This window comes from Psittacula echo, assembly GCF_963264785.1.
Source record: "Psittacula echo genome assembly, chromosome: 2".
Taxonomy (NCBI): Eukaryota; Metazoa; Chordata; class Aves; order Psittaciformes; family Psittacidae; genus Psittacula; species Psittacula echo.
In genome coordinates, this window is record NC_137737.1 from 136,761,371 (window position 1) to 136,905,549 (window position 144,179).

The 144,179-nt window shown below is 42.7% G+C and overlaps 3 protein-coding genes across 10 annotated transcripts; 2 read left to right on the plus strand and 1 right to left on the minus strand.

The window, feature by feature from the left end:
• The first annotated feature begins 16,127 nt into the window (after positions 1-16,127).
• On the plus strand, positions 16,128-35,004 carry NDUFAF6 (NADH:ubiquinone oxidoreductase complex assembly factor 6). Of its 5 annotated transcripts, XM_080610410.1 has the most exons (10): positions 16,177-16,300; positions 16,405-16,686; positions 19,637-19,740; positions 20,971-21,093; positions 25,369-25,425; positions 26,891-26,993; positions 29,400-29,533; positions 31,227-31,328; positions 34,299-34,355; positions 34,858-35,004. In XM_080610410.1, exons 3-10 carry the CDS (start codon positions 19,720-19,722, stop codon positions 34,984-34,986), a joined length of 726 nt encoding a protein of 241 aa, XP_080466536.1. In that variant the 5' UTR covers positions 16,177-16,300; positions 16,405-16,686; positions 19,637-19,719; the 3' UTR covers positions 34,987-35,004. The 5 variants fall into 5 exon arrangements, with proteins under 5 accessions (XP_080466539.1, XP_080466536.1, XP_080466537.1 ...); XM_080610413.1 differs by lacking the exon at positions 16,405-16,686 and having other exon boundaries at positions 16,128-16,300; positions 19,637-19,736; XM_080610411.1 differs by lacking the exon at positions 20,971-21,093.
• Positions 25,389-67,325, plus strand: PLEKHF2 (pleckstrin homology and FYVE domain containing 2). Of its 4 annotated transcripts, none has more exons than XM_080610408.1 (2): positions 25,389-25,425; positions 63,947-67,325. In XM_080610408.1, exon 2 carries the CDS (start codon positions 63,961-63,963, stop codon positions 64,708-64,710), a length of 750 nt encoding a protein of 249 aa, XP_080466534.1. In that variant the 5' UTR covers positions 25,389-25,425; positions 63,947-63,960; the 3' UTR covers positions 64,711-67,325. The 4 variants fall into 4 exon arrangements, with proteins under 4 accessions (XP_080466534.1, XP_080466532.1, XP_080466531.1 ...); XM_080610406.1 differs by lacking the exon at positions 25,389-25,425 and adding an exon at positions 44,223-44,280; XM_080610405.1 differs by lacking the exon at positions 25,389-25,425 and adding an exon at positions 44,224-44,312.
• Positions 67,326-97,482: 30,157 nt separating this feature from the next.
• CFAP418 (cilia and flagella associated protein 418) lies at positions 97,483-104,322 on the minus strand (the record flags this gene model as incomplete). The annotated part of the gene is made up of 6 exons (XM_080611470.1): positions 97,483-97,642; positions 99,561-99,656; positions 100,474-100,539; positions 101,022-101,092; positions 102,683-102,782; positions 104,189-104,322. The coding sequence occupies 6 exons, from the start codon at positions 104,320-104,322 to the stop codon at positions 97,483-97,485; spliced, it is 627 nt and encodes a 208-aa protein (XP_080467596.1).
• Between the last annotated feature and the right edge of the window lie 39,857 nt (positions 104,323-144,179).

Genomic DNA, 144,179 nt, shown 5'->3' on the forward strand with positions numbered 1-144,179 from the left:
CAGGCCGTACCTTCACTCCAACAGATGTCAGGGTGGTTGAAGTCCCCCATGAGAACAAGGGCCTGTGAGCGTGAGGCTGTTCCTATCTGTCTGTAGAGCACTTCATCCACAGATTCCTCTTGATCAGGCGGTCTGTAACAGATCCCCACAGTAATGTCTCCCATCGCTGCTCTCCCTTTAACCCTGACCCACAAACTCTCTGTCGACTGCTCACCCATCCCCAGACAGAGTTCCATACTCTCCAGCCTATCTCTAACATAAATAGCAACTCCCCCTCCCTGGCTGCCGGCCCTGTCTTTTCTAAAGAGCCTGTAACCTTCCATTCCAACACTCCAGTCGTAGGAGCCATCCCACCATGTTTCTGTGATGCCTACTATATCATACTCCCGTAGTCCTGCACACATCTCTAATTCCTCTTGTTTGTTCCCTATGCTATGGGCGTTTGTATAGAGGCATCTGAGCCGAGCTCCAAATGAAGCCGGCTCATTGGCTGGAGCGGCTGGAATATCTCTGCATCGCTCCGAGCATTTATTGTAGGTGCTGGCAACTGACTGGGTGTGTTGGGATGGAACGATGCCCCTCTCCCCCAACACATCTAGTTTAAAGCAACCTTGGCCAGCCTGGCAAGCCTCCTACCAAAACCACTCTTCCCCTTCTTTGTCAGACCAGCTCCACCAGCCCCCAGTAGACCTGGCCTACTAACTTGGGTTCCGTATTCAAAACCCCCAAACCCCTGGCTATGGCACCATCCTTTTAACCACTTATTAACTTGGCCAATCCTCCTGGCTTTTTTAAGGTTTCCCCCTGTATCCTGGAGAATTGATGAAAAGACAATCTGAGCTCCAGAGCCCCTAACCACCTCTCCCAGGGCTCTGTAGTCCTTCTTTATGTTCTCCAGGCTACTGCTATCAACATCAGTAGCACCCACATGGATAACTAGAAGTGGGTAATAGTCCGTGGGTCTCACTAGAGCAGGCAGCCTCTCTGCAACATCCCTGATCTGTGCCCCAGGTAGGCAACACACCTCCTTTGAGACCGGGTCAGACCAACAGATGAGTGCTTCTGTCTCTTTCAAAGTAGAGTCCCCTACCACTATGACCCACCTCTTTTTCCTGGCAGCACCAGTAGAGATCTTCTTTACCAGTGCACCAGCCGGTTGTTTCTGGTGCAAGTGCCCTTCCTTCTTAGCCCCCTGCAGGACAGCAAAGCGGTTCTGGGTGGGGACAACAGATTTAGGAGGAAGCCCCTTGCTTTTAATTGTCCTCTTCCTCCTTTTTTTGTTGTTTTTTGTTGTTACTATTTCCCAGCTTCCTGGGTTGACAGCCTCCTCCTCTCCGCCATGAGCTGCAGGGGACGCTTGAGGCCCCTGCACAGTTTGGGCCTGGAGCAAGCATTCCTGCTTCCTCTCAGCTTCCCTGACATCTCGCAGCCTATTGACAGCATCCCGCAGCTCAGCCACCTGCTGCAGGAGGACCTCCACCAGGGAGCACTGAGTGCAGCCCTGCCCCCTGGGCACCGTTCCCTCAGGAGACCAGTGCAGGCACTCTCTCCACTCTGAGCTCTGCACTGCAGCCTCCCCTCTCATCGGCTCTGTCTGGGTGCCTACGCTGGCCACTGCTGGGGCAGCCAGAGCAGAGCTCCCAGACCGGGCCCTGGTCATACGGCGAGCACTCACCATCCCGCTCGCCTGCCCGCGCAAACTGCCGCGCAAACTGCCTTGACCCATCCTGTTTGCCTGCCCTGTTCGCCGCGCTCCTGGTCGCTCGCGCTCCCAGGGGCAGGTTTTTAATTGTTTGAGAACAAAACCAGGTATAACTCTGTCTTCGAACTGTCATTGGCGAGACGCCATTGTAAATCATAGTCAGATTAAAAAAATAATGGTAAGCTTTAGCCACAGTTTGAGCTCTTTTCCTCCACTCTGTCACAGTATAAATCCTCTTGGAAGCCAGTAGAGATTTCTGTGTTCTGAACAACTCTGCTTTTTACCAAAGCACCTTCAGTGACAGTACCTGGACCGTTAGCTTGGTCTGCAATGTGTCAGGTGCCTCAGCCCACAGTGCCAGCCAGGAGAGACACAGATGCCTCTTCTTGTGTCATTACATGAACGATTTTTCTCCTGAGCCCAGAGGCACTCATCAGATATTTTCCATTGGGATTGTCTGTCCTCATCCATATTTGTTCCTTGTGCTAGAAAAAGTCCAGCATATTATCACTGCTCTTGCCTGGACCTGTCCTCTCCTTTGGCATCCAGTAATAGAAGACCCTATTGTACCTCTTGGTACAATCAAGAATCATGCTTTTCTGCTGTTTTCTTCTTTGCCCTGAGACTATAGAGGCTTTCCAAATACACATCTCCCACCTAAGACGTTAAACGTTCTTATCATTCAAAGGAGAAATGATCTGTGATTTTTTTACTATGGCATTGAACATGCATTTGTTACATTTATGATATGCCTACATGCTTTGGATGTTTAATGGGTTATTACCATGGTTCTTAACCCCTCAATTTTTTTGTTCTTTATTTCAGTGGTGATGTTAGCATGATGGGCACCCTACAAGGCATAGGCAAGTCTGCTTGATCAACTACTACAGGCTGAGTTTAGGAGGAACTTACCTTGGTGCCATAATTTATTTTCCTATGCTGGATTTATCTTTGTAATGACTGTCAGTTAATGTTCAGTGAAATAAGTGGGGTTTTCCATCTGTAGCTTATCTGTGGTTTACCCCATGTGGGAATTACAGTGTGCAAGGCAGCTTCTTCCTTAAATTGTCAGCCCAAAGTGTGTTTTGTTGTGTGGCTAGCCATGCTTAAAACTCTTCCTTGAATTTTGCTGCACAACAGCAGTCAGCAGACACACAGTGTTCACATCTCTGAGGCATTTTTAGTCTCACCAACAATCCATTTGTTTCCTTTCAGCTCTGCCACTGATTCATCTGCTTCCTCAAATAGTGAGCACTATCTTTGTTCTGTTGTGATGAGTTCCAAAAGAATCAGCAACAGAACTTTAGCACCAAGAAATATGAATCACATCATATGCTTGGATGTGCTTAGATTTCAGATGTAAGACTCCATCCAATTGCAAATTACTATTATTTTTGAAAGGCCTCTTAGCCTTTGCAGAGTACAAAGCCACACACCATAATTCTGGGTTGTTATTTTTTAGCCACGGATGTTTCTTGCAAATACTGAGTCCAGCATTTCTCAATGTAACACAGATTATTCCCAATATATTAAAAAACATAGCCAAGTACTTCCAAGGAGAAGATCAAACAGTGTCTATAGCAGTGGAGACTGAGATGATCATGGTGGATAAAAAAAGACATTCCTGTTCTTAGGTCTCAGGCACTGCATTAGTAACAAAGCAAATCAATACTTCAAAATGGCCTTAGCTTGCAGGTTCAACCCTAATTTTAGCATGGTATATATGCAAGTATATATGGGGTGTTTCTGTGGATTTCAAAAATTATTTATACAGTGTATTACGGTATCTATGTGTGTATATGTAGTTCATACATGGAGGAATTGACTTGGGATCCTAAGCACTTACTGACAGGTTTCCTTTCTTGCTTAGGATGGACATGATGAACACCAGCATTCTGTGCCAGCTGAGCTCTGCTGAATGAATAAATCGTGTGGGAGGACTCCTCTCTTCTATGGGCTGAGCGCTTCATAGAAGCCAGGTGCAAGCATCACCCTTGCGTACTGAATTGCTGCAACTCAGAATCTGGCATTACAGACATCTGAAGAGCTCTTTTCAGATAGCATTTTGGGACTGGCTCTGTGCAATAATGAATTAATGAGGTCTCAGTCTCTGCAAGATTTGTGCTAATGAAGCCTCCAGGCAAGAGGCAGATCCTGCCACATGCCCTTCCAGTCTGGGAAAGTTCACAACAAGGATTAGCTTCCCTGCATAACAATATAACTCCCCAGATGCCAGCAAAGATTTTAGTAAAACCTGCCAGCAAGATTGTCTTGTCCAGCCATTAAAGCAGGAGACCTGTAGTTCCAGATTTAGTTGTTGACCTGTTGCGTGGCTGTGGGCAGACTACATAACTCTGCCTAAGTTCCTCATAGGTAGGATGTGGTCAGGTAGTCAGGCAGTCCACTGGGATGATGCAAGAGAGTTGTTTGTGCTTAACCCTTTTTACTATAGGCTGTCTAAGAACTTTTCAAATACCTGTAAGCTGTTGGAAAGGTGCTTGGATAAGGTGAAGCAGAGCTGCTCCCAGGGTATTTTTCCAGCTGATGGTTCAGCTGGTGTGAGGTCCAAAACAAAGTAAGTTAGTTAGTATGCTTCAATTCCTAAACATATACAACAAACCAGCACTTTCTTGGCTGTGAGTGACAGTAGTGACAGAATGTGACAGCTTGACAGTGATGCCCTCAGTATCCAAGCACATGGTATCCCCCAGGGCTCAACCTCAACAGCTGATGTACTAAGAGCCATTTGCCTCACCTGTGCTAGTGCTCCAAAACACACTACCTGAGGTATTTTAAAGATACATCTTTCATTCTGCTGTGGTGGAAGTGCTCACGTATTAAGAAATGTTTTTCATAAAAAAATTCCTGGCAGAAGCGGGGCCTTAGAGTGTCTTCCAGGGGTTTTGGAAAAACATCATGACTGGTTGTGACAGAGTGAGGAATGTGTTGTGAGAAAACAGGCAGCTCAAGAGAAGAGCTAAATAAAAGATGCTGAAGTTGAAAGAACTCTTTTTCTCTGTGCCTGAATTTTAGACACATTATCACTCAAATGTCAGTGCCTGAATAATTAAGGTGTTGTAATGAGATGTAATTGCAGAGCTGCAAGGACGGTAAACATAACTGCACTATTATCAGGACAAGCTGAGCTTCCAATGGTGCAACAGGTCAAACAGCCATAATCATACCACTGTACCTGGAATAGGATAAGTGAAGGGGCCACATGCAGGCTGCACATGAACATACTGTACCTGGGCTCCAAAACTATAATTAGAACAAAGCTGAAGGTTTATAGATCCCAGGCACAAAACAGCATGATGAAACTTAGAGAAATTTGAAAGTAGGATGAAATATAAGCTCAATACTCAAGTGGGCAACGTCACATTCGTTAACTACAGAGCTGGGATTGTTAGTGAAGAAAAAATAAGATGCTATTTAAGAACAGGAAAACTAAGATTTCATGTCTGGTCAATTATCCACTGCAAAAACACAGACTGAGGAGCAAATGAGTAGGGAGCAGCCCTGCAGAAATAATCTGGAGGTTGCGTACTCCTTCAAAAAAAGCAAACTACATACTGAGAGGTTCAAATATAAATAGAGGCTATAAAATACATGAAGTAATTCTTCCACTTTTCTCAGTACTGGCAAAGCTCAGCAGGCCTGGCTTGGGGCGCCATGCTCCAGAGAGATAAAACACACATCAGGCTACAGAGGAGAGGAATGTGTATGATCCAAGCTCTAGAAAAACACAAGAAGATTAGAGAAATACAGGGTGCTGGCTCTAGTGAAGAGAAACCTGACAGAAATGTGAGAGCAGTCTTCAAAAATAAAGATATTGCAGATTAATAAGACATTCCATTGCAGCAGAAATAGACTTTGGTTAGACATTAGGAAAAACTTTCTAAAAATAAGGCTAGTGCTGCATTAAGCTAGATTGCCTGGGGATTGTAAATTTTGTTAAAAAGAGATCAGATAAAATTTAGTCAGGAACAACAGAGATAAAATTCATCCATCTGTGGAGAGTGGGATGGTATAGATGACTTCTTGAGATCCCTTTTCATCTGTATATTCCATGATCATCCAGAAGATGAGTGTTTGTTTTGTTTCAGACTTGCTTGTTTATTCATGCTGCTCACTTGCTTCTTCACCTTGGAAATGGAAATCCCTTTATTCAGTCCCAGTCAGCACCGACTTCAGGTTTTTCTTGTAATCTGTAGCAACACAATGTGGCTGCTCAAGGTGCAAAGAGATCAAGACAAAGTTTAAAACGGTATTAGTAAAAATAATAACTTTGAAGCGACAATCATACCAGTCAAAATACTTATCGTTGGCTTCAAAATACTTATCGTTGGCTTCAAATCAAAGAACTTCATGAGAACAAGTCCTAGGTTGTGAGACTCGGGCAATTCGTGTGGTCCCTTTGACACTTCAAAGAGACGATGCTGTTTGGATGAAATGTGCAGGTTCACCAGGACAAGCAACACAGAGTCAGGAACAAATCCACTTGGATCTATTCTGCAAAGCAGCTATTCCCTCTTTGATGTACTGCAGGGGAAACAGGAGACGTGATCATTCCACCATGCTGCTGCTGCCCATCGACACTTGCATACATCTCCACATCACCAAGACCATGGACTGACTTGGAGTCTCTCCAACACAAAGGAGGTGGCATGTGGATTTAAAGTCTGCCCACAGTGCTCTCACTGGATGACTGGGCCCTTTGACAGGACAAGTCTGAGACAAGCTCAGCAATTTAGGCCTTCTCCTGCTCCTACGGATGACTTTGGTGTTTTATTTCTCCCAGTGTTCCTATGGTGGTAGAATCAAAGCCTTGAACAGCTAGGCTTCCTGCCTAAGTCCTGGGAGATTTGGGCACCATTTGACTGTGTTTCAGTCTCCATGCAATTTTGGTTATTACTGAGGGAGTTTTAGCTTGTCTTCAAATTATTTCAACTCCCTTTCAGTGATCCTTGTTGCAACATGCTAAGCCACTTAGCTCCTGAGCAAGTGCCTTATAAAATGGATAAAGTGCTTCTACCTATTATGATTAATATTATTTTGCTAAATATGGAGGGCATTTTGGCTGCCCTCCCCCCATGTTGCTACAGCAACACACATCTGTAAGGAATCATTCTTCTAACTGTGTCAATTAGGCTTATATAAGAGTATTTCAACTACCCAAATGCTGTGAAAAGCGTGGTCTGAGGTCTGGCTAAAGATGAACCTCATGCTCCAAAACCTAACAAAATTATGTTAAACTTCCTTCTGGTGTAGCTGCATTAGTCATGGTGAGCAGGAAGCAGTGCAGTGGCTCTCTGAGCTGGGCTGGGCAGGCTTGCTTGCTTCTCTGACAGAAAGCAGCACAACAGGTAGCTTCTGAAATGCATCTCTGGAACAAAGGACTCAAAAAGTGAGCTTGCATTTTGCTTGCAATACATTATTTTATGATCAAGCAAAGGAAATTAGAATGCAGACCCAGTACATAATGGTGCCAGATTAATGATTAATACTTTACACCTAAATGGTGCCAGATCAACAGCTAATGCTTTACAGCTGTATATTGCTTTTCAAATAAAGCCAATCTGTGAAATACATATAGACATACAAGTCACAACAGTGAAAGTGCAGCAAATGTCTGATTGACACCTTTGACTGGAGCAATCTGAAAACTGCAGGGCCATATGGAAGCTTTCCAGACAACAGCAGTGCCTTGTTCATGCGAGAACACTGTGCTACTTCCCACACAATAAAATTAAATGAAGTTTGTACTAACTAGCTGCTTATTTTATTAGTTCTATCCTCCAACGGTGGTTTTGCAACTCAGATCATTATGTGTGAATAACAAACACTTTCTGAAAACTTGGTCTACTTGAGACCTCTGTCATTAAAATATTAGCAGAAGACACCAACTTGCTGTTACATGACATTACACCACCACACTTGCCATGTTCTGCCAGTGCTGTGACTCATCATGGGAGTTTGCTAGAGAGTGGCTACTGAAATGCCATCCAATAAGCAATAATTGCAGGCTGAAACCTCCTGAAACAAAGAAAATGGTATCTTTAAAGAAAGACAACTATGTTTAATTGCAGCCTGTGATGGTCATAAAATACCTGTCCAAACATAACAGTATGGTTGGTCAAGTATGTAACTCCATTCATCCAAAAGAAATTTAAAAGCTTCAAAAATCAACACACTAACTCTTCCCAGATTCTCATCCTGTGTTGCAATGGAATTACACCTTGAGCTGGAATATTACATGTTGTGTAGAATATGGAGTGACAGTCTTTTCACACAATGCTTTCAGATTATAGGGAAGTGTAAAAATGGCACCTTGAATAAAAGTTTATCCTCACTTTGTTTTTAACGCAGTAACTGGAGGGCCATGAAGTAACTCCCAGTTGTGTGTGTATGAGATTGACCTTGAAATATTTTTATATTAAAAGATGATAATGGCTTATACAGGACAAAAAAAATGAGAAAAAAACCCCTACGCTCACAGATACCACATCCCAATGCTAGCCACATTTAATAGCTTGGTAACTCTAGGCTAGCGTAAGAATCACCACAGTCAGAGCAACTTATTTTGTCTCTGCATGAGGATGCCTCGCAGTGGAGTCTTTGGTTAGGAATTAGACCATGGAGCTGAACGCTCATTGTGTGAAATCTCAACACTGAAATGCACCGGCTTCTTTTTGTCAAAGAGCGGGTGGGGAGGAGGCAACATGGGGGAAGGAGGTGATCAGAGAAGTTCCCCAGCTCAGCATTTCCAGTGCAAGCACTGACCTACACTGACCTGCCTCCCAGGCTGCCAGGACTGAAGCTTTGCCATACTGATGCAGAAAGGATTACTTCCCCATGGTTTTTAGTCGTCAATCTTCCAACCTAAAGCTCCTTTCTCCTTAAGGTTTTCAGTAATTCTTCTGTTTCAGAGAATCGCCATAAATCACCTTTCTACATCAGCACTTTTTCCCTTTCTGTGCTCTCTAAGGGTGTTTTGTCATTGATTTCATCTACCCTGCAACCCTTTTCACTATCTTAGCTGCATTTAATTAGCATGACCATTTATAATGCTCAGAGCTGAACTCTGGACTGTTGGTGGATTTGAAAACAGTTGGTTTTTAAAAGGTGTTTTAGAAATGCTTTGAGATCCCACATCACCAGAACACTGTGGGGAAGTAAAAAGCAGGGCAGGAGGCATCTCATTTTTCCCAACAACTGCTGTACTTCACTAGTTATTATGGTTGGCTGATAAGGGGCACTTTTCGGGGAGAGTGTTTCTACCTAACACTGCAGATTTCAGTATCAAAATTCCTACATGTGTTTGTTCCCTGAAGTCCTCTGCAGAGATCCTCCCAGTTCCTGCCTAAGTGTGCCCCCTCTCCTAGGCCCCCTGGATATGAGAAATCACTCTGGCCAAGCAGAGCAGGGAGGGATTCTCTTCAGGGAGTAAGAACGCCATCTGTGAACGAAAACGAATGCTAACTGCTGAACCATGCAAAGCTTCTCTACCTGTTATGGCTCTGCTTTGCAGATTCCTCACATGCTCAGGGCCACAGGATGGAAAAAACCCAACAACCTGAAAATAAATTTGACATTATTCCAGGATACATGGATATTTTACTATCTGTCCACTTCCCTGAAGCACTTCATAAGTTACTTCAGTTTGGTGTCCACAACCAAAACGCCAGTCTCCTTGCTTCAGGTTTCTTTAGTACTTTCCATTTCTGCTACATTGTACATACTCTTCCCGAGAATACTCAAGTGCTTTCTGTTCATCCACTGAGGTCTGGTACTATTTACATTTTTCCCAGTCACAGAATGACAGAACCGGTGGATTCTGCCAGAGCCTGGGAGGTGTCTCTGGAGACCATTGAGTCCACCCTCCTGTTCAAAGCAGAGCCAACTAGAGCCATCCTATACCCCATGCTTGGGATTCCTTTTGTCAGGTAAGGGAGAAAAGTGCAAACATGAACGCTTGTGCGCACAGCTGACATAGCAGGTTCCTGATGTGAGATGGAGCAAACCAGTGTGACAGGGTGGAAGCACTCTGTGTGACCTCTGAGGAAATAAGGCCTGACTTTCAGAAGGGGACATGGTTGCCTAGAGTAAAGACTAGGCAGAAAGCAGTTTGACTGGATACTCACGTCCTGCTCGCTGATCTGAGAAGCTCTAAGTGCCCAAGATTTTGTCAGAAAAATATTTGGACACCCTAGATCCTATTTCTGCACATGGCTGTAGGTGCTATTATCTTGGTACAGCTGGCTGTCACAGCATCCCTTGCACATCAGCATCCCTTATTCACTGTAGGGACCAACCTTGGAAACCCTGTGTCCTCTCAACAACCATGTTAAAATTAGTATAAACAGAACAACTGCTGCAGTGTCTCAGGGGCCTACACAGGTGTCTCTACACTGTATTCTGCAGGCCTCTCCCTACAAGTGTTCCCTGTGTTCTGCACTGTATAAAACTGTCAAATCATTTAAGGATTTTCTTCTTTTTGAACCCCTGCACAATGGGCTTCAAAAAGAAACTTTTTTCCAAATGAAGCTTGCAGGGGTTTGGGCTGCAAAGCTGACTGCCCGTTCTGCTCTCACTGGGACTGCCTGGCACCTGCCATGAGGGGCTGGGATGAAGGAAGGAGAGGGGAGAAGAAGCTAGTTTCATACCATGAGCAGGGAAGGAGGCTGCCAGTGGGAGACAGAGCAAAAGTCAAGTGAAATGAATCCGTGTCGTGTCCTTTCAGCTCTACAACTTTTGGACATGTTGCTGCCAGCCATTGGTTACAGGTGAGTTTCCCAAAGCATTGTCTCATCCCTGGTGACTGGCGGACTGCCTGGCCTACAACACCCTAGGAGTGCCTATTAAGCACAGAAAGTTTTCTCTGAGCCCTTTTACAAGCTGTCAGAAGGGCCTTGGGGCAGTGAGGGTGCCTGGGATGCTGTAGCACTGCCAGCAGATCTGTAATGTTTTGCTCAGCTGCCTGGCAGCACGTTCAACCCTGCAAGAGTCTGGAGCCTGGTTAAAGTTCCTGGACAGGTCATGGGTCAGGGTGAATTAACCATAATGAAGAGGGATCCCCTCAGGCCAACATTTTTTTGAACAGTGGAAGAGAGCAGAAGTTCCTGGCTTGTGTCTGGTGGAGTTTATCCAAGTGCCAGAAGAGGCCGTCATCTTGGACTCTGCCAGGGTTACCAGTATGAATTACCCTCATTGACTGACAAAGCTTGGGCAGAGCAGGGTGCAGTATCCTTCCTAGTTTCTGCTCATACAGACCCCACATGGCAGGCAGCGAAAGGCATGTGGGTCCTTCTGTCTCTTATGTTGGTGAAATCGCATTGGGCAAACTCCCTTACGGCTTGAGGTCTACGACAGGCACTCACAGTGCCAAGTTCTACCTTTTACCTTGCTCCAACACACAAAAGCAGCAAGCAGCAGCATGCCTGCCAGGAAGCACAAGGCAGAGGACAAATGGCAGAAAAGGGAGTGGTCTATACCCAGCACAGTGAGTGCTACCAGCCTCATCCCCTCCATCTCAGGTAGCAAAGCTGGCAACAGGCCTGTGGATGTTTCCCCAGTGGGACAGGGCTGGTAACACCCCGTGTCCCTACCAATACAGAGTAGTGATGTGTCCTGTGCACCCAAAAGGCCTTGAGATGTGAACACTAAAGATGCAAGTCACGTAAAATGACTTGGTCTGGGGAACAAGAAGCGTCAGCCACTCTCAGATGTGACCACTGCAGACAGTGCATGTGTTGCCACAAGAACTCAATGACAGGATTTCAGAAGCCAAGCTGCCAGCCTTGTGCTTTACTCAATAATGCTCCCTCCTGCAAGTTCCTAAAAAAAGAAAACAGGAAAATGTAGACATCTCGGTAGAACATGATAAGGTTCTGGAACAAGTTGCTCTCTCCTACCTAGTGGTCTCTTTGCCAAAATGCCTGAGGGCTCTCCCACCTTGCACTATCTGTTGCTGCTTCTTTCCAGACTTGTCAGGTATAATCCCTAGTGATGCAGTTTCCCATTATTCACTTTCTCTCCTTCTGGGTGCTAGTCTGGTCTGCAGCGATCCAAGAAAAAAAGATATAAGCAAGAGCAAAATTCACAACAAATACACCTCTCTCCAACACAACATTTAGCTCTATTTTGGCTCTGGTAAAAAACATTCACTTGGTGGATTACATTGAAATCCTTGTTATATTTCCAATTGAGTTCACCTGCATGCCAACACCCAGTTTGCACACCCCCAGCTTCCTCCCAACAACTTCACAAGAATTTCAAACAAGAAAAGGTTGGCAACTTGTTGAAAGAGCCAAAAGACCTTGTCCTTACTAGCCAGAGAAAAAGCGCTGGTACCTGTCCGTCAAGAACTTGTGGCTTTTCAGTTTGCATGTTTCTTGCTAACACTGTTTATCCAGGTAGCACAGATGAGGCGTATCATCTGGCAAGCTTACCTCTAAGCTTTTTACAACAAAGATTATAACAGTGCAAGATAAGGGGTACATACAAAACCAAGAGTTCATTATAAATGCATTTGCATCCAAAGCAGCAGCAGAAGGACTTAGCTCTGTGTTATCTTAAAAGCATACACTTTCTGAATTCCACTCAAATACTCACTGTGTTTGCATCTGATACTGTATGTGTGTCACCCCAGGCAACAACATGGAACGAAACTGTTTGCGTGGGCCTGCGCTTCTGTGCAAGTGCAGCCAGATAAGTCATCTCTTCTCATGACAGTATGGAGGTTTTAGGATGGCTCTTGAACAACTACAAACAAAATTCTGAGGAGAATTCATTGTCCCTACGGAAAGTTGGATTTTCAAAGGAACACCTTAGATTAACAGTGAAGGCTTCTAATTCTGGAGTTCTTATTTTGACCTCAGAGTGGAAGCTGGGCAGTTAGGATTTCTAAGGCCTTGAAAACTTAGTTCCAAGCTCTGCTTCTGCCTGTTAAAGTGTTCAAAAGAATGTGGCATAGTTGTGGAGAGGCTCCTAGTCAGAGAGGGTCAGTAACCTACAACCAGTAGACAGATTAAGGTTAATTGGCATGATCTGAGTGCCAAAGCTATGTCCTTATTCTGAATTACTCTCTGTAGAAGTCCTATTTTAATCCACTTGCTAAAAAGAGATAAGAGACTATCCTAACAAAAGATAGGCATCAAGAGGTATCATGCCATAGAAGTAGCATGACCTGAATACCCACTGTTTCACTTGCGAGTTGCCAATCTGAATCAGAAGAAATGAAAAGTTGTTAATATCTGGCCTTTACGTGGTGGTGCACGTAAAGTGTGTTGATAGACCATCCGTTTCATGGGAGTAAAATGTGAATCTCAGGTAAAACCACAGGACACTTGAGAATATCAGATGAGCAGCAATTCCTGTTGAGTGCTTTATGCCCATGGTTGCCAAAGGTGCCAGTGGAGAAGGAAAAATTACTGTTTCCTTTTACTTGGAAAAACGGTCACCCCAGCTCAGTCCTGCAGCACACAGCCAAGGAAGTATGCAGTGGTCCTCATCCTCCATAAACCACTGAGAACTTTGTTTCCTACTGCTGTCATGGCACCTTTTACAACCTTTGTGCTCGGAACTGGTGAGTGAAAGAGCACAATGGTAACAAGAAATAAAAGTTTACCAGCTATTTATCTACAGACAAACCCACAAAAAATAAAATAAATGCAGCTGCAACAAAGATGAAACCCCTTTACTGCAACATCATTTGGGAACTTTCCATCTACTTTGTAATTAAAGACCTAGCTGTTTAAACCATGGAAAATGGGAAAATGGGAGTTTTAAAGTGGCTCCGTGCTTGTTACCACATGCATTAATGTATTATTCTGTAGCTAGGGCTCAAACAACTGCAGTTAGTTAAACATATTTTCTTGGTGTACTCCTTTAAACAAAGATTACTTGTTGAATATTTTTAGTAGTCCAGGTAAAAGTAACGGCATACGCCTGTTCACTGTGGCATGGAACTGGACAGGAAACACTATTGTTACTACACAGATTTTTCCTTAACTCTGATACTGGACTTAATCCAGGATTATTCAGAAGAGGAAAAGGAGAGAAAGGGATAATATATTCTTGCCTATGTGAGCACAGAGGACAGACATGTTGGATTACTGCTCATATTCCTGCTCTCATTGCTATAGACAAGGGATCCCAGTGCCAGTCCCCCAGATCCCAGTGAACACCTCAGCCTCTGGTCAGTGGATATTCTGAGGCAGGTCTCTCTCTCCCCCATTCTCTTCTGCATTGAGACTTTTTGGTACAAGCACATGAATATATGCAGTCCTCCGAAACTTCAGCCTCTGTTTGGCCATCATGGGGCAGCTGAGAGTCTCTTTTTCCTCATTTATATGTTGGCAAATAATATCTGGATGTTATTTGAACAAGGATCCCCTATAACTGATCAGTGTTTCCTGGCATAAAACTTGGGTTTTTTTTCCCAGAAATTCCAGGTTGGAGCAATAATTGAATTATCTCTACCTAAGCCAGCCATTGCTGTCACTGGTGTGGCTGCCCAAGGATTTCAGTTTCATCTGAGGAGTCAGAGGGACAAAATACTTTGGCAATAATATACATCAGAAAGACGCGCAATCATCTTTCAGCTTCTGAGAAAAATAGTGAACAAGGTGATGAAATGTGCTCTTTAACACAATGGGATCATTAAAAAAAAATGTTTCTAGATGCCCCTTACTAAGCCTAGATTTTCATATACAGTGTTAAAAACCCACTAAAACATTAAGCCAAATCATTATTCCTACTGTGCTGGCAGCACAAAAGGCAAACTTACTAGGACACAGACTTGAAGAAGCTTTTCAATAACTACAAATGACATGTGAAATATTTGTCTAAAGAAAAAAACTGTAAGTTAATGAGAACAGTAAAGGTACAGAACAATAAGAAACAAATGTCAGCACACCAAGAAAGAGGTCAGAATTATTGTTTTTTATACGACACCTGGTTCATTCTTTTCTTACTAAGGGTTTAAATCAGTTTAATGCCATTTTAGTTCATTCAGTGATTAACAAAAGTTAATATTTTATAAGATTTATTTATAATACCCTTGAGGTTTAGAGTCTGTTTATGTAACCCTTCTGCCAGGAACTGGCAGCCACTGAAAGAACTGGATTCGTTTATCTAGGGGTTCTCTCTGAAAACTTAAACAACAGCAGTTTCAGCCTCCACCCAAAGCTAAATGACCTCCTTTGGGTGCCCTGACAAACAATAAATCCTGCTCAAGGCATAGCAAGGGTTTGAAACGACATCCAAAGACAAAGAGAACTTTAGAGATGAGGGAAAGGGAATAAGAAAGGCTCAGGATAAACCCACAAGAGCCACTAATCAACAAAAACCCTAATGCTCCAGTGAAATCCCTAACCTCCCTCTCCTCTTCATCTTTGTGACACAAAACAAAGGCTTGCTCTCATTTCCAAGCAGATGCCTTGTCACTTGAACGTCACTACCCACTCAAAACTCTCCCCATACTTAGTTTGTGGCTTCACTTTACAGCTAAGCTAATGAACTCATGTGTTACTGTCCACATCCTGTCCTCTCTTCAGCCCCTTGCTCATGCTGATGCCCAGCTAACCATGCAGTGAACTGATTCAAGGCACCAAACTGGCACAAAATCAGCTTAGGAAACTCAAAAGTGAGCAGTGGATGGGTTTCTGCTGGTTCAACTCTCTCAAATCAACTTACTGTACTATAAAATGAAGGTCAAAGCTGGTACCAGGGAAGAAGATGGCAAAGCTGGGAACAGAAAGCCAGACTGCTGTTGCTTCTAAAAACTGGGTTGGGCTGGTGCAGTTTTAAGATGAAACTGCTCTTAAGCATGGTGGCACTTTTGTATGAATGTTCTGACTTACCCCCACAAAGGCCAGCCTTTGAGGCAGCATGGCCACTCTGTGGCTACATTTACTTAGGACTATTGTGTCTCTAAGTAAACTCCACCCAGCCTGTACAGCTGGCGTGTACAGCCACCCAGCCAAGAGGAGGAAATTGGGCCCTGCTGCAAAACATATTTTACTGGGGACTGAGCCCTGGGGTCAGCTTTGCAGAGCTGCTCTCCTCCGCTCCCTCAAGCAGCAAACCAGCCCTGAGGCTTTCCCCAGTGCCACGGCCACTCCTGCACACCTCCTGTGCCCATAGCTAGGCGATTTTTATAGCTCAACTTCCTCAGTTTCTCTGGGCACCCGGTTTAAAAGTGCCTGGGTTCCCGGGGAGCGGAGGAATTCACCTCGAACCGCCCTCCTCGGGAGCCTGATGGGAGGAAACTGAGGCACATAGGGCGCCATTTGCAGGACAACAGAAGGCTCCGACAGCTCCCCGGGCCGCACCCGGGCATTCTCGGGTGCCATCTACCGGTGCCTCCTCCGTCAGGTGCTGACAGCAGCCGGGTGGCTGCCGGGAGAGGCGGTGCGGCGAGGCGAGCAGCATGGCGGCCGCAGCCATTGCGTGGAGCAGGCAGCGTTTGGCGCGTGTAGCGGGTGCCCGCAGCGGGGCCCCGCAGCCGGGGCTTGTCAGCGGGCGGGCGGCGGCGGCGGGCTGGAGCCGGCCGGAGCCCGGCGGAGAGGTGCAGTACTGCGCCGAGCTGGTGCGGTGAGTGCGGGGGGAGGCCTCAGGCGCGGGTGTTCCGCTCCGCGCAGGGGCTTGCCAGCTCTTCCTCCTGCGGAAAAGGTGCTGAGTTCCTGGAACCTTTTCAGGAGTTTCCCCCGGCTGCCCCCGGGTACGTGTGGCCGCGAAAGTAACCCCTGCGGTTCTCAAGTGCGTGGTGGCCGCGGTGGGTCCTCCCCGATACCTCGCCGCCTCCGTGGGGGGAGCAGCGGAGAGTAGCCAAATGCTAAAGCAGCATGGAAGATAAAACCTGCATGGAAGATAAAACCTGCAAACGGCGATCTCCTTCCCCTACCTGCTTTCACAGCCGCTCTTACGGAATAACGTTTCCATTTCGTTGTCTCGGCTTTTTGGAGAGAAAGATCACCGAAGTGGGTGTTTAAAAATAATGAGTGTTTTCAGACCATGGCTACTGAGCAGTAGCCAGAATCCCAAAGTGCTCCGTGGAAAAGCGGGCCACAGCAGAGGAAATCCTCTGGACAGACAGCTAATGTAGTTTCTCTGACCCAAATGCAGGACGGGGAAAAGTCTGTGGTGTTGAGAGCATACATTTTTGGTCAAATCCAGAATGCTCCAAGGGAAGCCAGAGTGTAGCTCAGACACTTCCAAGGCAGGCAATGTTACCTGCTTGGCTTTTGGGCTGCGAACAACATACAAGGCCCCTTGCTGCTTTCTAGTCCACAGGAATTCAGAGATACAAAGTAAACAATTAAACAAGTCTATTTGTAAAGACTTGACTAATTTCTGTTTAGGTACAGTTGTTCTAGGTGGCTGACCAAAGCAGGCAGGAGGCCTCCAAGCACAGAACAGGATTATCTTCTCCAGACGATGCTTGTAAAAGATATAAAGATATGTGTGATCAGCAGCAGTGTTTGAAGTAGGAAAACTAATGGCAGAAATGTGACAATCTCAGATTTCCTGTGCAGCACCAAGCAGCAGGCCTTTACTGAGGCATTAGAATGCATAGCCAGGTTGCGTTTGCCATGATAAAACTTGAGATTACAGCTTTGTTTTTGTTGTTACTCTACCCCAGATTTGTTTACCTGTTACTGGGGAGATCAGAAGCTGTGTGTACAGTTAATATACAGGTAAAGTTAGCATATACAGGTGAAATGTTTTCACAAACTGTGAGCAGAATAGTTAGGTTCCAAGGCACAGGAGCTGAGAATGGTTGAATTTGAACATTGTTATTGTTGTTATTTTTGTTAGATCAAAAAAGACTACTTACACACCTGCATTCAAAAATAGTACTATGAAAGGTGGTTATGCTTTTGGCATCATTTAATTGAAGTTGCTGTTCACGGTAGCTGATATATTGCGTGGAAATCAAGTTACTAAGAGGAAGGGCTTACCATTCAAGCAGCAATAAAACGCTTGAGGCTATGCAAGCATCAGTAACTCACCAGTCCTGAATTTGAGTCTCTCACATGTTAGGAGGAACAACTGAGTTACAATTTAATGACGTAGATTTGAGCAACTTTTTTCAATATGCCAGGTGTCCTTTCTCTTTGGTTTTCCTTTTTGTGCTGAACAACGCTTTTAAATGTAGCTTTAAGGTAGTTGATTAAAAATATGTTCCCCTGATAGGTAAGTTTTCTGTTTCTTGCTGTTTATGATGTCTGCTCTGAAAGATAAGGTTGTGGCATGATGGTATCATGGAGTTTATTACATGGAAGAAACAGATTACACTGGAAGTCCAGTAATGGTCATAGCCAACTTTTCTTCTATCTGTAGGTTTGTGTGTAAACTTGTGCTTACTTGAGAGGGAAACTGAGAAATACTCGGTACCAGACTGAAGGTCATTCAGTCCTTTCTTCATTTCTTACACAAAGAGATTTGGCGTGAACATGATCTGTGATAATACCAATTTTATTTTACAGACTGAGGCTTAATGGATTTGTTTTTCTGCTGTTATGGCCAGGAGTGCAGTGTCAGCATTAAAGTCATTTTTCTTTCTGCCTTTTTTTTTCTTAAGTATTTTTTGGCTACATTTAATTTCTAAGCTTGGAGTGATTGAAAACCAAAACAACAAACCAACATGCCAACACCATTACTAGAGAGAAGACACATTTCTCTATTGTTCTGCTGTATTCTTTGTGTAATGTGTTCCTTTGTTTCCTTTCTGGAAGTAGAGGTGTTTCTGTGTTTGAACAACCCAGATAAAGTATATAACTGGGACTTGGAAAATGTGGCAGTAAATGTTGCAACTCTGCGCAGGGTGGGCAGTACTGGGCATTACTGCAATCAGCCCTGAAAAAACCACTAGGTTTGAGCTGATAATGCTTTTCAGAAAGTGTCTTGAGGGAGGTTTGATGCATCTGTTCATTAATGAAGGTGACCTTTACAGCCTGCTAAAATTCACAAATGTTATGTTTTTGTTGATGCTTCTGTATTTGCATCAAGCTCTAAAAGAAGTTTCACAACTGTTGTGAAAACTCTAAAGCTGGTTGTCAGCTGCTGCATATTGTAGGGGTGAGAACTTCTGTTAAATCTCAGATGCTTTTTGTTTGATGCTGAAAGTAGCAACCCTAATAACCTGTGGTTTTAGTTTAGCCTTGCTATTTTAAGCTCACATTCAAAAGAAATATGAGTACATGCAAGAACAGCAGACTTCATGAAAACAAGTAAATGTCTTTTACTTGGCACCTGCTTCTGCACTCTCAAAGTGAAACTTGGAGTTACTGGTCTTGTTCTTATGACGAATCAGGTTACAGGCTTATCAGAGTACACCAAAATGTTGTTCAAAACAAGCAGTTCAGCTTTCCAGAGGTGACCAAATGGCTTTGTTAGCTATGGTTATGATGATTTTCACAATTTATGAGCTGTGCACTGTGATTGTTTTTAATTTAATGGCACACCCAAGTGGCCAAGTAAAGGCATATCACTCTACTGGCAACAATTTGCCTGTGGTGAATCTGGCAAGACCTAGAGTTCTTATGCTTCGAATATAGTTACCAATATACAAAACCTTACTGGTTAAGCAAATGCTCTTCTACCAAGCTCCAAAGCACAATCTTAAAGAAATGTGGTTTCATGCTTGGAACAGAAGTCTGGGAGTTGGACAATCTGGATTCTATTTACAGATATGCCACAGCCTCCTTCCATGCCTTTAGCCAAATAGCTTGAGATCTGGATTTGAGAGATGCACTGGGAGTTCAGGCAGCATCCCCTCACTCTTGGAGTTTGTCTGCCACTTTTGCAGAGTCAAGAGTTTTGAACTGTAACTTTTTGCTACTATTTTAGGAGTTCAGTGCCAAGCCACAGCACACCTGGTTTACATAGAGCTATAAATAATACATGTATTTTTTTGTCCTTTCACAGAAAGCGTGACTATGAAGGGTTTCTGTGTTCTCTGCTGTTGCCTGTGGAATCTCGAACCTCTGCTTTTGCCTTGAGAGCCTTCAATGTGGAACTGGCCCAGGCAGGTATTGAAATATGTTTGTGAACTCTGGAAGTGTAAAATAACAGTTTCAATAGTGCAATACAAACGTCTAAATTTGAATGGCCTGTGGAAAGTAGCCAGTCTCCCACAGTTTGCTTATGTACATGTTTTTGCTGACTTTCCTCTTCATTGTGCATTTTAAAATTGAATGATAACAAACAGGCTGTGGTCCTTGATGCTGTTACATGATTGCATCTATGTCCTGGCTCAAGTGCAGCGACTGAATCAATTAAGTGCAGCTAAATCCTATCTGTTGAAGGTCTGTAAAAAAGGTTGGATGGTATAATCAGTTGGCAAAAGCCAGGTGATGCAAAGGCTGTGGGGAGGGATGTTTGTCATTAGGGAGTTGTGGGAGGGAGGCGGCTGCAGTCTTTCCCCTTTGCTAGGTGGCCAGAAACTGCCAGTGCAACCAGGCAAGTTGGTAATGCTTGCCAGAAAGGAGTGGTCCAAGAAATGTGCTGAACAAACAAAACCCCTGAACAACTTCTGCAGGCTGTGCTGGCAACCCATCACGCTGCCTGCCCTCACTGGTTTTATCACTGCTTCTTTTCCTTCTGGGAAAACAGCTAAGGTGAGGGTCACACAGGACTTAATCTCCATGGGTTTCAAAGTCAGGTGGAGTTAAGACTTTTTTGTATGCTTTATGAGGAAAACATAGGGCCACAAGCATCATCGGAGGCCTGGAGCATCTCTCTTATAAGAAGAGATTGTGGGAGCCGGGCCTGTTTAGAGAAGACTGAGAGGGGATGTCATTAATGCATATAAATATCTCAGAGGTGGATGCCAAGAAGATGGTGCCTGACTCCTCTCAGTGGTGCTCAGTGACAGGATGAGGAGCAATGGCTGTGAACTAAAACACAAAATGTTTTGCCTCAACATGAGGAAGAACTTCTCTATGTTGAGGATGGCAGAGCACTGGAACAGGCTACCCAGGGAGGTTGTGGAGTCTCCCTCTCTGGAGACATTCAGAACCCTCCTGGAAGCATTCCTGTGTAACCTGCTCTGGGTAACCCTGCCTTGGCAGAGGGTTGGACTGGGTGATCTCCAGAAGTCCATTCCAGCCCTAATGATTCTGTGATTCTGTGGATAACTGGGAATTCAGAACTGAGCACTTTCCCTACTGAGTTCAGCTGTGTCCTGTGTCTGTCTTTTTGTGTAGATAGACCAAGTGCCTTAAAGACACTGAATTTCACTCCAGATGTATCCTTTCCAGATCAAAGACTCTATAACTCAGAAGACTACAGGTCTGATGCGAATGCAGTTCTGGAGGGATGCTGTGGAAGCCATATACTGTGATAACCCACCACATCAGCCGATTGCTACAGAACTGTGGAGGGTAAAATACACCTTTATTGCCCTACAGTTCACTTAACTAAAATATTACTGCGGAAAATGATGAAATCATTTTGTGTGTGCTATGTTGTATAGTTAATAGCATTATTTTGTCTAAAACAGATAGTGTAAATTATTCTTGTGTCTGTGTCCGATATTGTAAGTTGCTGACAACCAGAGAGCACAGTTGAAGAAGAAGGATATTTAGGACCTAGCTGGAGGGTCAGACTTCTGTGAGCCATCTGCTTTTTTCTCTTCTGTTTAGGTGAAGGTCAGAGTAAATTGTGGTAAGCTGTAAACTGATACAAAGTGAAGTGCGTAAGTATACTGTCCTGAGCCAGTGCTAGTCCTGCCTGAAGAGATTAAGCTGTACAAAAGACAGGAGGCTAAGAGCAGAGGCTGCCTGAAGAGATTAAGCTGTACAAAAAGAAAGGAGGCTAAGCACAGAGGTTGAAGTAGCAAGTAGGGTATGAGGAAAAGCTCAAGACCTTCATATGCACTTACTGGGTAGTAGGGAGAATTCTAATACAGTCTTCTCCCATCAAGAGTTGCTTGATGACTTCTATTTGTGTATTATGTTTTGCACAGATCCTTTTGTATGCATTGTATGACAGAGGATGTACTTGTGAACTTAATGCATTGAGTAACAGGGAATGTACTTGTGAACTGAACAGTTTGTTTTTACCAAGATGCCTGGGTTTTGCAGGCACTAGAAGAAGTTCATAAAGTACACTTGCAGATCTGTGCCTCTGCTGCTCATGACCAAAGAAAGAGAGGCTTTCTTCCAAAATTTTTGTTTCTAGTTAGTACCGTCATTGGTAAGTTTGATGGATGATTGAAGGTCTGACGGCAGTGTAAGTGGATTTTCCCTTGATGCTGATGCAGAACCGCATAATAATGTAGTTGGTTGGGCTCTCTTCTTGTCATCTAGTCAGACTTGTTGCTCAAAGGTAACATCAAACTTAGATCAGGTTGTCAGGGTCACATTGAGTTAAGCTTTTAATTTCCTCATGGATGGAAATTCCATACATTGCTAACTTGTCATCTTAGGGTCCTGCAAGTCTTAGAACCTTCAAAATGAGCAGGTACCATAAGGCCTCTATAAGACCAGAACTTGCATTTAAACTAAAGATCTCTGATCTCCTGAACAGGAAAAGCTGCTCGTTGTCTAGATCTCAATAGCTGAATACAGTTAACATAAATCTTGTAGGTAGGTTTATGGGCCTGCTAAAAACAGGCAGTGAAATATCTAGTCTTCACCCAAGTATTCATCTGCATTGTTTCTGTTAAAATCCTTTGAAAAGCAGGACACTTACTGTAATGCTGGATTAGAACAACGCAGTTCCTGTGGGATTAGAGCATTTCACATCCACTCTGCTGTACCTCTGAGACCACAAAAAGGAGGTCTTTTCAAATCCTCTTTCAATGATTTTGGCAATGCTGAAACTGTGGCCTCTCCCTGACTCTTCCGCCTTCAAATGTGAAATAAACCATAAGTGAGCATTTGTTCCTGTCTGTCAACACACACGTTTAGATTAAATTGGGATTTAAACAAGATACACTTTGTTTGACTAAGAGAAAACGTCAGTAAAGCCAAGAAGTAAAATAAAACACCTGTTACAGTCACTTTTAGGAGGACCAGACCTATTCATAGGTGTCTCCATCTCATACAGTTAGAATGAAGACTCGCAAATGCTGTGAACGTTTTTATGGGATTATGGGAGTTGAAGATGCACCTAGGGTGATATTTTAATGCAGGCATTAAAATGCAGATTTGGTAATTTGCCATGTCAATCTTTCTGTGCCTTTGCTTTTTATTTCCTTCTTTCTGTCTCTCTTCCAGCATATGGCAAGCTTCCCAGGAAAGACTGTTTCCTCCCAAAATGCTTTTGTCTTCTTTCCAAGGAGGAACTTGCTTTACTGTAGCTTAATTTAGTTTTATTTCTGATGATATCCTCTGATGTAGTTATGTGATTGAGTGGGTTAGGTACAAGTTAGTTTTGGGTATGATTGTATATGTTCTTTGGACTAGTTTTAATTTCAGGCTGCTTGTGTATGTATCCATGTGGGGGGTGTGTTTTAATGCCCAAACACTCTCTGAGCAGAGGCCTTGCCATGGCCAACCTCCCTCCCAGTTTAATTGCTGAGCATGATGTCACATGGTGTGGAATATACATTTAGTCAGTCAGGATCAGCTGTCCTAACCGTGTTGCCTCCCAGATCCTTGTGCACCCCCAACCTGCTCACTGGTGGGGTGGTGTGAGCAGCCCAAAAGGCCTTGAAGCTATGTAAGCACTGCTCAGCAGTAACAAAAACGTCAGTGTGTTATCAACACCATTTTCAGAACAAATCCAGAACATTGCCCCATATAAGCTACTATGAAGAAATCTAATTCTATCCCAGCCAAAACCAGTACAACATTTAGATAGGAACCATTCATATATTGAGGTATCAGCTGCAGCCCTTTCCAACACCTGACTGCCAGTCATACTCCTGTCTCAGAAAAACAGAAAATTGATTTTGATGTGGAAGAAAGAATTGGCCTATCTCTGGTAAGATTTCACTTTACATATGATTTCCCTAAAGGAAGACCAGTATAAGACAATCCAAACAGAACTGGTTGTGAAAGGAGATACTGGAAAATAATTCAGAAAGTGTTTCTAGGAGCTCTGATAGCTTTGAATGCAGCAGAGTGCTGGACCGAACTAGCAATACAACCTGAGCTGGCGACCTTTGCACTCAAGATGTGATTTTATTTCTACATTTCAGCAAATACCCCAGGAATGGCCGATTTGAAGAGTGTGGCTTTCCAAATGTTCCAGTGTTATTGCAGTTCGTAGAAAGAAAGATTTGGAAAGACACCTGAGCTCACAAGTATTGCAGAGCTGTTAATAGAATTTAGCACGTCTTTTGCACAGCAGATTATGTACACTGTTTTCATACTGTTGAGTTTGTGTGAGGATAATTTTGAATTTTCAGAATAAATACTGATTTATCACATTAAATATGTTCCTGAAGTTTTGTATATATCAGAATACTCACATTCAGATTCCAAGAGTTTTATGCACTAGTAAAGTATATAAATAGTCTTTAATAGTATTTCTAGGTTTATTAATAGTTCATCTGTCAATGACTTTAATATAAACTTATATAATGGTTGTATGATACTTGTTCTTACTTATCTGTCCATTTTTAACATACAAAGAATGAGGCCTAATTCTCCATTTCTGTGGAAGAAACCAATTTCCAAAACTTGAAAAATGAGGACCAGTGTGTTTGAATGAAGGTGACTCAAAATACATATAATGTACAAATTGGGAAATTTGGGAGAACTCAGTTTGGTGCTTTAAGTCTTGACCTGTGACCATTTCAAGGATTTAATTTACAAAATAATACTCAAGACGAACAAGTGAGAAGCACAACTGACGTTTGTAGTGGTAATTTAGAATTGCCTTTTCACATACCACGTGCTTCCTCAAGCAGATTTCCTGGAATCAACAAGAAGATCTGTTCTTGATGAACCTTGAAAAAATATTTACAAATATAACGGATGTAAAGAAGAAGTTGAAAGTGAGCTATAAAGGCTGAGATTGTGAGAAATCTGCTCCATAAGTTTTGTTTATAAATACTGTATGTGTGATTGCAGCCTTTCTGACAATGTGGTCTGCAAAATTCGGCCTGTGTGAGTAAGAGGATCGAAGGTAAATTTGATAGAATGAAGTGGTATGGGAAGAAAGTCAAATACAAGATAAGAGCTAGAAGAAGAGTGTGGAAATATGAGATGCTGTGGGATAGTTTTTTTAATAAGCCCATAATATTGAATATTATATGACTTGATTGAATGCTGTCTTTACGGTACGTATTGGTATGTTGTACTGATGTTTTCTTGAAAATTTACAGAGGAAGTCTTTTTATTGCTTGTCTCTTAAGGAACCTGTGTTCTCTTTGGAAAGTGAACATAGTTATCTGCAAATATTTTGTGGGAATGTATGACTCCATAAAGGAATAAATGACTTTAAAAAAATATTTTAAAACAGATGCTCTCACTGCACTGGCTTGATGTCCAACATTGCGGTTTTTGTGGGCAACAGCTTGTAACAAAGCCAGTTGAAAATTTTTGTATCTGAAGAAGATTCTAATTTTCCACTTTGATCTAACCCAGTAAATACAATCCTGGTAAGAAAAGGCTTTTCTAGAATATATTTCAGCCTTCATTCAGAATGCAGTACTGCCGTCACTTTGTGTACATTAATACGGATGTTTTATTGGTAATTTTCAGGCTGTCAAGAGGCATAACTTGACTAAAATGTGGTTTATGAAGATCATTGATGAAAGAGTAAGTATTTACCATTCAAAGTGTGATTCTTGTTTTAGTCATAGTAGGGGTTTTCCCCCTTATTTTTGTTTGCTTGTGTGTGAAACAAAACCTTAAATAATTACTCTTTTCCAGACAGTAGCGTTTCTGTTTAAGAATGGTACTCCTGTATTTCCTTTTTGACACTCCTGCTCATAATTTTTTTTTTTTTCTGGCCAAAATGGCTAATAGAATCCTTTGTCTATTTTTGCTTTAAAATAGATGTTGTTTTTGAATCCACATTTTCTTGTCCTCTGCTTTGGTAATATCTGTGCTCATGTTTCCTGTTTGCTGGTCTCTGTTCCTGATTTGAAATGGTTACCCCTAGAAGTAATCCATTGGGAATTACACGTAGATACCTTTCTGTATGTAAGTGAGGGGAATTCCATCCTGTAGGATTAAGTAGTAAGATCTCCACACACAACTGTTAAGAATTTTGGAAAACTACACTGCATTTGCACCACCTTACTCTTCCTCACGTCTTTCCTCACCATGCCAATATTGCCCCGAGTAGCCTTCTGTAGTGGTGAGCCATGGGTGTAAAACCTCAAAAATTAAATGACCCATCTGCACCCTTCTGCCACACATTGCTGCTTCTCCTTAGCATGGCTGTGGAAATTTTTCTAAGCAATGCTGTAAATGAGAGCATTCCAATCACAGTAATTTTAAAATGTCCACCCTTTTTCTGGGAAAAAAACTAAGAGGAACAGTTTCCCTGGTACAGTGGTGCTTGCAAGGGCAAGAATGAATAGCTGAGGGCACGGATTTCTTAAGCTAGCTTTGCTGCTAAAGTTAGTGTCTCATGAAGATATACCTTGAGCCTACTGATGGTCAGTTACTTGTGGAGTGTCGTTCCTATTTCAGAGGGGTTTTTTAATTGTAAAACTGGTGTGATTTAACAACAAAAGCCACTAGGGCAGGAAAAATGATGGAGGACGTTATGTTTTTGGGTGTATTTGCATATGACTTTGAAATGTGTGTGTATTCTGTGATTTATTTTAGTGTCTGTTTAGTGCATGTTTTAAAAAATGCACCCGTATTTATCTAAATTTCTTTTGCTTCTCATGAAAATTAAGTATTAAAATTAGCAACCCCACAGTGTAAGAATATCATATGATGCTTTCTTCTGACTGTATCCTTTTTTATGAAGAATTCTGATTTCTTCTTATTGCAAAAAGTTACATTTGTTCTAGTAACTAGACTTGGCTGCAGTTGCGTGTAGTTACTAGTTACTTGGTTATGTTAGACTTGCTATAACTGCTGTGTGTGTTTATGCTCTCTTTCTATCTCTTAATTTTGTCCTTTTGTTTTTCTAATAGCGAATTAGGCTGTATTAATAAACTTGTGCAAACAGCAGTTCTGTTTACATTTCACTGAAGTTCTGTATTACAGAATGTAATATTAACAAATAATGTAATAACAATATATAATATTGTTCATATTATAGGAGAAGAATTTGGATGACAGGGCTTACCGTAACATCCAGGAGCTTGAAAAGTATGCTGAAAACACTCAGAGTGCTCTTTTGTACCTCACCTTGGAAACGCTGGGTAGGCATTTTCCCCTTTTAAATTTTGTTGGTGACTCTGAGTGCAGGTACAATATTTACTGGTGTTTATAAAAAGCCTTCTCCTTTTCCACTGGAGTTTAATTTCAGAAGAAGTTGTCTTAGATGATACTTCAGTTACCTTTTGAATGCTCAACCATAAATCTGGAATCGTACCACACTTGTCCTAGAACTCTATACTTTCCTTAGGAGCTGTACAGTGGAAAGTTCATTGAAGTGCAACTTCCTACTGCTGTGTTGTTTGGTACTTTGTTTTCTCTTTTCTTGCTCCTTGTGGTAAATTCAACTCTTCACCATATTTTCTGATTGTCCCACTTGTCAGAACACCAAGTGCTGTAGTTTATTCTGCAGCTTTTCTTCTGTATTGCAGTGATATACACTGGTTATCTTGAAACAGCTGACTTCCCAACTTTCATAGAATCATAGAATCATAGAATAGTTAGGGTTGGAAAGGACCTTAAGATCATCTAGTTCCAACCCCCCTGCCATAGGCAGGGACACCTCACACTAAACCATATCACCCAAGGCTTCATCCAACCTGGCCTTGAACACCGCCAAGGATGGAGCATTCACAACCTCCCTGGGCAACCCATTCCAGTGCCTCACCACCCTCACAGTAAAGAACTTCTTCCTTAGATCCAATCTAAACTTCCCCTGTTTAAGTTTGAACCTGTTACCCCTTGTCCTGTCACTACAGTCCCTGATGCATAGTCCCTCCCCAGCATCCTTGTAGGCCCCCTTCAGATACTGGAAGGCTGCTATGAGGTCTCCATGCAGCCTTCTCTTCTCCAGGCTGAACAGCCCCAACTTTCTCAGCCTGTCTCCATACGGGAGGTGCTCCAGTCCCCTCATCATCCTCGTGGCCCTCCTCTGGACTTGTTCCAACAGTTCCATGTCCTTTTTATGTTGAGGACACCAGAACTGCACACAATACTCCAAGTGAGGTCTCCCGAGAACAGAGTAGAGGGGCAGGATCACCTCCTTTGACCTGCTGGTCACGCTCCTCTTGATGCAGCCCAGGATACAGTTGGCTTTCTGGGCTGTGAGCGCACACTGCCGGCTCATGTTCATTTTCTCATCGATCTACACCCCCAAGTCCTTCTCCACAGGGCTGCTCTGAATCTCTTCTCTGCCCAACCTGTAGCTGTGCCTGGGATTGCTCTGAGCCAGGTGTAGGACCTTGCACTTGTCAGGGTTAAACTTCATCAGGTTGGCATCAGCCCACCTCACAAGCGTGTCAGGGTCCCTCTGGATGGCATTCCTTCCCTCCAGCGTATCAGCCGAACCACACAGCTTGCTTATGATGTACATTTGGGTCTGAATCCTCTCCTCTTCCTGAAAGTAGTTTAACTCTCAATGATTGAATAGCTAGGAAAAATGCAACAAAGACGATAGGACCCTTGTGATTAAGAGCTGCTATCTGTGTCATATCTAATAGAAGAGTCACAGAATGGGAAAGAACTGTTCATTCGAAGTGGAGAAAAGGATATTTTTTAGGTGTCTGTTGCATTGTGGAAGTATTCTCTGTATGACTTCAGATGTAAAAGAAGGGTGAGAATTATTTAGTAGTATTTAGTATTGTAGTAGCAATACATTCATCTTCCTTACCACACTAGTCTGGTGGAAGTCCAATGCTGCGGTTAAAACAGCTTAAAAAGAAAAAAAGAGAGATAATTACAAAGAGAGATACGGTGAGCGCATTCTTCTTCGGAAGAAATGAGGAACCTCTGTCTTAACATCTGATGTTCACTTCCTCAGTATGAAATCAGCTAAATGTTGCAAGTGTCCTTCTGAACTTCTGATAGAGAAATGTTAATTTTCTATTGCTTTGGTGATCAGATTCAATTTGCCATGCTACTGCCTCGTTGTGCATGACAGCACAAGGGAGGCAGCAGAAATACAGGTTTGGGGCAGGGGACATAGCTGTAGGACCATTCTCTTGGGCTTCAGTATATTGCTGAATTGGCTGCAGGTAATCATGAAACCATGCTGTAAGCATTAATGCTTGTCAGGAATCTTTCACTTGAATTATTCTTCCGTTGGGAAAAACAGTTCCTGGAATACTGTTATCCCGGGAAAAGACATGACAATGAACATGTGTATGTGTACTGATGTATCTGAATAGGTGCTACCCTGCTAACTGTACCCTTTGCAGAAACTGCAACAAGCTAAGAGATATCTTGCTCCTGAATGTGGAAGTCAATGAATTTACCTGCTGCTTTGCAACCCTGAGATGAGATCTCAAGGCAATTTATGAACACAGACAGTTTTAGCATGGACCAATGCGCTGAGCTTTCCTTAAATATGACTGTGATGCACATAAGGAAAGACTATACCCCTCAAAAGTCCTGGCAGTATGTTTCTAAGTGTATTATTTCTGCAATTTCAGGTGTGAGGGACATCCATGCTGACCACGCAGCCAGTCACATTGGGAAGGCGCAAGGCATAGTTACCTGTTTAAGGGCAACTCCGTATCACTGTACAAGGCAAAAAGTCTTTCTTCCCTTGGACATTTGTATGTTGGTAAGAGAAGCAAGTTGTCTGGAATTGCACAGGATAGTGTTTCTGACTTTGTCTCTCAATGCCAGATATGAGATCATAGATTATTAGGCCAGAAACAAAATGTGTAGAAAATGAATGTGTAGAAATGCACATATGGAATGGTGCCTTTTTTTGTTGTGGTTGCTTTGCTTTATTTTGGATTTTTTATCTTTTTTCTTTTCCTGTCCCCATGAGGGAAGCACTGTGAGAAATCTTACTTCTGAAACACATCCTTGGGTTTCTCTTTGCTGTATTTTCATAAATGTGCTGATGGATTTGGGTGTTTTTTGGGGCTTGTTTTGGTTTTTTTGTTACGTATTTGAGAGCTTGAAGCATACATTCCATATATTGCTGCATGAGATGGTGTAGTCCTGCAAATTCTGCAGTTCAAACTGTATACTTAATTTGCATTGGAATTTAGCAGATCTTGCAATTTGGGTAAAATGGGATTAAAGATTAAAATACTTAATTAATATTCTCTAGCTAGATCTGTAGCTATCTTAGCTGTTACTCCTTCATTTCCAGTCTTTAAACATTAATGCTGTTCTTTTTATTTTTAACCAAAATTTATATAATTACGGTGATGCTTAAGGCTGCTTAAGGCAGTTGTGTTAGTATTTTCTGACTATCATTTCAATGCAATTGAAAGTTTTAATTTGAAGTTTAGTAGTTTAGGCCACTGAAAAAACATAGATACTAATACCGGTCAGGGTTATGAGGCTGCAGTAAGGAGCTGCACCCTGCTTTCAGCCCTTCTGGAGCTGGATGGTATGGAAGGCCTTCCAAGTATTTAGTTTTTCAAACATAGCCTGAAAATTCACAGTCATTGCTTGCCACGGGAAGTGTTTTACAGTGAAGCTGTAAAAACAGCTTGCATCCCTTCTGTGCAGACTGAGCATCCTGTAAGCATTTCAGCTGCTGGCAAGTGTCACAGAGTTCTGCTGGAGTCTCTACCTCCTTTGAGGCCTACCTGCCTGCCTCTATACAGCTTTCATAGGTCTGAGTGTGGTTGATAACAGGCAACTGGTGCAGTTCTGATATACCAGATTATGTCTTATATTGGTCAAAGATTGTGATCAAAGAATAAGTCTGGGGTTGGTAATTTTTTTTCAGGGGTGGGGTTTTTGATGGTTCTGTGTTTTTGGTTTGATTTTGGCAGTGGGTTTGTTTGGGTTTAGTTGTGGTTGGTTGGTTTGGTTGGGTTTTTTAGGTTGGGGGTTTTTTCGGCAGGCTTGGTGGTGCACACTGATCCCAAGATAACGACTTACCTCATAAGCCAGCATGGCTTCTGTGTTAGCTGTTACTGGCTTTTTCTGCCTAATACTGATTCTTGGATTCTGGTTTTAAATATTGAGCATATAAACTGATCTAAATTCCTGAAACTTTAAAAATCTGACTTGGTATCTGACTGACCACAGAGTCTTCAAGGGACAGACTCATGCAGAGAGAGTCTGTACCAACTGTTCTCTTTGTTAACTTGATATTTTTTTCCCAAGTGACTGGCCAAAAAAAGCCTTGTGGAATTAAAAAGGAAAGGGCAGTGGTAAAGCATTTAGGCTGTTTCAGTCTTGTGTCATTAGTTCAGTTGCTGGGACAGGATTTTGAGAAACTGAAATGGAAACTTGGATATTTATTGAGGGGTTTTTATCTTTTTGATTTTTCTTCCTGTGTCTAGCATGGAGTTTCACAAGAGGATTTCATAAGAGGCAAGCAAGAGAAAAATGTGAGAGATGTAATTTATGACATTGCCAGCCAGGCCCATATTCATCTAGAACATGTGAGCTTCCTTCCCTTTTATTTAATTAAGCTTAATTGATGCTAGGCTTCACAAAGCATTGTGCATGTGGTGGTAGAAGACTTAGAGCTCCATATTGAACTTCAAATATTTTACTTTTAATTACTTTGAGGGTTTAAGTTAAAAAAAAAAAAAACAACAAAAACCACCAAAAAACCAAATCAAACCAGCAGAAGCCACCACACAAACCTTTTGAGTATTACAGCTCTTCTGTTGGAATATTATACTTATCTGTATGTACAGGAGGCAGTTTACTTACAGCCAGGTCCAATTGCATATAGACAAATAGTGCTTAAAAGCGTTATTACTGGGAGGGAAACTTCAAGCAGACTTTTCTAAATGCAGCTATGTGCCAGCAAGGAATCAGCACCATAGAAAGCACTTCTGAATATGGTATTTCACAGCACCGGGGAATGGCTGCCAGGAAAGCAGAGTGTGTTCCCTTAACTGCTGGTTAGTGTCTGTGGGAGCAGGGATTCATTCTCTAACATGACCAGCCATGCTCAAAGCTATGTTGGGAAAGGTACTTTCTGTTTATTTCTTTCCTGGCTCACATCCAAATGAATTAAGGAAAACTTTATTTGCTTGGAACAGTGGATTATGATTCCTGGAGAACTGCTGAGTCCTATTCTATTTTTCTTTTATGCTCTTATTTTAGCTACATTCTGAATTGCTTGTTGGTACATAATACAAAAGCAAAAGAATGTTGTGTCAGCAATGCTGTGTCTGCCTTTATATGGAAAACTTGCAAGAACTACTGTAGAGAGTTTATGTCTACAACTACATGCGCGCTTGATGCTTTCAATATGAAAAGATACCACTTCAAAGTAAAGAAATGCCAGATTTATCTCTCCATTTACAACTTTAATATAATCCTCAATTATAGCATTAAGCTGTGATCACAGTATTTTATGCAGTAGAGATGGAAGGGCCCTTTTTGAGTTTTCTGAAGGTAAGATGAGGCATGTCTGGTTTCTTCAGTCAGCGATTAGTTAGTTGATTAATATTTTTATTTTTTGATAATAATATGTAGCCTTGGGCTTTATTTTTAATGCAGACTATTTATAATTTGCATTTAATACATTCCTGTTCATGTCATTTCACCTGATGCCTCAGTTTTTGTTGTCACATGATCAAGGAAACTGTTTATTCCACTTAGAAGCAGGGAACAGAGTTGAGAAAAATGCAGTGTCAGAACTGTCCACTGTGTGTCTTTTTTTTGTTGCCCACCCCTCAACCCGTAATGCAGAGTGTATAAAACCCATTGACTTTGGCTGCAACTGTGGCTTTCAAAAATTCCAGTGCTTGGCCTGAAATGCCTCATATCAGGGATAGGAGGCATGGAAAATGAGCAGTGTGTATTTATTGTCCAGATGTTTAAGATTTGGTTGGTGGTATTGCATGGAAACTTTGGGCAGAAGCAGGGAGAGAATTTGGTTCTTCAGAGCTTTTCAGCTAATTTGATAATTCCTAGTGCATTGGTGCCCTGGCTGCCAACATGCCAAACCAGCTTCTGAAGAGAACAGGCAGAACCTTGCCCCCCTTTCTTCCCACTCCATTCCTAGAGCCCTGCCCATGGTATGCACTGGGAGGGTCCCATGGAAAATATGCAGTGTGATCATGTAATTAGAGACTACACAGGAAAAGTATAAACACAAGGAAAGCAGATTAGACCAGCATTAGCATTTCATTGAGCCGAATGTTGATCCGCCCTTTTTTTTTTTAATGGATGGGTTCTATCATCTTAATTAAAATATGAAAGATCCTGTGTGAATACTTGCTTCCAGCCCCCAGCATCATCAGCGAAGAATAATTGACAGTGCAAGATCTCTAGAGTGTTCAAACCACTTGAACTGGCAATAACTGGAAGTAATAACAGGGTATTAACCCCCTTGATAATCGGATGGTCTTTGTTAATGCAAGGATAAAGATACTTTCTCCCCTAATGGATGAAATAGGCTTTTGCTGGCAACATTTGCTGGGTATTTCAGGACTTTAGGTGAATGTAATGGGCTGCTGCCTCTGAATGCATCTATTCTCCTGTATAAAATCACTGTCTTGTTTTGCCTGAGGGTCTTCTCAGCCATTTACCCTCTGTCTTAGCTGGAATTTCAGGGTAGGGTAAAGTTTAAACTTGCAGGGAGGTTTCAACAATCTCAGCATTTGTTTCACAGACCACATAGTTTGGAGGATGAGGGTAACGGTTACCAGCCCCATTTCACAGTCAGAAGAAATATAATCCTCACACGCTAAGTTAAGTCTCAGCAATATTATATGAAGTATATTGTAGTAATGTGGCACTTAGTGGAGGTAAGTTTCTGACATGTGGTCAGCTCTTGATACTGTGACGACCAGCAGAGGGCAAAGTAAGGTAAGGAAGATTGCAGTTTTCTTTAGGAATTGTGTGGTTTATTAGAATAAAAGCATATAATAATAAAAGTGCTCTGTCAGTCCCACAGTGATCCCTTCAGAAGCCTGCATATACATTTACATGTTCCACCTCTTCCTTTAAGCATCCCTCCTTTTGGCTTTTTACATTTATCTCAATCATGCTATATCATTATGGTCTCAGTTTACCAAGAGGGGGAGGGTTAAACTGTATTTGTTAAATCAGATGCAACTTGGAACTTTGTTGGAATAAGGGATGCTAATTTACATTGGTTTATTATATGTAAACTGTAAGATTGTCAAACCATACAAGAATTTTAGCAGACCTCTCCCAGTATTGCATATATTTATAATTCCTTTTGTATACAGTGAGGGATGGTGCTGGCTTGCACATAATGAAAAATTATAGTTTCAGTATGTCAAAATAAAGAGGGACAGAGCCTGTAATGCAGTCTGTTGCCTCTAACAATTATATATAGTACTTGATGTTTAATGTGACATGTTAAATTCTCCTTATGTTTGGTTTTGTTTTTCTTTCTCCCACCTTACCCCGTTTACTTCCAGGCTAGATCTTTCAGTAAGAAAGTTCCTGTGAAGGCATATCCTGCTTTTTTCTGTACGGTGGGTGTGATACAATGCACTCTTTAAGTGTTGGACTCCTTTCTGTGCTAATATGTTTGTAAAGAGTATGAAATTGAGCATTGTTAACTAATGCTTCCTGTGTCTGGTCTGGGGGAGGATGTAATCTCTAAAACTTGTGAAAATCGTAATGCCTGCTTGAGGAACCTCATGGTTTTGATCAACACTTCTAATCCTTCTGTAACTACATCATTGCGCCCAAAATGTCTGCATATTCATAGACAATTGTTCTGATGCAAGGGCCCAATAATCTTGTCTATTTTTAGAATTTGCTGTTTGGTCTAATAAAGGATAATGCTTCTCTTCACAAAACCTGCTTTTCATATATCCTTTAAATGTGAATGTTATGCCATCGCTTAATAAAACAGGCAGATCATCAGGCCTTTTCGCATTTCCTCATTTGGTTTCATGTATTGCTTTTTAAACTTAATGCCCATTTTGCTGTGTGCACCATATGGATTAAGCTTTTTTTCTTCTTTTCTAGGTTGCTTTAGATGATTATTTATGTAATGTACGAAAAGTGGACTTCAATATATTTCATCCAAGCTTACAAAGGAAGAGTACATTATTACCATTGCATTTGTATATTAGATCTTGGAAAAAAACATATTAAAAGTTTGGGGGTTTTTTATATGGGTTCAGAGTGCTGAGTTTTTTCTTTAATGCCTTAACTTTATAGAATTGTTAAGTGTGTAACTTCACACTTCCACAAAGTGGAGTTCATGGGAAACAGCAGATGCACATGAACTGTAGCTGTTAGCTTGCTGGCACTAGTTAAGTTTGTTCTTGGAATATTAGGCTGATATCTCTGCTTCACATGTCTGCCAAGTCGTATGTCCCTGTCTGAGGTTATTTTTCTTGTCTTTCCTGTAGTAACAGCAATATGACAGAATTCTTGGACAAATTCTGTGCTAATGGATACTTCTGACAGTTCTGACACTTTACTGAGGAAAAAATAAAAAGACTGCTTTGTTTGTGCCCAAAACCAGTTACAGTGAATGCTTTATAATCAGTTAAGCAATTCTGTTTAGTGCAAGGAGCAGACTTCTTGCAAGTATTAATGATGCTTTATAGTTGGAGGAATGAGCACATATATTTGAATGCAAGAAAACTGTCAGAAAAAGCTTAAGCTGTTTCAGTTATGTAGAATTTCAGACTGGTGAAATAGAGCTGTAGTACAGAAATCAGTTAACTGTGTGTTGAGATTGTTAAAGTGACTGTAGGTAGTGGGAGAATAGCTTTGCAACATAGGAAGAGAACCCTAACACTGTTTATCTCCAGCTCAGTCGAAGGGTTTTTCACTCTGCTTTTGGCTTGGCTGTATCTTCCTCCTGGCCTCTTGTCTCCCTGTTGTTGCCCACAGCTGCCATTTCAGTGTGGGTTCGACTGCCTCTTTGTTCATATTCACCATGCTGCTCAGGACACTCTCCTACATGGCTTCTGTGAATTCCTTTCCTTCAGTACTGTGAAGAAACATATTCCTGAATGTTCCAGGTCATTTGAGTCCTCCCTCTATAAAGATACTTCTATGTATCTTTGGTGGAAAATTAGTGGGAGCTTTGTACTCAAGGTAAATGTTTCTTTTTGAATTGTTTTTTGGTAAAGTAATACTTCCAAACATCCAACTTGATTCAGCTGCACAAATCTGGTAGCTTATTTTGCCGTCATCCTTGTTCTAGTAAATAGCTGCTTTTCCCAGAGAATTGTTTCTTTAATCGGGGTTAATCTCCCCAGATGCTTGGTTGTATAACAGCATCCTGTATTTTAAATGTACAGTGCCTCATCATGAACTTCTGAGAACAAGAATCATGGCTTCTTTTAGTCATAGAAGCTGTCAGCATGGTAGAAATCTTAGCAACTCAACATTAAATCCTTCATTTGGTGATTTTATTTTACATGTTTGAAGTTAGTTTGTGATACAGACCTTGGTTAGGTTCTGCAGTTTCCTGTTTCTAGGTAAGACATTTCTCTTTGAATTTGTTCAACTCAGGATCTTGGTTTCTGTATTACTAGAAGTGTAATAATCAGGGTTGTTAGGAACCTTGAAAAACCTGTGTATACTGGGAGAATCCTGGCTATTTTCTAAAAGTAAAATCTCAACAGGCTCCATCCACTTCTCAGGTCAGCTCCTGTATCTTATCATTGGGGTTCTTGGATGTGGCAGAGACTGGTAAAAAGAAAACATTTCCTTCCTATGAAGGCATGGCAGCTATTCCTGCCAAATGAAGAGCAAAGGCCTGGGCTGTGTTGCTGCTACCAGGCCAGCTGCACATTTGCCCTGTTTATTTTGTGTTCTGAAGAAAGCATTATAGATGTCTCTTTCTGTGTTTGGTCCTTGTTTTGTTCCGAGTGTGCTGAGTCAGGACAATAATGGCAGCCCTCTGTCGTCTCAAAAGGAATTGCTCTCCTGTAAAGTGAACTTTTGGCAGGAGCACAGTACAATAAGAAGGAGAAGAGAAAGCATGTAGTATCTGCAGTGCATCAGTTGCTACAGTGGTATCTTGCTTGCAGGCCACAAGGTCAGCGCTTAGCTTTGATGTTGAAGTGGAACAAATCTTGACAATGTGCTTAAAAAGACATAAGTTGAAGGGCTGATTTGTTGTAGTGTAGAAAAGAAGCCATGTGATGCAGTGAAAGGTTAGCAGAGTGACTTCATAAACAGGATATGGAATAAATAAATTCAAGTTATAACTTCAGTCACAAGAGAGTTTTGAGTGACCTCAGAAAGTAAAGCAGCGCTTTGAATTGCAAGTGACAAGAGGCTGCTTGAATAAGCAATCTGTCTCCTTTGCATCCTTCAGGGAACAGCTCTCTCTTGGATGGCTGTGCCTGATTCTGCCTTAGGGACAATGTTGTGAGCAGAGGCATTAAATACCTGTCAAACAAGGTAGTCTTTATTTGTCTGCTTTCACTAGTATAATCTCCTTTTATTTCTCTATAGCAGTTCTGATAATTTGTAATTCTACATCTTACAAAAATTTGTCTTATTTTTCCTTTTTGTTGTTGGTTTTAGTTTGTTGGGGTTTTTTTGTTTGCCTGTTGGACCTGACAAAATACTTCCTCATATTGGTGCTAACTTACTGGTTATTGCTATCAGAAAAGCAAGTAGCAAATCTGTTGCTAGATGCTAATTGCATGCTTGAAAAAGAATTCCATGTCTGGTTAGCCTGGCCCATGTAAAGCAGCAGTCTAGCTGGAGTCCTCCTCAGTGACCTTACGTGTTTTGTATATCTTTGATCTATATGGTCTTGCTTGCTTTTGGTTCAGCACAGAATTGTATCTCCGTCTTTGTATTCAGAGCACTTCACCGGAGTCTGTTCTAGAATCTCTTTACCACTTAGACATGCAAGTGTAAGGTAGCAAAACACAGGAGTTGTATTAAGTCCTGTAACAGATTTTCATGGTAGGTAAAAACTACAGGATTAAAAGTCCTGAATTAATAGAAACACATCAGACATCAATTACCTAGTGATCTTGCAGTTTCTTTGGTTTCCCACGTAGGCACATAATAGTCTTAGTAAAAACAAACTGAATGAAAGATTAATTGTCAAGTAAAAATGCAAAAATCATCATTTGTGAGAAATATGTCCTCCACATTGTCCCTGTTTCCCTCACAGCTCAGCATCTCAGTATCTGCATCTTATTTTGGTCCTCTTTAGTGTCAAAATGTTCAACAGTACCAGACAATGCTTTCCAGGCCTAAACACAGGAACTGCTGCTATACTGCAGAAGGGGGAGGGTCGTGCACGTCTGTCTTTGTGTTTTACAAAGGAAGACATAAGAGGAACCATTTAGACTATTACCAGCAGTCTCCAAAAGAGTGAGGATTTTTTTTCCTTGCTGCTCTGATGCCAGGTTAAGAACTACAAAGTTTTAGTTATAAAAGGATTTAGAAGGGGATACAGTGTTATGCTGAATGTGCTCAGAACCTGTTTTCCATTGTGTTTGCTGATAGCAGTGTACTGAAAAATTACGTTTCTTTCAGTTGTTAAAACATATCTGTCTGTCTTCAGCGTTCATGATTCTTCTAAATCTTCAGATTATTCTTTTTTAACACGGCTCAAAGTGGTGATCCTCAACCACTTTGAATCCACTGAAGTTGAAGAAGTAAAAAATTGTGATAAGTAACATCCATGGATACATAAATCATGACAAAATACACAAGTAATCCTTTATGCTTCAGACCATACATTGACTGGTATTTGCCTTTATAGAGAGGCAACAATACACAGGCTTATGTTCTCTGCCAAAGCAAATGGAGTTCAGTATTCTGCTCCCGTAGGGGCAAATTATATATGCAGTGGGTTGACCTATGGATATTGTAGATTCCCTGTTCTAGGTCAGGCCCGTCTGTATCTGCATGAAGTCAGAAAGGCAGGATAGATGTGCATTTCTGTTTTGTGGATAAAAACTGCCAGGAGTCTTTAGAGGATGATGCTGGTTTTCTTTCTTCATAGTGGGGGGAACTTCAGAAACCTTTAACTGTGCAGTACTAAGTGGTTGAGAGTTTTTGGTCAAGTCAGCAGTAGAAGACCATTTTTAAGTGGTAGCTACTCCTGTAGAACCTGCTGTAAGGCCTAGGAGCAGCTACCCAAGCACTCCTGTCTGGAGCTGAGGAATATTTTGCTCTGCGCACCTGAGGCTGAGCACACTCCCTTCTTACTCAGGCCATTCAAACTTTTATTAATCTGAAGACTCCAAAGGAATAAAAAAATCAAAATGTAAAGCTCTATCAGTCACTGTCCAGAAGGCTGGAATTTGCCTAAAAACAGAAATCCTTTTTGTCGTCATTGTGCATAACACACAAAATCCGCAGTTTATTTCAAGCTGCAGGTTGGCAGTGTGTGACAGGACAGGGCATTTTTGTTAGTTTAGCTCTAACTAATTTGTCCTTTTATCAAATCAGATCAGTTGTAGTTCATCAGCCTATGACATCATTCATTCTATGTCAGAATCACAGTGCTCTGGAGAATGAAAGCCAAGGTGCTGGGTCTGGGAATGGAGATTGTTTAGACTTCTCTCAATCCCCAAGCCTCAAACACTTATAAATTCGGAGGGCATGTCTAGTTTTGCCAGAGTGTATCTAGATGCTGTTCCTTGCCCTATTACTGCATATAATCAGTTAAAGCTGAAGCGTGAAAGCTTAGATTTTGTAATTTCACACCTTCTTCAGTTACCCCAGGCAGAGCAAAACATTGTGGTCTAGGACATCCATGCCTGTTTAGATTGCCATGCTTAAATAAGCATAAAATTAAATGAAGGGGAAAGAAAAGTAGTTAAGATATAACTCTCGGGCCTCTTCTGTGTCAGAAAGGCCACTTTCCTTCAACATAGTCTTTGCGTATGGCATTCTGTTTTAGAAGTCTGATCTCTGTTCTAACCAAAAGGCCCAAGCAAAGGTTGGCTGCTGTTTTCACTCTATACAAATCTCAAACCCTCCACAAAGCCAGATTAATATGATTTGTATACTTAACAAACCCTATAGTCTAAACTTTTAGTAAGGTAATATGAACTGCAAAAACACTATATCTATGTGGCACTCGGAAAGCCAGAAAGTTCAAAACTTAGCACTTTCTGAAGTTTTTGCTTAAAAAAAAATATCTATCTTATCAGATTAGTTTCTATTAAGGAGTAAAAAATCATCTTTTGTTTTCAATGGTGCAAGTTTAGAATTCCGCATTATTCATTATTTAATGAATGCTGAAGTTAAAAATGACATGAATGTTTTCAGGGACAGAATGAGACACATCCATCCCTAGGAAATGAAGAGTTATTTCCAGTTCAGCCTCTGAGTCCTTTCTTCTCAGGCTGCTGGCTAGCAGTTTGGCTGTGGAAACTGAGGAAAAAGAATGCTCTTTGGAAGAGAAATGAGGTTCTGCAATGAAAACGGGATGAATGCTAAAGAAAGGTTGTTCTATGTTTATATGAATTTCTATTATAAACATTACTTCTAGGGGAAGGCCATGCTTCTTGTGGCTACTCCTTTGCCAAATTCTTTCATACCTTAGGTGTACAACGAGTGCAAGCCTCTTGGTTATGATGAATTCTCATTGTATGAAAACTCAGAGCACAAATGATGGATTTTGTTAGTTTTCCCTTGGCTGATCCATAATTGCCCTCTAGTAGTTCCAAAGAGATTTTGAATATACAGATGGTGAGCAGAAATCCTTGCTGTGTCAAAGCCAGCAATCTTTTTTGTCAGTATCAGAGAAGTGATCCATCAGAAAATGAGCTTGGCTTGAGCCTTCCTGGCTCTGTTGTTCGTTATGATACGGTGTGAAAGGGTTATTGCTGAGTCTCATCTGTATGGTGTGTACAGCAGAGGGGCAGAAAGAAAAAGCAGTGCATTGTATTCTATGTTGATCTCACTTCAAAAGTCACCTATCTATTTGCAATTTAGCTTTTGAGGTATGTTAAAATTTTAAACTCTGGTAATAGTTGTAGGACAGAGCTCAACTGAAAACTGAGACAAAGCCTACAGATAACCTATAATAACCATCTGGATTCAAGTTTACAGCTTGGGGCTAAATTTACAGAACAAACGCAGTTTTAACCCAGAGAGGTTGGAAATCAGTCCGTGCCCTTGAATTTGAGTCCCCAGGTTTGGGTTCTGTTGTATGTGTACAGATACTGGCTCTCATAATACATCAGTGAAAAAGCTCTTCATTATGCAACAGTAGATCTGAATTTAATGCAACTCTCAAACCTTTGCAACAGATTTGGATGATATCTAACAGCCAGAGATTCATGTTCCTAACATAAGCTTGACAAAATATTTTACAAGAACATAAAATTGCAGATGGTCCTGTTTTACTGGACATGTTGGTTTATAATACATGAGATAGACAAATGTTGTGCTTTTTTCCTTGCAAAAGTGCCCATACACTTGCATGTTTTTATTTTAAAAGGGAAATGCTTAAAGCTGATTACTGAATTATGGTCCTTTGGCTGCCTGTTCTTATTCGTGCTACATGGAAAATAAGAACCATAATACATCAATTTTACGAATGTTGAATGTAATTCCATAAAAATGGTGTGAGAATCTTTATTTGTCACTTGGCTGTTTCCCAAGTGTGGTCTGGTTGCTGCTAACAATTTTTTTTCTTATGCCAAGAGTAAAATTCTAACCTCACATTGACGCAACTGAAGTTAAATCACTCGCTGACCTGAGTTCAGTTTAGAGAACTGTGGTGATCAGAAATGATTAACCGCAAGTTTCCATGGTTCATCTTAGGCTCTGGTCGGCTGGTTAGTTGGCTGCGGTGGGTTTGCCAAGAACTAACTGCTCAAAGGTTAGCAAGCAGGTGTAATAATTTTTCAAATACAAAGTATACTTTTTATTCATAAAATGAATAGAAATAGATGATGGCAAAATTTTAGTAACATATATTTATACCTAATATATATTTTAATTTATTTTGAAATAATCACAGAATCACAGACTGGTTTGGGTTGGAAGGGATCTTAAAGGTCACCCAGTTCCAAACCTTCACTAGACCAGGTTGCTCCAAGCCCCGTCCAGCCTGGCCTTGAACACTGCCATGGATGGGGCAGCCACGGCTTCTCTGGGCACCCAGTACCAGTGCCTCACACCCTCACAGTAAAGAGCTTCTTCCTAATATCTAATGTGCATCTGCCCTCTTCGAGTTTAAATCCATCAATTCAATCATTCAGTCATTGAATAACACATTTATAAAAAATAAATAAGTCAACACGGTACTACGGTGAAAAAAGGAATTAGATAAATTTAGGGATTTATTGTCAGCTGGTGCCTATTAAGGAACATATGAATTGCCATCTCTATCACGTGAAGAACACATTCCTCCCTCCCCCCCAAAAAAAGAAGCCTTAATAGAAGCTCAGTTAATGGGATAAATACGTAATTGCTCTATTTTTAGTTGTTTTTCTTAAGTCTCCACTAGTGGTCACTGTTGGGGAAAGGGCACAAAGTCAAACGCCGCTTAAGGCTGCTATTGATTTTGCACAGGAGAGTCATCTCTTTTGAGTATTATGGAGCTTTTTTTTGTTGGGTTTTCGGGTTTGTTTTTTTTTTTTTTCCTTCTATTTTTGTCTACAACAAAACGAACGGATTCCCAAAAGGAGTGAGGAAGTGATAGGAATGAAAAAGAAAACTTGCAGAAATGCTCTAAAAAAATAAATTTGTTGACAGGCAACATATATGTGTCTACACCAGGGCTTAAAAAGCTACCACAGTATTGTTTAGAGAAATAAAAAGCATTGATATAAAATGTTTTTCATGCATGCTTCGTATTCTAGCTAGTGTTTGTTTTCTGCATAGAATCCACGTGGCTTGCATGGGTTTCTTGACTTGGTGAGAGATTTGCTCTCCTTCAGCTGTGCAATCTTTGTTGGCTCTTCATCAGGGTCCACTGCAAGGGACCGTATCTGTTGCAGAAGAGATGTGGGTTCAAGCAGCCCTGCTTGCTTTGGTCAGTCATGGAGCTGGGAAGATATCTGAATGTATGTTAGTAGTCTTTTACAGCTGTCCACACAGCAGCTTTTGAATGTACTCCACATCCAGAAGCTATTTCTGTTACAAGAGTGACAGCACCGGTCCTTCATTTTTGTCCTTCAGTAAACCCTTAGGGCAGCATTAAGCTCAGGCTGAACACTGGCTGGATTTGAGGGGAGAAGCAGATGACCTGGTTGCTGTTCTGTAGGATGGGAGGCCATGTGTGCTCAGCCCTCCATGTCCTGCTCTCTTCCCCATGTCCTTCTCTCACAGCAGGAGAGACCCAGCTTGGTGATGCGACTGTTGCCTATCCATGTCCCTGTCTGAGCTGGGGTAAAAAATTAAGATGAAATTCAGAAACTTCATTGGGTTCATTATCACCACTGGAAAGCCCTCCAGTCTAAATACTCTTATTTTTTATCTCACAGAAACCAACCACATTATTGCTCAATAATGTGAAATGTGGGAAATGAAACCCTGCTATATTGCATTTAAGTGAAACTGTTTCAAGAAAAAGCACCTCAGGCCATTTTCCAGAGCACAGACTTTGGCACCAGAGCAGTACAGAGCAGTGCATGGTGCTAACACTGAAAGAGGGCAGCTGTGCCCCCTTCCCTCCTGCTCCACAGCTCCCCAAACACCCCAGCCATGCTCCCCCTTCGGTAGCAGCCAACAGTGCCTGGGAATCTTAGAAGGGCCATATCAGCTACTGATCAACCAGCCAGATCTGGAAAACACTGCTCTGGATGACTTGATGTGTAGACATTAAAAACTGTACGGGAAAGGAGGGAAGGGGCTCCTTGTGTTGATGGTTCCAGCAGCTTCTGGTGGGAGCTGTGCGGGCAGACCTGCCGTGGTTTCTTCAAGCTGACCGGAAACTATTCAAACTAAAACACTGACATGGTTCAGTGGTGGTCTTGGCAGTCCTGGGGTAAAGATTGGACTGAATGATCTTAAAAGTCTTTTCCAACCCAGATGATTCTATGATTCTATGTTAATAACTCCCTTATGTGTTCTGTGTAAAGAGAGGTAACAGAAAACATGACCATCCTTATTTACTTCTGGGAGAGCATGCTTGGAGCCACGGACACAAACCATGGACCCGACATGGTGTAGAAAGAATGGGAACGTGGGGATTTCAACAGAAAGCCTGAGGTAACTCTCTCGTGTCTCACAGTCCCTCATCCACGAGGTGCCACCCGTGGGCCGAGGCGCCGGGCAGCTCCTCAGGGCCCAGCTCGCCGCTTCAACCGCCCGCTGTGGAACCACCTCAGCCCTTCCCGCCGCCCGGCTCCTCCCAAGATGGCGGCGGCCCCGCCCCGCGCGGGCGGTATCTCGGAGTCCGTCCCCCGGCGGTGGGGTGTATGAGCGCGGCGGTGAGGGGAGAGGGTGGTGGCCGGGCGCTGGGGCGGCAGCCGGAGTGGAGGGCGCTGGGTGAGCAGTGCGGTGCCGGTGTGTCTCGGCTGGTGGGTGTTCGGCAGCTGGGGCCGGTCGGGGACGGAGAGGGAAACTTTCCACGCGGAGCAATTCCCCGCTGGGGCTCCGGCCGATTTTTGCGGCCATGTTGGGAGCAAGGGGTTGCCTGGTGGGGAACGAGCTCCCCCGGCGGGAGGCGGCGCCGGGCTCCGCTGGAAGCTGCCGTGCGGGGCTGTCCCGCTGGGGCGCTCCTAGCCTCCCGCCCTTGGTGGTATTGCTGCTTCCCGCCGCCGGGAGGGAGGCGGCGGTGAGGGAAGGATCCGTAGAGGAGAAGGGCGGCGGTTGGCGCTGGCTTGTCCCAGGGAACTGCGGGAGTTGCGGGCTCTGGGGAAGGAGCTTGGGGGAAAACAACAGCGGCTCCGCTGTGTTACGTAAGTGCCCGAAACTGCCCAACTCGTGACCGGCGCCGAGGCCCGGGCGGCGGCCGCTTGCTGTGGGGTGGGGGGACGGAACGAGACGCGTCGGGCTGGGGCGGAGGGCGCTTCCTTCCCTGGCGGCCCCGCGGCGCAGCCCGTCGCCGGGAGAGCGCTGCTCGCCGTGCCCAACTGGGAGAGAAACCCCTGCACAGTCTTGGTGCTGTGGTGCAAATTGAGCAGCGGAACCGCGAGTGGCTCGGCTGCGAGCGGCGTGAGGTGCTGGGGTGTTTTTCTGTGAAACTCGGTTATTTTGGAGAGGAACGTGACTGCTCTGCCGAAGACATATGTGGCTGTTGCCTGAAAGCCGCTCATGAAAACACAGCCACATGGTTTTCCTCTCGCCTCATTTGAAGTCCTGTGTGCACAGACAGCGATGTTTATAAATGGCAAAACTGCTTGTCTTGGCAAGGGAGCGCTGGGCGAGCAGGCGGAGCAGCGCGGCCGGGCACCGGCTTTGTCCCCGCGCAATGAAACTGCTGCCGCGCAAATTTTGACGTCGAGCGGCAGTGTAGTGAGTGCTGATAACCAACCCGACCTCTTATATCTTAAAGGACTCCTTTGCTTTGATTTTGGTTGAACTGAGTGGTTCCAGAATCATCGTTAAGTCCTAACTCGGGGTCCAGTGTGCTGAGTAGTTACTGTAGGGTTTGATGCTTGTTTGACATAACACTGCATCCAAGGCTGCAGTGTGCGTAACAGCTTAAGTTCGGATGAGGTTAATGCAGTAGGTAAAGTGAGTCTAAAATCAAACCCACAACACTAGGATCAGTTTCGGAACTGAGATTGCCATTTCCTCTTTCCAGAAATAGAGAGCTTCCAAGACTTGTATATTAAGTTATTTTAGGGATGGCTACCTGAAAGAAGGGAAGTTTTTAAAGATGACAGTGTAATCAGTGCTTAAACCCTATCAATTATTTGCTTTGTAAGCAGTCATCAGCATGCAGAAAGGAATTGGTTCTTTAGCCCAGACAGCAATGTTCTTGCTTTTAACCTATATAATATATAATCTAAATATGTAATATATAATCTAAATATATAATATATAATCTAAATATTGTTGACTAATTGAGTGAGAAATAAGAATCCTTGTGTAGTTAAATGTCATGTATATCAGCTCAGTTTGTTAAATATCATTTTCCTAAGTGCTGTGCTGCTAATGCTAAAACAGCAGTGAAAATGGAGTGGTGTGAGCCTGAGTCCTGAATTCTCGCTTCTGAATGCAGATCAGCCACGTGCCTTTTGAAGTGAGTTTTGCTCTGCATAGAAACACACATAAGGAGTCCCTTAAATGCTAAATGAAAATGGGTGAGTAGAAATTTGGAGCTGAAGAATTTGGATCAGCTTTCTCTGTCTTATTCTGTAGAAGGAGACAGAGTAGTGTCTTTTCACCTAGAAGCAAGTTTTCAGTAGGTAAAGTGATGAAATAATTCTTTAGCAAGAACTGTGTTTCCTTTACATTATGGGCTAAGGCTTAACTCTAGTATTTGTACATCCCTGGACTAATAGAAGATCTGCCTGTAATATCCTGAAGTGCTTTAGTTTACAGAAAATATAATTGGTAAAATGATTGTTTAATTCAAACAACACAGTGACTTAGGTTTCACTATTAGGGTTAGTGGATGCAGGAAGATTTCAGAGCAGTAAAGAGAGATGGAAGTGCAGTTTCAGGTGAGGCATGATATGACAAGAGCTTGGCACATCTCATTTTCCTTTCCAAGAGCCAAGTGAGTGCAGGGTACAAACACTGCCTTTGTTAACACTTGCAGAATCTCTGGTGACTTGTCTTCACCAGAGAGGGCTAGAGATGTTAAAGTGAAAGCTGAGAGTCAAAGTGTGGCATGTAGATGAGGGAGAGTTGAAGTTTTTCATACTTGAACATAATAATCTTAAAATGTGTGTCTGTTAAATAAAATGTTGGAAGTGGTGGTCAAGCAAAAAAATTAGCATGCAAATTTTTGTTCCTAAAAACGATTTGTTAGCAGGTGATGTCAAATAAGGAAACCCTATTGTTAGCAATGGATACATTTCTTAGATGTTGGTAGGTAAGAAAGTTGATTTTTTGATTTTTTTTTTTTTTTTTTTGTATTAAGAAATTAAATCTTATTCTGTACTGCTTTAAGTTCTAAAGGTACATTTGTGGCTTATTCCAAGTTCTGTTAATGTTCAAACTTTTCTATTTATGTAATTTTAAAAAATTATAGATGATACCTGTATATTTTACTGCTTTCAGGGATTCAATAATTTGATAGAAGTTTGATAATCTGTACATTGTTCTGAAAGAGACTATATAAGATAAAAAAAAAGAAATAGGCTTTTGAAATAGAACTGTGTAGGTAAAACTTTTCTCCCTATCCAGGTTTGTAGAATACCTTTGGTTGTCATGATTTAGCAGAGGACTTGTTTTTGTAGTTGAGGGGAGTAAAAAGCTACTGTGTAGGTAGGTGTGGTGGAACATGTTTACCATGCTACAGATTATTTTGTTGTTGTCATATGCTATAAGATGTGATGAAAGCTGTGTTGGCATTTAGAGTCCTGCAAACTGAGCCACGCGAGTAGTCTTGTTGAAATAAACGAGTCTGCTCACATGAGAAGTGGCTTGATGGAGAGTTGTAGGACAGAGATTCTCCTTTTAGGAAAATAAACATTATTGTGCCAGAAGTGTTATTGAACAGAAGAGTACTTCTTGTTTTTCAGGCTGCCACTTTAATACTACATAGTCAAAAATGCGCTCATATGTTTACTTTAGATTTTAAAGTTACATTACTAGGCAGGAGTGCTGCCACCTTGGACATAATGATGCTTTATGTGTTTGTTTTTGTTTTTTGGGTTTGGTGTTTTTTTTTTTTTTTTTTTTAGCTTGTTAGTGATTGTAAGTAATTTAAGGATTAAAATAATATTTGGGAGTGGCTTTTTTTTTTTCCTCTTTGCATCATTATGTTTTACAGTGAAACAGTGTGAAGCATATTGTGTATGTAATATAGCAGGATTTGGGCATTTTTTACAAGTGTAAAAGAAGAAAAAGCAATTGAAAATTAAGGATTTCAAATAGAGGAATATTCTCTCTATATCCCCTCCACCTCCTGTTCCTGAATGTAAGACAACATGCAAGCAGTTAGTTACTGTGGTGAGATGCAATCCTTTGAGAAGCTATACTGATTCAAACAGATTCAGAGGGATTGCTAGATGTATCAGATCTTGCTGTCAGCAGCTTTAGTTTTCACTAGGTACCTGTTGTACCTCAAGTGGTATATATTATCTACAGGTAATCATTTTGCTTTTAAGTACGTAGCATGACTTCTGCAAAAGGAAAAGCTTCAGCATGTTCTTTGACATTTACATTTCTAAAGAGTATGCATAATTTGTTAATGCAAATAAATATTAAAGAGTGCACCATACACACTGCTGTTCAGGTTGTCAGGCAGCATCTTTCTCAAAACAATTTGCTGTGCAGGTTAACTCCAGTGCAGACCTTTGTGCATGTCTCAAGGTTTCATTTAGATCTTGTCATCTTTGCTATGCAGTAAGGGCCTGAGAGCAATGGAAAATGGCCTCTTGGATGGGACTCAGGTGGAGCACGAGCCCCTGTGGTATTCTGGATGCTGTTTATTGCACTCGGAGGACTGGGTTGTGCTGAGTGCTCTAACGTCTGTACTCCAAGTGCTTTCTCTATAACTTTAAAATGCATCAAATGCATTTGACAAGCAGTAAAAGGCAAAAAGGCCAGTGAGTGCATTTCCCAGGAAGGCCACCTACAGTAAGCTGCTGTGATTACGGGGTGGTTTCAGGAAATGACTCTTTTTTAACTCCCTTCTTCTGCTTTAAATCTCTCCTAACTTAGCTATGAATTCCCAGTAATGTAAAACTTCTGAGGCTGATTTTTAGTGCACTTCTGTTCTGAAAGCTGTCTGTGACAGTGAGATTCTGGTTTTGTTAATTTTTCTTTTCTCTCTTCTCCCCCTCCCATTCTGCTCTAGGTTAGCAGCATGGAGACACATGAACTGCCCTTCTAACACACAGGTTCGGGCTGAAAAGCTGGTTACACTGAAGATTGACAAACTTCTTTTACCTTTGTTAAAGCTGTCCTTTTGGCTTTTGACAGTGGCTATCAGATGTTAGGGGTTTTTTTGACCTTCATCTTTCACTAGGCATTTGTTATAAAAAGGGCTTATGTCCCTTGCTCAGGAAAGAGCAATTCAACACTTGGCTTATTGGCTTATGTATTTTAAATTGCTGGATAAATACATTTTAAATATTACTGGGGGTGACAGTGACAGGTCCGTGATTGCAGCACTTCAATATTGTCAACCTTCCTAAAAATCGCAACATGTGGTTTGATTCCAAGCCCTGAGCTGTGTTTCAGCCCCTGATTTCTGCTGTGCTGGAGGTTGCAGCCTGATGACAGCCCTGCTGTGCACATGGCTGCTGGGGCCTGAGACATTTTTTTGGTACTGATTTAAGCAACTTGTTTCAGGAGGTTTAAATGGTAGGAAGAAGAATCCCTGCAGCCTGCCATATGTACCCTTAGTCTGTTCTTGCTGGTAAACTAGTGGTAGATATTGCTTGACTCTCTTTTTTTTGTAAGGAGTTAGAAAGTTAAGGAACTAAGTATGTCTGAATATTCTGGTCTTCCTGCTGTAATATAGAAAATGTGCAGCAGCAGTGCTTTGTCTGACTGTGTTAGGTAGTGGCCGGCTGCCTCGCTTCCTGAAAGGGTTTCTGCAGTGTAAAGCAGCATTAGGTTTGCCCCCTGAAGCGGAGATTTCTGAACTTACTTAGGTTAAGAGCAGCAGCAAGTTGAGGTGACTGCACCTGATCAGAGGAGAAGGTTGGGTGTTATTACTTGGCTTGTGTTTTGTTTAGTTTTGTGGAAATGCTTGGAATTAGTGAGCTGGTAAAAGAAACCTCTTCATTGTGAATCTTCTCTTCCTGTAACAAGAGGGTACGTGAATTTAAAGGACACATGCATGGGGAAAAATAATACTGATACGATAAAAATGAGATAGTGATGATGTGGTTATGCCTGCTGTGCTTGTAAACTGAGACTGCATGGGAAAACTTTGCATTTAGCTAGCTTTATTTTAAAACAGCAAATTCCTTTTGTGTTGCAGATATTTGTAGGTAATTAATAGCTCTTGCCTAGTGCTGACTACTTGGTGACTCATAGCTTGTTCATGCTGTAATCAATCACCTATAGTCTGGTCCTTGTTAGACTGTTAAAGTTCAGTATATGGTTATAGTAGTGATCTAAAGACAACTTAAAATAGAAAACTTTTTTTTTTTTTTCCCCTAACACTGGCTGGTTTAGGTATTTGTGCACCGTAAAAAGACATAAGCCAGTGAATGAAGTCAGGCATGTCATTAGCATGCATTCATGAAGAAAGGGAAAACAGAATTCTGTTAACTTGATGAAGCTTTTTTGAACATGGAGATGTTCTGGTAGCTTTCAAGTGATAAAATATGAAGGTGCTCTGAAATCTAGGTGGTGCTGGTTTTAGTGTATACTTGTGTATAATGACACCAGGCTTAGTGGTGCAGCTGACACGCCTGAGGCATGGGAAACTATCCAGAGGGACTAGGACAAGGGGTAATGGGTATAAACTGGAACACAAGAGGTTCCACTTAAACTTGAGAAGAAACGTCTTCTCAGTGAGGGTGACAGAACACTGGAACAGGCTGCCCAGGGGGGTTGTGGAGTCTCCTTCTCTGGAGACATTCAAAACCCGCCTGGACACATTCCTATGTAACCTTACCTAGGTGTTCCTGCTCTGGCAGGGGGATTGGACTAGATGATCTTTTTAGGTCCCTTCCAATCTCTAACATACTGTGATACTTGGACAGGCTCAAGGGGTGGGCCCAGGCAAACCTCATGAGGTTCAGTGGGGCCAAGTGTAAGGCCCTGCACCTGGGTTGGGGCAACCCTGGTATCAGTACAGGCTGAGGGATGAAGGGACTGAGAACAGTCTTGCAGGAAAGGACTTGGGGGTACCAGTGGATGAAAGTTTGGATATGAGCTGGCAGCGTGCACTTGCAGCCCAGAAAGCTGACTGCATCTTGGGCCATATCCAAAGGAGCATGGTCATCAGGTCAAGGGAGATGATTCTGCCCCTCCTCTCAGCTGGGACCCCACCTGGGGTCCTCAGCACAGGAAAGAAATGGACCTGTTGAAGCAGGTCCAGAGAAGGGCCACAAAAATCAGAGGGATGGATCACCTTTCCTGTGAGGAAAGGCTGAGAAAGTTCAGCCTGGAGAAGAAAAGACTCCAGGGAGACCTTATTGTGGCTTTTAGTTCTTAAAAGGGGTGTATAAGAAAGATGGAGAGAGACTTTTTAGCTGGGCCTGTTGCAATAGGATGAGGAGTGATGGTTTTAAAATAAAAGCTTGCACTAGATGATCTTTGACCAAACTATTCTATGATTCTATAAGAGATACTCATTGGAAATGCTTCTATAAATGTTCTCTACTTGTAGGTTAAAGATTCTACAAGCGGGATCCTGGCAAATACTATTTAAGCCTAAATCTAAATTTTTCATGCTGATGGGGAGACGGTCTAGCTAGCTGTTGGCAAGTTACCTCCGTATGTGCTCTAAATACAATAATCCATAACAACAAACCACACAACCGGTCTGGTTTTGGAGAGCCTGCTTGCAAGGTGGATTTAGCAACGCTTTGGTGGGGTTTTTTTGTTGGTTTTTTTTTTGTTTGTTTGTTTGTTTTGTTTTTTGGGTGTTTTTTTTTTGTTTGTTTGTTTTTTTTTTTTTTTTAGGACAACTGTATCTGGATCAGTTTTTTCTATCCTAATGATGCTGTGTGCCTTCCCTGAAATAATTTAGTTAAGTCTGTTTCAAGATTTAAAGAGTATGTTGATGCTGTGGATTCTCTTCACTGTGCTGCGTTGGCAAGAATAAAGGTAGTATCTAGCTTGCTCTGAAATTGGTCAGATCTCTTTGAGTTTTCATGTCCCTCACCTAATGTCCATTTCATGTCAAGTATAGTAGTAGTTTGTATGTCACATTGTTTTCAAGCCCAAATGGGTGCCCAGTGTTGCTGAAGTGGGCTGTCAGCAGTGAAGCTGTTCCTTTGCAGGCAGCATATTGGATGGGGAGGGCACAATGCAATGCCTGTCAGGCAGCCTGGAAGGGAGGGGTAGGAAACTGCTGCCAAACTGGAAAATAACATTGGCTAGGGGAGACTCTTCAAACAGCTAAACAATTGGAGTAGAAAACATAAACTCTAAACAGAAAAATGTGTTCCAGTGTTTGGTATTGCAGCCTGATTGCGTGATCTTTTAGGCACTGACCCTGCATGTGGGATTCGTGTCTGCTGGAACTTCTTGAGCTGGAGCAGGGTCCCAGGCCTCTGCCTTTGACTCTTCTGGCACATTTCTAATGTTGGTTTGTTTTTTGACCTTCTGATGGCCTTTTGCTACTCAGAACTGTGGAGAACTTCATATGGAACCTCAGCTCTTTTGGGCTCAAGATCTGCAGAAGCTGGTTTTGAAACCATGTTCTGGTGTATGTTCCCAGTGCTTTGACTAAGGTGAAAGATGCTAAGGTGAAAGTACCAGAGGCTAAGCTAACCACTGGTAGTGCTCCTAATACATGCAAATGGAAGGTCAAAATGCTGGGGTGTGTTTTCCTATGACAGCAAAGATTTGATCTGAGTATGGGGCTTTTTTCAGTTCATCGCTTGTTGATTAATTTAAAATTGCTCATGTGTGTTTATACTTTATAAATACATAGTTTGTATATATACAAACATACAAAACCTCAGTCTTTCTACTTCTATCTATTTGAGTATACTGACAGCTGGGAGTATTTGATACACCTATAGTTGCCTTTATGTGCTTTAACAGATTGGTGTCAAATTGGAAACACTGTCCATGGTGGATCAGGCCTGCCTGTTCACCTCAGTTTGCAGAGCTCAAGCTTTCAGGGTTGTGTGGCTGTGTGCTGTGGGGTTTTGTGCTGGTTTTAAAATTCTTTTAATCCTAGTCATTACCTGCTTTCCACATGCATATGCTGGCTACCTCCCCTTTCACATCTTGAAAGGTGGTCAGAATTTTCTCATTTAAATGGCACCACTTGGGCTGGCAGTACTGTTCAGAGCTGTGTAAGCCTGTATCAGTGCTTGGGGAGTGCTCAGATTGTCAGTAGATGGGTAAGGACATGGAGATGAAACAAGTTAAGGAAGTTACTCTGTTCCAGCCCTTGACTACCAGGTGGGGGAAGGAGAACTTCTTTCCAGCAGTAGCTCTGTCTCTCTCATGCCAGCAGACAAAAACAGTATCTGCTACTGTGGTTTATTATAAATAGAAGCTTGACAGTGGTAATAAGCAGCTGATTTAATTTAAAAGCTGGATATCTCACAAGAATGCTGCACCGGGCCTTCTGTAGCGAAGCCTCTTCTCCCCTAAGATGCATTTGAGGACTTCTTCCAGTGAAACTGGGAACAGAAGGGAAAAACAACCACTTTCAGCTGGTATAGGAGTAGATTGAGGCTCTCCTGATAACATACTTCCTTGTGGTGCAAAGCCATTAGTGCTGCATGGGTTTCCATCCTCCATATATTCTGTTACTGCCAAGCAGGAGAAAGTGGTGGGAACAGCTTTGGAACTTAGCAGTTCTGGATCTCTGTGTCTCATTAATGAGTGCCACGTTCCTTGCTTGGAGCAGGGGTGCTGGCATTGCGGCATGTGGCGCATTACAGCCAAGGTGATTCCTGTTACCATTGGTGCAGGGCCGGCTGTGAACTGGCCCAGCTTGTCTGGTGGGGCAGCCTGCTTCCGTGTGCCTTTGTTTGCCTTTGGCCTCCTTTATGATTATGGAGCATTACAACTCCTTCAGGACGTGGTAGCTTGTCTTTCTGTTTACAAGCAGGTTAAATTGGTACTCTCTTTCTAGCTGAGGTTTATTGTGTTAAATACCAAACCTTGTGAGATGCTGATGTGCAGAACTTGAATGGTTTTGCCTGCATACAAGATCTCGGGCAGCATGCTAACTGTGCAGCAGAATGTCCTGGATGGTAAACTAGCATTGCTCTGCTCTTGCTGTGCTAATGCATATGCTGCTTGGCAAAACAGCTCGTCTTTTGCTAAAAATAGTTTTCTGTACCCAAACTAGCTTCTGTGTGGATTGGGGAATATAAGGTCACACATCTTGAAAGATCTGCCTAGAAATGATCTCCATCCCCCATGGAATTGGGCTTTCCAGGCATTCCTAGCTCAGTTGGGTAATGGCTATTGCAAATTTGAAAAGTAATGCACTTGCCATGCAGGTTTGATAATAAAGACCTTTTTTTTTTTTTTTCTTTGTTCTTAATTTAGAATCATTTGTATTCTGTGAGTGACAACCGGTCAATTAAAATGGGATGGCAATTCTTCCTTGTAAGTCGAAAATGAGAGTATACTAAAATTAACTGTAACGTATTGAAAGAATTACTAAATTGTAAGGTGTTAGGCAGTTAAAATAGGGGTGTCAACCTTGTACCTTTAAGAAGAGGGGGGACTAGACTTGGTGACGGTTGTTTGTAGCAGTTTAGAAACAAAACCTGAACAGATCTGTCTGGGTTATTATGGTAATTGTAGGTTTATGATGACATCTGACAAGACAAACACATGCATTTTCTTTTGTGATGCATTTGCACATGACTAAATTCTGGACTGAGAAATAATATAAAGATTTCTGAAGTACTGGCAAGGCAGAGTATTCACAGGTCCTGCAGTACGAAAGGACATTGTTGCTGTTAACATATTTCCAGCATGGTTTCTGCCAGTCTCTGGCTGGTGCCAGAACATCATCCAACAGGCTGAGACAAATGAAAGGTTAAGACTGCTGGTCTGTACTGGATATACCAGTAAGGGAGTGAGCTCATCTGTGTTTCCCCACCCCACAGCCATTGCTCCACAGCCTTGTGCAATTCAGGAAGCCATGTCTTCACAATGGAGGAAGAAAAAACAAAAATCACATTCATGTAGAAAACATTGCACTGAGAATCATAGAAATGAGATGTTGAGAGAGGTCCACAATATCATCTGCTCTGCTTTCCTCCTAGTGTAGTATTGATAGCTGCTTGTAGTGTTTTCCCTGTAGTGTTTGGACAAAGATACCACAAGCATCTTTGCTTTCGTAGAATGGTACAAAGCAGCTTTGGTATTGCCACCATCCTTTTCTGGTGTTTTATCTTGCTGACTTGTTGACTTTAATAAATGCCAGTAATCAATAAGGGTGTGAAAAATGGTGCAAAGAGGCAACAGAATATGTTGCCTCAAGGAAAAGGTAATTTTTTAATTTATTTTTTGTGTCTGTAAATCAAGTCAGTTTCTGTCCTGTTGCTGGTACCTTTCTGAATGCTGCAGCCAGTAGCCAGCTTAGTCAAAAGTAATTGTGGATAAAGACTATGTCGAAGAACTTAGAAGGGATCTTCTTGCCTCCTTTCCTGCTGTCATTTCTACCTTGATACAGTCTCTTTAATCTCTTCGTCCTTCTTACTTCTTTACAGTATTGTGATGTAGCTTTTTGTCATTCTTGATACTTGTATATTTTAGATACTGTCAGGGTTATCCTCTGTGTCCTCACCAGCTCACTCCAGTACTGACAGCAAGACAGTTTGTTAAATACAGCACTTGGGGAAATACTTCCGTGAAGAGGATTCTTGCAGAGCTGCTTGTTAGATGGCTGTATTTCTCTTTAACTGACAGTTGTTGTGATCTGATGTTTTAAATAGCATCCAGGACAGCCAGCTCCAGCACACTACAGGCATTTAGTTGCTATGTCATGTCAGCTTTTAGCAGTAGTGAAGACCATTAGAAAACAAGTGTCATACTCCTATCTTCGCTCAACATATCATTTTTTTTGGTGAAATTTCTTTTAATGTCACTTAACTTTGTGGTCAAATTTGTCTTTTTATGGATTTGTAAAAAGCAGCTGGTGAATGATGGATATATATGATAAAATTAATACTAAAACTCCTGCAGTTAATTATAACAGGTGTATTCAACCGTAATGAAATATAAATGAATTTATAAATGCATTAATGGATACTAAAAACTTAATTTTCCTCAATATTTTATTCTGGATGTTGAATGATAGACATAAGGTTTAATTAAATATCTCTGGCTACTATTTCTGTGTCATCTTTAATCCAGCTTTTGTTATTACCTTTATGGTCCTTGACAGGTAGTGCTGACTCGTGTGCTTGGGTTCTGATTACAGCTAATCACATCTAAGTGCATAGAAAACTTAATTTTGCCAACAAAGATGACACAGTGAAACATTCAGGACAAGTGATGGCATCATCCTTCTCTGTATGTATTGAAGGAGGCTATGTAGGAGGTGAAACTAGTGAGGCTAAAGTAAGATTTAAAATTTATGTTGGTTTCTCTTCTGACCTGTACTGGAAACTGAAGAATATCTGCTCTGTGTGTATTTAGTTCAGCAATTTACCACACTAAAACTATTTTCAAAGCACTAGACATTGATAAAGCTTCCTTAAACAGATTGCACTTCAGAAATTTACACTGTTTTACTTGGCAATGGTGCAGAAAGTCAAGTGTTGCTCTTAAGAGCAATACATAAAATATTAATAGAGATTAGAGTACTGTATTATGGTACTAAGATGCCTTCATAGTTGAAAGTTTGTCCACAAAAGGTGATGATATTACCAGTTCAGACAGAGCTTTAAATCAGAGGGATGTATGAGTGTTCTGGATAACTGAATTGTTTGTGTTTATTCAACTCTAAGTTAAAGTAGCGTGTCCTCCTTCCATAAACAAAGTGCAAGAGGAAAGCTGAATGAGTCTATGATAATGTATATCACCTACTTGAAGCCTATTACTGAAAAAATACATAACTCTGTACTAAATGACTGATTCTGCCTGATGAACTGTTTGTAAGGAAAGTTCCTCTGTAGATCCAAAAGATGAATTATCTTACAAAACAGTCATTGAGTTAATGTTAAATATCTGGTCTGCTGATAGTACTTGACTGTTCTAGATTTACAATGTGTTTCTGTTCTGTAAAAGTTGTATTGATCTTCTGTACCTTTAGTGTATGTTTAACTTGTGTGATTAAATATAATAAACCAAGATTCAGTTCTACTTCAGCCATCATACAACCTTTAACTTTGCCTTTTAAGTGACTCTAAACAGAGGCTTTTATTATGAAATGTACATTACCTTTAAGCAAGGAGGAAAATGTATTAATTTGAATGTACATGGTGGAACATAGTTGATGTAGTCTGTATGTGCAAATGCAGGTGTAAGAACCAGTGTTCTGTTCAACTGGATAATTATTTAGGAGCTTATTGTATGGCAGGATATAATGTGCTTTCGATTAGAAAAAAAAAACACCTGTGTTTTCTTTCTTTATTCCTTTTGTATTCCTCTGTTTCTGAGTGTTCTTTTCTGTTCTGTCTGCTTGCTTCACTGTAACAATATCTGCATCTCATTTCATCCATTCTAATGGTGTGACCAGATCCTTTTTTATTTATTTATTTTTTTTTTACTGGACTCGTGTTACTGAGTCTGGTTTGGAAGTGTCCAGGATCTGCTGCTGCTTTAGGACTGGATGGGCCTCTGTGTGGTTGGTTCTGAGCTTTTACACTTTTTCCTTTAAAGCTGTCACCTTAACTGTGAATGTATGTAGTAATGGATGAGCTGCCTGCATCTTGATACCATGGCTCTGAGACATGTAGACTGCCTGGTTTTTATTAATGCAGTGTGTTAAATGTAATAGTTAACAGCCTAATTGCTAATTGTACAGCTGCTGATAGATGAACTGGCAATTGCAGCAAGGCCAGTAGCACTTCCCTCCCTTAAAAGAGTGTTGAAGAAAATTAATGCTAAAATTTAGGTGCTTATTAATTAATATTTGTTAGCAGGGACTGTGAACTTGACAGGACTTGTTCTTGTTCAGGCTGAAAAGTAGTGGTGTGATGGTTCTGCTGTATTGCTGAAGAAACTTGGGAAGTCAGGTGTGTCCGTTGTCCCTTTTGTTTATAACTTCTGTGCCTGTCCTACAGTCTAAAGGGAGCGCTGGTTGTGATGATAGCATGCACTGAGCTGATGTGAGGAAGTGTTCTTGTGCTGAGCTGTATACAGTCTGCATCACTATGCCATAGTAGCTTTTTCCATCTCATTTCTCCCCTCCAGCACCTTTGTGTTATCTATAGTTCTGCTCTGTGGTAATCATGCCATCTGCTACAGTGCTGATGTAGTAGTAGAAGACTTTTCTAGTGTTGAATTAGGTGTAATGATGTCAGTCAGAGTTGCTTGAGTTTCAGTTGACTCCTTACTGTCTTCATCTGCAGCTGTGCAGCTTAGTCTGGCCTTGTTATCAGGAGCAGAGCTAGCATTTAAAAGAAACATTCTCTTATTTTGAGTAAGACCTGTAGAAACACTGAGCCCTGAGAGGCTGTCGGTTTGGTCACCAAGATACAGTGGCAGAAAGAAACAATTATGTGGGAAATGACTTGTTAGTGCACAGCAATCATAACAGAATTATTTTCCTGCTGCAGAAGCCTGGAATGTTAGTAACTATAGTAAATATGTGAGTTCCTCAGCAGGGGTTGTGTTTTAGGTAAGTGGGTAACTTGTTGGTTCTGCAGAGGTTTCAGTAATGTCTCCGTTTGCTCACTTTGAAGATGATGCTTCTCACCAACAGACTACAAATGTAAAACTGGAGTGAAAGAGGGGAACACGAAGCTCTTGATAACATAATTGTTATTTCTGTAGAAACTTCTTGTGGGTAAAACTAGAAATAGCTTAGTGTTAAAACAGTTCTGCATATGGTATGGGAGCTGGGGCTTTCTGTGTCATGAAATACTTTGTCGCCTTTAAATAGCATATTACATTGCAGAGATGAAAGCCTTTGACCAGCATTTTCACCATGAAATGGGCTTAATGAGGGCATGTGTGTGGGGAGGAGGACAAACTGAAGTTACTGCAGCATTTTGAGAGTTGAGGTTTGTTTATTTGGAAAGGCTGCTAGACCCTGCTCACTGTGCAGCCCTGTGTAGCTAATTTTTCTTACAAGGTGATTTATTTTTGTGATGCTTTGACAAGCAGGTAGTACTACACTGCATTCTCGACACAGAAAATAAATCTGATGTGATGGACTAATGCCCCTTATAGCCAAATGGAGTCTCTTCTTGCATAGGAGCCTGGGGACCTTTGCGAGTTCGTATGCAAGGAGTGTGAAACTGGAATCAAACGTGCTAGAAGTCTGAACAATAAGTTTGAGAGTTTTTACTTCATAACATCCATAAACCAAAAATATGTATGAGGTGCTCCTGCTTTCCCCTGAAGTGGAGCTGTGTAGCGTGTCATTTTGAAGCCCACGGTTCTGCTTTATTCCACACTCGCTTCTGGGAAGATTTGGGGCATGTTTTCAGGAATTTGCCATCACTTGGGACTTGCTTTGTTTGATCAGGTCTTTAGATTCTGCATCTTGAGGACCGTAATCCAGTAACTGCTTCTTATAGTGGCCTACAGTAGGAACCTCAGAAAACAGTTTTAGCTGGCTGAGAGGAGGATATTGCCACCCAGTTCATCCCAGATCCTTTATCTTTTAGAATATATCTGAATATGCTTTAAGAGAAGTTTGTAATTCTAAAAGACTTGTCACAGTCCAAAAGCTATGTAAGGTTATCAGTTACATCTTGGGCTTGAATGTTCCTTTTTGTGTCCAGACAGTATTTTAATTTAACAGCTCCTGATGAGAAGAGCTGCACCTCCTCTTGTAACTGTAGCTCTTTCTTGTGACTTAGGGATAGCTTTTTTTTTTATGTTCCTGATCTGCTTTTTTTTCCATGTTTCATTATTATTTGTAATCATGATGCTTTCCAAGTAGTTTGTAATTATCTGTTTCGAGACATCCTTCTTTTCTCTGAAGAGGCAAGTGAAGGTGAATGAGCATTAGCGTGCATAGGATTTCAGGTGGATTTTTGATATTTAGTTCTCTAAAAACTAGAGAAAAATGTCAGAGTGCTCATTTTATAAAGTCTAATCTGTTAGTCCAGGAAAACACAACCCATGCCCTGGAAAGGTGGAATAATCCATCAGCAGTCTATGGCTTTTGCTACATTAATTGAGGCTGGTAGGTGAGAGTTTGTTGGATGTTCCAGACAAAAGTTTCAGTGTAGAAGAGATGCGATTATTTTGTCTTTCTTGATGGTCCTGAACTTGCCCCAGATTCTAGCTTTAAGTTCAGTAAGTGATCATTTTCAACAACAAGCTGGAAGTGCACTCTTCAGTACAAGCTCTGGAGTCATGTGTCTTGGTTTCAGGCCATTATGATTATTAAATGATCCTGGTTAGAGTTGTTTTCTCTTAGATCATCCTAGAGAACAGTTAATTAAAACCTTTTAGCCTTTTCTCCCCGTTTTCTTCTCCCAGTGACTTGTATTTTGAAAGCTTTCATGGTGACCTTGAGCAGTTTGCTGTTTATTGGCAGGGAGTGCAGAGTGCTGAGTTGGAGTTGTGGAGCAGCCAGTGCTTCCTGCAGGTCGCTGTAACTTCACACCAAGAACTTGCTTTGCTAAAAATGATCAGTATGATTGTGGGTATTTTTTTTTTTTTGGTGGGGGGAGAGGCAGGGGGAGTTCCTCCTTGTTGACAAGCAAAAGCATTTAACTTGCTGTAATTTGCAGATAATTCATATGAAAGTGTAAGCTTAGAAGTAGTGCATATTGTGTTATACCTGCAGAAAAGTGTATTATTCTGGTCTATCTCCTTTGCACTCTGCTGACTGGTTTCCTTCCCCACTTCGAAGGGAACATGGTGTTACTAATTAACTTCATGCTGACTCTGTGACAGATACCTTGCTTTCCAAGTCCCAAGCAGCTGTAGGCTCAGCTTTGGCACTTGCAAAGGCTGTTTATTGCGAGTATGTTGTCAGATGGGAATGCTTATTTGGCAGTTAATGACAATAACCCTCATTCCAAATCCTGTGCTTGGGCAGCCAAGCACCTGTAGTTTGAGTTTTGAGCCTAGGACTGTAGCAAATGCACATCAGAAAGCTCCTAGTTTTATCTTTTGTATTCCCTCCTTAGTACTTTCTCCTTCATAGATAGGTAAGAGCTGGGACAAGCAAACAGCATTTCTGCATAGTGGCACCTCTGCATTAGACAAGGCTACAGTAGAAGTGAATCCAGTTGCTTAACCAAAAAACTCACTCTGAAGTATTGTACCCTTTGCCATGTGGTAGTATGTAGTTGGAAGGTGTATATTTAAAAAAATAGGGAAGGGAAAAAAAAAGTTGGTAGACCTTAACGCAGGATAAAATGTGTGTGCGGGGTATTGCATGTCCCTGTGTGTATATAAGTATGGGTGCTTGGAATGCTTGAAAGAAAGAAAAAAGATATTGAGGTAATTTGAGTCTTCTGCTGTTCTCTGGGAGAGAAAAAAAGATACTGTAATTACTTCTGTTTACTGATCAGTTTCAGCCAATGTACTTTCTATTCAGGACCTGTCTAAGCACCTTCCTTCCCATCCCTTTGTGATCTCCCTCCACTGTGGCTATCCTGCCAACCTGAGCCCTAAAACTCAGCTGATGAGCTCACTCAGAGCTCATCAAATCTCAGAGCTGATGAACAGCTCTGATTTAATTCACTGTGTAGCTTCTGTAGTGGCACAAGAGAGCAGGGAAGGGAGGCTGATAGCTGATGTGGTTCTGCTTTGTTTCCTTCTGTGATGATACTGATTTATGCTGTTTGTTGCAGAAGGATTTAGGGTTTTAGTTCACTGCCCACTTGTTGAGCCTCTTTTAAAGGGAGGGATGGACAAAGCTTCAAGAGCTTTGACAAGAGTAATGATTCAGAAAAGCAGAGCTGGTGAAAGAGATGGAAATAACAGGGTTTTATTTATTTATTTATTTATTTATTAACTTCTACTTGGACTTCCAGTCTTATTTCTAGAGATAAGTGACAAGCATTTCAGTCCTCAGACAGCCGAATAAAGTCGGTAGCAATTGTTGTTCTGATGAAAGAACAAAATGTTTTGCAGCAAAGATGGTTTAAGCTTACTGTTAAGAAAATACTTCGTACTTGATCAAATGATGAGCCGCTGGACAGAGTAATGGAGGTCAGCTTGGTTTTATTTTGACTGATACCTGGTAGAAATAGCATAGGTGTACTTGCCTGTGTACCTTGATGGTACAATTAAATCTCTTGAACCATTTTTAGAAGGCAGTTTGTGTTTTGTCTTGACCTTCTGCAGATCAAAATAATTTCAAATTTGGTGGCTTTGTAATTCCACTAACCATAAAACTGGTTTTATTTTTTTTTACTCACACACAGTAACTAATACTGTAAGGCACAAAATTTGAAAGTAGTGCTGGATAATATATAGTATCGTTAATAGATTCTCCTGTCTTCAGTGCCAGACTTTGATACAAGGTGATGTTGTGTGCAGAGCTTAAAAAAAGGTCAGTTTAGTTGTATCTGAAGGAGCCCTCATGTCAGACTGTTTTAGTGTGGAACTAATTAAACTCTCAAAGCAGTAACTTACAAATTATCTTTTAATCACACTTAACATTGGCCATGTGGATTTGTGTAAGCACAGTTAACATACTTATTTAGATAAAGCCTGATGAGAGGTTTCTCTGCCACCAGATTTCTATCCCTGTTTTGTAAGGGAGTATCTGAGCTGTGATTCAGAGGAAGATTGACTGGATCAGGCTATGGCAGAGCAAGAGTCTTGAGCAGCATCAGTTCTGAGCCTTGTTTCAGCCCAGTTTAATCTCAGTTACAGTCTGATGCTTTATTGGTGGCAGGAAGTGTAAATCTAAAAGAAAAGGTAAGTGGATGTTGAGGACTTCCCAAACTGTGGTTGTGTTGGGAAGCACAGGTAGTAGGCACTGGAGTATTTTCTACTTTGCTCTCCTTCAGGCCTGTTCAAAGCAGTGACTGTACCAAACGGTGCTGTGAGCATCAGCCCTGCAGTAGCTGGAAAGGAAGGCACAGTGGAGCTGTCTTCTGTGTGCTGAGAGGTCTGCCCTTAGTACTTGTCTCTGCCAGCTGTCTCTCTGCTCTCTTAAGTACATGGTTCAGGTTCATGGCTGTACTCAGAAGGAGCTTGTGGAGCAGATCTGGCAGGAGTTTCCTTTGCCTGACTTCTGCCTGGGAAGCTCTAGGGTAAAAGATAGGCAAAAGAGTGGTTTGCTGAGGTGTGAGTCACTATAGTGACTTCTTATTTTCAGTTCCCTGTTGGATGCCTTAGGAATCTTACCCTTATAAGAGGAAAATCTTACTTGCTACTTGGGGAATGGTGAAGGGTGGTTTTAATCTGTAACTGGAACATATGTACTCTTTGGTTCATCAGTACTTCCTAAAATGTGAAGGTTTCTTGCCTAGATTTTCAGCTGGTGCAGATGGCTTAGTGTTTCTTGGGAGCAGTATCGAGCTATGTGGCTTGTCCTCTGTGCTGGTCTACCTCTGTACGTCTCCTCCTCATAGTGGATGCAGATGTGGTTTGAGTATGTGAAGAGTGAGAGGCTGGGGGTTCTGAAAAAAGGCAGCAGCAGCAAGCGCGTGATGGGCCACCAACCATGACATGCTCTCTGCTCAAAGAGTGTCATGAAAGGAGGTGGTGAGGGCTGCAAGCTGAGGCCTATACAAAATGTTTGCAGTGGGTAAATTCATGGTTTTAGCCCATGATTTAAGGTTTACATACTGAAAAAAGAGCAATACTGAGCTTGGCTGTGGTGGTTTCCTATGTGAATATCAGTTGTACATTTTTTGTTTGTTGTGTCAATGCTAACATGAGTCTCCAAGCTACTCAGTTAAGTTGATGTTTCTGTCATTAGCATTTAGAATGATGGATGATACTTTCTTTTGCCATCAAGAGTAGGTGCAGAAGGATATATAGAGAATATGGAGAAATATGACATTAAACCAGGATGCAGTAATGTTACAGGAGAGGAAACCTCTCATCTGTTGCCAGAGGCTCTCAAGTGCAGTGCTGTAGGTGCTGTCTGTGTGATAAAGATAGCTGTCAGCTGGATGGAACATTTTTGCTTTAAAAAAGAAAAGACTAATCTGTTTCTAAAAATTCTTAGGTGTTAATACTTATTTAAATCCAGCCCAAGTCAGTGCCTCTGAGCCAGCAGGGTCTGTGAGGTATTTTAAGAAATGCAGGGTTGGTACCTTCCTTGGGGAAGGCGCTGTTGAATCCGTCTTGTTCTAATAACAAACTTCTGTTTTTCTGATTTTAGGATACTTGTGAAAGATGGTGGATCGCTTGGCAAACAGTGAGGCAAACACTAGAAGAATAAGTATAGTGGAAAACTGCTTTGGAGCAGCTGGTCAACCCCTGACTATTCCTGGTCGCGTTCTGATTGGAGAGGGAGTACTAACAAAGCTGTGTAGGAAGAAGCCGAAAGCAAGGCAGTTTTTCCTGTTCAATGACATTCTTGTTTATGGCAATATAGTAATCCAGAAGAAGAAATACAATAAACAGCACATAATCCCACTGGAAAATGTCACTATTGATTCCATCCAGGATGAGGGAGACTTACGGAACGGGTGGCTTATCAAAACACCAACAAAGTCTTTTGCGGTTTATGCTGCCACCGCTACAGAGAAGTCTGAGTGGATGAACCACATTAATAAGTGTGTTTCTGATTTGCTTTCCAAAAGTGGGAAGACTCCTAGCAATGAACATGCAGCTGTCTGGGTACCAGACTCGGAAGCCACTGTGTGCATGCGCTGTCAGAAAGCAAAATTCACGCCCGTCAACCGTCGTCACCACTGTCGCAAGTGCGGCTTTGTCGTGTGCGGGCCTTGCTCTGAAAAGAGGTTTCTGCTCCCAAGCCAGTCCTCCAAGCCTGTACGGATTTGCGACTTCTGCTATGATCTTCTTTCTACAGGGGAGATGACTGCTTGCCAGTCCACTAGATCAGACTCCTACAGCCAGTCACCTAAATCATCTCTAAATGATGTATCTGATGATGATGAGGATGAAGACAGTAGCGACTGAGGACGAAATGTTTTTTTCCCATGTGTTGCAATTTGTTTCAAACCATATGGAGCTGCTTTTGGGGAAGTCTGTAGTGAGGTTCCTCAGAAAAAAAATCCTGTTCTAGCCATAAAATATGCCTTCAATTGCAATGTGCCTCAATCTATGAGTTCTCTAGACAATAGTTCTTTCACTTCTCTGCAGGGATAGGCTGTTGCAAATGTTATCAGAATATTTTCCAACTTCTTATACTTGAGTTGTGTCTAGGTTAGACTTCCGTGGAAGATTGGAGAATTAAATGTACTTTCTTAATTTAACAGCCCATACTTCCTAATGCTTCATATTGCTATGTTGTTAAGTGGGATTTTTTTTCCAGATATGGAGAGGAAAACTAAGCATGCATGGAACAGTGATGTTTCGGTTAATCCCGTAGACTATCTTGTGTTTATCTAACCATGGTATGTAATGAGTTTAAATGTGACATAACATACAATCTTAAATGTCACAAAACTTGGAAATTGTCTTGTTTTGCTCTTATTTATGACTTCCTATGCCAAGCAGTGCCTTGTACCAATTGTGCTGATTCAGGAAGAAACACATCTATTGTGTTGTCTGTATTTGCCTGATGCTGATATCTGAGAGATTGTTGGTGCTATTGAAAATAACTGCTGTGTTCAAAGTGGAGCTTTGACAAGGTCATAACTGTACCCAGTGGTGGGCGATGAAGACCCAAACCACATATCCTCACCTGTGCATGCAGACCCCAAGACTCCGTTGATTCCCACAGGCTGCAGCGGGGTTCTTCTAGCAGGAGTTGCATTGCAGGTCAGGATCTTGAGATGATAAGCTTAGGGTGGCTCTTCATGGGGATTTATGTATTTTATTTTCAGAGCAGTTTCTAAGTTTCAAATTTGCAAATGCGTTCTGAAATTTTAGCTGGGTGATAGAGCATTTGGATGTGATAGCCTATATATTTTTGGAAATAGCTCCCTAAAATAATACTAAATTGTTTCTTAAAACATTGAGGAGAGGATCAGGTTTCCCCCCATCCCCCAGGAATTTTATTAGCTTGTTTAGAAAGAGCCTCATTATTTTGAACAAAAAGCCTGCAAGTTTCCTTATAAAAATTGGCTTTCCTTTTTACACAGCTGATCTCAGGATAAATGTGAGATGCTTGTTATTTCATTCTAAATGTATACCCAGGACCAAGAAAGATGTATTTAAGAACTGTAATGAAGTCGGCAGTGAAGAAAATATCTGTGATAATACTCATTTTTATTTTTAATAAGTTCTTGTATACAGAAATGTCATGTTCCCGTATAAATGTCAAAGTTAGATTTGCAAAGATATGTTAACCCCCCAAATACTATGTTTCTATATTTTTTATAATGGTAGTGTCAATTTTGAAGCAGAAAAACCTCTTTGAAATAGTTGTATGAGTGTACAACTGACTTTATAAAAAGTTACACTTTTATATCTCTGAGTGACAATTTCTGCACTGTTTGCCTTGATTGGCAATAATTGGGTTAAATATTTATTGAATAAACAATCAATGCTGCATATTGCACTAGTCTCCCTTTCTGTATGCTATAAATCTCAGTCTATATATAAAAAAGAGCAGAGCACTTTGGAGCTGTAGCTGTCTGAGATTTCTGGTAGCTGAAGATGCACTTAGCATCTTTAGGGAGGCACTCTATATGAATAGTGTGCAGGACATCGCTTCAGGTGAAAACTGCATTAATATTTCTAGCATTTCTAGCTTGGGCAATTTCTAAAAGTAAGCTTTTTTTAAAAGCACTGAAAAGTACTTGATCTACTTTGAAATAAACATAAAAAGGGGAGAGCTAGGGACGAGGAAGACTGTAAAATTGCTGCAGAAGCAATAAACAATTGTATATACTGAAAAAGTAGCTGAAATGAGTAGTTACATTCACTTATTCCTTGAAAGATGAGGGAATGGTGACTTGCAGCAGGGGAAAACGGGCTGTTCTGAGAAGGCACTTCCAGTTAATAGTGCTTACTTTTTGTACCTCTCATTATTTATATTTCAGGAATGGAGACTTGTAAGCCTAAGTTTTTATACAGAATCAAAGTACAAACCTCTCTTATACATACCTTATGATGACTAACAGTTATTTTCTTCTGTGTGCAATTGTTTCTTAAGCTGTCAAATATTAACTTGTCTTGTTAAAGGGTCTATCTCTGTGTACTTTCCCTGTGTTTCTACATATTGTGCTTACTTTTCAGCACTTTGTAGGGGGTGGGAAGAGGGTTGCCAAGAGATCATATCCTATATTTTGCAGGATGTTCTTGTACCTACTTCAAATATCTTTTTATCTGTGAACGAAACTTGCACTGTGCCACACTGATCCCTGAAGCTGTAACCAAACCAACTTGTATGTGTGGGAGTTATCATCTGAAACTGATGTATGTGGTCCAGGCTTTTTGAAAAAGCATTAAAAAAGGTGTTTTATGGTATTACTCTTATCCCTCAGTGATATTAGTTTAAAACTTTGCAAAATGAACTTAACAGTGACTTCTCTTGTACTTAAATTCCTGAAAGGGCTCATTTCGTACTTTGTAATCTTGTTCTTTCAAATTATTTTATTTACAAATATACAGTGTAGCTTCAAGCCTATGTGTTTAATTTTCTTTAACTGTGGGCCTTCAAGGGTGACCAAATAGGGCAGCTGGTTTTTATCTCGCAAGTATTTTAGCACCAAATTTATTCACTGTCTGGAGGGATTAATAAACTGGGAGTGTGAGCATACACGAGGAGACTTAAGACCAAATTGGAAATAAATGTAGTTACGTATTTAGAAGCCACTTGCACAGTTTAGTATCTGTTTAAAACAAGGGTAACCAAGCGTGTTGTGGAGTTCGGCTTTTGTTGGAATAGTGTCAGCTGAGCCATTGGAAGAGACTGGAGGACCCTTCACACAGGGCAAGGTGTTGAGCAGCTCAGTCGCAGTGCTGCAGGTCTTGGCTCTGGGCCCTATCAAACCACCGCTGGAGACAAGACTTCTCATGGTACCAAACTGGAGGCTAACTTAGTACATTTCTTGGAACTTCTGTGCTCTTAAGATCTTAAAATAGTGATTAAATACGGTCAGTCTTGATGTATGTTGTACTTTTGTTGTTTGTAGTAGGCTTAACCTGCTTTTTTTTTTTTTTTTTACAAGCTTTCCGAATCTAATGGAATGAAACCAGCAGCAGTGTCTGCAATGTCTCTCTTGCAAGGCTCTGCACTCAGCTTCTGCTTTGTAGAAGATGCTATATTGGAGAAGTAAGTTCACATTTGCACACTCTTTACCAGTACTTTCTTTTGCTGGTAATATTAAAGGAAAGGGAAAAGTCTCTCTTCTGAAGGCTTAATTGAAACCTACTAATTTTAGCCTCTGCACCTAAACTGCCATTATCTTAAGATACAAATTAGACTGTTTTCTTTTCAGGCTTGATGCAGCTGAATTTCCTGTAGCTAATGAGTAATCGGTGAGGGTCAAGCACTGTTACTCAGTTTAAAATAAAGTTGAACAAAATGGGTGAGTGAATTAATGTGCATTGAGTTTGCAGCAGGGCATTTAAGGTCTCTTCTCTGATGTGCAGATTATGAAAATGACATGCAGAAAGGTTGTATTTATGTGGGGCTTTCCCCCAAGGGATATACTTTAACTAATCTCTTAATGCAAAGGAAACAGTGGTTATCAGAGTTGTTGATGTTCAGGTGGAAGCAGATTATGGCTTGTATTGTGATTTTTGTTTTCTTGTAATCCCTGAACCCATAGAAGAATGCCTATTTCTGTTAGCAGATACAGCCGGGAAGGAGCTGAAGTACTGATTTCTCCCATCCCCCCCAGCAGCAAATTATTGTAGTATGTATTAGAAGGTCTCTTGGCTGTTTCCTGCCTTTCATTTGATGAAATCTGAGCTACTTGTTTGTGCCTGCAGCCGGCCTCTTGCCAGCACTGGCTCCCGTGACTCATTGGGTAGCCAGCGTGCTTGCCGCGAAGAATCTCTGTTCTGTTCCCTTGCTGTGATGGAGTTTGGAGCTGATGGGGAGTGCAGCACAGCCATGAGGGCTCTGCTGTACAGTGACAGACAGCTGTACTGCACTGCATGGATCTGAGAATAGCATTGAGCTCAATCAGGAGTAAGAAATCTGAACCTCAGACTAGAGGTTCATTGTGCTCTAATTTACTTTGTCTGATGTACTACCTGTGCCCAGAGTGAGAATCAAAACCCTTCAAATGCACGGGGACATGTTTAGGATAAAAACTAACAATGTGAAGTGATTCATTTCTGCTCTGCTCCTGAAGGAGCAGGAGGCATTTCAGGGTCACTTAATGCATCTCACTGCTGTTATGCATGCCTAAGTGGAATAAGCTTTCCTGTGGAGTGAGATTAAAATCACAGAACCATAGAATAGTTAGGGTTGGAAAGGACCTTAAGATCATCTTGTTCCAACCCCCTGCCATGGGCAGGGCCACCTCACACTAAACCATGCCACCCAAGGCTTCGTCCAACCTGGCCTTGAACACCGCCAAGGATGGAGCATTCACAACCTCCCTGGGCAACCCATTCCAGTGCCTCACCACCCTCACAGTAAAGAATTTCTTCCTTACATCCAATCTAAACTTCCCCTGTTTAAGTTTTATCCCATTACCCCTTGTCCTATCACTACAGTCCCTAATGCAGAGTACCTCCCCAGCATCCCTATAGCCCCCCTTCAGATACTGGAAGGCTGCTTTTTCAAATATGATGGCCAGTGGCTTAGCAACTTCATTTGCCAGCTCCTTCAGGATCCACAGATGGATTTCATCTGGTCCCATGGACTTGTGTACGTTCAGGTTCTTAGGTCTCGAACCAGATCCTCTCCTACAGTGGGCCCAAAGTCTTCATTCTCACAGTCAATTGGACAATCATAAAACTAGCAGTTACTTGTATCTAGTATTGTGAGAAATTCTGTCTCAATTTAATTTCTGCAAGCATAAAAAGCTACCAGATAACAGCAACAGCAAAGCCTAAGGTGGTGCAAAGAGACCTGACCCATCCGACCTGTTCAGGGTCAGTCTCAGTTACACGGAGGGTAACTGGATTACATCTAAAAGAGGCCTTTAGGAATCCTTTTACACAAGATGATACCCCCAGCCTAAGTAGTGTTTAGGCAGAAAGCAAGAGCTTGTTTTATTCAGATGTTCTGAGGCCTAATGTTAATGAGTTCAAGGCCCTAAATACTGTTATGGTCAGGTCTTCAGGAGTGTCTGTTGACTTTACTTAGGTAGGCTTTTTTGCTGAGGAAGCAGATGTGGTCAGCTCTATTACAGGTGTGGGTGTTTGCTAGAAATTCATTTTAGCTTCTGGGTAGTCCTCCTATTTAGATTTTTCTGTCCAAAAGCTATTGCATGTGTGCAAATTCAGTTGTTAGTCTGCGCTGTAGTAAGAGTTAGGGCTTTGTTGGCTGTTGTTTATAGAGTCTGGTAAAGTGCTGTTGAGCACTTCTAACCTGTGAGGTTGTAATGGGTTTGTATAATAGCAGCAGCCTTGGAGAAAGCTGTCGAGCAGTGAAGAAGAGGGACCTGTTTGGTCTGATTGTAATAGCAGTCAGTTCCTTTTACCTGTTTGCCCTGATCCAGGCCTGTGGTGTCTCTTCAGAATGCCAGCTCCGCTGTGAGCTTGGCCACCTGCTTCCGTATATAGGAGTATACAGGTAAAGTAATTTCCTTCCTTCCCCATCTGGCTTGCTTCATACTTACTTTGTCAGGGTATTACCCTGGGAGATAAGATATTAACCGAGGGCTGAGCCTGTCCCTCCTGCCCGACAGGGATGATGTGAGCATTGTTGCGGTGTCATGATGGGTTGTGGGATGTGTACTCTGTGCCAGGAATAAAGAAGACAACAGAATCAACTGCTGTACTGGGAAAACAAACACGTTAGTAAATTAACGCTGTGTGGAAAGAAAGACCTGGCCTCTCAGCCTGTTGTTAGCACACACAGTGCTGTGGAGTTTCCTGCCAGATGCAGAAGGCAAGGCAAGCAGCTTCAGTGAGAATAGGCTTTGGAGGGCCTGTGATCTGCTCTGAGGTTTTCTTCTGAAGCTAAAGTTACTATAAAAAACCCCAAAACAGACTACCAAAGAGATAGTCTGTAACAGGTCTGTAGCAATATTACTTGTGTGCATCTGACCTATATAACTTGGCATTTTGAGTGCAGGAGTCTTAAAGTTTGGAAGGACCAACCTGGCTTTTAAACAAGGTAGTTGTGCAATGTTTTTAACAGCACTGAAACAGTAGCATGCAACAGGAATGAGCATGAAAAAGCCGATTTTGAAAACAATTCTTTTCAGGCTTACCTATCACCCTTTGTTTCAACAATTTGGGAAGGAAAAACAGTGTCACTGGTCAGTGTGTATAAGTTAACACTGAGAACTGCAAAGTGTGGTCCTTAGTAGCAGCAAACCCCAAGGCTCCTTTGGTGTAGTTTGGAGACCAGTAACTTCCTGCCATGCTGCCTGAAAACTGTACATGGTATATGAAGGAACGATGCCTTGTCTGACAGGCCCCATTCCTGTCATCCTTGAATGAGGTGCCCGGTGCTCTTGGCTGCTATATGGCAGCTTTTCAGAAGTGCTGGGAGCTCTCTTGCTGCCCGACTGTGTCTCTGCAAACCCCACCTGAGTGGCCCAGGTAGCTGGGAGGTGGTGAAGGGGTGTGGGGAGGATCACCCTGGGGTACAGATGGGCTCGGGTGAAGTTTGCAGTTGGTTAGCAAAGTACAGAGACTGCTCGTAGTGGCAAGCGTCAGCATGTCTGGTGCGTGTCACCTGGCTTTGGTCAGGGAGGTGGGGCTTGGCTCAATACCTGGTGCTGAGGATGCTGCCTCAGAAGCTTTATCTGCAGTTTCTGTCTTGGATCCAGCGCTCTTTGGCAGTACCTGTGTTGAGAGGCTCTTTCGTTTGTGTCAGGAGAGCGTCAGAGGTGCGTGCAGTTGTCCTCATGCTTTGGAAGCGTTGATGCCCAGCGTGCAGGTGACTAGTGCCTGAGGCCAGCTTCTGCTGCTGCCGGTTTTGTGGCTGATGCTGTTCATTACAACATGCGGCAACCTTAGCAGGGCTGAAAGGGAGCTTGCTGGTCCCTAGAATGTATATAATGCAGTTGCCTGCAGTGGCAAGGGACCAACAGTGCAACACTAGGTTCCCTCTGCTCCTCTGTCCTGTGGGCTGTCAGACCAGTGATGTGAGGCCAGCACTGACCTGACTCCTTGGCTGTAGAAAAATCTGTGAGCTCTTCTCTCAGTCTTGCTGTACTTGTGTAAACTGGGAGGGAAGGAAGACAGACAGTGCCTGCCTGCTGTGTGAAGTCACGGGCTGGCTGGTGCTGGCAGGACCTCTGGAGGTCATCCTGTCCACCCCCTCTGCTCAAGTAAGGCCACCTAGAGCTGGTTGCCCAGGACTGTGTCCAAGTGGCTTTCAAATATTTCCAAGGATGGAGAATCCACGGTCTCTCTGGGCAACCTGAGCCAGGGTATGGCACCCTCACAGTGAAAATGTGTTCCCTGATGTTCAGAGGGAGCCTCCTGTGTTTCAGCATGTGCCTGTTGCCTCTGGTCCTGGCACTAAGCATCATAGAAGAGATTCTGGCTCCATCCTCTTTGTACCTTCCCTTCAGGTGCATCACGCATTGATGAGGCCCCTCTCAAGCCTGTTATTCTTCAGGCTGAACATTCCCAGCTGTCAGCCTGTCCTTGCAGGAGAGATGCTGCAGTCCATTAATCACCCTTGTGGGCCTTCACTGTGTCTCTCCAGTATGTCTGCATTTTTCTTGTACTGGGAAGCCCAGAACTGGATGCAGTACTCCAGGTGTGGCATCACCAGTGCTGAGTATAGGAGAAGGGTCACCTGCTAGCAATAGTCTCCCTCATGCAGCTAGGGATATTGTTAAACTTCTTTGCTGCAAGGTCGTATTTCTGCCTCATGTAAGTTGGATCATGAAGAGCTGCTTTATGTCTATAAACTGCTGGTAACTTGAATCTTTATTTCAGTTTTGTTGGTGTCCCCATGTTGTTGCATTCCGCTTTTTCCTACAAAACAAGAAAGAATGAGAAAGTTTTATTTTTTATGGTTCTGGGAAGATGGAGGTGGTATTCTCTTTATTTTCACTCAGGTTTTTCACACAGAGATGTTTCCTTCCCCCAGCTGCCATCCCTTTGCTCTGCCATGCATTCTTACCCGTACTGTGTTTCTTTCTAGGTGAGAGACTGTTATCCAACCTTCTAAATACTCTTCTGTTTTCTAGCAGAAGTGCTGACATCAGTTCAGTCTGGCCTTGCCAGCATAGTGCAATGATTTGATTTGCTCCAGCCTGGATTTCATGCACCAAACACCTTGGCATGGGCTGCTGTGTTTGGGATGGTTGTGTCCCAGATGACGCATGGTTTCTGATGTGTCTTGCCCCACCTATGGGTCTTCCTATGACTAAAATAGCACATCTGTGGGTCTTGGTACCATGACAGCTTATGGGAGTGGGAAGAGGACTTCCCTCACCTGAATGTGTTTGTCCTTAATGCCTAAAGCAGTTTAATGCAGGGAGCTTAGTGAGGTAACCATAACCCTCCAGGCCTGGCTTCCAACCACCCAGAAGCTGTGGAGAGGATGTGGTGCTCAGAGCAAGGAGCCAGGATGGGCATTGCCTCAGTGTTGAGCACTCTGGCCTGGAGAGGATGTGTGTTGTGGTGCAGGGTGCAGCATCACCCCGCTCGCGGGCAGGGAGGCCAGGGAGTGGGAGCCACGCTTCTCCCACAGGGCTGCACGGCCCTGCATCCCTGCCCAGATAAGGGCTCCTTTGTTGCTTCACTGTGTGTAAATGCCCAGACCTGCCTTCTCTAGCAAGTTTGGAAGAGAAAAGGGCAGATACAGGAGAAGGGGAGATGAGTCATGAAACAACTGGTTCAGGGCAGTTGGGAGAAGCTGAGGGCATGGTTTGGAGTTGTTGGTGTGCTTCTTGCCTTGTGGATCCCTTTCTCCACAGTGTGCAGTTTCTTTCTCTTGTCCATCAGAGACCTGGTGACCAGGTCCAACCTCCCATTTCTCACAGGAGCAGCACCTCACCTATCTCAGGTGCAGGGAGGACAGGGCTGGGGATCTGGTTGCAAGTCCATGCCCCCCATAGTGTACTTGTGCACTGAGAGTGCCCTCAACACTGCTGTGGCTCCAGGAAAGTTACACCAGGCTCCTCTTCGTGTTAGTCCTCCACTGTACAGGGTGCATGACCTGTACAACAGTGCTATCTGGACAGTAAGAGCTGCATTTCATGGGTATCGAGTTTTGGGGAGTGAGCTTAAAGTGAACTGTTAGTGATCAAGCAACTAGGGCTGTCTTTATGCATGGACAAGTCAAAGCAGAATTAGATGCACGTTTTGCATGTAATGGCACGGGGGTACCTAAACCAAGGTTAATACTAAAGCAGTGCTGCAGATGGGATTTTCCTCTTGTAATTTGTGTAACTGCTTGTTCTTGGAGTTGCAGAGGCCATGGGGGGAAGGATGCTTTCCCAGGCTGTGCTGGCTGCTGGTGGCTGTCACGGCTTTGTTAGCAGGGCAATGTGAGGTGCAGCTTATGCTCTGCAAAGCTGTAAATGGTCTAAATCCCCCTTGCATCAGAAGCTCCCTGCCCCTGACTACATCCGCCTGGTTCAGCTGCATGGCAGCGGCTGTGTCCCTGGGCTGAGCATGGGCCATTCCCAAGGACATGGCTGGGATCGAGTGGAGCCTTGTTCACAGTGCAGTGTGCAATGCAGCCTTCAACGAACTTCTTCAGTGCCTTCAGAAACACTCCTCAGACCTTTAAGTTCCCTGCTCTGCCCAGATTCATTCACCTTATTGAAGATCCCTTTCCCTTGCACATGCTGCAGTTCCCTGTGCATTGACTTGGCCCTGTCAATAACTTAAGCTGTGCTTAATAGATTTCCGATACAGCCTGTCTTAAGAACAAGGAGGGGTCGAAGGGGCTGCAGAAGCTGCTGTGGTCAGTGGCTGGGCTATGGCCATTTTCTGTTCTCTCCTTGTGCTGAGGCAGGGCTATGCAATGCCTCTGCTTCCATGTGCTCTGCTGAAGTGGAGGCATGAAACTCCTTGCATCTGTGAGGGAGGGAAACTCTTCCAACCCAGGGAGCATCCACAGCTAAGGGAGTGCTTGCTGCTTATGTGAAAGTGGAGGCTGCTTCCCAAGGCATTCACAGAGGAGCACCTGTGAAGGAAACTCGGCTGCTCTCCCTAGCATGCTGCAGTGGAAAGAAGGAAAGGTAGAGAGGGGAAGGAAAAAGCAGCCACTTCCTGCTGTTTGCCTGTCAGCTGAAGGCAAGGAAAACTTTAGATTTTAGATGCTGCCAGTTGCTTTTGCAACACAGTTCTTAATGAAATAAATTCAAAACCCTTTAAGGAAATCCTTATCCTCGTGAGCTCAACAGCAAATGTGGCTGTGTACAGCAAATGTACAGCTACTGCTACCACAGATGTACAATTTACTTGAAACCCATGAATATGAGCTTCCTTCCCCCCCCCCCCCCGCCCCGCCCTGATAAAATGCTTGGGAGCAAGCGGCTGTCAGTTGTTACCTCTCCCAGAGCAGATGCCAGGCTGTTAGTGAGAGCTAGCTGTGTTACTCCACCAGAGTAAGAGGCAGAGGCACAGTCACAGCAGTCATTAATATTCGGTGGGCAGTGTAAGCAAAGAAGTGTGGGGTTCCTTTTAGGTTACTTCCTCTGTCTCAAGTTTCAATTTTTCACAGACAAGGAGCTTTAAGACTTTGTTCCCATCTTGGATTTGCTGCTTGCAGCAAAGCACCGCTCCAAATCAAGCACCACTGCTCAGCCCCAGCCATGAACCATTTTTGCAGGTCTGAATTGCTCACTCTTACAAGTGAAAATTTCCTCCCTTGGATGAGAGTGCCTATAAAGTAAGTTTCCAGCAGTCCCAAAGCACCTTGCAGAATGTGCTGGGTATTGTTTTCTCAGGTTTGGAACACTGCTGAAGTTCTGACTTACTGAATGTGACCTTATCACACTCTATGACTACCAGAAAGGAGGATGTACTGAGGTGGGGGTCAGTCTCTTTTACCAGGGAACAAGTTACAGGACAAGAGGTAACAGCCTCAAGTTGTGCCAGGGGAGGTTTAGATTGAGTATTAGGAAGAATTTCTTCACTGAGAGGGTGGTCAGGCATTGGAACAGGCTGCCGAGAGCAGTGGTGGAATCATTGTCCCTGGAAGTGTTCGGAAACCATGGAAGTGAGAGGCCCTTAGTGACATGGTTTAGTGGTGAACTTGGCAGTCCTGGGGTAAAGGTTGGACTTGATGATCTTAAAGGTCTTTTCCAACCTAGGTGATTCTGTAATTCTAGAATATGCTCCTGGTGAGCCCTGCTGGTTTGCAGAAATGGGTGGATGTTGTTTCTGGCTGGTCCTCCCAGGGATATTCTACGCTGGGGCTGGCACCCATTTCTGCAGGATCCACAACCGTAAAAGAGGATGTGTCTTCTCTTCCCTCTTCCCTCTGTTTTGGGATGGAGCTTTGTGACCGTGGTATCTCTAGAGTTTTTCTTTACACTAAGTCTGTATGAATGTGGCCTTTCCGTTTGGTGGGGAAGGACACAGGAGATGGCATCCATCTCTCCTGGCCAAACACAGCTTGGGCAGCCCATGCCCACATGCCAGTGTGCTGGGTTGGAGGGCAGAGCTAAAAAGGAAGCACAGGAGAGGAGCCAGACTTTGGCAGGCATCCAGCTGTTCACCATCCATTGCATTACCACAGTATGCTGGGAGCAGCTGCCTCGCCTAGTTCTTGTGAAGTACAAAACTGGCAGTTTCTTACTTATCTGATGAGCTGAGGGAAGTGCTAAGTGAGCAACCTTTTCCCCTGCAGGCTGCATGTGTGGGTTATGGTTTTTAAAAGGGAAAGAAGAAAGATTTGAAGATACGTGATCTGCAGTCTATCTCTGAGCTGGTGGAATATTTACTTTGTTGTATGTGCAGTTATTAAAAGCCTTATCATGAAGGAAATCAGACAGGAGGCTCATGATTCAAACCAAGTAGGCACCTAGATGTGGAGAACATCACAGGGAGACCATGCTGCACGCAGAGAACCCTACTCATTGTCATGACCTCGCTTACGCTGTGCTTTCTGTGGCACAAAGTGCATCATTGTACAGTGTCACCGTATCCTCCTGGGTCTTTCTGCGTTGAACCCTTCAGCCATGCTGGTACCATTGTAGCTGACAGGTAGTGCCAGAGCTGCTGTTTGCAATGTGAAGCTGTTGCTGCGTAGGACAACGGAGATGCTGCATGCGTTTCTGAAATGCTGTAACTGCCCATAGCAAGAGTTTTGCAGAACTGCTGTAAACGGGCAGCTGTGTGAGCCAGGAGAGATGGCTTTCTCTCCTGATGCCTGCTGCAAGCTGGCTTCATTTGTCAGCCTGTTCTACCATGAGGGTGATGGCAAGATCTTTATTTGCTATCTCAGCCTTCACAGGGCTTCCACAGGCTTCAGGGCTTCTAATTTATTTTCTTTCCTTATCAAACTCTGTTAAACATGGTGAGCAGATTCAAAAGCTGTTCAGGCACATGTCTGTGCGGTGTAGGAGAAAAGGGGTGCTTTCCTCAGAAAAATACTGGCTGAAACTCTACCTCTGAGTGTTGGAACATGAAGTGGACGAGAAACCAAAAATGAGGAGAGACCTTGGAGAAGGCAAGAGTTTGTCTGGAGGCTGTCCATATGGAAACCCACAGCAGCAGACTTGTGCATTCGTGTTTGGGTAGCAGCACAATGCTGTGTTCCCTATGCAGAGCCAGGCTGGGTGCCTGTGTGCAGGCAGGCAGGACTGTGCTGTGACCTTCCCTGGCGCCAGGGGAGCGTGCTGCTTTCAGTTGTGAGGAGCGAATGCCGCCTCTAGTCATTGCTTTCCTTCCCAGCCAGGTTCTGCCCCTCTCGGTTTTGCTGTCGTTTCTTTGGGTTGGTAACACTGCACAGCAGAGACGCCAGGGCGGTTACCTGGCTCTGGCAGCCCGCACTGGAAATCCCTCTTGCTGGCTGTTAACATCGCAGCCGGCTGCAGGGGGCCGTGAAGGTTCCTGATACAGTGGGTGTTTTTCTGAAGCTCCACCTCCCCCATGTACAACAAGAAGTACATCACAATGTCAAGTTTCATTGTGCAAAGAGTGCTCTGGGAGAAAAACTGAAACAGAACCCTACAGGCTCCCAGTCTGAAGGAGAGTTAAAGACCTCAAGTGTATTATATGTAAATTCTTGGTTTTTAGGTGCTGAGTTGTGGTCTTTGAATTCTTGAGAGTTGGCAACTCCTCCGCACAAGCCACTACCCTGTGCCTGCTTTTTAGCTTCTCTTTTATCTGGCAGCTTTGGTATCTTTCCTGATTGAGCCGTAGTGTAGCTAATGGCTTTGAAGCCCTTTCCAAAGCCTGATCCTGATGCCTTGTGTACATCCCCACCCTCCTCACCTCCGGTTCACTTCCCTGGGTGAATCCCTTACCCTTAGGCAAACGGTAGAATGGCCTGAAAAGTAGAAACTCTTAAAGCAAGGCAGCCCTGCCTTATTGCTTAATAATTTAGGAGCACCTCTTGTTGCCAAAGCTCTGGCTGCAGAGGGCTGGGGCTGGCCTGGGTAAATCCACCCTCCCCCTTTCGGGCGGCTGCTGATGCTGTGATAGCTGCTGGAGGCACCACTGGAGCCGGAGGCCCCTGCCAAGGTCCAGGAAGCTTCCTCAGCTGCTGCCTGCTGGGATGCAGACAGGGACTAGCTGTGAGCCTGCAGTATAGCTCCTGAGCTTGCAAGGTAGGAGGTGCAGCGGGGCAAGGGGCCATCGTCTGCACTGCTGAGCAGCTGTGTTGAGGGGTGATGGTTTTCCCTTGCAAGGCTGCAAAAATGGAGGTGAGGACAGGCAAGAGGGGCTGCAAAGGGAGAAAAAGGGAGAGAAGAGCTTGGAAGTGAGATAAGAAAGAGGAAGGGAAGATAGAGAACAAGAAGTTAAAATGGGTAAAAACAAAGAATAAGGATTTGAGATGTGGTCAGATCGGTCAGGAATGAATCCTGTCCTGCAGGGCATCTCTCTTGATGGGGTGGTCTCTACCCCAGGCAGGAGGAAACAAAGAGTTTTGTAAAAAGTAATCATGTAAAAATTAGCAATAATTTGCTAATAAAAAATACAGAGAGAAGCTGGAGGGGCTCCACTAAGGAGCAATTTTGTTTGTCTGTTCTAATGCAGCAGAGGTGCTGGTGCTGATGTCCCTGCTCTGTCCTTGTCTGCCAGCACCACTGGTCTGTGCTCTGGCTGCAGGTGTTTGGGTGCAGCATGGGGTGCCTGGTGCCGTAAGGACCGAGGGCTGGCTGTTGCAAGCTCCCATCCCTGTTTGGTGCTGGGGTCTGGCTGTGGGCCTGCTGCCCTGGGTGCTGCCTGTCACAATGCTCTGGCTGAGCGTGAGCACATCTCTTGTCCTTGCTGATCCCTGTCCTTCAGCTTCCCGTCATGTACCTTAAGTGGAACCTGGCACCAGCACAGCTCATATCAAAACCCGAAATCCCTGCTTCTATCAGCCCTTTTTCCTCTGGACAGCTTAGAAACCACTTAAACGTCCTGACTGAAACAGAAAGATTCTGTAATGTGACTTTTTCCATTCCAAAAGCAGTAAGAATATGCATTTTTCAGCCCTTTTTATGACCTTGTGAGCAGCTGGCCACTCAGATATGACTCCCTTCATCCTACGTCACCCTAATGGGAACCCCATTGCTAAGGCAAGACATGTGATTTTTAACCCATCATCATGTATGATTCTGGGGTGTGTGCAGGTGTTGTGCTGTCCTTGGGCAAGGAGCTGCTGCTCGCAACTGGCCCTTTGCTGGCTGGGTTGGTAGGGAAAGCTGGGTGATGTGGCTGCTGAAGGCATGGTTGCTGATGTGCACAGCCCAGCCGCAGGGGATGGAGAGGTGAGCAAACGCTTCCTGCCCCTTACAGAGCTACAGGATTGCCTTCATGCCATTACCTGCAGAGATAAATGCCCATTTGTCACTTGGCCAAGCGAGGTATCTGCTGCGAAAACTTGGCTTACAGAAGAGGCTGCAGGGGTTGGACCTCTCCAGAGTTCACAGCATAAAATCAAGATAATGTGGTGGAAAATGCATGAGAGTTTTGGTTCCTATAGCCTTTACAACTATAAAGTGCCCCTTCTCACCTCTCAGTGTACAGCTGGCCTTAGCTTTGCTCTCTTTTGCAGAGAAAATTGTACTTTGAATGGGACCTGCACCTTGGGAAGGGGGGAGGTGTGAAGTACAATGTGAAACAAGCTGTATCTCGGAGAGAGAATCTGGGTCTGCATTAGTGTGTGATAAACCACCCCCACCCACTTTAACAGGCACCATTCGTGGCTGTGGTTTGCTTTTGTGACTTTTATGAAAATAAAGACGTTTCTGGTGATGTAGTGAAGTGTGTAGGGAACCAAAACGCCCTTTCCAACATCCAGGCCTGGCTGAGCCCCCTTGGTAGGTGACTGATCACTGATCAAGGGCCAGCTGGTGCCCGGCCAAATACCAGGTAAACCTGCAGCACTTCTCTGAGTGTCCACATCCTGTTTTACACTGCTGCTTGCCCAGGTTTTGAGTAGGGAGATATCAAGCAAAATAACTTCTTGAGGCCATGGACTGACTGTCCTTCTACTGTAACGCCCCAGCAATCCTCTGCCTGGTTGCAGCCTTCCTGGAGTCACAAGGAGTTCTAAGTGAGTAAAACCAGCCTGGATCCAAAAAGTAGCATCTTCCAAAATGCTGGAGAGCAGAGAACCAGCCCTGCCGCAAACGGCAGCTCCTCCGGGACAGCTCCCATGTGCTGCCTGCTGATGCTGGTGGCTCCTCACCTGACTGCACACGGGGAGGGTCGGGCTCACTGCTGTGGCCATGCAGCTGCGAGGCTTTGTTAATGCTGAGCCTCTGGCTGGACCCCACAGGGTTCACCACTGCTGCACGGGTGGTGTGTCAGCACTGAGCAAATGTGGATGGACCAGGACTTGCTTCTTGCTTGTAACAGCCAGAAGCACTTGACATCGATGAGGCTGTTCCTGCAGGGAAGGAGAGCCAGACCAAACCCAAAGGCCTTGCCAGGCCTCCTGCTCCCACTGAACTGCTTCTTTCCTGGTCTGGCAGCTTGGTATCAATGCAGGAAGCACAGCTGACTGCTGTGAGTGGAGGGGTGGGATGGGGCAGGGACAGTGCTGCTGTGCAGTGGCTCAGGCAGACCTGAAGCAAACCCACTGCAGCTTTCCATGCCACTACTTAGCAACAAGAGTATTGCTGGCTCAGGGGCCACCACTGATCAGGTCTTGGTATGGCCTCAGCTGGACCACCAAATCCAATTATTTTCCTATCAGCTATTATTAAATGGTGGTTTTAGCAGAAGCTTAGCATCTTTAGCCGTAAGGATGGACTTGGCAAGCTCCCCTGCATCCCCTAGGGGTATGTGCCCTCTGCCTTTGCCTGCACCAGGATAAACCCTTTCAAATTACAGGAGCTCACTGACAAGCAAATCCCCTGCAAGTCCTGTGCTGTAAGTGGTTCCCACTTGGTCGCTGAGTGAACACCTTCCCTTCCAGCACTGAATGTACTAGCAAAGGCAGGATGGAAATCTCGGCCCTGGCTTCCTTTCCCAGCCCTGTCATTTCTCTGGCTAACAAGGTGAGCTCTCTTATCTGACATCCCAGTGTGAGTCTGCAGAACCCATAACGCAACCCTCATAAGGCAGATTTTGATTTGATCCCTGCCTTGCTGAGTCTGGGGTAAGTGCACAGCCTAAATGTCAGTCTGGACGTGGGATCCTGCCAACTTCCTTCTGCCCTTTTCCCTTGGCTCCCCATTTTACCATTAACTCCTGGGGCTGGGTCAGAGGCAGTGATGCTGCCAGGCCAGTCCCCACCACAGCTCTGGTCTCAGCAGGAGCCTCAGGAGCACTCATGTAACCTGTGAGCATGGTACATAAGCAAGGTCATGGTATAATTTGGTTTCCTAAGCCTGCACTGGATTTTAAGGCATTAAACATCCCTGGGCTCCAGGTGCTGTTTCATGTGCCTGAGCTGCACGGCGTTAGGTGGAACTGATGTGTAGGTATTTGCTCCACTCAGCTTTTCCTTAATGAAATAGACTGTTTGTGGTGGTTACGGCTGAATCATAACCAGCCTGGCCCATTTGTGAAGCATCATCTCTCTAACCAGGAGCATGTGCCAAGAGAAGCAGATGTTCATGGCTCCTGTGCTGGGGAAGAGGCTGCAGCTATGGGACACCTGGTAGGGCAGCAATAAACCACCATTTATTAGCTGCTATGAAACAGGTTCTCCCATCTAAACCCCAGCCAAATTACAAGCAGCGCAATGAATTAGTAACAGTTAATGAGCTCCTCATAACTACTTCAAAGGAAATTACTGGGAATCACAAATGTACTATTCATTTAAATATTATTCATTTATGTTAACTTGCTGCAAGTGGGCAGGTGGGTAGGGCTGCAGGGACTATGCAGTGATTAGCACCAATTGGTATGGCACGTGCTCCATGGGGCTCACGTTCAGCTGGACCCACAAGCACAGAGGATGCTGCTGGATGTCAGGAAGATCCTGTGGTCTCAATGTGAAGCTGGTGGTAGTCTAAACATTGCAGCCATTAGGCCGGGCACAAGCAACATGGGACCCAGCCGAGATCTGGAGCTGCCCAAGTAGGGCCGGTCCACACCTCTCTCCTCCAGGCATCTTGGGGTGAGGAGCTGCATGGCACCGGTGTCAGCTCCCGGTCCCTATCCTTTCCCCACGGGCACATGGAGGGTGCTGAGCCCCCGGTGGGCACTGCCTGGTGGCTCTGCTGAGCCAGAATGGGGTGCAGTTTGTCCCCCCGAGCTTGCAATGCCTGTGCAGCAAGTGTGTGTCTTCAGTCTGGTCTTTCATGGCACTTATAGAGCACCAGGTTATCAAACTCATGGCCTGGGAGCAGTGGCTGCTGCATCTCCACTGGCATCTCCTGCTCCCTCCCATATGAGTTTCTCCAGTGGGGGAAATCAGATCCCATATCTTAGCCTGTGTAGATGTCCAGGCCTCTCTGGACTGAACTCACTTTGTCACTATAGTGACATGGTTTAATGATGGACTTGGCAGGCCTGGGATAAAGGTTAGACTTGACAGTCTTAAAGGTCTTTTCCAACCTAGCTGATTCTATGATTCACTTTGGACATGTGTCAAAGGCACATCTGATTTTACACTTGTCTCCAAACATGCAGACTTTCCTCCCCAGCATTACCCTCCCCAAGTCACATCAGCACAAGAAAAATCAATTTTTCTCTAAGAGCAACCCACCCATGGCATCTCTGCCATAAAGACACTTGACAGAGCCTCCGAGCAGGCCAAAGTGTCTCTCCTAGTATCTACACCAGTGATGCTTCACACTGGCAAAGCCATGAGCTTCAGAATAGCTTCAGGGCAGCACAGGGCATGGTGTGAGGGGCTTGTTGGTGGGACAAGGAGCAGGTCCTGCAGGCTCAGAGGACGGTCTCGTGTTGGCCGTGCCTTTACTTACCCGGAAGATGGGAATTTAGATACAGCACCTCTCATTTCCCTTGCACCCGCCAGTGAATGCCAAGCACCTGTGGTACACTCAAGCCATTGCAGAAGCTGTGGTCAAAAGATACCTCAGAAGGGTTTGAGGCTGAAGCCACAGCAACTCTGCTTTTTGAGTCTTCTTGAGAGGGACGAAAACCAAAGGAACGATTGTTTTCTTTTGCTATAGCCATTTCCTTGATCAAAAAAATCAGTGCTCGTGTATCTGAGCAGATCAGAGTGGCCGAAGCATCAAGGACTGGCACAGCCAGTGCCCGTGAGACCAAACTTGCTTCAAAACCATTCTAAAGCACATGGGTTTGGGTAAAGATGTGAGTCCTGCTTCTGGTGTGTGAAGGGGGATGCTGCCAAGCCAGGGGCACCCATGGGAGCAAGGGAATGATGTGGAAATGCTGGGACATGCAAATAGCCTGGAACCACGGGGATGTTTGGTCAGGTGTCTTGTTCTAAACCTGGTGCTCTGAAAGAGGCATTGATGAGCACCCCCAGCCAGAAGCAGGGCCTGATCCAGCCGAGTAGGCGTTTGCCCCCAGTTCCATGGCACCTCACCTGGGTTGGTTTCGGTCTGGCAGGCAGCACCTACAGGAGAAGGGCACTGCAGGCCCCACAGTGCCAGGTGCCATTTTACACCCACCCGCCTGCTTATGAGCACCCCATGGGACTGAGAGGGTGTTTTTCTGAGTCTGATGTTTCAGAACAGAGCTGAGGTTTTGACTGAATAATTACGCTGTGGTTTAAAATAATAATAATTGTGGTTTCCTTTGCACAAATGTCTGCCCCCATCCCTGTGCTTCCTCTGGAAAGGAGGATCAGTCCTGCACTTTCCATGCACACTTCAGCTCTTTTCCTCTGCTATGTGCTACCTCCTCAGGCTTCTTCATCAGTTGTATTCAGTCTCCTGTCTATTACTTGATGTCCATTACTTGGGTGCTGGTCATGCTCTGTGCTCCTCAGAGCCACCATCCTCATTGCAGCATCTTTTGTTTCCTCCCCACCAAGTGCCTGTGTGTGAACCGGGGGTGGTGGTGACAGCACAGCTGCTGACAAGACTATTTCTATGTCAAATAAGAAGTCTGTCACCTGCCTTAATGCCTGTCTGCTCTGATGGCAAAAGTTTGTGTTACTTTCACTGACCACGGGAAGCATCTGCAGGTTGATATTTGCTACTACAGAGGTGATCCTCTTGCATGTTTAATTCAAAATGCTTTAAACAGATGTTAAAGAACTGCAGGAACAGGTGAGCTCCTTGCTCCAAACTCTGTATTTTATGAGATTTCCAAATACCAGTTTGGTAAAAGGACACATACACACTCAAACACCCTAGCACTTCTCTTTCTTGATAGATTTTTCCCTCTATATTTATTCCTTAGCTATATTTAAGCATATCAATTGGTTCAGCTATAACTGATGTATCTAGGACTGATGGTTGTTAAACATGTAGTTAAATCCCACTAAACTACAAGCAGGTAAAGGCAATGGAAGTCTGCTTGATTATTTATGCTACTTATTTGCCTCTGCAAAAACAGTTCCTAAAAAACTTGTCAAATTGAAAAAGTGGGAAGTGTTTGGTAAGTGAGTTAGGTATCAACTGTCTGTAATGTCTCTGTATTCCTTTGCAAAGGTTAAACACGTGAAGGAGAACAGATCTGTCAGGAATGGTTCTGCCAGTCTGGGATGTGATAAGACGCACGATATGATTTCTATTTGAAATTATGCTTTAAAGAATGAAAAGAGATGAAACCCAAGAACGCCTTTCTCCTTCCCACCATGTGTCACTACCCCAGGATTTGCCTTAGAGGGGACCTGAAGTGTACACTGTCAAACAGTAATAATTCTATAAACTAATCTCAGAATCTCCCCCAAAGAGCCAGCTCACTTCAACTGGGCACCCACCAGCACGCCTGAGGGCTCCCTGTAATGCCAGACTGGGGACACCTCTGCAGTCCTATGCGTAGTAGTAGCATGTCTGTTGGCAGGGGACAGTGGGATGGGCAATGCTATGTGGTGCCCTGTGTGTGCTGGGGGCTGGTCACACAAGAGCCAGGACCAGTTCTGCAGCTGGCCAGTGGTGCCCTGGAGATCACATCAGACCTGAGCAGCACTGGGCTTAGCAGTGAGTGGCTGTGATTTTTTATTTTCCAAATACCAAGCATGGGGAAGATCAGTGCCAGGGTGGGATCCTCCTTTGCAGCTCTTTGGTCTCCACTGAGTGCTGTGCCACAGCACCTCTGCTCTTTGCTGGCCAGGTCACTCTTGCAGCATCACTGCCTGAGGGAGCGGCAGGTTTCACCCCAGGCTTCAGCTACATGTGCATTTAACTAACTAAGGAAGCTGGCGGATTTTTTATCTTTTAGAATTTGTCGTTCACCCAGATATGTTCTAGTGCTTACCCCAGAGGAATTCAAACCTGTTGCCAAACTGCTTTTCTCAGTTATTTTTTGCGCCTTGTCTGAAGGTGAAAGAAGCGCACGCTGAAAACTACTGGAGCAAGCCATGGTGGAGGCAGGCATGAAAGGCACCTGGTTAAAATGCAAGCTGGAGTACGTGTGTTTTGCAAAACTTCAATTAGCTTAATTGTTTCCGTTGAGTTAATGCAATTCTACATTTAGATAAGCTCCTGAGGTATGACTCTTGAACTAGTTTTCTTAGGAGAGTATCAAAGGCTGGATGTCTGTTCTTATTTCTGGCTTCCTAACTCCAGGCAGAGCCTTAAGGGATGATGCAAAATCATCCCGCTGGTTTGATGCAACCACCATGCTCTAAACCAAGCGAAGGCACAGTCACTTGTTCCACAGTACATGCTCAACCGGTCCTAGTGGGAAGCTGTCCTAGGGCCAGCTTGCCTTGCCTAGTTATAGGATGTTTTAGTGCTCAAACACATGATCAGCTTACGGGGAACACATCAGCCGAATGTCTTCACGTTACCTTTAATCAGTGGCAAAGGAAGGTATTTTTGGTGTGCAATTACAGGTTAACTGCGTTTGACTCAGGCCTTACCCTGTTGCAATTCTGGGAGCTAGTTTTGAGAGCAGAAGCCCCCAGTAATGGTTGAGGGGATGTGTGCGTGCCAGCCTTGCTCATCCCATCCAGAAGTTATGAGCATGGAAGTAACCACCGCAAAACCATGAAGCTTCATTAACGTGGCAGCAGCAGAAGGCTGGCAGACTTTAGTGCTGTAAGGGAAAAGAGTGAGCCAGCACTTGGGAGCCTCAAAATCCTCATCTAGTGGCCAAGACCTTTGACTGTCATTCTTCTTTTAACTCCAGAATATAATGTGCTTATATGGGGACCAGTCTTCCGTTCACTGAAGGCTAATACTACCCCTGTGGGCATTCCTTGCAGCAGACCTATCTCGTGTGTTATCACAGGGATGAGAAGGTTAAGTTTATGCTGTTTGTTGGATAGGCAGGCAGTAGCATCTTAAAATCCATTTTCAAGTTGCAGAGCACATGGAGAGCTTTCTTCCTTGGAGTTATCTCCCAGACTGAAGCAAAATGGGTGAATTTAAGTCAAACAAATGGCTTTTGTGTACGTGCCATTGGCTAAACTTGGATTTTATCTCCCCAAGGAAAATCTGGAATAATCCCGTTGAAGGGCTCAGGATTTAAAGCAGTGCCTCCTGTCAGTGTGTGGCCTTGCCTCTGCTCTCATGGGAAGGAATGCCTCCAGCAGGATGGACCAGCTGCATCATGCATTGCCCTGGGTACATAGCCTGACCCTGGATGAGGATCAGGCTCTACGTGACTTTGGTGCATACCACATTTTTTCCATGGTCCAGCAGCAACTGCTGTGAGCTGTATTTTGAGCAGCGAGATGAGAGGATTACCGGCAATGGGGAGCACTGCACAGGGAGCATTCCCCCACCGTGATCAGAGGGATTTAGGTTTGTAACTCCTGACGCAGATGCATAATAGACACAATAAACTGGTTTTGCATCAGTTCCTAATATATTGTCCCGCTGCGGTCCCTGGAAAGCAGCTCCACAGAGAGCCACTGCAGCCTGCAGCTGAGCAGGGCCAGACTGGAGCCGCGTCCCTCAAGTGTTGGGTGCAGATGTGATGGGATGGGGGTGCTGAACCCCTCCCTGAACCCCTGATCTTCCTCTGCAGCCAGAGCTGCCCTGAGAACCGGTCTGGTCCTGCAGGGAGAAGAAATCCTGTGCATGAAATCTGCTGTACGCTTCAGTGAGAGTTTCTGTATGTAAATGATGGCCTTGCCATTTCTCTAATACTCATCAAGGCCTCAGCAGTGACCGGGAGTGCAGCTTGATCCCTCCCAGCCGTTTCATCCTTTAATTTAGGTTAATGCTCCAAAGAAGCACTGTACTTATCCTCATTGCACAACCATGGGCAGGAGGAGGTTCAGGGCCTGTGTACCTTATTTTAGCATCAGCTCCTCTCAAAACTATTAACTTCCTGATGCTGTTTGCGTCACTTTGATTTATGAACCAAATGAAGATAATTTCTCAAGTCTATAAGTTATAAAAATCTCTGGGTCAGGACCACATTTTATTTACACTAATTTAAGGCTGTGGCTTATTGCGATTCTTACATTCTTTCTTTGCATTCCTCTCTAAGAGGTGTCATCTTTAATTTCTGATTTTTAATGGCTAGCAGTTTACGGAGAGATGTCATGACTGGACAGACACCTTCTTCTTACAAGGTACAGCCCCAAATCCCTGCTACCCGTGTGGGATTCAGGGAAGGAGGAAATGTGGAAGGGCTTTTATCTCCCAGGCAGCATCCTCCATCTTCTTCCTCTTTCCAGGCCATTGCTACTCTTTTGGCAGCAAACACTGAGGAGCTCCTGCTGGGAACCCTTTTCTTTGCATTTAAGGTGTGTGAAAGAGATCTGGAGCCCAGTACTTGGCAGGGTGGCTTGGTGCCATATGTTAAAACTTCCTGAAGTGCCATCAGCAGAGGGAGGGGAGCTCCTCAGGTGTGCGTTTCCAGTGAGCAGGCTCCTCGGTGCTCACTCACACCTACATGGGTGGCAGCAGCTCACATGATGATGTTTCTATACTGGTATGTTCATGGTCTATAGTTCACATACTGGCGCTGAGCCACAACAGAGGGAAAAGATTTTCCTGCCAACATCTTTGCATTTCAGAATTTGCCTCCAGATCTCGAAACACACAGCGGGCGCTGCTGCCCAACTGCTGCTCTTGTCTTAGACCTTTCCTTAGGTCTGCAAACCCTCTCTGGGCTTTTTCCTATCCTCCTACAGAACAACCTCCAGCATGGAAATATAAGACTGCTGACAACAGACCTGCTTTTCTTAGTTACCCTTCTTGAGCCTCTTAGACGTGGCCTGTGACCTCCTGGGGCTCAAAGCTACAGGAGGGCCCTCAGCACTAGACTCTGTGTCCCAGGAGTAGCAAGCTCTTTCTTCATCAAACATTTAGAAGGGTGGTTGTCACATGCAACAGTTGAATTGGTTAGACCCATTGAGAAACTAAACTTACTCCCTCAAAGTTTGCATTGCAAGCATGTCCTGAGCTCTTCCCAGGCCGTCCAGACTGAGATAAGATTCTTTTCTGCAGGATGAATAAGCATAGTTTCAAGTCTGTAAAGAAAACAACAGCCAACAGGAAAGAAAAAATGTGTGGGAAGCAATGTTTTATTTTTAAATGGTTGAAGTGTGAATGTGCTTAGCTAAGGGATGTCAAAAATGCCACCAAGTGCTTAAATCCCAGTGGTGTTAGCTCATTGAAATTCTCCTGCCTTCTCCCACATACTTCTGTTCTTGGCTAAAATACAGCCCAAGCCACCACCAGCAGGGAGAGAGGACTGGTCCCCCTGTCCTTCCTGGGCCCCACAGGCATGGACACTCGTGGTCTCTCTTCCTCTGATGACTGCTGTATCCAGCTCCCCTACAGATTGGAGGGACATCTCTGATGGCAACCTGCACCAGGGTTCAGGCTGAGCTTCCACAGGGGTAGTCCTGTCCCAGGGCAGAAGGCACTACCCACTCCTTGGAGATGCCTTCCAGGCCTGTGTTTCTGCCATTCATTCGAGTGTGGCTGTAGACAGACAGGAAAATATTTCATTTTGGACAAGTTAATGAACTCCCATTTTCAGCCCTTAGTCCTTTAAATAGCAGAACAGGAAATGTGAGTAACTTGCAACATCTGTCAGAAAAGGAAAGTAGCTGCTTCATTCTTTTATGGCCTGTTACCCTATCGAACAATGACGTGAGAATGTGTTGGAACAAACCTGATGAGGTGCTCTCTGCTCCGAGGTGCCTATTAGGCTGCTTGTTTTTCCCCTATTTAAAGGTGCCATTTGCCTTACCATGAATCCTGAAAATACCCAAGGTAACCACGTGCCCAGCACTGGCTGAGAACCCCAACAGTGAATTGTTATTGCAAGGTCTGAGAAATGCTTTGACATCTGGAAATTATCCACTTTACAGACATATTCTTTATAAAGAAGTAATGCTCTCCAGGTTTTAGGAGGGATTTCCAATGTGCCACAGGGGGAAAAAATAGCTTTTGCAAAAACAGAGGGGTTCAGGGTTTTAGCTTACACCAGCAACCCTGGCATGAAGCAGCTGGCTGGATACACCGGGTGCTAAGACTGCTGACGGCTGTGTCACCGTATCCGCTGTGCTCAGGAGACTGGTGATGTGCAGTACCTGCGTTCAGCCAGCAGAACAGAGAGACCCCAGTGTCGTCTTGGCTTGAGTTTGTTTGGCAATTCAAATCCAGAATGTTCTCTGTGCAATTACCCGGGACAGATATACCTTACTGCTCTTCAGGACATGGGTAGACTCTTTTATACCACTCTCCTTTGTAAGAGCTTAATCGTTTTTAGCTTTCCTCGCTGGAATTGAACTAAATATATATGTAACATGGAAAAATAAAACTGAAACAATGAAAAGAGGTGTTTCAGACATATGTGGGAAGATGCAACTGAAAGACTGCTTTAAAGTGTTTCCAGGTCCCAATCTTAGCTTGAATAAAGTTTTGAGAAAATCTGACGGAATTTTGCAGTATCCTTTGGGGAAGACAGAAGAAATAAGAGTCATCATTCATAGAAAAATCAGTGCAGAGGGTGCCACAATTTTGTGTTAACTTCATTTCAGCCACTGAGAAACATGCATTGACAGAATGATGCCTTGCTGCGCTGTAGGCTCAGGGCAGATGGATTGCCCAAGATACACGCAGAAATCAAAAGGAAACTTGGCGTCATATGTTAATGAGCAACCGATTACACAGCAAAGAATGTTTTGGAACCACTTATCTTCCACTTGTAAACAAGGGCCTCACTGATTTGAAGCACATAAAACAATGGTGCAACCGCTTTTATCTCTAAAGTGTTGGAACTAGAGGTGTGCCAGCTCTGATATAAAACCTATAATCTAAAAATTAAACCAGATACTGCAGTGCATATTAAGACTCAGGACAGGCTTGTATTTCTTTAGGGCTAATAAGACTAATAATAACTCTTACTATGATGAAGTTTCTATTTCCAGGAGACACACACCCTCCTACTTCAGCAGCAGCCCAATCTTTTCCTGCAACTGATGGTAACTGAGACTGAATGAGAGCATAATACACCATGGTAAGCGTTATATTTTGGATAACCGGCCCCAGGATATAATCTCTTCCTAAAGACATCTGCACTCATGAGATTGTACCCTGATTACCTCCTTGTGAATGGTCTTCCCAGGAAGGGCCAAGCAGCTGTCACTGTCTGCTGGAGCAATTTATACTCTTTCTTAGCAGCATCCTGAGCAGCCCGCTCTGCCTTGATAAGGAGTTTGATGCTAAATTCAACCTTCCTGTCTCTGGTGGCTGCTTCCCACTTCCTGTGAATGCTCTTTACATGGGGGCAGTCAGGACAGGGGCTTCCGAGCACACTCAGATTGCTGACTATCCCAAAGCTTCTTTGCATTAGCTGAAAGATTTATGCTCGCTGTATTTAACTACTATCACATATACTGCAGCACCTTAGAGTAAGGCCATATTGCTTGCTTTTAAATAGATTGAAAAATTCTATGGTACTTTATAAATATCCTACCACCATTCAAAAGCTAGTTAACATTTTTTTCCCCTCTGTCGACAACCACATGTTAAAATAGATGTATTTAAGGTACTTGGAGCTGGAATCCTATGGGTTAGTTTGACTAGCATGAAAATGTCTTCCTCCTCTCTGCCTCCCAGATCTTTAGAACAAGCTCTGAGGCTTTAAGGGTTTCAGTTTCACTAAACTGTCATGAAACTTCAAGGTATTTGCTAATATTTAAATAACAGTTATAAACTGCTGGCTAAGAGGATGTTAGCAGCCCTCAATATCTTTAGCTCCTATATCTAAATAGAATATCTGACTATCTTAGCTCTTGTATCTGAAACCTATCACCAGGAAACAGGTTTCAAAATACTGCAGAAAACCCTGAAGGCAGTGAATGGGGGTAGATTCAACCTCTCTTTTGGGCCGGCCCCTGGAATTGCAATCACAGAATGGTTTAGGTTGGAAGAGACCTTAGAGATCATCCAGTTCCAACGGCCTGCCATGGGCAGGGACACCTTCTTCTAGACCAGGTTGCTCCAAGCCCCATCCAACCAGGCCTTGAACACTGCCAGGGATGGGGCAGCCACAGCTTCTCTGGGCACCCTGTGCCAGGGCCTCACCACCCTCACAGGGAAAAATTTCTTTCTAATATCTATCCCAATATCAATCCTAAAAGACGCCTGGAAAGAACAACTCTTATATGAAGTTCTGTCCTTGCTTTTGGCAAATTGTGGGCATTTGAATTGCTCCCTGCAGCATGCTGAAATTTGTTTCTTTCACTGAGGTGTGCTGTCTTTGGTTTAGAAGCAAACAAAAAACAGTGGCTTGTTTCTTGCCTGGAAAAATGTTTCCACAAAACTTTTCTCTATGCATTCTCTCTCAGTGTGCTACTCTGCCTGCCTGGTCCTATTTTCTCTACTAAACTCTTTGTTCAATTACTTCTCCTATTAGAATGGAGGAAGTGAAAAACGGAGTGTTACAGGGATCACTCACCTATGGTGTAACTAGGCTAAATTTAGATGATACTCCCCATTTTACCAGTGAAATAAGCAAACTCTATTTCCATGGCTCAGGTATGTTTGTGTTTCTAGTTAAAAAGCACCTCATTGCTTCTACAGAAAGAGACACAACTTCACCGGTTATCAGAGATCACATTTACTTCCATCCACCACAAATCAGCTTTGTACATTCACACTTACTGGATTCTCAAAGAATCAGAAGAGAGTTCAGAGCATGAGACTTCACCAAAACCTTTGCCATGGCTCATGGCCGATGACCTGCAGGATGCAGGTCTCTGGATGATGCTCATGTCATTTCTCAGACTGCCCTGCAGCATCTCTGGTCTACACTGCTTTCCTGCGTAGACAGAAACAGCTTTTTGGTATTTCTAAATCTTGGCCTTTTACTACTTCCTTCTTAAGATCTGCTGTTTTTTCACATCTTTGAGTGATGTGCTGCATTTGTATTGAACATTGGAAGATCCTAATGTACACAACATCGACTTGCCAAAATTATTTAACAACATTTTCAGGGAAAATTAATTTGTGCAGGGTGAAAGGTAAATCCTGATGCAATGTAGTTTTTCCATTGATGTTATTAGAGGATAAATGTACGTACATACATCTACATACACAAAGACACAGTTTTTTACGCTTTAGCTGACAGCTAAAAAAGTTAATCTGCTTCAGATTGGTCAACGACCACTTGAGGGCCATTTGGATAAAGCTGCACAAAAATCAAGTGAAGTTGCCCCAGATCTGGCTGCCTCGCTTATAATCACACCGGTAGGAGACAAATGCCAGAAGTTTTGTTCAGCTGAACGTACACCTTCATTATTCCAGAAAAAACCCTAAAGTATGAGCTTCTCGTAGTGAAGCGGAAGCCTTAAGTTTACACACAGCGGTGTTGCTCTGCCCTCTGCAGACCAGACTGTATAATCACATTTCTCCCCAAATTTCATACCTCCAAAGCACATCTAGCACAACAGAATAAAAGTTGTCAATGTCAATTAAACACACATGGGCACTACCTCCTAGCGGTGCACTGTGACATTGCAAATAGTAAATAAGGTGTCAGGAGTACTCCTGAAGCAGGGGGTGTTTTGTGTGTGCTCTCAGCAAGGCCACACTGCCCATTAAATCTCGGAAGCAATTACTGCCTGAGTAGCATCAATGCCGAGAATGCAGATTCAGAATGGAGTACAGGAAGTATTTATGTCTGTTACTCTAATGTATGCCACACAGCATTTCTTCATAATGGAGAAACAAGATTTGTTCCAGCTCCCGTACACAGAGCAACTTCTTCTTTGTGCTAAGATTGGTTTTCTACAGCAAGATCCAGGGGACAGCAAATGCTGTGATTCATTGATTGACCTCTCCCTCTGAAGTGACCAGCATGATGCTGGTGATAACCTGCCTTGACTGTCCCTCAGAAGTACCTGCATCCTACTCTGCAAGTTTAGCTATATGCCACCTTCCACAGCAGCTGGCTCCACCTTTGATCCTAGGTAAACATCCAAGGAAGGTGGTAAATGCATCTACCTTTACAAGCTTTCTGTAATTTAATGTGCTCTCCTCATGTTATCTGGTAAAGAGCATTAAAGCTCACTTAATTCTCAGATATTTGCTGCATCCCCACTGATGTGGGAAAACACACACAACAGTTACTTTTTGTTTCTTATAAGCTAAACAATGTTTTTGTTCTAAGGACATTTCATAACCCCTTTGACAAAGAAAACATGGTCCTGTATCACTTTTACAAGGCTTCTCTTGTGGATAGAAATGACACAATAGAATTCACACACCACACAACGCAGATTTATTCCAACTTCTCATTTTATTGACATGTTGACATTTAAAAAATAGCTTCCTTGAAGCCCATGTGCCAAATTCCAGGCATCACACGTGGCCCTCACAATGAGCAGCACCTCACACCCTTTTATGCCACCCCCCTCAGAGGCTGGCCTGTCTGTGGATATCAGGTGTCACACAACAGACAGTACTGGTCGGGTCTGGTGCAGGAAGAGCCTGGCAGGAATCAAAGTTTGCCTACGCAGGTCCTGAAATGGTCTCTCTCCTATTGTGTGACTACCACATGTGCTGGTTACATGACCCAGAGACTCATATGTCAGGAAACAAGAGAAGAGAGCACTTCAACAAGTGGCAGCTTCCAGTGCCTGGCACATGCAGAATGCCTTCAGAACAAAACTGAAATGGGTGCACAGAAAAGAAATACTAAATCTTTATTTTGTTTTATACAGTGCAGAGCTCGCAAAATATAATGCTACTATGCTTCGGTAAGTTGTATGTTATGGCAGGGCAAGATCTCCAATAATTACTCTTCTGAGCTACAGTCAGCATGTGGGTTGGACACCCTCCATGGTTTGCAGGAAGAACAAGTGAGATATAGCCAAACCAGCACATTAAAAATTGATAAAGAAAAGCCATAAAAATATTCTCTGTGCATTTGAATTGGATTCCTACCCACAAGTACTGCAAAAACAGGGACTGAGAAAAGTTGGCATGACATTAAAACCTGAGTGTACATTTCCAAGTGAATGCTTTTGCATGGATTCTCATTTTGTCATCCTCCAGTGCTTTTTGTTGAGGGATCTGCTGGAGACTAATGCTGCAGGCTAGAAAATTTCCAAGCATATCACTTAAGCAAAACGAAAGTCTCAAATTTTCACCTTGCCCATTTCACAAACAGCAATGGTATTATTACTTCCAAAGCAAAAAACTGGAGGAAAACAATGGTCACATTTATCCTTAGCAAAACTGCTCTTCAGTACTTCCGTTTGACAACAGCTGAATGGCATTCTTAAACAAAATTCCTGACATAATCCCTGCTATCTCAGGTAACTGACACGGAAATATCACTTAGGATCTTGGCTATGTCTTGAAAACCTTGTGCAATCTCACGATATGTTCATTTGATGAACATCCAAGTTCTAATTTTACCTTTCTTTACATTCTTTTAATTTGAGGACTGTAGAGTGGTTTGTAATGTGTAACTGAAGAAAGCAAAGCAAGGGAAATCAAATACTTAATATCACCCCTCTTTCCAACAAAAATAGTTTTATTTAATGACATAGTAACTATTTTCACATCTAGGAATACACTACATTCTGTAATGAAAACCAATACAATAAGCACCATTCCTGCACCTGTTTAAACTTCATTTGGACAAAGAGCCATCATATCCCACCATTCTGACCAAGGCCAGAACCAAGTATCTACACTTGAATAATCATGATTATTTCAGGGGAATGCTCAGGTTTCCACATACATTCACCAATAAGCATTATCTTCTAAAGTTTTCAGTGCTTGGAGTGCAGACTTAATGGTGTTACTGATACAATCACCTGACAACAATCTCTACCCCGAAAAAAACCTCTTTCTCCAGTTCTCCAGGCTAACAGAAGACTGCTGAATATTCAGGAGAAATGCTGATTAATGCTGTCAATAGATATTGGTGTTAATCCTTTTTACATCTCCTACACTCTCAGTCCTTTTCTGTCAGTTTCTTCCTGGCCTCCACTTTTGCAGGCTGTACTCTTGTCATAAAAATCACTAGCACGGATGTCCTGAACTTCTGTTTCCACATGATTTGCTTCACACACTTGGTAGTGCAAACGGTTCCAGACAGGGTGACTATTTCTGTTGGTTTGTTTAAAGCAGGGTACTGGAGACATGCTCCTTTTCCAAGTCACATAAGACTTGGTCTCATAAACTGAGATGGGTGTTAGGATTTTCCCCATTTCCTGCTCAGAAGTTGCAAGCCCAACTAGTTCCCTACAGTGTGGTACAAGTTCCAGTGCAATCCAGGCCAAAAGAGAATCCTGTGGGGCTACTTGGTCATCAAGTTTCAAATGGGCTCAGAAAAAGATCAAATGTGCAGATTAGGGCCATGAGCAAAACTTAACACACACACACACACACAGAGCTAGAACTGCACAAAGCAATTTTGAATCTATCCATACAGTATCACATATTGCATAGCAAAATACTGACAGTATTCCCATTTTGAGACACTTTTCAATGTAGTAATTGCCAGGACTGATAATCCTTTCCTTGCTCTCTGCCTGCCCAAAACCCAAATCCACCTCCTGTTTTATTTATACATAATGAAAAGAAAGAGCTCGTAAGTTAAAGCGACATTAACTGTAATCAAGACAGTTCACCAAGTAACAATATTACAATGGCAAGGCAGTGTTACAACAGGACAGCTTCACTTTCTGAACATGCAGTATTTTGAAGTGAAGCTGAAGTGAGAGCTAAGGGAAACTGAAAACAATCCAAACTTGAACGTCAGGAGGGACATATATTTTCTCACTCTCAAAAGCCTGAGCCTTTTTTCCCTTGAAAGTACCAACAGAAGAGCCATATACTTTTCAGAATCTCTTTAAAATCACACAATATTTAATAATTGCACAATAACTTGTTCAACTCTTGCAGTAAAGGCTGAAGAGAAGTCCAAGAAATTCACGGCGGTAAAAGCCTTTAGTCAGCAGAAAGTGCTTGGAAGAAATCAGTAGGAACTGGAAGAAAATTTCCAGGACTTGCAGATTTTGGCTACTGGTGACTAAAAGAAAGTAAAGTTCTGGGGTGTGCTGAAACCTTCAAGGTGAGACCTGATCTTGCAGTAGATTTTTAAGAGGTCTACAACCACTTGCTCGTTAACAGCTATGAGCAAAACAGAACAGCAGTATGCATTTCTGTGAAGAAATTCATATGCTTGTGTGTCATAGCTGCATCCCAACCCACCATTTTGAGTCCAAGATTCTACAGACATGGGAAACAAGGCTCTGTGCTAGATTCAAGCAACAGTCTCAAGGTGCTTTGGCCTGTTCCTATGTCAATTTCCTCTTCTTTTCTTAAACACTGAGTATGAGTTTTAACCTTTTTTAACTTCCAGAAAGCCTCCAAATTGGTTGTTTCTTCTAATAATTCAACTCCCCACATTGTTTGTAAGACAGTTACATTGAAAAGAAAAAGGTTTTCAGGTTGAAAGGTTGGGTGTTATAATCTATTTCTAGATGTAAGTATTCAGGTTTCCATCTGTTCTCAGAAAACTGTAGGAAACAAATGGAGTTTATGACCTGTTTCTACACAAGCAGGTACCACACACGAGTGGACTTTATTCTGCATGTTTACCACAAACCCACCGAAGCTGCTGGTCTGTTTGGAGGTCAGTTAACTCATCAATGGATCTCCAGCTGCACTGACAAGCATATGCGCGTGCTCCCTTCTTCTTTATCATCTTCGCTCTCAGTTTACTGAGCTCAGGCATGTTATTCCTGCCAATCAAGTGAAAAAGGTTTCATGAGGCCATTTCAATTTAGAAAAGCTCTTCAAAACATTTCTGAGTACCACTGACATGAATGAATTTAGCAGTATGTTTGAATATCCTTTCCTGACAGCAGTCTCTGTGCATAGTTGCTGCATTCTCAGATCAACTGGAGATTGACATTTTTGTAAGGAATGTTCTCTATCAGGTTTAGAGACCCTGTGTCAGCCTCCAGAGAAAGGGTTGGAAAGAAAACCAGGTAGAGTTAATTCTCTTGTTAAGAAATGATCCAAAAAATGTATTTATTTTATCAAACTTACTGTAAAAATCCCTAAGCAGAAAGGGTACAACTACAGAGTTAAACTTTTCATCAGGAACTGTTACTCAGGATGGCTGTTAAAGTGTTAAAAGTGACTGAAATGAAACAGCTATAAGAGGGAAGAATGTACATCAAACCACACATATTTTCTGTGTAAGCATCAACCACAACAAATGAAATATCATCATGGCTATTATAAACCCAAGTTGTTTCAAAGGCCAAGTGAAAAAATATCATTTTAACTGTCCCTGCTCTCATGACCTCCTCCTGGCCATCAATTACTGGCCACTGAATTGCTCAAAAAAACCCATTAACCAGCCCAGCTAAATAAAGAAAACCCAAAACAGGCATCAAAGGAAGAATTTTTAGAAAAAGAGGCCAGACACCTAGTCATGGAAGCAAACCATTAATATTCAAGTTTGCTTTAGCTTTTTAAAATTCAGGTTAGTCAAAACAAATAGATAAATATGTTGCTAAAGAGAACAGACTTTAATCAACACTACAAGTACCTCATACTAATGTTTTTCACGGCTTTTTTTAATAATTTATTAATTGCAAGATCTCAGAAGCAGAATAATTTAGGCCCTGAGTAAATAAAAGAATTGTATTTTTATTTAACCTTTCCAGCTACCAAACTCACCTCAGCAAACTAGTGCAGCACTGTATTTTTAATGCTGCTTTAAATAACGGGAAAAGAAGATCTGCATTCAAAGAGAATGCAAATCTTCCTAAACTGTAGGAAAAACAGGAAAAACCTAACATGTAATAAAAGAAAAGTAATGTAAAAGAAGATGATGTATCCATTACTGCTCTGCTCCAGCTGTTACACCCCTCCGTGGCCACGTACATACTCTAAACACACCAGCTACCTCCATCAGTGAATGGGCACATACAGAGACCTTCCTAAAGAGGAATCCAAATTCACTGTCTGTATTAGGAGTACACCCACTACACCATTCTTCTTTAAGTCCTGGCATTTTAGAGAAAGTAGAAACAAGAACTCCTGAATTTTAAGTCTTCAAAAAGATGGAAATAACCAAAGTAAAAGACATCACAATCTAAAAATAAATAAATAAATAAATAAATAAATATCCCACCCCTCCATTAAATCAAACCTTGCTTCAAAAAGAAGTCTGCTAAGAAATCAAACCATCTGATTTTCACTGAACATGACAGTGTAATACTTGAAAAGAAGAAAATCTGACTTGAAACAATCACAGTCTATATGACTGAAAGCATGAAGTACATACTGAACAGTCCTCATTCATTTTGTAGGCATTCTGCAATGGCACACCAGAGGCCAACCCATCACACGTATTATCGGCTTATTTCAGCAGAAAAGTTGCCTTCTAATCCATGAAACTTGAATTCTTTTTAAGACCAGAGAGGGAGAGTGATGGTGGTAGAAATGGAAATGTGGTAAAACAGATTATGGGAGATGCTGCACCCCTCTCCCTGCAGAATTTCTCACCTGATCCCCCTCAGCAGGTTATACACATGCTCCCTTTTAGGTAACACAGGAGTGCTCAGGACTTTTCATCCTTCCCATTCCTATCAAGCCCGAAAGCACAATAACACAAAACTAACACCAAACCCACCTCAGACATACCTGAAAAAAAGATAATCACAGGACTGATCCCAGATGTAGTCATTGAAGAGCGACACGTGGAAGTCACAAGCAGTACAACGTAGTTGATCACACGTTCTGGTCAAAAAAGAACAGAAAGCTCTGAGAGCTTATTACGATCAGAGAAGCCACACAGATCACACCTTTTCTTGAGTACGGTGCTCATTCAGAAATGCCAGAAGCAAGGTTACCCTGTAATCTTATTTTTTTTACATATCTGACATGTTCATTATGGTATGTGTTTTAACTATATGATCATGTTATTATTTTTACAGGTTCCTAACCTCACTGAGTGCATAAAATAAACCATTACTTTCTTGATATATTCTCTTTGGTCTTCCTCATTAGTATGGCACCTGACCAGCATCCAAATATGCATCAAGTGCATAATTACTTACTACAAAAATCCCACATGGAAAAGAAGTAATGTTCTATAAGATGTTGGGAATAAATAATTAAAGTATCTCTCCTACTAAGTTCAGTTACACTTAACAAAGCACTCTGGCGATTTTCAGTTCAGGCTCTGGGATGACTTAAACCAGCCCAGTGATTTAAGCCACATACTCAGCATCACATAGAAAGCTGAAGAGAGGCAGGGAAAAATAACAATTCCCTACAGCAGCAATTTCCTTAACTACTTTTTACTGATTTTTGGAGTCTCATGTCTCATTTGCACGCATCTTCCAACTCTTCAAACCAGCAAAAGATCTAGTGGTCAACAACAGAGGCCTGGAAGGACCTAGCTGACTTCATCTGCAGTTAGAGGCAGACACGTTTATATGAATATAAAGGTGTTCTGTCCAGTCCAAACACAGAAATCTGCACCACCACAGAAACACAGTTGTGAATAAAAATAATGACAAAGCAAGTAGAACATTCTGTTCACGTTTCCTACCTTTTTGAAATACTTGTCCCTATGCCATGTGGTGAAAAGCTTCCACCCAGGTACACAGGAGAGCATCTACAGGAATTTCATTAGAAGTATTAAATTACAGCAAAACATTTTGGAGAAAGTAGTAAAATGCTTCTCCTAGTTTAACAGCATGGGATTTCTAAAATAATATTTATTAAATATAGGCAAATATATCCAAATGCTTATAAATGACAGAATTTTAAATTTCCATTACCATGGTGTAGAGAAAACCTCTACAATAACCACTCTATATACCAAATATATTGCAGCATTTGGTACATGTGTATGTCCTTAAGGCAAAGAAACCTGTTCAATAACTGAAATAATTAATAAATAATTTTGACCCCATGGAAGCACATTAGTAATTCTTCAAAATCATCTTTATCTTTGTTTTTCTCTAAAAAGAATGTTTTTCAAAATACTCAGATTCTTAGTTAATGTCCACACAGATGAAACAGTAGCAATACTCTTAGACTGACAACAAGCTATAATCAAGCTGTGTTTAACTAGCCAAAACACTTTTCACTTGCCTTTTCCTATGAGCCTGTATAACAGCACTATTTCTTTCAGGTGTGAGACTTGCAGAGTTAGACTTCAATTTCTGTTTAAAAAAACAATAAAAGAATCAGCATTACAGCAAAGTAACAACAGTCTGTTTTACTTAATAAGTTGGAGGCAGAAAATTTCCGTCATAGAAGAAAGGGACTAAGAATTTGGGAATTTTCTTGCTTGGGTTTCTGTGAGGCTCCAAGACAAAAGCTGCTGAAGTAACAGATAAATGAAAATAAATAACAGATATGAAAATAGACAGCAAGAGAAAAAGGCTTCTCTTCCCGTACTAAATTCCCAACTCTGCCTGAAGGAATTCAACACCACATGACCACTTTGACTTTACAATCAAGATTTGTATTTCATGCCCTCTTTTTAATAATTTTGCTTTTAAAAGCTGTTTTAATTTAGGAATTTTCTCCCTCAATGGTTTTGAGCTTTTGTTTTAGAAGAGAGATGAAATTTTTTATCCTGCAGAAAACAAGGCTCAGGAGAATCTTATCAATGTATAAAAATACACAACGGGGAAAAATAAAGAAGATGTTGCCAGACTCTTCTCAGTGAGGCCCACTGATGGGGTGAGGCAACAGGCACAAATTGACATACAAGAAATTCCAGTTAAACATATGAAAAATTTTCACTTCTTTTGAGGGTGGTCAAACACTACATACTGGTTTTGGCTGGGATAGGATTAATTTTCTTCCTAGTAGCTGGTGCAGTGCTGTGTTTTGGCTTTAGTCTGAGAACAGTGCTGACAACACACTAATGTTTTAGTTTTACTAAGTAGTGCTTACCCTGATCAAGAGCTTTTCAGTTTCTTATGCCCTCCTAGAGGAGGGGTGTAAGAAGCCAGGAGGGAGCAGAGACAGTACAGCTGACCCAAACTAGCCAAAGGGATATTCTGTACCACAGAATGTCATGCCCAGTATATAAACCAGGGGAGCTGGCTGGAAGGGACTGATTGCTGCTAGAGTCAGGCTGGGTATCGGTCAGTGGGTGGTAAGCAACTGGATTGTGCATCACTTGTGTTTATTGGGTTTTATTTTTCTCTCTCTTTTTGTAGTCTCCCTCTTCATCATCATTATTATTATTTATTGCAATTATTAAACTGTTTTTATCTCAATCTGCAGGTTTCACCTTTTCTTTCCAATTCTTCTCCCCATCCCACTGGGGGAAAGGATGGGTGATTGAGCGGCTGTGTGTCGTGGCGACAAGTTGCCACAATACAAGTTACTCAGGCTGTGGAGACTCCATCTTTGGAGGCAGTAAAAGGCTGTCTGGACATGGTCCTGTTGGTACCCCTGCATGAGCAGGTGGTTAGACCAGATGACCTCAGAAGTTCCTCTTCCAGCCTGAACTATTCTGTGATTCTGTGATATCTGACATTATATACTGTAATTATGACATTACCTTGGACTAGCATTTCCTTTAATTGCCTGTTATTGCCTGGGTAAGACCATCCTTCTATCTCTCTTGAAACTCACTACAGGATTGCTGCATTTTCCTTTCTGCTTTATTTTCCAAGTTTATCCTACAGCTTATTTTAGTTCATTTTTTTGCTTTATAACAGCTTTAGTTTATGGTGCTTTTCTTTCCATCGCTGAGCCTCATATCTTTTGTATTTCTCCAGATTTCTACTCACCAGAGGTGTTTTGGTAAAGCTGCTGTCATTACAGATTTCATCAATAATGTCATCTAGATCTTCTTCACTGCTGTCAGCACTCAGAAACAGTTCAGATGATCTGAAAAATAAACAAATCAGCCTTCATTTTGTAGCATGACCAAAGCAGTTCTAACAATTTTAAGTTAAATAAATTTAGTTACAGCCTTTTTCCTCTAATATTTCTGTAGTATCTAAGGTAGGCCATCCAAATAATGACTGGACAGATATAAACTGCAGGATGATGCCTTTCAGTCCCTGCTGTTATTTTCGCTTGCTTCTTTTATTTCCAGTCACTTCCAACCCTGAATAAAAGTATGATAATATAACCCATGCTGCACTTACTGAGCAATAAATTGGTCAGCCCCGTTCTGTCATGTTAATCTTCAACAACAGGAATATATAAAGGTCAGAGAGAGTTCTCTCCTCATGCTATAGAACGGCAGCGGTTCTGAAGGAATTCCTGTCAAACTGTATGCATTTAGAGAGAGATCACCTGCACTTTGCTTTCACCCAAGTGAGGAGTCTTGTCACTTAAGTCTGCTGTTTGCTAGCTCTTTGTCAAAGAAAGGGGCGCCTGTAGTACTGCTGCATCAACCAATCAAGTACAAATCTGCTCCTGAGAAAGAAGAAAACTGTGTGATTTTTTTTAAATATTATCATTAGATTGACTAAATTTAACTGCTCCTCTAACCATTATGCAAACAATGGGGGAGTTCAGTAATGTGGCCAAAAGCAGTGCCTGGGACTCTGAAATGCCTCTTGGGTAAGCACTCAGCAGCACACCTCTGGAGACATCTGGCCAAGCCCCCGTGGTTCACAGACCTTCCAAACAGCCTGAGACACCGAGGGCCCGGATGGGAACCTGAGAGCAGGCAGCAGCATGGCAGACTTATTGGCAGTACTGGCAGCAGTGATTGTGTCACAACCAAACCTGCCGGTATTCAGACCCATTTGAAAACTGAAATTTCAGGTGGATACATGAAAGTGCAGAGTGTAAGTTGAGTGCTTCCTGTGGAAGGTACAGTGAACAGAAAAACTGTGGTCGGAACGCATGTATCAGAATAAAACGTTTCACAATACTACTGCTAAAGTTCTTCCTGTTCTGAATCGTAGGATTTTATATATTTTATATATACCACAAGGTCAGCTATAGAGCTCAGTAATCCCTGATCCCAACTCACAAGCAAATTAGCGCGGTTTTTAACGCCATATTTAATCCGAGACTGGGATACTCCCAAGAGACAAAGCCTATCTGAAGTAACTCAGCTCGCTGACACACGACTGGTATTTGCAAATAAGTACTCCAAGGGACACTGTCTGACCGCCGCTCAGTGTTTTGCCTCCCGAACCTTGGTGTTTTCGGCTCCTGAGGGGTCTGGCCGGACGCCCACGGGAAGGGAAAGGGATGGGCGGCGCGCCACCACAGCGGCTGCTCGCCCGGCCGGGGAGTGCGTGAGGCCGCCGAACCGACGCAGGACCGCTAACCTGCCCTTGGCCTTCGCTGCTGCCGCAGCCTCCTCGCCACCGCCGTGCCGGTGGCCGCCCGCCGCCTCGCGGCTCGGCAAGCGGCAGAACCGCCTCTCCACTTCATCCAGTAACTGGTCCAAGTCATCCGCCATCTTGCCGCCGCCAGCCGTTGCCAAGGCGGCCTCGCACGCCCGGCGCCGGCAGTGGGCGGAGTCTCCACGTCCGGAGGGGTGGGGGGGGCGCTTGAGGAGCGGTTCGGTGCCGGGGCGCGGACCGCCAGGCCCGCGGAACGCGGAGAAGCGAGTGAATAGGAAAAAAAACAACCGTAGAGCTTGCAAGCTCTCGGTCGTAGTCGGCAGGATTCGAACCTGCGCGGGGAGACCCCAATGGATTTCTAGTCCATCGCCTTAACCACTCGGCCACGACTACGCATGCTGGAAGGGTTGTGTGCGCGACAATAGGGCTAACCATCCGACTGTGAGAGCTACAGTTTGGTAGTTAGGGCATGTCTTCTAGTTAGGGGTGGAGTGAAAGAATGAAATGGTTATGCTTAATGTATTTGTAATGTAGTTCAGTATGCTGTAGTTCTGTAGTCTGTTCAGAGGAAAAAGAAATGGCTATACTTTGCTGAGTCCCATGGGAAAATCACAGAACGGTTTGGGTTCCAACCCCCCTGCCATGGGGGTGGCTGGTTCCAGCCCAGTCGCTGAGAGAAAAGGTCATGGCCCTACGCTGCCTGTTGCTTGGCGGTGAGGCTCCAGGGCTTCATGAAGGGGTACTGCAGACTCTGTTTCCTGGGCAAAGAGACAACTTCGGCACACAGGGTCTTTGGTTTGAGCTCTGTTTAGTATTTTTGAGAAAACACCCATAAAACGTGGTGTCACCTGGTGGTGTGTTACTAAATCTAGACAAATGTAGGAGTTGTCAGTCACTGGTCTTCCAATGTGTGCTCCAGCCTCTTCTGTCTTCAAACAGAAGGTCAAATGCCTCAAGGTGGGCACACCGCCAGCGTTGTCAATGATGACACTTGAAGACAAATGGTGGAGGTGGATGCTGTGTATAGAATCACAGAAGGGTTTGGGTTGGAAAGGACCTTAAAGCTTATCCAGTTCCAACCCCCTGCCATGGGCAGGGACACCTTCCACTAGAGCAGGTTGCTCCAAGCCGCATCCAGCCTGGCCTTGAACACTGCAAGGGATGGGGCAACCACAGCTTCTCTGGGAAAAAGAGAAGAAAACAATCTGTGACATCACTGTGAGTCTTTGAAAACACTGTGATAAACGATTATATTTGATTAGAAACCCAATGAAGCAATGTAGAGGGAAAGAGAGGTCCTGTTAAGCAGAACAAAGCATTGCTGTGTCCTCAGGTCAGCTGAGACAGAAAGCTCAGTGCTTGGACCCTCCCCCTTGTTGCCAAGACCAGTCAAAATTGGTGAGCCCATGGTGAAGTAGGGGTTGCAGTCCTTAACAGCTTCAAGTAAAGCCTCTTGGTTACAAGGTGTTTTACAATTCTCCTGGTATTAAACTAATGAGTTGCAAGCCCTATTTGAATTCCCTTGTACTTAAGTTTTTATTTAATCATTCCATTTTCCCCCCCATGCAACTTTTGGCACTGTTAATACCCCAGCCCATATCGTGGCAGTGCTGCTGGGGGAGATGTGTTAAGCAGAACAGTTGTGAGCCTTCCCTGGGTTGATGTGATGGAAGAAACTAAATAGTAGTGATGCTGCTCCAGCACTTTTAAGTGGTCCCTTGGTCAGGACTCGGTGTCGTGTAGGTAAATTCAATCCAGAAGAAGTGGATTTTTGAGTGGAATTCTTACATTCATCTGTTGCAGCTGTGGAGAGTTTAAACTAATCACAACTCTCCCCAGTATGCTATCATCTCTGTAATTTGAAAAAGGATCAGGAGCCCACAGGCTTGGAAAATCTTGAAGAAACTCTTGTCCTGAAATACATCATCACATGTGGAAAAGACCACTTGCTGCTGCATCATTTTAAAGGAGCTTAAGAATGCTGAAATCCAGTATCGTTCTGGCATTCTTTCCAATGGCCTTAGAAATCCGAGTACATTCTCTTTTGACTTCAAAACAGCTTATTTCCCTTTCTGTCAATCCTGTGGCTGTCAATGTGTCTGTTGCAAGGTGCCAAAAATGTATGGAGTGACTATGGGATAATGGTGCCAAAGTCAGGGGTGCCTCAGGGCCTTCTTCTGTGAACCTGCTGCAGCATTTGCTCAGTTGGAAAGCATTTGAAACCAAAAAAAAAAAAAAAGCACAAATCTTTAAAAATCCTTAAATTGCAAAGTTTGTTTTTGTGCGGATTGTTGCCTGCTGGTCAGATCTTTGTTGTTCAAAACTTCTGAAAGGCCTGATGCAATCAAAGAGACTTACTGGGTCAAATTGATTCCAGACCAGTCCCTGGAATCACACTGGGGTGCATCTGACGTACTGGGCCTTCAGCTAAGCTGTGGCCAGGAGAAAGGAGTTCAGGTCACGCCCTGAGTTTTGTCCTCTCTTAGGAAATGAATGAATTTGCTTGTGCAAATCATGACTCCCACTGACTACTTGGGGCTTATATTGGTGCAGACAGAAAGGTTACTGACTGCTGAGGGCTGGAAAAGTACAGAATGACCCCTTTGATGATGATGCTTGTTTTTGCCTTTTTTTGGGGGGCGGATAATTTCTCAGTGTATCCTCAGGAAGAGAGGACAGAAAACTGGAAGGCTGTCCTGAGTGGAAGCCATCATGTTCTCTAATCCTCAAGCTACTGCACGCTTTCTCAGCAGTGCTGATAAAACTGGATTTTGCCGCCACAGTGATGAGGACAAAACTTCCTAGGGCAGGATGTTAACTTGTCTCTTCTGTTTTCTCTGGAAACCAAAAAGAGCCTTAATTGCAGTTGAGTAGAGCTTTCCTCAGCCATCTTCTTTGAATGATGCACTCTCCAGAGTTCGGGTGATGATAGAGGTCAGTGGAGCCAGGGAATACCACAGCTGTCATTTCCTAGTGCTACCCACTGCCAGGCAGGAGGGAAATGATTGCAAAGAGGCACTATTCTTTTTGATGTGGTGATGGCATGTTGCAGCCCTCTCTGCCTTCCCTTCCCATGTCTTGCCCCAGCGGCTGGGATGGCAGTAGCACAGTGACTGCCTTTCACCACTGTGTTCTGCTGCCTCCAGTAAATGTAGAACCAGTTCAACTCCTTGATCCTAGTCACAGGATATTGCTCTAATCCTGTTCCTGGTCACATTCCAGTATAATATCATTTTGAGTGACACCACGCTTATTATCCAGTAGTGTTACAGTGCATCAACATGTGCAGATTCATGCTGGATGCAGATTCTTGGCCATAATTTAACCACTAGAAAGCATTTCTCTGGATGAAATTATTGTTTGTAAAGACACCAGATTGGGAGACAACTTGAAAGACTGCTTGGCAGCAAAATAGCAGCATGTGCAAGATTCCTCATATAATGTTATTCGTTTGTGATGTTGAGAGATGGCCTTGGATCAGAGGACAGTTTAAGCTGGAGGCCAAATCAGTCTCGGACTTTACTGCTGATCCTTCCATCAAGAGTGCCAGCTCAGAGAGTGGATTTTCAGTTTGTTTTTCTGACAGAACTGCCTCACCCATGAGGGACCAGACTGGCATCAGGTCTGGAACAGCTTTCATTTACTTCCAATCTTCCCTCAAATTAATCATTTCAGGGTTAGGGTATGTAAGCAGCCACCACCTGGTCTCTGGGCTACAGTTCTCTTGCAAAAGCAGAGACTCCTGTGTGACATTGAGCCCTCGCTGTCAGGACTAAACATACTTTTGGATGTTTGCAGCCACACATGCTCATTTTCAAACCAATGTGGCATCATGGTGCTCACCAAGGGAAGCAGAAGGTTTTCAGGACAGTATACAAAGCAAAAGAATACTTGCCTGGGGGCCTTTTAATGAAGCTGGCTTAGTCCTGAAAACTGCTATGACCATGACATTTTGATCTCCATAAGGGCATAACAAATATTGGAAAGTCATTTGTGGAAAAAACCTGTTAGCTTGTAAGGCTGTGCATCAAGGAGGTCACACTTCCAAATCAATGATAATTATGTATAACTTCAAATAAAAATGGTGTTGTCAGGCAGTGTGTGGCTTTACTGCACCTGTGTTCTCTGGCACCAAGGGTGTCTACCCCTGTAAAGCAGGGCAAAGGGAGTCAGATGGTGATAGAGCAGGTTAAAGCAGAGGAAACATCTCATCACAAGGAAAAAATGTTTCCATTTAAGATAGAAGTAATAATTAGCGTAAATATACTGCCAGGAAGGATGTAAGCTGTGGAGCATGAGTAGAAAGGAGCAGAGGGAGCTGCAGGCTATTGTGGAAAAATCCTTCCTAGTTGCTGCTCATCACGCAGCTGCAGTGAGAGACAAATAATATGCAAGGCCATGCTAGCTGAGGAACACAGGAGCTGAAACCAAAGCAGCCATAGTGCTACATCACCCCTGCCAAGCTGGAAAATATTTTTCAGGGAATATTCTCTGTATGAGCTGTGAGCTGGGAATAACTAGCCCATAACCTGTGGGGTTCTGGTGCGAGTATGTGTGTGAGGGGGAAGATTGCTATTCGTGTGAACTCAGTGCTAGTGTCCCACTCCTCAGTAGGGCTGATTCAGATTCTAATTCCTCAGGCCCCAGGATGCTGCACCTCAGTTGACAGGGATCTATCAGGTTCCAAATATACTCCTTTGTTTTACTGCATAGCATTTGCCTGGCTTCCTTTTCTCACTGCAAGAATCCTGTGCAGTGAAAATATATATTTAGGCAGAATTACACCTGTATAACATGAATGCTGTTTGCATGTGTGATTTTGTACAGGCTTTTACAGTTAAAATTACTTAGAATGTCAAGAGGAGCAATGTTTTTTTGCAGCTGAAAGCTCCCTTATAAAACCTCTCTCTAGGAGCTCAATGAATGCTAAAGGGAGATCATCATGTCTGTAAGTCAGTAATGAGGTTTTTATTTGGACTTGAAATAAACAGGGTTTTTTTCCAGTGTAGTTAATAACAGTGCAGTTTTCGAAAGGTGCAATGATTAAAGGCAAAGTGAACATTAAAAGCTAGAACCCCCCTAATTCCAGCAGGGTCATAGAAGGTGAAAAACCAGGCCATCTCATCGCAAGTATCTGTTCCTTGCTTGAGAACATGAACTGGTAGCTCTCCTCCCTGCTCCAAGCTGTGTCTCCCAGCAGAGGGCATTGCAGGGTGACATTGCTGGTTATTAGGCCAATCTGGCAGGAGATAAACTGCACAAGGGGTTGTTTGGCCCGTCTAAGATTTATTTTACTGACCTCCACTGGGAGAGTAGATTATCAGTCATTTAAAACCAAAAGATGCTGCTAAAGAACTCTGTAGCTGGAAGATAAAAGGAATTTTTACTTTCACTCTAAAAAACCCTAATGCCTGAAAGAGAAAACTCATGCCAGAAAGCATTTGTTCTTCAGTGTCTTTATCGCACAATTTATTTTCCCATTTTTAATGACTCTGCAGGCTGAATTGCAAAGGCTTATTTCAGGCTGAGAGCCTCTTGACATCCTGTAAAAACTAATAAACTATTCTGTATGAAAATGAAAAGCAGAATTACAGTAAAAATGATGTGAGCAGCAAAGAGAAGAAACTTCATCATTTGTGGTAGATGTGAATAACAAAATTGATTTTTAAGAGTGGATATAAGAAAGGAGATTTTTAAAAGATGGGGATGTGCTGTGTGTCGAATCAAGAAGCTGCGGGGTACCCAGGTACCCATGAGCAGTGCACCACCTTCAATGCGAGGTTTCTGTCGTGCCTGCCATCGCTGCTCCAAGCCTTGCAGCCCTCCTCTCACCCCTCCATTGTACATCAGGAGCACATCCAGGCAACAGATAGGGCTGTGGCTACCACACAGGGCAGCCCTCTGAGCCTGTCCCCAAGTACTGTCCAGTCCTGTCCCATAACAGCAGTGTCAATCCACTTTCTGGAGGCAGTGGATTTACTGTACATGATGAAGTTAACTACACAGTAGAGGCAACCCATTAAGTTTCTGTCTCCAGGCAGCTTTTAGTCCAGTTTGTGTGGCCACCAAGCAAACTGAGTGGGCACATGGCTTGGAGAGTGAAGGCGTTGAGAGGAGAAGCATTGGGAGGCTGAGAGGTGTGTGGAGCAATAGTACTTTCTCTTGTTTAACATTTATTCTTTGGCAGATCACAAGAGGATTCAGCATGTTTGAAAGTCAGTACTATCATTGTAGTTTTACAGGTGGGGAAACTGAGGCACCTAGGAGTCTGTCTCCTGCCCGTGCTCATCAGGTAAAATCAGGACAGAAGTCGTAAAAGTATTCCCATCTCTCCTTTTGATGAAGTCTTAGCTTAGTACATTGTACACTCACTGGGCTGCACCGTATTTATATGCTGCAGTCAGAAACACTTGCAAAGTTAAAGTGCAGGTGGGCAAGAGTTAAAAAGCAAATTCTCCCACCTCGATTTTTGACAGCATTCTCACTTAGGTTAGTTTACAGTGTTAAAACCAAAGGGACCTGAACAGAGCAAAGGTCCTGAATTTGAATTTCAATGAGCGATACTGAGGGAGTGGTTGGGGTATTTTATAAATACCATAGAAACAGCTAGTAGGCATTCTGCTCTGGAGAACTTGAAAGGACCGTAACCTTTCCTACAGTTTAACAACACATTTGTCCATAAAACTAACTTAAGAGACATTCCCTGCATTCCCACACTGAACACTTAGCAGTCTTTTCAAACTTATAGCAGTAAATATAGCTTATAACCATAAAATTAAGGTTATGTGGACTTGTAACTTTTTATTTTATGCTAGCTCTGTGGGCCACTAGCAAGTTCTACAGAAGTTACTGTCCTGAAGTCTGCAACGAATTACATGAGTAAAGTAAGAGGAAACAAAATGCAAACCAGAAAACAACCCTTACTCTTTAAACAGACACGCTGGATGTTTAAGGGGAGAAGAAGGGCAAACAAAAGGAAGGGGAATACACCATGAAATTCACAACTTCTCATGCTCTACAATTTCAATTTCTTTTAATGTAGTTCTTTGTGCTGTACAGGGGCTTGCTCTCTTACATGGCTGTCATTGCACTCATGGAGTGTTTAATGACTGCAGAACAACTAAAGAAAGCGTGACAGATCCCATATGTAATGAGTAATATTTTCTTGTAACACTACTGGTGAGATTCTGGTAACATGTGCCAGGTGAAGCTCAAACATTGTGCAAAATTTAGGTTATTTTTACTGTGGTGTACTAAAAGAATTGGTTCTCATGGTGCTGCATCCTTGCAAATTGTATTATGGATTGTGAAGTTAAGGAGCCCCTGGCTTCTGCAGAAAATGTGCACTGCTTTTATTATGTGGTTTTACAGTGCCTAGAAAACCTTTGGCTTTCCAGTAATGTAACTGTGAACTAAAACATAATGTAGTCTGTTTTTATTTCAGTAGTGACTGAATAAGTCAAGGTGCCTCATCTTTTGGGCTCCTAAACAGAAACTCTTTAATGTCCTCTGCATTTTAGAAAATAGGTGAGCAAGATTTTGTGGAAATCATCCCTATTTAGGGTAAATTTGTGACCTTCTCCCAGTAGTTCTGTTGTCTTGACAACTTTGAAGGCCAAGAGCCACCTAATGAACAGCCTTTTTTATCATGAAAGCTCAGTTTACTGAAATCTCTGTCTGGCTTCTGCAGTGATTATAAGCATTTGGACAGCATGGAAATTGGATGCATCTTTACTGACTCAGGCCCTTAGCTAAAAGAAATATAGCCACAGCAGGAGGGGGCTAAGGAAGGGAGCAATTAATTCAGTTTTCCAATAGTATTGCAACAACATGGGCATCGTAATTTAAAAGCCTTTGGAACAGTCTTCTTCATTTCCTCCTATCCCGCTCCCTCAACTTTTTGTCTTGATCTGGCTTTTGTTCACTTCACGCAGCCTGCCAGACCAACCCCAGCCTGCCTGAACCCAACCGGTTGGTCCCTGACGTAATCCCAAGTGGTGACCTGTGAAGCCGACCTCAACATTTGCTGGGCGGAAAAGGACCCACTTGGTTTTAAAGTGCTGGCTCTGTTTTGTGAGGAGCTGGCAAAGTATGTTTTTCTTTTCTACTTTTATAGCTTGTTCCAAAGTCCATGGAGGATACACAGCTGGCTGGCAATACCACAGCTAATTCCATGGCTGCAGAGTCTTAAAAAGCCTCTGGTGATGATGCTCAAAAGCAATGCATGGGAGTAGCGCATGCTATGTAGCATGTATGCTGCCTACAGACCTGCGTGCTTTCCACAAATGCACAACGTTTGTGAGGCGTTTCATTAATCTATGATGGAAATAAAGCACACATTTCTATAGATAGTGAGTTCTAAGTGCCCCTGATCTATGCCATTTTTGATTTTACCTCACCGCTCCTTGCTGTCTATATCTAATGCCACTGAAAGTGAATGACACCTTCCAAACCTGCTTTGCATTTTGGAAATTGCTTGTGTCTGGGGGAGAGCAAGATGTTGTTTTGAAACTCTTTAAGTTAATATTCTGATTCCAAGAGAGTTAATATTTTTCTCTTCTTTGATTGTTTACTGATGATAGTTCTGTTTTCTCTGGAGTGTATATTTTTATGGGCTTTCTTTTTTCTTGACTTCTGTGGGTTTACCAGTAGTCTGAAAAGAAGTCTACATAACAAAAAGAACACAAACTTACTGAAATTTCATCTAAATCATGACCCAGAAAAGCAGCATGAAGAGAAATAAACAGTAATAACCCGTATGGAACTAATCTCATTTTCTCTCTTCTGATTAAGGGGAATTGCAGACATAATACATGTGTCTGTAGTAGCAATTCCAATGATAATTGTATGAAACATGGAAACTAGACAGGTCTCCCACACACTTGCTGGTAGCTAGGGTGAGGTAGTATGTATTTTCCTGTTGTTGGGTAATGTCTCCCACCCAGTCTTTACATAATGGCTGCCTGTGAGCACTGACATAAATTATCTTCCTGTCAGCATGACACAGCTTGTCACCTCCACTCAACTAAATGTCAGCTTTTTCTAATAACATAAACAAATCAGGGTGTCTGCAGCTGAAGGTCACACTTCAGTTAGATTTAGGTACCTAAAACTCTAGATGCGTTTAAGCACCTCGGGGAGACAACAGCATCAGACAGGGAGTTTTGGAGATTTTGCAAATGATGCCTAACACTTTTTTAAATCTCCTATTTCCTAAGTTGCCTGCAGTTCTGCAGATAGGCAGGCTCATAGATATCTGAGTCCCAGCATCTAATCCAGGTGGGGATCTAGAACCGGGTCTCCAAATGGGAAAGATCTTCAAGATGTTCATCTCTCACGGACAACATCAATAAATCCTTCCGCAAAGCTTCCTTTCTTTCACAGGTTGTGGCAACCCTAACCATTCTATGATTCTATGATTCTATATCTTCCTCTATGACCTCCCCACCCCCAAAGCCTAGAAATTAATGCCGTTACAGAGGATGTGGAAAATTCAGATTCAGTTCATCCCCTGCTCAAAAAAAAGTCCAGAATGTCCCACCCATTTTGGGAAAAGGATTTAGTCTTGTTTGGAGAGGTGTGTTCTCAGTTCATCTTTTGGTGTAAAAATGAAACCAAATCTTAATGGCTACCCTTTAATGCTTATTAGTTGTCACATTAATGGAATTATCTTTGAGGTGCTTTTAGGAACATCCTTCTCCAAGAGTGTTGAGTGATTTTTTCCTTCACATGGAATAATTAATGTATAGGAAAACATCTCTGTAGGCCTTGGAGCACAGACTGGAACCTAAATCCCTCTTGTTCCAGGTGAGTGTTTCAGCAGGATGCATAGCCATGCTTGCATAATTTTCATCTGAGAGCCTGGAGGGATGTCTTGTGGTCAGGGCAGGGAGCTTGAACCTCTGAAAGAGAGGAAAGAACTGCTCTATCCAGCAGGCTACTGTATAAAACACTGATGGTAGGATCTCTGTACACCAGCTTTTTAAAGACCATAATGATCTGTAGCTAGTTTCTGAAAGAAGGGCTTCAGGAGTGACTCTGGAGGTCTTGATCTCAAGAAGGGTGCTCTGCAGCACAAAGAAAGGAGCTTCAGTGGGGCTGAAAGGAGGCTGCTGACTCCATATTGCTGCACATTTCATGTTAGCTCTAGGTGTATGTCTCCTTGGTGTGGGGGGCATTGGGATCCCTTCCTGGGATTTCTGACTCAAACTGCACATGTGGGAATCTCAGTGGTGGAGGGATTGGAGTCTGCTTCAGCACCTACAGTCCAGGCACTGTGGCTTTTGGCGTTCAGTTCTCACTTCTTGTATTGTCAGAACCACAAAGTTGCCTTGGTTATTGAATCTTGCTTGCCCGAGTCTAGAGTTCAGATATGGACCTGCTCATGTCTATTTCAGTGGATTAGGATTAATAAATCCCAAGGGGGTTTTAGCTGGTCTTGCTGACTTTATCACAGGCTACAATCATCCAAAAACCAAGGTGGGGGGAGGGAGAAAATTTCTTCCAGGAGAAAAACTGTGAGGATTTGCTCTTCCTTGGAGACCAACATGTGAGCAGATGTCTATGCCTACCACCCAAGCACCAAGCTGCTGTATGATTCTGAAGGCAAGTTATTAGTTTTATTATAGTTTTAAATTTGCTTCTATTATTTGTTTTTACAAATGCCCATGCCATATCCATCATGGGAAAACCAAGACTAGTCAATGAAGACTGAGCTGCAAAAGCAAAGTTCTCCTCTGAATGTAAAATGGAGATTTATATAATCACGCATTTTATAATCGTTATGATTGTGATTGTTTTCCAGGCAAGAAATGACAATATCTGCAGAACTGCACCTGCAGCAAGGTTATATTTTCTGTACAGCTCTGATGGAAAATGTGAATCAATTATTATTAGAGTTTGTTTTCTTTCTTTTTTTGGTAAGTCATAGGTTTTCCATTATTTATTAGAATTCCTTCAGGACAACACTGGAGTCTGGAGTATTAAATGTGCTCACATGCTCTGGGGTACCTGCATGTAGTTTACATGTAGTTTATGGAAAAGAAGGTAAGTGTTTGAGAAGACTGAACTCTGCAGCCACTGGAAGTTGGATGAAGAGAAATTTCTACAGCTGAATCTCACAGTTAAATCTTAATCACGATCACACTGGTATAAATCCATAGTAACTCTCCAGGAAGCTTAATGGAGTCCTGACCATGCTGCTGCTGAATTAAACACAGCTCGTGCCTAGTATGTTGCAAGCCATCCTTTGGTGGATGTACGCAAGTCCAGTCAAATTCACAGGCAGGATCCCTGTTGTCTTATATAGTACTATGTTCTGGTGCCTTGCTGGAGTTCCTGGTAACCAAAGAAGCATAATACAAAGCTATAGTGCAACTCTAGAAAACACAGGCCTAAGAGAAAAATGTAGCTAATGAAAATATTACAGAAACGTGATTCTAAGATTAACAAATGCCATTAGTCAGGTTGCCAGCCCTGTCTAAATAGTGCTGTAATGACCCCTGAAAGAAAATGAATAGAGTATTTCTGAAGACATTGTATGAACTAGCCTAGCCAATATAACATTTCATAGGTTGTGTTTTCCCCTTTGTGTGCCTATAGTCAGGGAATAATATACCACATAGGAAAATTAGTGAGCCTAACACATTTAACATCATGGCTATCCCTGGCATGCTTTCCATAGTCAGTTTAAAATTGTGTTGCATGGACTTACAGTACTTTCTTTGATTTGCTGCCAATATTTACTTAAGCAAATTGAAGAGCTCATGCTATACTAAGGTAGAACTAGTGACAAATTGCAAAAATGCAGTAAATGTTACAGCTAACATTTTTCCAGCAGAAATCTGAAGAACTCAGTCTCATGGCTGGTAACTTTTAACAGATTGAAAGGAAAACCCATGAACACATAATAGAGTCAGTAAGTAAAAGCTCTTGATAGAGGAGACAGGTTCAAATATTCGCTGCACCTGAAGAGATTTTGGCAAACTATTTTCACTGGGTCCACTAATCACAGTTCATTTGTGTTCAAAACAAAAGCTTTGAATCCTAGAAAAAGTGTACTAAATAGTCTGTTCAAATGTGAGAACTGAGAGGCCAAAGTCTCCCTACAGAAAGGTGCCTGCAGCAACAGTGTTTGACTTCAACTGTAGTTGAAGCCTATTTTCTTGTTGGAAAATTTGTATTGCTTTTGTTTGTGTATGTGTGGAGAAAAACATTGTAGAAATAGTATTTCAGTATCTGAGTCACATAATACAGATGGTACGGGCCAGAAGTAAATCTTGAGCTGGTACACTCTAACTTTGATGCATGCCAAATCTTGATTTTAGTGTGTTAGAAGTTTGACAATTTCTGGGAATCTCTTTAAATGACAAAAAAAGATGTGGGTCTATTTTTATATACATGATGCATTATTATATGAAGTATAAAAATCAAAATAATTTGAAATAGATTTAGTGATACATATTATGTCTCTAGATTTATACTTGCAGGAACATGCGGTGTATTTCTGCAGTTATAGTGGATAATGTGAAGATACATATGCTACTTAGATCACAATAAAACTAGGTGAATATTGTACAAAAATGCTCATTTCAACAAAAGAAGTTGCTCAGTGAGATACAGAGCTGATGGAGTCTGGTATTCCATTGCCTTGTTACTTCTCAGTGGAATCTTAGATATTTGACTGAAGCTGTCAGACTAATTAGATGGTATTCTCAAACGTTTTAATGGTTTCCATTAACATGGGGATACCTAATTACTTTACTGGAAGGCTGTTAATTGAAAATAGGTCTCATCGCAGATACTTATTATGTATTTGTACAAAATTTTGTAAGGAAATGTGTATTGTGAACAGAGACAGTAGGAAAAGTGTGCAGTATGTAATTGCTTTGCTTTTGCTCCTCTACACAGATCTTCCAGTGATGTAAGAGCAGGTAATGTCACCAGGTGGGGTGAGTAAAACTAAATACAGCCCTTGAATAGTAAATAGCATAAAACAAATAGCAAAAGAAAGAACTGAAGTGAATCACTTGAGAACAATCTAAACAGCTGAAATATGTTCACTGACACAGTTATTTGAACAATTGTGAGTAACAACCAGATGAATTAAAGTCAAAGCTTGTCCATAATAATTCACAAGAGAACAAAAGGCTTAATCCACTAAATAAAACACTCGCTATGAAAAGTTTGCCTAGCTCTGGTTCATATATTGTAAGAGGTTGGCTAAAGACATGCTTTATAGCCAAACTCAGATAAGGATACAGGGAAATGCTGTCTGAGGACTTCATTAAAGGAGCTATGGGCTATGGGATCTGAGAATGGTCAATAGGTGAAACAAAGGTATTTTTACAATTTTATGACTTTAGTGTAATAAGAAAAGGATGTAACCAGTAGAACTTGGGGGAGGAGGCTGACAGACCAAAGTCAACATAAGACAGAGTGCAAAAGGTAAAACATCTTTTGGCAAGCTTATTTAGACTTTTTGAACGGGAAGGGTGAACTATTATGGACAGTCCCTCCCTTCCACTATTATGCAAGGACTTCCACTCCATTTTCCCTTGGTAGCCCTCAGTGTCAGTGGACACTGATCACTTGTGGGTTTAAAATGTCCCTGGCACTAATTTAGACCTCACCTGATTCAGGTCTGTGAAGTTCCTCAAAGCAAACTCCTGCTTCTTTAGAGTGCTGGGCTAATCCTCTAATCCTCCTGCTGTAGACAAATGCATGTGGTTTACTGTGATAACTTCTTCAAGGTTATGTTGACCTTAACTAATGAGTCAAGTGGATAATATCTTGGCCAGAAGGGAAGGCTTGGTGAGGGTGGATAATGAAAAACCTCTCTCAGGTTCCCTGGGAGACCACAAAGAAGAATGTTCACACATAAAAAAGTAAGAATGTGCATTTGGAAAGAGTCATCACCAGTGTGTTATTTTCTGATGGAAGACTTCAAGGGCATTGGAGTCACTGTAGCTTGCATCCAAGTCTAAGTCAATGAATTACAGTGCTTTCTCTGCTGAGCAGGACTTCATGCTTTTCAGTTCTTTCACATGCAGCAGTTTTACGGATTTCAGGGTATAACTGGGAAGGGATCATAGGTTTGTCTTGAAAATTGCATTCCTTTGAAAGGGGAGCTTTATTAATTTGTAGTCATATAAATTTCATACACGTTTGCAAATCTCAGACACATCTTCAGTCCTTGTACAGTGCTAAGAGTCCCAGATGCTTAGGTAGGTTACTAATCATACCTAGAGGGAGGCAGTTGCTCATTCACAACAGTTGCAGAAATCACTGTGAAACAAGAGATGGGTACCTTTTGGGTAGGAACCAAGAAGAAGAAGAAGGGTCTCCATGAAACAAGAATCTTTGATGATTTCTTTTATAAATTACTCCCCTGTTCTCTTCCACTTTCTTGGTCATTCAAAGGCTCCTCTGTTTCCCTAAGTGCTGGATGGTGAGTTCAACACACAGGGTTTCATTCACGGCAGGATACCTGAAGGACAATAGTTAGTTTATTTTCATTTGATTTTGTGGGTAACTTACACATTGACTTCTCCAGTTCCCCTTCATACTCTCCAAATTGATCCATGCTTATATAATTGTAGTTTTACAGCTTCCAGGCTGTTTCCATTAAAGACTGAAAAGCACATAAATGAGCACAGATTCATGAATGTTGTGCCCTGTCTATTTCCAGATTCCGGGTTACCTCTTCTACCCACCCTGCATCCAAGGCACTCACAGAAACTGACTTCATGGTCCTGAGGACCAAACAAATCTGGGTAGGAAACAGGTTTATTAAATGAAAAAACAAACAAACCCCCAACCCTAAACCCCAAACCAGTCCTCCCAGAAATCCAAAGCAGAGCACAAATTCAGTAACACTGGAACTGTTCCGTGACCTTTCACAGGTGGGAGTTGAGGAATTAAGGAAACCTTAGAAAACTGAGGTCATGTCTGCTCAGCCTAGACGTTAAAGATCCTGTGGTGCTTTACATACTAGGGGAGGATTTATCCCCATGTCCTGACCAAAATGTAAACTTTTCCCCAGAGCAAAGGAGCATACCATACTCTGATGGGAGGCTCTTCTCCATCCTGGAATTGTCTGCATTTCGATGATGCAGCTTGTGCCTTTGCGGAAACACACACGCACATGTATACAGAAGGACTTGGGTATTGCAGGGGGCTTTGTACACGGAAGCAGGATTCCCATATTTGTACAGAGTGTGAACAGGCTTATGACCATGCCTTGTGAAGTATTTTGGGTTCCTTTTTTAGATAATCTTCATAATTTATATTTAATATGAGGGGATGGCTGGCAGTGCAAACAGCAACTTATAACAGCTGTTGGGCTTAATTGAGCAAACATTCTTGTTTTACATGAGAGAGTCCTTTTGACTTCATCAGAACTGTAAGCAGTATCAGTAATATTTACCAATATTAAATTCAAGTTGGGAAAATCATTTAAGTCAGAAAAAGAATTTGCAAATATACAGTTAAATTTGCAAGAATATTTGCAGAGCATAACTTTGATTTATCATTAATGTTTGCCAAGTTCTGTGCTAATGGGTCAGAATTTGTCTCTCCTATTTCCTAATTTAAAAAAATTCCTACACAATTTTATTTCATCTTTTAAAGCATTTTGACTCCAGGGATCCAAATAGCTTGGACTTCTACACTAAGTTATACCAGAGAATAATTTTTGTTGCACTGTAGCATAGACTTTGAATAGTTGCTGTTTCAACAGAAAAATAAAAGCTATCCACTTAATGTGTAATTAATAGTTTGGCATTTCCCTAAGGCTTTACCCAGGACCCTTTCTGTTTCTGTTTTGTATTACTGAACTCCCTTGCTAAATATTTCCAGATCATATAGATTTAGATAAGACATGTTCCAGAACTTATAACATTTTTTATTTTGACTTTTACAGTATTTATTAGTGTAATGAAAATAATACTTTGACAAGTCCTGAAATAAATGGTAATATTCACCCCTGGATAGCTAAGTAAGTGAAATGTTCGGTGGCTGTAGTCCATGGGTTATTTAACCACGCTTGAATTAGAGACATAAAAAGTATGACAAAAATTTTCTGCAGATTCCTTAAAAACCTTTGACCCTCTCCTTTGACCAAGGCCATGATCCTGTAGTTAGAGTAGCACAGGAGGATACTGACAGACATGAGAACTGTCACTGAAATCTATGGCGCTCTCCCAGGGGTGCAAGGAGACTGTGGGATTGGGACTGAACCTCCTAACGTGAACTTTTTGAGTGCTGTTGTGGCATTCTCTGGGGCTACTCTTATTGGCTTCTATGCATAATAAAAAGGTGTATGAAGACAATTTGGTGAGAAAACTGTAACTCGGAAATGGAATAGCTGTGAAAATATCAGAAATCTAAAGATGTCAAAGAGCCAATTATGATAAATTGATATGAACGCCTGCATTTCTAGAGATAATTTCACCCGCATTCACCAATAGCTATGAAATTATTGAGTCCCCTTTTATACTTAATACTATATAAATTTGCACTGCTTCTGGTGAGCATAGAAAGGCCCATTTCTGTGTAATAGATTGTGTGGTTAAGGCCTGTAAAACCTTAAAGGCAACATTTGTCATCTTTGTTAAGCTTTTAGCACACTTTTGAGACTATTCAAAAAGCGCCTTTGGAATCTAGGCTGGAGCTCGGGATGTGTGTGCATACCAAAAGAAGGGCTTTGTAGAGCTCTCTGGCCAAAATGAGCACATTCTCTCCTTTATGGGGCAGATCTCAACTTACAGCTCCCTAGACTATCTTCACATCGCAGTTCTTTTCCCCCTGGGTGCAAGTCTAGTGGTCTTTACCTCCACTCCCTTTTGTCACCCATACAAGTTTACAAGGTAACATTTAAAACTAGAAACACCATTTCAAAACCAAGAGCTGATGAGTTTCAATTTGGCAATATAAAGAAGGGATTTTCAGCATTTCCCAAACAAAGTACTTATTTTTCTAAATGAAAATAATTCCTCCATTTTTAATCCCAGACAAAATTATTTTTTCAAACAAGATTAAAACTCATTTATGAGTTTATGCTCTTTCCAAAGTTCTGTTGTTTGATTCATTTATTATTTGTCTAAAATATGTCTGAGTTGCACCAGATTTGCTATACAATGCCTTCACCTCAGCAAGGCTTAAGGCCATAAGGGTGCTTTCCTGACAAAAACACTTCAAGTATTTTAAGTAACTTAAAAGTATTTTTCTTCTCTTGGTCCTTTCAGAATAAATCCTACTGAATGTGCCTTCAACTTTTCATTTCCTAGGGGAATGGCCACTTTTTCATCAACATATTCACATGGTTGGGTGTGATTTTTTTAAGGGGAAGTTTCACAACTGGAAGAAATTCCCTCCTTCCTATCTTTTTGCAACATAAACTTCCATGTGTATGGAAGGGTCTGTATTTGACTGCATAAACACATGCATAAGTTTGAGAATCATTTGATATTAATTATGAGCACATATTATTTCTTTCTTCAATATATGGAAGAGCAATCAGTTCCTCGTTTGGTTTCACAGAGATTTTCAGACAACATGTGGGAACGATCATAGCATCTATGATTGGAAATCCCATGTTTTACTCTATCTTTCCTATAAGAATGTCAAACTTCACGTGTTGGTCCACACATTATCTTGACTCTTTCAAAATAACTTATCTTCCCAACAGCTCTACAGAACTGTTTCTTTGCAAAAGCCATGCGCCTTGCAAACTAATTGGATCCGAGTGTAATGAATCCGAAAAGAAATTAGCCAGTTCTCAAGTCTGTCGTCCACCAGTGTATATGCAGAACATCCGAACTTTACAATCTCTTTCTTTCTTCTGGTTATTTTTTCACTACAGGCACCATCATGTGATCGACATCAGTGGTGGTGTATGAAGTACATTTCTTGATGTTCAAGAAGCTAAGTGGTGGTAAGTCATAGTTACCTTTTTATGTGTATGAAAATGTTTTTAAGGTTACATGAATGCAGTTCTTTATCTCTGAGATAGTTTTGAATTTTCAAGATACTTTTCTGATTTTCTAGGTCCTACCTACGTTTGTTTCTTGCTGGTTGGAAACATTTATATCTGAACTAGGGCCTAAGATATGCTGCAGCTTCTGCTTCCCTGATGGTTTTATGACGTCAGGGTAAGTAGCATTTAGGTGGGCAACTATCCTAGCTGGGCTGGTGCGAGTGAGTTCTGCTTGTTTAGGTTTATCCATGTGGAATTAGCATTCTGTTGATGCAAGGACTTGTAAATTTTCCGTAACCTGTCAGAGTTACGCCAAAAGAAGGTCTTGATTGTTCATTTTGGTCAAGAACAGGAAGATCACAGATGACCAAAAGAACTGGCTTCTCATCCATGAAACAACTCATTCAGTTGAGCTCTGTGAATAGGGAGAGGAGAAGGGCAGGATGGAACCAACAAATCCACATTTACTTAGAACTGGTAACGACACATCTTGAGGTAGTTGTTGTCTAACTGAAGAAATATGATTTAGGGCTCCTCCAACTGCAGATTTCCTTGGGGTCTGGAGTCCTTTTTTCAATAGCCTTTTCACAAGCCTTGCCCTAAGTCCAAGTCCATTGACTCTGGCTTTGGAGAATAGCTGAGGGCAGAGTAAAGACATGTTAGGAGTCAAGAAATCAGAATCCTTGTTTAAGCTTGCATTTTGTGTTTCTACCTCTTCTATTTATTCATGTTGCAGGTATCTTCAAGGGAATGGCAATACTTTATGGTACACACTAACAGATGAGTTGAAGTGAGTCTTTCAAAGAGGGGGTCCATGCAGTGTTCAAACAACAGCCAATTAGACATGCTCTATAGGAATAATTCAGCGGAAAGATTGAAACAGATCTGGAGGCAGCCGTAACTGAAGAACACATGCAGAATAATACAGATGAGCAAGTGGACCCTTTCAGGTCCTTCAGGGTTGCTCTAGGCATGCTGGCACTGCCAATTTTATTTGGCAAGCCATCATGTTTGCAAATGAGCTTGAGAAGCAACATATCACAGTAAAAATCTGAAAACACTTGAACAACCATGGTTTACCCTCGTGTTCTTTTCCCTGACATCCTGAAGCTTGACTGAAATCCCTGAGTAAAAAAAAGGTGTTATCTGAGCATGGAAAAAGCCAGCAATGTGTCACAGAATCATGTGAGAGGCTGAAGCGGAGAAAATAGAGCCTTTGCTGAATGCTTAGCTGCTTTTTCCCAAGTGAAAATACAAAGGCTTCTATGCTGATCACGATTATGCTGTTATAAATCTACTGATTTCTTCTGTGTTACCTCAGATTTACAGCACTGTAAGAGCCTCACAGTCTTTTTGGGTCTGCAGCTGCCAAGGAGTTGTATTTTCTCACCAAGGCACACTCAGGAGACTTCTCTCAGCATTATTACCCAGCAAGTGGTCTATCTTCTAAAGACAACACATGAAGATACAGCGTGTTCAATTTGTGCTCTCATTAGTGAATATTCCTTATTTAGTCAAGGTTGGGAGCAAAAGTTTGTTTCTAACTGGCATCCAAATGTGCTTTGCAATCTTCTATTTAGATTTTGAAGTCACCAGGCTAGTTTGTTGAAGTTTTTGCCCAGTCTTTTGACAGACAAACACATTGGCTTTGATGTGAGGCATATCTGTATCAGAGCTCAGTCACAAAGCTATAGGGCTGGAAGGGATTACAGAGTGTGTGTGTGTGTCCCCACAATACCACAGCAGGATTCCATGATAGCCATGTATGTCTAGTTTGTTCTTAAAGACCTGCACTGTCTTCCCCAATAGGTTGGGGCTCTGGTCCACTGCTCACTCTGATCACCTCACAGACTGATAACTCTTCCTCTCTTTCCCTGCACTGCTCTGAAATCTCTTTTAACTGAAAATCATTTTTTCATCCTTTCCTCTGTGGCCACGGAGAACAGTTCATCATCTCTGTCTCCAACAGCCTTTTTCATACTGGAAGACTGTTATCATGTGGTCTTTCAGTCTCCTCTTTTCTAGACTAAACAAACCCAGTTCCTTCAGCTTTTCCCTCATAGGTCATGTTTTCTAAACCTCTTAACATTCTTAGGTTCTTTCTTTTCCTGTGTAAAAGAGAAGACAGTTGTTCTGGGAAAATGATTTCCCTAGCACGTGGCTATACTGGGTTTCTGCTGTCAGATGTTTTCTTCCTTCCTAGAGAGTGTTCCCCACCTTTTGAGTTAATTCTAGCCTGAAGGTCTCATGTTATCTATTGTTAGTCTCTGTGATCACTGTCACCACACTGTGTGGTATGGAAAATGAAAGTAGAAGGGTGAGGAAGTCAGTAGGGTTAATATGTGCCAATGTGTGCTATGTTGTACAGATTTACCATACAGAGGGCAGATTGATAGAGAAGTCTACACATTTCAATGGTTTTCAGAAAGCCCATCTCTAAGAATCCCTTCTTAAAAAGGGAAGTGAAGTGGTACTCTTCATGGAAAACCCTGGAGGATGGATGTGAGGAAGTCACCCTATGACCTTTATGCCAGTGGCATTTCTAGAGGAAGAACTGGTTAGGCTTGGCTGAAGAGCCCGGAGTTAGCTTGACTCTCCTCTAGCATGAACATCCTGAGTTCTATGTTCTACTAATTTTTGTACCTGAAGCTTGAACCACTCTTTTCTCTGTTCCTCATTTTAATGAAGTGCACCAGACATTGCAAGGGTGATAAAAAGCCTCTTGAAGTCCAGGATTTATTTTTATAAGCCAAGGGATCCCAGACCTGAGATCCCTTAGTCCCATGGATAGTCAAAGTTATATTAGCATTTTCACATTTCCTTCCCATGGGAGTGGGAGACTGAAAATTGTCTTCAGATACTTCCAAATCCATTATCATGTTTATTCATCATCACTTATTGCCGCTAATTTGATAGATCACATATTCCATCCTTTCTGACTCTGTCATTGCTGAATGGCTGCAGCCTGTTGATTCTGGCCTGCAGTATTTCTGTGACAATCACACAGCAATTACCCTAATGAGTAACACTTGCCACAGGCTTAAATGCTGATGGGAATACAAATCCTTACAGGTTCATCCTACAAATCTTGGGTTACCTTTTAATTAGCCCAATTAATTTCAGTTGAGCTTAAGTCCTGTTTACACTGGCCATGACAAAGGATTTCACCTCTGTGAGAGGACAGAGTTAAGCCTACCTCCAGCTGAGATGGCGTATGAAATGTTTTCACAAACCTGTGTGGAAAGCAACAGACTGTGTCAGAGCCACATTTGCAAACTGCTTTCTCCTTCAGGGACTGGAGACCCAGTTCAGAAAAGGCTGGAAGAGCCACTTGTGTCATAGTTTACACTGTTAGAGCACAAGGCAAACACTAACCAGTGGGGTGCAGCTACAAACCAGCCAAAGTTCGTTGGATGCTGTGTTAGCTGGGAATAAGGAAAGCACAGGCAGTGCCTATGCCCTGCCTGTGAACTGCAGTGGGAGGATTTACCAAGAGAAGCCTGTGGGGCTCACCAGAAGAGAGCTATGAAGGAGCCAGAAGAGAGGTACAGTTGTTTTTGCAAAAGGTCTAGCAGTGGATGTCCTTTGACCTTGATGGGAGATTGCATTTCATTGCCTTTGATACACTAATGCAAGAGGGAATATACTCAAGGCTCTAGAGATATTTCAGAAAGTCACGAAGAAGAAGACCTGATAAATTCTTCAGTCCAGTCTGCAATACATATGCAGACTGACTGCCTGGATCTCCAGATTGATCCCAAATTGTTGCTACTGTTCCCTTTTGCAACCTGGAGGAAAGTCACAGGCTTTTTGGACCAGGCTGTTCCTTCCAAGTAATTTGTATCTTCTGCTTTCCATGTTTGAATGATAAATACAGTCATACCCATGTAACATTACTGACAGTAGGATCCTTCTGCAGAGATCCTTCTAACCTGTCATTGCCTGATTATTTTTACCAATTTCCTGCACATTCAGAGGGTGTTTACTTTCCCATTTTATACTTTTGCAGAGTGGAAATGCATTATCATCAGGCTGCAGTCTAATGTGGCTAATTAAATAATGCCATCCACAGTCACATACAAGAGTGGCCAATTCAGAAGCTGCTAGCAGTTCTGCCACAAGCCGAGACATCACATCCTTCATTTTGTTATATTAAAGTGCAACCTGCTAAAAAATCCACTTTTTCTTCCACTGCTGGTAGTATTAGAACTTGCCTGGTGCCTATTTTGGCAGCAGGAAGGATGGCTTTTCAGACGGACATGTAAAATAAAACACGGTTGCTGATGATAGCAAGGCACTTAGCTTTCTGCCATGAAGAACAGCTTCCAGAGTCAAGAATAATGTGAAGTTTGTGTTCTGTATTCTTTACCGATCACTGGTGCAGGATGCTATGGTCTACCTGTTATTAGCACAGACCTTCAACAAATCACATAGCTCTTTCAACCTTTCTACTTTAATTGTGCAAATGAAAAAGTAACTGTAAATCTTGTTGACAATTACTTCTATATCTATTGGCAGGCAGTCAACTTAGGCTTGAACAACATGGGAACAATATGTGCAGCACAGCCAATGCCCATTAATTGTCTCTTTAGTTTCTCCTGTAACTTGCAGAGCACATTTCTCCTAGGTGATCTGCTTCTTTAAACATTAGTACAAGCTTGTCTGGCACAGAATGCCAATAATTTATGAGTTAGATTCTGCTTTTCAGTAATATTTACAGTGTGCTCTGATGTAGAGCACATTAGATACTTTAAGTACATATGAAAATGTAGGAAAAGTGCTTTTATTTTTTTTTAGTTCTCTTCAAGAAGCAATTAAAACTACTTTCTTTTTCTGTGAGCTGTTTCATCAGCTGCCACATGCCTAGAGCCCGTTTTCTTCCTCAGTCCACATATATGTTCTCACTAGTGAATGGCACAAGGATACAGTGGAAACAGCTTCTGGATACTTTTTCCTCTGTGGCATGGGACTGCACTCTGGATTGCCTTGTCATCTTGACTCCTGCTGTACTGTCCTGTTCAATCGTGGTTATTTTAGTTTCTGTAACTTCTCCAAGAGCTCTCCCACGTTTCTGGGAAGGGCGCTGTGACAATAGGCAATAATAACTGCTTGGCTGCAATGGATAAGTTTCTAGTGGGAACAATTGACCTTTCGCTTTCTACTTCTGAACTAGTCTCTCAGTGCTGAATGCTTTATAACTCTTACTTAATGAGCAATCTCTTCTAAGCTCTCCCAAAGACTTAATATTAAGCAGAAGCTGTAGTGAGAGCTCCTCTTCTGTTCCAGAGGCATTGCTGAACATGCACCATTGTTTTATGTAGTGTTGTTACAGCTAAATCCAAGTTAAACACAAAAGCAAACATAGATGAACAAATACTACCTCTTTAACACTTTTTGTTCAATTTTATTGTACAGTTTAGTCACCGGAAACCCACTGAGGCTTGGAATACATTAGACTATTCTAGTCCTGTTAAATGAAGGTTTAAAACTATTGTTTAGACATGGAGTTGAATTAAGTCTTCCTTACAATTTAAAGGTTCACTTGCAATCTCAGCCTCTTGGGTCTGGGGTTTGGAATCAGATTTGGCTGTTGTCGTTCAGCAGAGTCAGAAATAAATCTCATTTGCCTGTCGGGGAAGCAAACCCCGTTTGAGATATGTGCAGTGTATCATTTCCCTCATTAAGGAACCTGTGCTTCATTGGTAATGCCCTTTCTAGCCCTTTAGCTGCTTCCTGCTACTTTGTTAGGAGCCCACTCCTTTCCACCAGGCTTTGGAAGGTCTTCAGCAACGTGTGTCTGCTTGCCAGTTTTCAGAAGGAAAGTATGGTAACGAACATTACAGAGACTCAAGTTATGCAAACAAAAAGGTTTCAAGGAAAACTGATGGCCAGCCTTTACCTAGTCCTACTTTTATTCTAATATGGCAGTAACTCTGTCTCTTCAGAGACTGCCAAACTCGTATTCCTTGGTGTTGGTGGCAGAAGAGAGTATTGTCCACAAAGCAAATTGAAACCTACCCTGAAGTTCATTAAAAGGATCCTTGCCTGCTTCTTTGTGTTTCTAGCAATTTTGTAGTCTTAATGTCTGGATAATGCTGCAGCAGGTACTATATTGAACCTGTAGCTACATCAGTTGACAAAAAGGGTTTTAACTTTCAAACTTTCAAACCAAAAAAATCCAGGTAAGCCTGTTTGAAGACCTGAGAACTTTGGGAAGTTCTCAATGCTCAAGAGCAGAGCATCCCGACACGTAGGAAGTCAAGGAAGAGGACCAGGAGACCTGCATGGCTAAATAAGGAACTGCTGGGTATGCTCAAGTGGAAGAGGAGAGTTTACAGGTCATGGAAGGAGGGGCTGGCCACTCAGGAGGAATATAAGGCTGCTGCTAGAGGATGTAGGAAGGCAGCTAGGATGGCTAAGGCCTCCTTAGAAGTAAATCTGGCGAGAGGGGTCAAGGACAGCAGAAAGAGCTTTTTCAAATACATGGCAGATAAAACTAACCCCAGAGGCAAGGTTGGCCCACTGGTGAACGGGATGGGTGCCCTGGTGACAGAAGTTACAGAGATGGCAGAGTTATTGAATGCCTTCTTTGTCTCTGTCTACTCTGCCGGAGGCAGTCCTGAAGAGCCCTGTACCCCTGAGACCTCAGATGAAGTCAGGTCACTGGAGCAGTTTGCCTTAGTCGATGAGGAATGGGTTAGGGACCAGCTGAGCAATCTGGACATCCATAAATCCATGGGTCCAGATGGGATGCACCCGCGGGTGCTGAGGGAACTGGCGGAAGTCATTGCTAGACCACTCTCCATCATCTTTACCAAGTCTTGGGAAACGGGAGAGGTGCCTGAGGACTGGAGGAAAGCAAATGTCACTCCAGTCTTCAAAAAGGTCGAGAAGGAGGACCCGGGTAACTATAGACCGGTCAGCCTCACCTCCATCCCTGGAAAAGTGATGGAACACCTTATCCTTGATGCCATCTTAAGGCATATCAAGGATAAGAGGGTTATGAGGGGCAGTCAACATGGCTTTACCAAGGGGAAGTCATGCTTGACCAACCTCATAGCCTTTTATGAGGAAATAACACGATGGATGGATGATGGCAGAGCGGTGGATGTGGTCTACCTTGACTTCAGCAAAGCATTTGACACAGTCTTCCACAGCATCCTCATAGCTAAACTGAGGAAGTGTGGCCTGGATGATCAGGTAGTGAGATGGACTGCGAACTGGCTGAAGGACAGAAGCCAGAGAGTTGTAGTCTATGGGGCGGAGTCTAGTTGGAGGCCTGTATCTAGTGGAGTGCCTCAAGGGTCAGTACTGGGACCAGTATTATTTAATATATTCATCAGTGATTTAGATGAGGGAATTGAGTGTACTATCAGCAAGTTTGCTGATGACATTAAGCTGGGAGGAGTGGCTGACACGCCAGAAGGCTGTGCTGCCATCCAGCGAGACCTGGACAGGCTGGAGAGTTGGGCAGGGAGAAACTTGATGAAATATAACAAGGGAAAGTGTAGAGTCCTGCATCTGGGCAGGAACAACCCCAGGTTCCAGTATAGGTTGGGGAACGACCTGTTAGAGAGTAGTGTAGGGGAGAGGGACCTGGGGGTCCTAGTGGACGGCAGGATGACCATGAGCCAACACTGTGCCCTTGTGGCCAAGAAGGCCAATGGCATCCTGGGGTGTATTAGAAGGGGGGTGGTCAGTAGGTCGAGAGAGGTCCTCCTTCCCCTCTACTCTGCCCTGGTGAGACCGCATCTGGAATATTGTGTCCAGTTCTGGGCCCCTCAGTTCAAGAAGGACAGGGACCTGCTGGAGAGAGTCCAGCGCAGGGCAACTAAGATGATTAAGGGAGTGGAGCATCTCCCTTATGAGGAAAGGCTGAGGGAGCTGGGTCTCTATAGTTTGGAGGAGACTGCGGGGTGACCTCATTAACGTTTATAAATATATAAAGGGGGAGTGTCACGAGGATGGAGCCAGGCTCTTCTCAGTGACAAACAATTATAGGACAAGGGGTAATGGGTATAAACTGGAACACAAGAGGTTCCACTTAAACTTGAGAAGAAACTTCTTCTCAGTGAGGGTGACGGAACACTGGAACAGGCTGCCCAGGGAGGTTGTGGAGTCTCCTTCTCTGGAGGCATTCAAAACCCGCCTGGACACATTCCTGTGTAACCTTATCTAGGTGTTCCTGCTCCAGCAGGGGGATTGGACTAGATGATCTTTTGAGGTCCCTTCCAATCTCTAACATACTGTGATACTGTGTGATACTGTGATGGCTTGCTGCTCTGGTGAATATGTCCTTTTGTGCCTGTATTCAGCTGTAACAGTAGACACCTGGCTGTGTTGGTGGGATCAGTTAGTGCACAAGCACAAATGTCAGGATTCCCAAATGCTCAAATGCTTTTTTATTATTATTTTTCTTTAATTCAGCAGCACCTGAGTCACCTGTGCCTGTCCCTCCAGACAGGTTTTCTCTGCCATGTCCTAAAAGCTCATTTGTAAGCCTCTGACCTGACATGTTCCCACCTTGCCATGGCTGCCAGAGCTTTCCCAGCCCTCCTTCTTGCCCTGCCTGGGACACAGGTGGTGTTGGACAACCTGCATAGCTCCTCCTGGGGGATGGCATGACACTCTGTCCTGGGCCATGCTGCCTCTCTGCGCTGCATACCATCAAGCAAAGTCATGGAGAAACATGTCTATGGCCACAGTCAACAATTTCAGTATGAAATTGTCCTGCTCAAACTGGCACCAAAAAAGTGTCGCTTTCTAAAGGTGCCGGATTTTTACAGCTCTGCATACTCTCGTGGAATTCTTGGTGCTGAGCATCTTTGGGTGTCAAAATTGAAACATGGTTGAACAGAGTGATGCTCTGAATTGTTGTTTATTCCTCTATTATAGAATTTATTCCTGGTGGCAGGGATTAACCCCATTCTCATCTCTAAAACAGGGAAATACACTGTATAATCATTTTTCAATGCTGATATTGGCTTAGATGAAGACCAGAGCCAGTAAAAACAGTTATTGCAGCCTTCAGATGAAATAACTGCTATGCGGTAGCTTTCCCAGATGTACAGGCACGAGGAGGATGGCTGGATTCACATATTTTCTCACACATATCTGCTAATGGAGAAGTCCCACATCCCACTGTAAATGTAAATAACCAGTAAGGTTATATAAAGCTATGGCTTTCCCTAGAGAATTTTTGCTTCATAAATTTTTGGCAGCTCAGGATGGATGTAATCTTGCTCCTATGTGCTAAGTAGAAACAGGGCCTATTGTTGTCAGACCGCTACACTGAAACCTTGAGCAATAAGGAATATCTTATTAATGGACACAGAAATATGCTTCCCATGTATTCTGAGACTTAGAATTTAAAATGTGCCTGAATATCACCTTTGAATAAGGTACTACCTCCTGCCTATATTGTATAACACAAGGCAGGGTTATTGCTTCACCAGAATACATGACAGTAGTTACTGCAGAGGTGGCCTCTGAGGGTTGCATATTACAGGCTTGTTTTGGCCTTAGGAATCTAAGTGATGCTGCATGACACCTTTTTCCAGTGATCTGAACATGACAAGGGTGTATTCTCCCTTTTTGCCTCTGACCTTGCTGGGGTTTGCCATAGAGGACATTTATTTGCCACTGCACATAAAACCATTGACGGATCTCATGCTGGCAATACATTTAGTCTTTATGCTAGTGGACGTTTTCTCACCTAAACCTCTGGGCACTAATTTTGCTTATCTTTTATGAAATTGCTTTCCTAAACAAATATAAACATTTTATATGATCCTGACCTGATTTTAGACAATATTTTATGTAGCTCCAGCTTAAAGACTGACTAATGAATCCTTTATATCTATCCTGAGATATGTGTTCGCTGAAAGACAACATGCTCAGATTGTGTAAGAACCCCTGGATACATGTGAATAAGTCTCACTGCCCAGGCTGGAGTTGGCACCTGTCTTTCTGGGACACCACAGAACATCTTGGCACCCTTTCCAAGAGGGATGTCCAAGTCTGGGAGCTTTCCAAATGGGAAAACCCATCACAAGCTCGTTCAGCAGTCAAGATACATGGAGCTGGTGTGGAGGAAGTGGATGCTGTCCCTAGGCTAATTCCAGGTATGGGATCTTCGGTAACATGGATGAGCTATCTACAAGTCCCTGTCAGCAGCAGGATTTTGTCCAGAAGTTTGAACTTCACTGCTCATCTAGAGAGCTGTTTATTCAGCATTCTCTGTACTGACCCTATGGTGTTTATGGATGTAACATGAATATAAAGTGAGTTTGTTTGGCAGAACAGAGTGGAGATGGTGTGTCAAGGGGCAGAGAGATCCTTTTGCACCTGTACCAAATTTATGTAACATGGATTGTTGCCACTAGTAAGAATACCACTTACAGATAACAAAGAGCATGTATGCACTTTACAGGTTAGAAGTATGTGTTTGTAATTGTATCACTCTGTGGTGCTTGTAAGCTTCCTGGAGAACCTAGCTGAAATTTATGATTTGTGCAACACAGTGTTAAGGCATCATTGAGCCACCACTGCTTTAAAAACCTGGCATTCGCTGTACTTGCAAGGCCAAAGTGTTTTAAATTTATTTACACCCCTAATTTCCTTAGGGACCTGTTTTCCATAAACTAATGAGGCACCGGTGCAAGAGCTTTGCTGTTATTCCTGGCAAGCCTGTTTTGACTCAGAGGTATAATTCACTGGGGTTTTTCTTCAGTAGCCCAGTGCAAATAATAAACAGGAGGAAATACATCATGTTTTTGAATATGGGGGACAAGTTGCAGGGCTGTGAAAGGTTGAACAAAGCAATTACAAGTTCAAATCCATCCTATCTCTCTTTTCCTCACCATTTTTCATGTCTTACCCTTTTCACATGTTTCAAAGTTGCATGTACACTTTGTTGAAGACTGGGTAAATCCAGCAGCAATGAAGGAGCATGCAAGTTTGTAAAAGGGAAAAAACTAAATCAAGATTCCTTATTGTGTCCAAAGGGGTGATAGCTCATTCCTCTTCCCTTGGTTAACAGTGTGCCACACAGTAGATCTCTCACTTCATGTTTTAGATACAAAAGGACTGGCTGCTGCTGAGACATTGCAGGAATTTCTAAGCAAGGGGTAAGTTCTAGGTCAGCTTTTAGAAATAAAACCCCCAAGGCTTCTGTGGATTTTCTAAGTGCTGAGTGAAGGTTCTCTAAAGGGACTGGGCACTGTAATGTATACATCCAAGTACAAAATTACATCAGTGCATACAAAAATGTGTAGCATAAAAATTAAAACCTTTTCTTACATGATGGTTCCAATATGGACTTCAGTTATTCAGATCTTTGCACTAAGGCTCATAAATACGTAAACCTGATTTCCTACTGAGAGAAAAGTGGTTATTATGAGAGTGATTATAATTGACTGCAAGAATATTGAGTACTTTGCATTAGCATATTTATCTGAAAAATGTCTATGATGAATCTTGAGGCACAAATCTCTTCCCAATTACATGTGAAAACATGTTGCTCTGCACATGGACATGGCTGGTGACCACTCTGTCCTCCTTAGGCATCTAAAGCCAGATGCCTATGTAGTTTCTCCGTGGCCTTGAGGGAGAGAGAGGTGAGGGCAACTAGTGGCTCTGAAGATGGGCTCCTGCTCCCAGTTTGCTTGTAGTGAGGAATGATATTCCCTCTGATTGACTGGGTGCAGAGGACCTCGGCTGCTCACCTGGGAGTGGAGGTGAGTACTCACGCTCCCTCTCGAGGTTATTAACCTGTTTGACATCACTGTGAAATTCATGGTAGGTAGGGATGATGTCCTTTTCCCAAAGCCAAGAAGCAAACAAGCCAAAGCAGAAACCAAAAGCTGAGTGTCCTGATTTGCTGGTCATGTACTTTAACTAAAAGAACACCCTTCTTCCTTGAATGAAGGAGAGGTCATTATTAAACACAGGAGAGGTAATGTGCAGAAATAGCGATGAACTGGAGCTATAAAGCAGGATTTGCCTGTTTTCTTTTTTCCCTCTTCATCTCGGTTTTAATCTAGTTTCTTTAGGCACCGAGGGGAATATAGTCCTCTATCTGTAAGCCCTCATGAATGTAGAGCAACCAGATCTGACAGAGGTGGAGGTTTCAAGCACAGTGTACATTGCACAAGCAGAGGCGGCCAAGAGGAAGAAATCCACAGAATACAGTGATAAGCATAACTTAATTCTCCTGTATTAAAGCATATTATACAAAGAGTACTGTTTAAAAAAGAGCTCAGTTTTCTGATATGTATCACTACATCTCCTTGCTAATCCACCCTGGTAGTTCCAGTTTAAATTTTCCATGTGAACTTTTTCTTTCTTAAATCTTAGTAGGTGATGAGGTCTCATGTTTGCAGAGCAATTCAGACTTTCCATTTCTTTATTATGTGTGTATGACGTAAAGTGCTTTTATGTACAAAGTAAATAATGGCTTTTAGATAAAAGCAGATTTGTAAATTTAAATATTATTGTATATTTATAACTGCAGCCAGATTATTTGATAATGCCCATGTCTGCCTACTCTCACAGAACGCGGGAGTGTTTTCCTTTCATTTTATGATGCTGTGTTGCACGTAAATGTGTAAGAACTTGAAAATATGCTCACAGATATATAGGCATGATGAAGCCCATGCTCAGTGCTTAAAGCAGGGGACAGATCCTTGACTTGAGCATGCTGCTGGCAAAATTTTCTGCTGATTAGGAACAGAAGAGAGCTTTTACACTCAACATGCTGAACATGTCAGGTAATGCATTTGGCCAAGCATGCCTACAAATGCAGGCACCTATCCCAGCAGCCAAGTACCAAGATACCCCAGTGTGGTGTTTTAGGGAGGCTGTGATCTGCAGCCTGGCAGAGGTCAGGCAGGTGCTGCAGGTAGGGAGATGGGTGGGCAAAAGCAATGGTGAAAGTCACAGCAAGTCTCATCCCCATCACTCCAGCCTCGTAGAAGCATAGAATCACAGAATGGTTTAGTTTGGAAAGAACCTTTAGATCATCTAGTTCCAAGCCCCTGCCATGGACAGGGACACTTCCACCAGAACAGGTTGCTCCAAGCCCCATCCAACCTGGTCTTGAACACTGCCAGGGATGAGGCAGCCACAGCTTCTTTGGACAACCTGTGCCAGTGCTTTAGCACCCTCACAGTGAGGTGATTTTGTGGTTATTCAGGAGAAAACAGGTATTTAGAATCATAGAATCATAGAATGGTTTGGGTTGGAAAGGACTGCAAGGTCATCGAGTTCCAATCCCCCTGCCACGGGCAGGCACAGCTCACACTACTTCCCAGACTTGCCCATGTCTTACCCCAGCTTGTCACTTACTGTGGCCCTACATACCTCTTGGTCTGCTTATTTTTTAATCATCATCCACTCTGACTGATAGCAGCATGGCCAGAAAACAGGGGTCTGGTTTTCATGCACCCTCCTCCTGCAGCCTCAGCCCCATCCCACTGGATGTGGAGTGGGGTGTCTGATGCAGTAGGTCTGCTATGAGCAGGGGATTAACAGCATCCGCCTGCATGCCGGGGTTAAAAGCCACCTCAGTGGGACACTGCGGCTGGACTGCACTGAGACAACGAGCACCTCTGGGAGATCTACTCCCCTGCTTAGACACCCATAATATTTTTTCCTTACCTTTGCAGAAAAACAATTTAATAAATCACCCAAAAATGCCTCATACACTCACAAGGAAAAATCATTACCTGCACATTTTTCTGCATGCGTGCAGCATCATATCTACATTACAAATGTGACAAACATGTCTTAGGATCAGAATCCTTTATTTTTTCCAGATGGCAGAAAACCAGCTCTCTACGGCTGCTCCTTAAAACACATTTTTACTAAAATAACAGTGCTCTGCTGAACAATGGTACTCAAAAACAAATAATAATGCTTGAGACCCCCTTTGCATCATTTTAGCTGACTAGCCAAAACACAGAGAAGTGATGAATTTTGCTTACAAGCTCTGACTTCTTGCTTTATGGCATAATTGATGCTCATGAAAACTGTGTAGAATTGGTTGTCAGATGTGGCAGCATTTTTTTTCCACCCTGCGTAAGGGCTTTGAATTTAATTTGGTTGTATTTTGAAACAAAGTGGCGCTGAGCTGGAGAACCAGAATTTTTAACACCAAAACTCCTGAGGCTTTTTATTTTGACAATTTCAAAACTTTATAAGATGTCCTTGAAAATGTAAAAAAAATCTCCCTGAACGCAGCCTTTCCTGCATTGCACACTGCCAGAGGCGTGCAGTGCTTCACCACTGGCAAATGAGAATTTTCTGAGGAAAAAATACTGTCATTACATTAATGCCAGTGAACTCCACTTGACATGAGGAGGTTCATTTAAAATTGTGCATTTATTTGCAAAAGTTCTGAGATTTTAACAGGGGGTTTATGAGCACCCACAGTCAGATGCAAGGAAAGGGAAACGTAGGACTGCCTTTAACAGCTAGGGGATCATAGAATCATAGAATGGTTTGGGTTGGAAGGGACCTTAAAGAGCAGTCAGTTCTAACCCTCAGGCCATGGGCAGGGACATCTTCCACCAGACCAGGTTGCTCCAAGCCCCATTCAACCTGCCCTTGAACAGTGCCAAGGAAGGGCACAGCTTCTCTGGGCACTCTGTGCCAGTGCCTCACCATGTCCATCTTTGTGGGTTTTTTTGAGGCGATAAGTCCTCAAAGCTTTTGCCTCCTTCTTCCATCCTTCCATCTTCCATCCCCCTGAAATCATGGCTTCCTACCCTCCTTACTCTATGAGGTTCAAGCTCATGAAACAGTTCCTTGTGAAAAGTAAAATAATGTTTTAAAAAATTCCTTCTGACTCTGTTTTGCTGCAGTGGGACAAATCACTTCTTGTTTCTTCTCTGTGCTCTATTTCTTTCTCTATAAAATAGAGTATGTGATCCTGGCCCTTGTGTGAAATTGTTCAGTCTCTCCTAATGGAAGTTCATAATTTCTTGCACAAAAATTGGGCCAGATTCTCAGTGGGTGTGATGCAGAGCAGGTCAGACAACATGGTTGGGTTCTGCACGCAAATACCGATCTGCTGGAATCCAGATTTCTCCCTGGCTGCTTGAACTCGTTTCAACCTGAATGAAAGTGCTGGTTCAAAGCAGCAAAAAAGAAAGAGACCCTCACCCATCTGTTATGGAGAATTTTATTACAGAGACAAAAATCTCTGCAGAAAATTCAGAGGAAATGAAACATTGCATGGCATTTGCAGCAAATGAGGCACCTGTAGGAAGCCTCCTTCCCAGGAATCTTTGCTGAAAGGTGAATTTATTTAAGAAGATAAACTTCACTATGTTGTCAGAAACCATAGTATAACTTCCAGTCAGAAAGATTAAAAATACCACATGTGCTTACTCTTGCCTTAGTAATGGCGTATTGTGCCAAAGAAACTTAAGCTCAAAGATGTTAATAAACTGGTTCAAAGATGGGAGTACAGTGTAGCATTGCCATGCAGAGAGTGAAGGGCACTTCTGCCACTGATTTACCCTGTTTTTCAAACCCAAAACCTCAGCATTTACGGTGACAACCCTACCCCATGTGTTCACAGAGCACTACAGCTATTTGAGGCATGTTGTTAAGAAAACAAACAAATACCAGGACATGTATGTCATCTGGACTTGTATTAATCTTACCATGTTTTGAAGGAAAAATATGCAGGATGCTGTGATTCCTCCCCCCTCTTTCCACACTTTGTTGGTCATCCCTACGCTGTATTTTTCTCGGACCTGTTCATGTCCTTCCCATGGCCAGGTGGAGGATGTCGGAAAGGGGCAGGACATCTAAGAGATGAGTTTTGAACCACCCTGGAGAGGTGATGGTGAGGAATTCACGTTCCCATTGCCTGTTAGTGCAGCACTTCCTCCTCTCCAGTTTTCCCCTGCAACACCTTCCCTCACAGTCATTTTTGCAGACAGTGGAAAGTCTAATTTGGGGTTTGATACGGTGTGAATTTACAGTATTCACTACACCTATAAGAAGATGCTCCAGGTTTTTACTGCAGCACTGTTGTCCACAGCACACACTCAGGCTTGGTTCTGTAGTAAGGGTTCTCCACTTGTTGACAACCTGCTCAAAACCACTGCCGTGCTCATGAGATTAGCGATGCTGTAGTTTTTGGTGCAATTATCTCTCTGTTGACCTAGATCTATGTCAAGTGAGGCCTCATTTTGATGTTTCCAAGACAGTCACTTGAAAAAGAGATGAACAAATTGCATTCCTGAAGTTGAATTTTCTTATTTGGTTTCCAGCCTATTGCAGATTGCAAAGCACAACCTTTCTTTACTCCAGACGGTGGTATGCCAACTCACCAGGTCTTTTTGTAAGGGTATGAGAACTTTCAAGTCATTAAAAACTGTTACTGTTTTTGTGGTGTAATTGTGTAGTGATTCATTGCTGGAAGAGTAATGGACAGCGGGTGATCCAGCAGCAATTCCTGAAAGCGGGGATGTGTCCTGAGCGCGTGGTTTGTCTTCTTGCTTTGGTTATACTAAAGGTCTTCTGGTCCTCTGTTGTCTCAGGATACTAAAGACCTCCAGCTGTTAGAAGTTCAGAATGCTTTTTTCCAGTCCTACATCCATATCACACACACAGACCTGCAGTATGGCACAGCAGAGGTTAAACAGATGGAAACAATATCAGTGGCATTAATGGCAAAATGGTACTAATGCAGGTTTTTAGATGTTTTAAAAATTTGCTTCTACAAACTTGTGAGCAATTCCAGTCTTAGGTAAAGCCTTAAGACCAGAGAGAACTTGTGTGATCAGGCACGTGCAGAAGACCTGGGGTACTTGTTTTTCAGTCCACATTCAGATTTGTTCATGCATTTGCAGCCCAAAGCAATTCCCATTAGCATTAGCAAAGACTGCTTGTGCTTGAGCACCACAGAATTAGGCCACATTAATCTCACCTTTCCCCATACGGGCTTTAAAAAATGGAAATGAAAACAGTTGAGAGAAAATACTGGCCTTCAGGGAAAAGGACAGGTTCTGCTTGCTGGTCCCAAAGGGAATACATAACACCAGGATTAGAGTTACTAAGGAGTGGTTTAATGAAGCTGGCTGGCTCTGAGCTGGTCATGGTTGTACATATGGGAATAGTATCCACGTGCCAATAAAGCATGTAGTCAGTTGTCTTTAGCTTAAGAACTGATCAAGTAAAATCAAAACAGTGTCTTCATACAGTAATTTACCAGATTTTTTGTTTGTTTTTTTTTTTAGATTTAAGCAAAGATTTACTGATCTTATATAGACATGTCCAAGGACCAAGCAAAGTGTTTCTTTTACAAAAGATGCTCATGTTACTATAGCTTCACATGGATCTGTGATACTGTTTGTGATATGCAAGGTTTATCTGTCCTACAGTACAGAGTGAAACATAGGTATCCTGAAACTACTATTAATCCTACCTGCTATGTCTGCTAGGTAAAGATACTTGATTGAGTGTGGCATTTCACGACACGGACTCAAGTTGACACAGAGACTCAAATCCTCGTTTATTACCACCAAGCCCTTTTTATCCCCTTGTTTGGTATTTTCCCAGCCTGCACATGCATACAATGTTTAATCTCATTGGCCACTGTAAAACTCTCCAGGTAAATAGTCCAGTCACAATGTTGCAGACTCTCTCACAACCCTCACATAGAATCATAGAATAGGGTTGGAAAGGACCTTAAGATCATCATACTCTGGTCTCCAACTGAGATTCCCTTTCCACAACTACATCCTGGCCCATCCTCCCAAGGCTTGCTTGTTTACGTTTACCTTCCTTGTCCTTCAACGTTCCAACTCATCACCCCAGGGCTTGTCAAAGCACCAAGGCCTCAGAGCTCATTCCCAAACTCTTTTTCAGGCAAATCTTATCACCTTCACTCCCCACAGTTGGGCTCCCGATGGCAATCATACAGTGCTATGCCTGATCCCCAAAAACCCAAATCCAGAATCAGAAAATTAGTATGTGTGTGAGTAGATCCAGACCCACATCCCTTTACTCCTTTTGGTTAGGGACCTAGGGAAGGTCCTGTGCTAACTCTGAAGTCCATTTTATATTATTTCATTTTGCTAGTCAGCCTCGCATTTTGTTAAGCAATTGTCATGGCTTACTTAACCCAAGCAGGCAGCTGAGCCCCACACAGCCACATGCGGGAGAGAAGGAGAGGTGTAGAAGTGAGAAAACTCGTGGGGTGACGTAAAGACAGTTTAACAGGCACAGCAAGAGCTGTGCAAGCAAGCAAAGCAAACCAAGGAATACAGTCACTCCTTCCCATCTGCAGGCAGGTGTTCAGCCATCTCCAGAAAAGCAGGACTTCATCATGAGTGATGGTCACTTGCGAAGGCAAAATGCCATCACTCTGAATATTACCCTTCTCTTTCTTCCCCCAGCTTTTATTGCTGAGTGTGATGACACACGGTATAGGAGATCCCTTTGGTCAGCTGCGGTCAGCTAGCCTGGCTGTGACCTTTTCCAACTTTTTTTGCCCCATGCAGCTTACTGGTGGGACGGTAAGCTGGCTGGGAAAGGATTGGAAATGGAAAAAGCCATGATGGACTGTGCTGTCTCTAGCTGTCAGATGCATCTTGGAAGCCAACCAGGAATTCTAGAAAAAAGCAGGTTTTCATACCCTGGTGACTAAGTTCTTATTTATTTTTTTAACCCCCTTTTGATGTTTTTAAAACTAAATATAAAAGTAATATAAAAATGATACACGAAGTTCTACCGACTGGGGCAAATGTGGAATTGGTGCCAGCACTGATGAAGCTGCATGCACCAAGCAAAAAAGCTGATCAAAGCATCTCTGGTAATCCATTTGTTTTTCAAACTCTGGTTTCTAAGATTATGATCATTATTATTTTCTGTTATTAGAGGGCCTAGGCAACAGTGTTATAGCACTGGGCATGGGATCAGCAAGAGCAGTTCCTGCCATAGACTAAATAGGCAAGGTGGGTGAATAGGAAAAAGGTTGCAACATGCAAGGCAGAGAACAGACTATGCTAATTGGTGATGCTGAGGGATGCACGTGTCTCAGATCCCACAGCATTAACCACAATATACGTATATACCTATGCAAATATATGTAAACATATATAGAAATGCTTCTTTTTAGTGCATGAAAAATGCAATGAAAGAGAAATAATAGAGATAGCAGAGTGACAATTAAGTGGTACATGATCTTACAGGGTCGTGAAATTAATAGTGGTTTTCTCCCACTATTCAGATAGAGACACAGATTGAAAAGATACATAAACAGCTACTTTCCTGTCACGGGGCTGGCAAGTAACATAAGCTTTCAAAGGAGCTTTTAGTTGAGCATCCAGTCCTGGACATCAGCATGGATTGGATAAACACTTTTTTGTACTGATAACCCTTGAAATCCTCATAAGCCATGTGGGGATGCTTTCCAACAGACACCCCTAAACAAGAACCTGATAAATAGCTTGTATAACACATTTGTTCTGCAGAAACAATTTACTCTGGAACCTACAGAAGTGTGACAGTGAAGCTGGCTCAAGGCTTGAAATTGTTAAGCCATCTTGGTGTCAGAAAACCACACTGTTTTTATTGAATCAGACGTGCTAAGCAAAGCTCTTTGTGTTGCTTTCCTGCAGCTGTCTATATGCTTGTGCCGTAAGTGCACTGTCACCATCCATCACTGTACGTGGCGAACAACAGGAGCAGGCCAGACAAGCAGCCAGCTTTCACATTTCTTCTGGCTCTGTCTTATATCTAAAAATATGTAGTGCCATTGACCACTGGACAGTGCAGATCTGCACTCAGTGGACCTGTTCATTTTTCACACTGTGGTCAAAGGGCTGTGGTCTGCATGCAGCAGGAGCCCACAGCTCCATGGGTTTCTGATGCCAGGATTAGCTTTTTCTACAAAAGGCTGCCTCTTTTCTCCTTTGAAAATTCTTGAGTAAATACAGTGCATTTCTACATGCTGTCCTAATGAAGTTGATTTCGTCTAATTCTGGTCCATCATCTAAGACATCAGTAAATTGTAGATAATCCAGGATCAAACAGCCCAAATCCTGGGCTATTCATGATCCTCATAATTTCGTTTTTGAGCATCCATCTAGGACAACTTTGTGGTTCCTCAAAGTAACATTTTCAATAGTTTTACATCTAAGGCAAAGAGAGGGATAAGCTTTCCATACCACCATTTATTTCTAAAGAACACACCTAACATTTGCAATATTTTCAGGGATGTGGCTTTCGTAAAGACTGAGTCAAATTTCATTCAAATAGGAGGAGTTTCTTGCCCAATAAAAGACAATTCTGTGCGTAGAATGTGGTATTTATCAAAGTTCAGTTTCAGTCCTGTTGTGTTGATGCAGTAGAGAAGTCTTTTTCTTGTACTTCGGAATTCTTTAGAGTACAGTAACATCATTCAGACCATAATAGGCAACCAGACTGGTTATTGAAAGTCATGGACATAATTTCCAGAAAAAGTATGTGGTGGCTGATATGAACCCTTTAGGGCTTTAAAATATTAAATTATTGTGTACAGTGTGTGCTGTGAGGTCCCTGCTGCTCTCCAGCAGCATTGCGTGAGTGAGAGAGACACACACTGTACAGCAAAACTATAAAACATCTTTGGCCATCAGAATAACTACTTGTTCACCAGTGACGTAGTTACTGGATATGTCTGTCACCATGGCTTCATCTGGCCTCCTTAAGGTCATGTAGTAAGAAAACAGTGTGAAAATGTATGAAAATAGTGTGAAAAGCCTTGTTCTTTCCTGTGATTATTGGTGAAACCCATTTCTAAACTGGATCCAGTTATTTCAGTGCCATTGCTCCAGGCTCATTTTCTTAAGCACTTGCAATACAGATGTTTCTCACCACAATGGCAAACAATTTGTCATCCTTGTGACATACTAGGTCAAATAGTTGATCTCTGAGCAAGGTCTTTTGTACAGCAAAGTTTTATTGCCGTGGTTTCTTGTAAGAGTGTTGTAATACACTTCAGCAGCATTGAATTTGTGTGTCTGTCAGTCATCTGCATGTGTTAATACTTGAAGCTGGTCTCTTCACTGGATGGGGTATCAGTACATGAAGTATAAATTTTGTCAGGTATGAAAGTTGAATAGAAAATCAAATTTATCTGTAGGCAGACAAGCACAGGAATTCGGTTCTATGGGCAGCCCGGGAATTTGGTTCTGCAGGTGGCTTTACACATTGCAAATAAAATGATTGGGATAGTACAGACACAATCTTGTGTGTATGTAAATATATATGTATATATACTACCTTGTATATTTTGTAGACAAAAGTCCAGCTTCTTTCTGCAGCCTGTGACTGTCCTCCTGATGTAAAAGAAGCATTCACAATACTCCATACCACATGAGGTGTTTTCTACTTTGCCTATGCTTACTCAGAACACTTCCCTTCTGCTCAGTAACTTTTGATACCTGTTGCTGAGGCAGAGACTTCTAAAATTTAGCCAAATGTCTCATTCTTCTGTAGGAGTTTGTGCTGAGCTTTCTTCATTGGGGCAGCCAGGTTATTTGCACTGTGCCATGTGGATTCATGAGAGCTAAATCTTTTCTCTTGCTAGTCAGTAATTCACAGAGCTTATGGACATATGTTAGTGTTACTGTAATTCTCCATTAATCATTATTATAAACAACATCATTGCTGGCTTAGTGTACTCTGGTTTTCATTTGCATGCTTATTATGGCCAACTTAGTCTCATCAGTGACAGTTAAAAGCTTCTGCCAGACCTGGATCAACTGGAAATACATTCAAATCATTTCCATTTGCCATGTTCTTACTGATCTGTTGTTTTAAAGATGCAGCACAGGTTTTGTTGACTGACCTGGCTATTTTCCATGCTGCTGAAATTTATACTGTTCATCTACCACATTTATTTAGGTGAAGAAAAAATATCTTTAAAACTGAGAGTGTGCTCTTGTGTTTGCCACTGGAAAGAAGGAATGCCTTAGGCTGCAGACCTGCCTG

Excerpts from the sequence above, each read along its gene's own strand:
- NDUFAF6 (XM_080610413.1), top strand. The coding sequence starts at position 16,137 with ATGGCGGCCGCAGCCATTGCGTGGAGCAGGCAGCGTTTGGCGCGTGTA. Across the intron at positions 26,994-29,399 it reads CCTCACCTTGGAAACGCTGG|GTGTGAGGGACATCCATGCT; the intron begins GTAGGCATTTTC and ends CTGCAATTTCAG. Across the intron at positions 29,534-31,226 it reads CCTTGGACATTTGTATGTTG|CATGGAGTTTCACAAGAGGA; the intron begins GTAAGAGAAGCA and ends TCCTGTGTCTAG.
- PLEKHF2 (XM_080610408.1), top strand. The coding sequence starts at position 63,961 with ATGGTGGATCGCTTGGCAAACAGTGAGGCAAACACTAGAAGAATAAGT.